Here is a 126,398-nt window from a genome sequence, read left to right as displayed (position 1 = left end):
CTGGTTGCTACATCTGGGGCCATGGGCCCCGCCACAGCGTCAGTCACCGCTCCAGCCTCAGCGTGTTCCAGTCCCTGCCGGCCCAGCCAGCCCTTACCCCGTTCCTGGCAATGCCAGGGGCTTTCTGGAAACGTACGGCACTGTGCCGGAGAAACTCGCTGGAGCAACACGCCCCCGGCCGCCAGCAGGAGGCGTCAGCGGGGCTCCGTGCACATGCAGCGTCGTGGGATGGATCCCAGCTCCTCCATCCCAAAGGCTGCTGGGCTGTTGTCTTGCCTGTGCAGAGCACTGCAGCCGAGACCCGTGGCTCACGCTCGTGCACACAGTGCAGCGTGCCCTACGGGGCTGGGGCCAGGGCGCTGTACGGAGCTGGGATCCGTGGGAACTGGGCTTGCTTGGGAGCCAGGCCGGGGGACTGGGCTCTGCCAGGATCTGTCTCTTGCGACCCCAGGTCTAGTGGGAAATGGCTGTGGGAGCGAGTCCCATCCCAGTGGCCAGGCTCCCCCACCCCACTGCCTCAGTCTCCAGCCACAGCCGTTTGTGCCAGCGCTGATGACCTTGGCACAGGTACTTCCTGGAGATTAGTGCCCAGCCGGGGACCCCCAACTGCACCGGGGGCAGTCGGCTGCTCACAGAACCCCAAATGGGCCCCTCTCCCCAGGCATGCCCTGCACGGCTCCATGGGACTCTAATGGGCCCTGCCCCCGTGCCTGTATTCCAGCGGCCTTGCCCCTGTGTGGCCAGGCCGGGCCGACTCGGCACTGCTGCCATGGGGGGTACGGCACTGGGGGACCAGGGGCCTTTCCAGATCTGCTCCACTCGCTGTTCCAGGCTCTTTAAAGTGATTCCAGCTCTCCTGGGCCTTGGGGCAGATCCCAGAACCCAGCCAGAGCCGCTGCCTGGATGGATTTAACAACATACCCTCCACCTCTGCTGCCCCGGGCCCAGCCCTGGCGCCCGTCAGCCACCGGCGCCAGGGGATTTCACTGGGCTGCTCACATCAGAGAACCAGAGGGCCAATGCCGGAGATGCCCCAGAGGCCAGGACACAGGCCCCTGCCCCACCCCCACATCAAAGAGCCCAGTCACCAGGACTCTGGGCCCAGCGAGGAGGGCTGGAAGAATATAGGTCACGTTACGGCACGAGGAACGGGCCCAAAGCACACGACCGAACAGGATGCACTCAGGAGCACACCGAGTTATTGTGTTAGCGTGGAGTGACCCTGTGAAACACCACTGCTGGCTGAGCTGTGGGCTGACGTAACAGAACTAAAACACGGGTGCGGTCAATCATTGGCTGCATAAGGAACTCCTTTTTCATAACCTGTAACGAACAAGTGGGTCATTGCCAATGATTGGCCCTCGGCTCCAGCGGGGCCAGACGAAGCAAACGCGGAAAGGGTCCTTTGCTTCCCATGCTGGAGCCCCCCAAGAGGGCGCAGCCCTCCTGGGTTAGCCGCTTGGGCCGGATCTTGGTCACAGGCTAGAAGGTTTGTTGCGCTCTGGGGTAGTCTCACTCACTGGGGGTAGTCTCACTCACTGGGGTAGTCTCACTCATTTAGGCCTTTCCGGCGGGTTTCAAGCAACGAGAGCATTTGGCCCCTGGCTGAATAAGGCATTTCTGGTCCCCCCGGCATGGAACTAGCCTCCTGCATAAACAATCATCATGGAAACAAGGGCAGTGACTGATCCCACGGGCCCTGCTGGGCTCATGGAAACCCCAGGGGAGCCGTGAAAGGGGACTGCAGCCAGGGCAGGCGGCCAAGCCGCCTCGGGGCTCAGCGCTAGGCCAAGGTCAGCTCCCGGCAGGGGACAGCGAGAGCTGGAGGGAGCACAAGCCTGCACCTGTCGCACTGAGCAGGGGCTGGCAGAGCAACAGAGCCAGTGCCCGGAGGAGCCCCCCAGGGTCCAGCGACGCACAGCAGAGGGGCCACGGCCCAGGCCTGGGGCCGGCCTCACGCCAAGCAGCTCCCCGGGAGTGCAGGCACTGGCTGGGGACAGGCGAGACAGGCCTTTGCCCCAGCTCGCTCACGGACACACTGGGAGCCAGGCCATGCAAGGAGGGCAGCGCTGGGCACCGGGGCCGCGGGTGGAGCCAGGCCGCGGCAGGGAGGGCCGCGCTAGGCACCGGGGCCGCGGGCGGAGCCAGGCCGCGGCAGGGAGGGCCGCGCTGGGCACCGGGGCCGCGGGCGGAGCCAGGCCGCAGCAGGGAGGGCCGCGCTGGGCACCGGGGCCGCGGGCGGAGCCAGGCCGTGGCAGGGAGGGCCGCGCTGGGCACAGGGGCCGCGGGCGGAGCCAGGCCGCAGGGGGAGCCGCAAGAGAGGCTGGGCCAACCCCAGGAGGGACCGAGCCCCAGCCAGCATCGGTCACCCTGTCACAGCCTGCGGCCAGCGGGGATACCATGAGGCGGCTGCCTAGGGTGACCAGATGTCCCGATTTTATCGGGACAGTCCCGATATTTGGGGCTTTTTTTATATTGGCTCCTATTACCCCCCACCCCCGTCATGATTTTTCACACTTGCTGTCGGGTCACTCAACGGCTGCCCATCAGGAGGGAGCCCCCCATGGCCTGATCCATCTGCAGTTCGGTCCGTGGGGCAGCACGGGGAGTTCTCCCAAGGCAAGGGACCCTGGAGCAGGTCATTCGCCTGGCAAAGACCAGCAGATGCACACACCTACCCAGACGCTGCAGTGGGTGATGCCAGGACATGTTGCTGGCATTAGCACCGACTCCCTGCAGAGCTTCCCAGCAGCCCTGCCCCATGCATTGCCCCACAGCAATGTGTCACCAGCCAGGGCCGGCTCCAGGGTTTTGGCCGCCCCAAGCAGCCAAACAAACAAAACAAAACCGCGATCGCGATCTGCGGCGGCGATTCGGCGGAAGGTCCTTCGCTCCAAGCAGGAGTGAGGCTCTGTCCGTCGAATTGCCACCGAACAGCTGGACGTGCCGCCCCTCTCTGAAGTGGCCGCCCCAAGCACCTGCTTGGTAAACTGGTGCCTGGAGCCGGCCCTGTCACCAGCCCTGCCCCGCACGCCGCCCCCACACGCCGCCCCACAGCAATGCGCCACCAGCCCCACCCCACACGCCGCCCCACAGCAATGCGCCACCAGCCCCACCCCACACACCGCCCCACAGCAATGAGTCACCAGCCCTGCCCCACGCAGGGCCTGGGGACTGCAGCGGACCCACGCCAGCACCAAGGAGCGCTCAGAGGGGTCTCCTCGGGCCGCAGGGCGGGTCTCTGGGTCTCGGCTCCCAGGGCAGCCCCTGTGCAGCATGGATCTGTGCTTGGGCCCTGCTCAGCCCCATGGCTCCACACCCTTATAGAGTCCAAGCCGGGCAGAGCCTGACCTGCAGAGCACAGCCAGGGACTGCCCCGGCCTGCTCCCCTCTGCCTAGAGCCAGCTCCAGGCACCAGCCCACCAAGCTTGTGGTTGGGGCGGCACCTGGAGGGGGACGGCGCGGCGCGACACTCCGGCCCCGGCTGCCAGGGGAGCCCACCGCAGCTCCACTGGTGGCCGGAGCCCCGGGAGGAGGGCGGAGAGCCCGGCCGGGCTCTGGACGCCGGGGAGAGCGGAGCCACGGCGGGCTCGCCACCCTCCCCCCGGCGCTCCGGCCAGTTGGGGAGAGCGGCCTGCAGCCGGGCTTGGCGCCCTCCCCTGCCGCGCTGGGGGGGCGGCGGGAGGCTTTTTAGCCTGGGGCGGCAAAAAAGCCAGAGCCGGCCCTGCCTAGAGCACAGCTTCTAGCCATGTAGGCTTGAGGATGAGATCGCCCCAGCCCTGGACAAGCAGGTGAATTCCCCTGAGTTCTCACTCTCCCCTGCCCAGGGACCCCGCCAACTGCCTTGCCCCTCCCTGCACCCCTGGGAGCAGAGCGGGCAGCACAGGGGGCCTGGCTTATGCTCCCGGAACCTGGCCTGAGCCCCACCTGCATCCCCACAGAGCTGCCACCAGCGCCGGAGCCCCGGCTGGGAACCAGCCCTGCCGCGGGGCTCACGCTGCCCACCCCACCCCACCCCGGGGCTCCGGCTAGGAACCAGCCCTGCCGCGGGGCTCACGCTGCCCACCCCACCCCACCCCGGGGCTCCGGCTGCAGGGCACAGGCAGCGGGCGGCAAAGGCAGCCCAGTGCGTTGGCTTCTCCTCGCAGAGCCGGGGCCGAAGGGAGCGGTGCCCGAAGCTGGCTCTGAGGAGCGGCTCCGGATCCTCCCCTCAGCGCGGCCCCTCCCTGGCCCATGGTGGGAGCTGCTGGCTCATGGCCCTTGATTCCTGCACTGGCCACGGGGCGGCGGTGGGGGACCCCCAGGCTCACGCTCTGGGACAAGGAGGGCTGGAGAAAAGCATCGTTCAGCCAGGCACCTTGTGCCATCCAGAGAGTGCCCCGGGGCAGGGCCGTCACTGCCACGGCCTGCCCAGCCTCGCTGCCCTTTGGGGGCCTGCCCACTGCAGGGCCCTGCCGGCTGCATGGGGCAGCGTGTGGGGGCACCGCCTGCTGCTCACTGGGTGCCGAGGGGTTAACGCACGGCTCGCTGCGGCTGGGTTGCACAATTATTTGTTTCAGAGTAACAGCCGTGTTAGTCTGTATCCGCAAAAAGAAGAACAGGAGTACTTGTGGCACCTTAGAGACTAACAAATTTATTAGAGCATAAGCTTTCGATGCATCCGAAGAAGTGGGCTGTAGTCCACGAAAGCTTATGCTCTAATAAATTTGTTAGTCTCTAAGGTGCCACAAGTACTCCTGTTCTTCTTTTTACAATTATTTGTCTCTGCTGGAGACGGGCCTGGCCAAGAGCAGGCCGGAGAGTCCCTGATGGGAGTGAAGACAAAGCAGGGCGGGGGGGGGGTGTGTGTCTTTCTGCCCACACGAAGCCTGAGCCGGCTGCACAGAGCAGGGCTGGGACCCCCCAGTTGTTAGCAAACCACCCTCCGCCGAGGACCCCCCTGCCCCAGGCAGCCCGCGCGGCATCCGGCTTGCCTGCCCTGGCACAGAGCACCCAGCAGGCAGTGCCCTGGCTCGCTGACTTCCACCCTGCAGCCAGCGCCCAAAGGCCCCGCCTGGGCAAGCTGCTGCCCCAGGGAGGAGCCTGCTGCCATGTCAGCGACCCCCATGTGTCCGCACGGCCAGGGAGCGCAGGAGCCAGCTGCTGCGAGCGGGGCACCAGGAGGAGACGGGTGGGGACGCTCTGCCAACGTGGGCCCCCCCACGCCCAGCCAGACTCTCAGAGACGGCCCAGAGGGGGGAGCTGAGCCCTGAAGGAAAAGCCAGTCATGTGAACGGCAAAGAGCCAAGGGCGCCGGGCCAGCAACCCGCCCACTGCAGCTGTGCTGCATCTGTATCCCCCCCACACACCCCTCCCACACCCCTCCCCATCTCGACACAGGCCTGTACGCAGCACCCCCAGGCGACCCTGCCCACACCGCCCGTGTCCACGCACACGCCTCCCGTTTCCCGCACGTGCAGGTGTGGGCAGCTCCGTGCGGCTAGGCCGGGCGCTGCTCTCTGCCGCGAGGGACGGGGAGCACGTGGAGACACCCTCTGCCCCCCGCCCCTGCTAGCCCTTCCTCTGCCTTCATCTGGGCCGAGCTCCCTGCCAACCCCGGGGCCAGGGGCAGGTCCCTGCCCTCGCAGCAACAGGGCTTGGTGTCACCATGGCCCTTCCCGGCCCAGCCCCTGCAGCGCTCGAGTGGCTCTGTCCAGGCCGGCGCTGGAAGGGTTAAGCCTGGCTGAGAAGTGAGGGGCAGGCAGCGGAGGAGGAAACCGCAGGAAAATTCCTTCCAAACAGAGTCATCTCTTCCCTGCCTGAGGGAAATGGAGGCAGAGCCCGGAGGGGAGCTGGGCCCCGCCTGGGGGAGGGACTGAGTGGCCCTGCCAGCACACGTCCAGTCCACTCCAGCCCCTGCCCCCAAGGAGAGGCAGTACCCAGCCGTGGGGACCTCACTGGGGACAGAGACCCGCTCCCCCTCCATGGGGCTGGAGCCAGGGGGGCTGGGCTGGAGCTGCCGCGGCATCCGGGCAGCCAGGCCCGGGGGAATGGAGCAGATGGGAGAGTGAGAAACCCTCGCCAACACCTTCACATCCACTGCCTGTGCCCCATGCTGCCCCTGCCACCAATACCTGTGCCACCGATGGCACCAAGCCCCAGGCTCCAGGCAGAGCTGGTGGGAAAGTCCCTGGCCCCTGCCCAGCATCCTGGATGCTACCACCTCCGTCGCCCTGCCTGGACAGGATCTGCCCAGCCCGCTTATGTGAAGGCCAAGCTGCGCCCCCCGCCCCCCACCTCGCCCTGGGAGCAGTCAGTGTGGGGAGAGCTGGACATGCGCATCGTCCTGCCCCCATGCTGCCATCAGAGCAGCTGAACCCGCGTCACTGCGCTGTGCGTGCTGGGGGGGTCAGGACAGCACCTGCCCCAAGCCCAGCCCCGCCATCTCCTCAGGCCCTCTCACAGAGCGGCACCGGCTGCTGGGCACGGGAATGGGGGCTCCACTCTAGGCCCTGCCCCAGCCCCAGCCCCGCCATCTCCTCAGGCCCTCTCACAGAGCGGCACCGGCTGCTGGGCACGGGAATGGGGGCTCCGCTCTAGGCCCTGCCCCAAACACAGACCCACAGCTCGGGACCCAGTCCCATGGGGCGCTCCGAGGCACGAGAATTAGAGCCCATTACACAGCGTTGCCCCATGTTCTAGCGCCCCCACTGGCGGCGGTGGGATCTGCCACAGCTTCCGGCCAGGAGGCCATTCCCAGTGCAGCCCCTTCGCAAGCCCGTGGCCCTGGCTGACCCTTTTCGGGGTGACCCCAGGGGTCTGGGGCAAGTCACTCCCACCTGCTCGCAGCGGGAAGCTGCTCTGCCTGCGCCCAGCCGTGGAAACCCTCCCCAGCCACACAGGCACTTCGTCCTGGGCGCCGCGAGCCCTGCTCCTTCCCTCTGCCCGTTTCCCCACTTCTGCCAGCTCCAACCTGGCCAGCACCAGCTGAATAGCTGCTTTGCTGAGCCGGTGCCAGGCTGGCCCCCCCGGGCCTGCACGCCCCACACCCGCATCTCTTCCCCAGGGGGGTGGCTGCTCGGCATGTGATGTATCTTGCTCCATGAGCACTTCCTCTCCCGTTTGCCCTGCAGCGGTTCAGCCGCGTTCTGGGCAAACTGCTCAAATGGCTGCTTAGTCACCTTGGACAACGTTCCTCGCTGAATCATTTCCCTCTCTTGTGCCATCCCCTCTCCTAAAATAAGCACAAAACCACAAACTGTGACCTTTTCTCTGCTTCCCCCATCCCTGTTACAGGCTGGCTTTCGCCGGGTCGGGCACGCACCGCACAGATTCTGAACACCACCCAAGAGCCCCGAGCTGGGTACGAAAGGGGACTGATACGGCCGGGAGCAGTGTTTGTTCATCTCTTAGCTGCCTATGGTATAGTCCAGGGGTCAGCAACCTACCTTGGCGGGCCGGGCCAGTTTATTTACCTGCTGACGCGGCAGGTTCGGCCGATCGCGGCCCCCACTCGCCGCGGTTCGCCATCCTGGACCAATGGGGGCGGCGGGAAGCGGCGCGGGCAAGGGATGTGCTGGCCACCGCTTCCCGCCACCCCCATTGGCCTGGAGCAGCGAACCGCGGCCAGTGGGGGCTGCGATCGGCTGAACCTGCCGCGTCAGCAGGTAAATAAACTGGCCCAGCCCGCCAGGGTGCTTACCCTGGCGAGCCGCGTGCCAAACGTTGCGACCCCTGGTAGAGTCAGTCGTCCTGGGCCCCTCGCCAAGGCACTACTGGTAACAAAGAACCACCACTTCCTGACGCTAATATGACCATCCTGGAGAACAGAAGCTTCTTCGTGAACTTTTGTAGCAAATGGAGCTGGACCAAAGAATGGCCTCCCTCAAGGTAATGTTTTAGCACCTACGTTATTCAACATCTACACAAACAACCAGCCAAGCTGTCCCGGCACAAGCTGCTTTATCTGCGCAGACGATCTCTGCATCAACACAGCACAAGGAGTTTGGCGTATTACCCTGGTGACTGCACTCAAGACCCTAGACAATTACTATGCAGCCAGCCAACTGCACGCAAACCCAGCAAAGATGCAGGCGAGCACGTTCCGTCTCAAACGCTGAGCAGCCAAATGCAAACTCAACATCAGCTGGCTTGGGACGAAACATCCTCATTCCATAAATCCTGCATACTGTGGCGTTACTCTCGACTGCACACTGAGATGACTAACGCCAAGTTAGCAGATTAAACAACATTCTCAGCAAGCCGGTGACATCAACGTGGGGTGCAGACCCGTCCACTCTGCGATCAACAGCACTGGCACTTTGCTACTTCTCTGCTGAATACGCCAGCGCGGTGTGGGCACAATCCCCTCACGCAAAGACCCTAGACCCTGTACTTAACGCCGCCTGCCGCTATATTACAGACGCCTTAACCCTACCCACATCATAGCCTCTGCGTCTGCACAGGTATTGCTCTCCTGATCTCCACCAGGCAGGTGACAGTAGAGTGGAGTGTGACCCTCTGTGCCCCAAAGAGACACTCTGCACCCCATATTCACCATGGTGAGATGATGATGATGTGCTTTGTACAAAGTATGCCTTGGGAGGTGTCGTTCTAAAAGTTTTAATCTGTTGAACAGTCATATCCTGCTGAGTTGTACGTGCTATCGTCATATGTGAAGTTATGAAGTTTGGCTATGTATGTGTTACTGAAACATGTGAGGGTGGGAACACCCACAAGCAGCCTTTCAGGTACAACAATAAAAGGCCAAACAATGTTACTGGCTCATTGAGGAAATACACACACTCACAAGGGTTACCCCGGGAACTGTGTACAATAGAAACCTCTCAGAGAGAGCCCTACACAATGGGAACAGTTTGACCCAGGTCACAGCAAAAGAGCTTTCCAGCAAGTGGGAAGAAGTTATAAAAGGGGAAGTGACATCATGACTGGGTCTCACTCCCCGCACAAGAGAACACCTGGAAACACCAGAGGAACAAAGACTGAACGGGGGAAGGGGGGTCCCAGGCAGGGAAGAAGGAAACCTGCCTGCGTAAGGACGCTTGAGGGACTGTTTATACTATCTAACAGTGAGACACTGCTTGATTCAAATCCTATCTAGTCTATAAGACTTAGATTGCAATTTTGTTTATTTCTTAGGTAACCATCTTTGATCTGTTTGCTATCACTTGTCATCACTTGAAATCCGTCTTTCTGAAGTTAGTAAATCTGTTTTATATTTAACCTAAAACAGTGCGGTTCAAGGGAAGTGCTTGGGGGACAGATCTCAGCTCACGAACAGGAGTTGGTGCACGTCCACTTTCCTTTGGAGAAGTGGTGGACTGGTAATAACTCATACACTGGTCAGGCTTTTGGCCAGGGCAGGACGGTACAGCTCCCGGATCTAGGCTAGGGAGCTGGGCGTATTTTGGCTGGAGTCTCTCGATTGTTGGTTCATGCAGTGGCTGGCAGAGCATTTGTGAACACAGATGGGGGTGGTCCCTGCCTGTGGATGTTGATGTGAGCGCAAGCTTGAAGGGTTTTGCAGCGTGTCACAACATCACAGTGCAAGAGGGAACCCAGATTGGTGAGACAGAGGGCTCAGCAGTACCCCAGTTCCAGGTTGCACCCCTCGGGGGCCCCTCCCACGGAGCACATGAGGCAACGCACAGATCGAAGACAGCCTCTCCGTAACACCAACAATCAGCCCTGATCTACACTACGAGTTTAGGTCGAATTAAGCACCGTTAGATCGATTTAACCCTGCACCCATCCACACGACAAAGCCATTTTTGTCAACTTAAAGGGCTTTTAAAATCGATTTCTGTACTCCTCCCCGACGAGGGGATTAGTGCTGAAATCGACCTTGCTGGGTCGAATTTGGGGTAGTGTGGATGCAATTTGACGATATTGGCCTCTGGGAGCTATCCCAGAATTCTCCATTGTGACCGCCCTGGACAGCACTCTCAACTCCGATGCACTGGCCAGGTAGACAGGAAAAGCCCCGCAAACTTTTGAATTTAACTTCCTGTTTGACCAGCGTGGCGAGCTCAGAGGTGACCGTGCAGATCTCATCAGCACAGGTGACCATGGAGTCCCAGAATCACAAAAGAGCTCCAGCATGGACCGAACGGGAAGTACTGGATCTGATCGCTGTATGGGGAGACGAGTCTGTGCTATCCGAACTCTGTTCCAAAAGACGAAATGCCCAAATATTTGAAAAAATCTCCAAGGGCCTAAAATCTCCAGAGGCTATAACAGGGACCCGCAGCAGTGCCGCATGAAACTTAAGGAGCTCAGGCAAGCCTACCAAAGAACCGGAGAGGCAAACGGCCGCTCCGGGTCAGAGCCCCAGACATGCCACTTCTATGATGAGCTGCATGCCATTCTAGGGGGTGCCCCTACAACTACCCCACCCCTGTGCTTCCCTCCTCCCCCACCCCTCCCGGGCTACCTTGGCAGTTATCCCCCCATTTGTGTGACGAATTAATAAAAAATGCATGAATTTGAAACAACAATGACTTTCTTGCCTCTGCAAGCGGAGATCAAAGGGGGGAGGGGAGGGCGGTTGGCTTACAGGGAAGTAGAGTGAACCAAGGGGGGCAGGTTTTCATCAAGGAGAAACAAATAGAACTTTCATACCATAGCCTGGCCAGTCATGAAACTGGTTTTCAAAGCTTCTCTGATGCACAGTGCGCCCTGCTGTGCTCCTTTAACCACCCTGGTGTCCAGCTGCGCGTAATCAGTGGCCAGGCGATTTGCCTCAACCTCCCACCCCGCCATAAACGTCTCCCCCTTACTCTTACAGAGATTGTTATTGCTGCTTGCTGTGTGCGCCACAATGGGAATATTGGTTTGGCTGAGGTCTGAGCAAGTCAGTAAACTACGCCAGCGCACTTTTAAACGTCCAAAGGCACATTCTACCACCATTATGCACTTGCTCAGCTTATAGTTGAACTGCTCCTTACTACTGTCCAGGCTTCATGAGCCATGGGAGCAAGGAGTAGGCTGGGGTAGGTGCGACCGTACGGTTCTGCCGACTGGGAGAGCAGCCTGAGGCAGAAGCCTCCAGCTGGCATGATATTCCAGGCAGGATTGAATCTCCATTAGACGAAACTTAAAGAAGAGAATGACCTGGAGTCATTCCTATTTTGGTCCAGGCACCCCCGACTGACCTCACCGAGGCCGGCCAGGAGCACCCATGTCTGCCCCGGCACCCCCGACCAACCTAACCGAGGTCGGCCAGGAGCACCCACGGGACGACGACGATGGTTAGCAGTCATATTGCACCATCTGCTGTCCGCAAGGCAAGGCAAGGGGATGCTGCTGTGTAGCACTGCAGTACCGCGTCTGCCAACAGCACCCAGGAGACATACGGTGACGGTGAGCTGAGCGGGCTCCATGCTTGCCGTGGTATGTCATCTGCACAGGTAACCCAGGAAAAAAGGCGAGAAACGATTTTTTGCCGTTGCTTTCATGGAGGGAGGGAGGGAGGGGCGCCTGATGCCATGTACCCAGAACCACCCGCGACAATGTTTTTGCCCCATCAGGCATTGGGAGCTCAACCCAGAATTCCAATGGGCAGCGGAGACTGCGGGAACTGTGGGATAGCTACCACAGTGCAACGCTCTGAAAGTCGACGCTAGCCTCGGTACTGTGGACACACACCGCCGACTTAATGCACTTAGTGGAGACACACACAATCGACTGTATCAAATCGATTTCTAAAAAATCGACTTCTATTAAATCGACCTAATTTCATAGTGTAGACATACCCTGAGTCGACTGAAGTCCCAACAAAGTTTTCTTTCCACCATTAAACCCCTCACATTGTCACCCAGACAGACCAGGGCCCAGTTCTGGCAAACAAGGGCAGAGAACAACTCTGAAGCGTGGGCGCTCTGGCTCCCACCATCGAGCACCTACCACTGGGCAGCTCAGCCCTGGGCTACGTGACGGTGCCTTAGCTGACTCTGCACTGGAGATGGCCGTGTAGAAACACAATGATCAAGTGGGGCTACATCACTGGCCCCAATAACTGTGACTGGCAGAGAGCCTCAAAATATGAAGCATCTCCTGCAATGCCAGCTGCTGGAGTGCGAATGTCCTCCAGGGATGAGAGGGCGGGTCCTCTCCTGGATCAGTAACTGGGTAGAACTCAGAGAGCAAAGGGTAGGAATGAATGGTCAGTTTTCAGACTGGAGAGAGGTAAATAGTGGTGTCCCCCAGGGGTCTGTCCTGGGCCCAGTCCTATTTAACAGATTCAAAAATGATCTGGAAAAAGGGGTAAACAGTGAGGTGGCAAAATTTGCAGATGATACAAAACTACTCAAGATAGTTAAGTCCCAAGCAGGACTGTGAAGAGCTACAAAAGAATCTCCCAAAACTGGGTGACTGGGCAACAAAATGGCAGATGAAATTCAATGTTGATAAAAGCAAAGTAATGCACATCGGAAAACATAATCCCAACTATACATACAAAACAATGGGGTCTAAATTAGCCGTTACCTTTCAAGAGAGAGATCTTGGAGTCATTGTGGATCATTCTCTGAAAACATCCACTCAATGTGCAGCAGCTGTCAAAAAGCGAACACTGTTAGGAACCATTGGGAAGGGGACATGCCATGCAGAGTAGCACCTGGGTCCAGGCAGCCAGCAGGGGAGAGCCCCGGTGACCCACTGGGCTCTAGGCTGGGCCATGCTGGGCCATGATGCTACAGACTAGGGACCGAATGGCTAGGCAGCAGTTCTGCAGAAAAGGACCTAGGGGTTACAGTGGACGAGAAGCTGGATATGAGTCGACAGTGTGCCCTTATTGCCAAGAAGGCTAACGGCATTTTGGGCTGTATAAGTAGGGGCATTGCCAGCAGATCGAGGGACGTGATCATTCCCCTCTATTCGGCACTGGTGAGGCCTCACCTGGAGTACTGTGTCCAGTTTTGGGCCCCACACTACTAGGAGAATGTGGAAAAATTGGAAAGAGTCCAGCGGAGGGCAACAAAAATGATTAGGGGGCTGGAGCACATGACTTATGAGGAGAGGCTGAGGGAACTGGGATTGTTTAATCTGCAGAAGAGAAGAATGAGGGGGGATTTGACAGCTGCTTTCAACTACCTGAAAGGGGGTTCCAAAGAGGATGGATCTAGACCGTTCTCAGTGGTGGCAGACGACAGAACAAGGAGCAATGGTCTCAAGTTGCAGTGGGGGAGGTCTAGGTTGGATATTAGGAAAAACCTTTTCACTAGGAGGGTGGTGAAGCACTGGAATGGGTTCTCTAGGGAGGTGGTGGAATCTCCTTCCTTGGAGGTTTTTAAGGCCCGGCTTGACAAAGCCCTGGCTGGGATGATTTAGTTGGCGTTGGTCCTGCTTCGAGCAGGGGGTTGAACTAGATACCTCCTGAGGTCCCTTCCAACCCTGATATTCTGTGATTCTATGATCTATGCTGGTTCTGACTAAAGAGGGAAACCTCCCTATGCGATGGCGCTCCACTGCCCGCCCCATGTCGACACCACTGCATGCCCAGGGGGCCCAGGGCAGGGCAGAGCTGGCTCCAAGCCCCGCCCAGGAACGGAGGGACTGGCCCGGCCTCCTGAGTGCTGCAGGGCAGGCATGTGGCTGAGAGGGGCCAGATCTCACCCGCGCCAGCATGTTTATGGTGAAGCCAGAGGGACACAAGGAAACGAACAGGTCTGTCCCCGCCCCCACCCCACTGGCAGCGTGAGCTGGCTCCAGAGCGGCTGGCGGCAGAGCGGCCAGCTCAGAACACTGACTCCAGCCGAGCCGCCTAGGACCCAGCAGCCCCCACGTGCCGCAGCCGCCCATCCGCCGGGAGAGATGCTGCGGCCTGGTGCTGGGGGGCAGCGCCCTCCTCTGCCTGCAGGGGGCAGCCTCGCTCCGACCTGCCACCACGTCCCATTGCTGAAATGGGCCAACCCCCTGCGCCCGTTAGCCCCTGCCAGCCCTGCACGGACGGGGGGACGCTGCACACGGGGCCTCCTCCCCAGGCCGTGGCTCGGAGCTCGGGGCTGGCCTCTCTTCGGTGGGCGACACCAGCACTGCACTGCCCTCGGCTCACGCTAGCGCCGTCCCAGCCAGCTGCCTGGCTCCACAGTCAGCTCGAGAGCGTCGCCCCGGCCCTGACCACGCTGTAGAGCAGCCCCCCACAGGCACTGGCTCCCGCGCCCGCCTGGGCCGCCCTGCCCCGAGCTTTACAACAACGACTTTACTGGGACTGGGTGCACCCCGAGCAGCTTTGCCACACCCCCCCACACACCCAGCCCCAGCCATCTCGCTGCAAACCATGGGTGCGCTGTGCCAGCCAGACCGCCAGACCGTCGCTGTCTGGGGAGCGCTGCCTTGGGGACCCACAGAAACGAGCAGCCCAGCCCTGCACCGTCTCATGCACGGCAAGCTGCGCCCCCACAGGCACAGCGGCTGCAGTTAGCTGGCTGCTATTATTGATGAGTGCCGCCCTGGCTGTGGACTTCCGGAGCAGCCCCCCACCGCCTGGCACCCCCACTATGCACCCATAGCGCTGCCTGCCGTGACTCCAGAGACGAGTGCCAGGCTCAGGGCAGGCTAGTAGAACCGGGGCACTAACCCCAGACGGGCAGGGGTTCTCTACCTAGATTGCACCAGCCAGTTATCGAGTGTAAACCCCTCCGGCACTGTGACAGCCGGAACATGGAGCCACGGACAGTCCCCGTGGGTGCTCCGATCCGCCTCACCACCCAGGTGAGCCTGCTGCTGCGACAGATGGGCCCTTCCAAGAATAACATCATCATTCAGGTTACTCTGAGTCCCGAAGGACCAGGCACTTACCCCACGTCAATTGCACTTTCGATCGCATTCCAAAGAGGTGCCTGTAGCCAGTCCTATGATAAACTATCTACAGATTTATTAACAGAGAAGGAAACAAAAGTTATTTTCAAGGTTAAAGCAAGTAAACACACAAATGAGTTATTATCTTAAGTTTCAAAAGGTAATAGAAGCTTCTATAATCAGCAAGCTCTGGATGTGCTGTAGGGCAGTGTTTCTCAATGATCGGTCCGTGGACCAGCACCGATCTCTGAGATCTCCCTGCTACAGTTTAGGAAGGCAGCAAGCCAGCCCCTGGTATCAAAAATGTTGAGAGACACTGCTTTAGAGCTCCACCTCCTGCCAATAATCCACCAGCCTGTCCTGGGGCTTCCATTCCACCAGCCAGCACGCCAGTAGCACCTTGCTCAGGTACCCGATGGGGTGTCTCCCCCACTTAGCATCGGCTTGCATCAGCACCGTGCTCAGCCCTGCATCTGAGGCGTCGGTGAACACTGCAAAAGGCTTGGCAAAGTCTGGTTTTACCAGATTTACTGTGCCCTGGATTAGAGCCTACTTCAGTGTACAGGGAGCCCTCTGGCACTGCTCGGTCCAGACCATCTCATGTGGCTTACCCCTCTCACCTAGCTCAGGGATGGGGGCAGCTAGGGAGCTAACGTGAGGTACAAACTTCCGGTAGCACCCCGCCATCCTGATAAAGGCCTGGACTTGTTTCTTGGTCTGGGGAATGGGCCAATCTCTGATCATCTCCACCTTGCACTTTTCGGCTTTTACCGTCAGTCCTGCCTCCTTGAGGCAGCCCAGCCCCCTCTTCACCTGGGACACCTGTTCCTCCCCGGTCTGGCTAAAGACACACACGTCATCGACATACGCCAGGGCCAAGTTCTCCCTCCCCCTCAGCTTGTCTAGAATCTCCCCAGGCCTAGGCATGGGGTGGGCATCGGACACAGTGATGGCTTTAAGCTTCCGATAGTCCCCACAAAACCAGACCATCCCGTCTTCCTTGGGGACCAGACCCGCGGGTGAGGCCCATGGGCTGTTGAACGGCTGGATCACATCTAAAGCCAGCATGTCCTTGACCTCTCTCTCCAGGTTCTGGGCTGTTTTCCCAGTGACTTTGAACAGGGAACACCTGATGGGGAGATTGGCTCCCACCTCAGGGAGGAGATCCACGGAGTCCCCGGGCGATGCTCTGGAACTGCTCCCTACGAAGCCCGTCAGGACTCTGGTGAAGTCTCCTCACTCTGAGCAGACTGTTTTCAGGGCAAGAAGCTCACACGGCTTCACCTTCCTGGGTCTGACCTCGGAGCATTCAGCCTCCTCTGCCCCTCCGTGCGCTTCCCACAGTGAGTCTGCCCAGGCGGGGTCCTGGGGAAGCCACAGTCAGATGTGACTCTTAGCCAGCCAGTAACAGGAACATGGTCTAAAACAGAGCTTGTAGGTACAGAGAACAGGACCCCTCAGCCAGGTCCATCTTGGAGGGCAGCGAGCCAGACACCCACTTCTGCACTTCACTCCTTGTCCCCAGCCAGCCCCAAACTAACTGACTCACCCTCCTCCTCTGGGCTTTTTCCTTTCCCGGGGCAGGAGGTCACCTGATCTCTTTGTTCTCCAACACCTTTAGCTATCACCTTGCAGGGGGGCAGGGCCCCGGCCATTAGTTGCCAGGAGACAGAGTGTCGGCCATTTATGTGCACTGGCCCTTTGCTCTGCAATAATCTCACCCCCTAGAGACTTAAGAAATGCATAGGGGAAACTGAGGCACCCACATAGTATTCAGAAGAAACATTAAGAACAGTCCCACTTCGTCACACACGTCTAAGGCTACAAGTCGGTCACGGAGACCACAACCTCCGCGACTTCAGCCCCGGGCGGTAGGGCAGCTCGGGCTATCAGTTCCTGCTCCCCCTCACTCGCCCTCAGTGGCACAGCTGCCACATCCGTGAATTATTATTGCCCACAACCTGTGCGTGACTGTTACCAAAAATAACCACGGCAACAACTTCCCCGTAGTCATGCCCCAGCTCAGGTGACGGGCCGTCCTGCTGTCTCAGCAGCAGCCACCTTCACCCGACAAGATAAAGGGTTTATGACCCTCTGTTTATTTCTCTGCAACCCACAGACCCGCTGGGTGTTTCATTTCATCGTTATATGGCTTTATGGGGCTCTCAAAGGTTGACAAAGGTAAACAGCGCTGCCAGTGCCAGCAGCACACATGGGTAGAGGTGAAGAAACCCGACCTGCTATCAGGGCAAGGCTTTGCTGAGCCAGCTGACGGGATGGCGAGACCCCTGCTAACCAGGCCCTCTCGGTGCCAGGCTCTGGCAGTGCCAGGAACAGCAAGGAGTGGCCTGAACAGCCTTTGGAACGGGCCCGATCTCATCCCCACCCCGCAGGGCACGGCTCCCCCGCAGCGGGCTCAGCCGAACACCCGCTGCTCAGAACAGACCGACAGGGGGCGCTGGCAGCGCCCAGCAACAAGAGGAGCCGTGGGTGCAGGCCGGCGGAGCTGCCGTCTGCTGCCAAACCCTGAGCCAGACACACCGCAGGAGCCCAGCAAACCCCGGCAGCCATGAACACACAGCCCCTCACCTGCCCGCTCGGGGGGACGGGCACTGCTGGGGGGGTAATCGGGCACAGCCAGGGGGGAACGGGCACCAATGGGGGGAAATTGGGCACTGCCAGGAGGGAACGGGCACCATCAGAGGGGGAATCTGGCACTGCCAGGGGGATCGGGCGCCACCGGGGGGTAACGGGCACCAGAGTCTGGGGCAGCACACTGCCATGCAGAAGTTAACAGGCTGTGCTAACAGAACGGCCTCTGTGAAGGGACGTGCCGGGGAGCGGCACTTACTGAAACCCCACACAGCTAGGCACTCCTGCTGCTGCGCTCGGGGGGGAACGTACCCTGGCGTCACCTCCAGCAGAGCACCCAGAGAACAACTCATGGAGACCAATCATTCCATCACGTGTTGTCACCGAGCCGCCGGCCCACCTGAAAGGCCCTGCTCCCGGGGGGGGGTTCACCCGGCAGACGAGACACAGGTCGCCCAGCAGGTGAATGGGCACAAAGACACGCAGGGGGCAGGGTTAATGCCACCCGGACACGGCATTCAGAGGGCAAACCCCCACCCAGCCTTGAGTTTGCTGTGCAGCCGGTGGGGTGACTGGCGTGCCCTTGCGACAGACTGGTGTCACAACAGGAGCCCAGGGACAAGGCGGACAGGAGCCTTCCCCAGGGTGCTCGTCCCCTGGGCCTGGCCCGTCCCCGCTGGAGTCCCCCTCCCCCTCGCCTGCCTCCACAGACCCGGGCATTCGCAGGAACACTCTGCAATCAGGGCTTAGGTGACTCTGGCAATGCGCCGCCAAAGGGATTAGCAACAGAGCCGCCTGTGCCGCTCCGGAGGGCAGGCGCTCCTGGCAACGTGCTGACAGCAGCATCCGGCTCCAGGGCCCCGTGACTGCCAAGCTCCGGCACCGAGAGTGAGCAGCCCTCAGCCCAGCTGTGCACTTGGCCTTTGATGGCCCCGCCCAAAGATCCGAGCCCTGCGCAGTGACAGCTGGACAGGTCTGCGACGCAGCTGCCTTAGGGGCCCTTCAGGGTTACAACATGTTCCGGGAAGCTCAGCTCCAGGCCTTCTGCCGGCCACCTGCTGGGTAGGGTTCAGCTGGAACGCCCGGTCAAACAGGGACCCGATGGCTCCGGGCAGCACCGCTAATGGGCCATTACAAGTCTGCTCGGCCCCAGGCAGGCGGGGCGTGGGAGGGGGTTCTGAGTGCGGCCTCCCCACGGTGCTCACCTCAGGCACCTTCTGGGAAGCAGCAACTTGTCCCTGCAGCTCCTAAGCGCAGGGTTGGCCAGGGAAGCTCTGCAAGCTGCCTCCGAGTGCGGGCTCTGCCCCCGCAGTTCCCATTGGCCGAGGTTCCCAGCCAATGGGAGCTGCAGAGCCGGTGCTCGGGGGCAGCGCACGGAGCCTCCCTGGCTGCCCCTGTTCTTAGGAGCCGCATGGACAAGTCACTGCTTCCGGAGAGGCACCGGAGATAAGCGCCGCAGGGAGCCTGCACCCCAAACCCTCTCCCGTACCCCAACCCCCTGCCCCAGCCCTGAGCCCCTTCCCACACCCCAAACCCCTCATCCCCAGCCCCACCCCAGAGCCCGCACCCCCCAGCCAGCGCCTTCATCCCCTTGCACCTCACACGCGCAAAGACGGCTGGGGCACCGGTACCAGTTGGGCCCCATGCCCGCAGAGACGGCCGGGGCACCGGTGCCAGCCAGGCCCCACACACGCAGAGACAGCCGGGGCACCGGTGCCAGCCAGGCCCCACGCACGCAGAGACGGCCGGGGCGTTGGTGCCGGCCGGGCCCCACGCGCGCAGAGACGGCCGGGGCGCCGGTGCCGGCCGGGCCCCATGTGCGCAGAGATGGACGGGCGCCGGTGCCAGCCGGGCAGTTTACGGGAAGGCCAGGCCTCCCACTGCTGCTCAGGGTGTCCCAAGGAGTCAGCGGATCCCTATAGAATTGTGTTTTGCCAAGTAAGGAAGCTGCTGATTTCCGCAGCAATCCACCGCAGAGAAGTAGGACAGACACGTCCCTCCCCTTCGCCACCCCACGGTCCCTGCCCTGGGTGCCCCAAGCCACCACCAGCAGGGCCCGCCACAGCCAAGTCACGCTGGGAGGCAGCCAGGGCTTCTGCAGTGCAAGGAGGCTTTTGTCTGTTTGAAGTGTTACTCCCCCTTGAGGAGAGCGCTCTGGGCCTGAGGCATCGGTGAGCGGCACAGTCGCTGGGCTGAGCGCTGCCGAGAGCCTGCACAAAGGAACAGCCGAGTGTGCAGAGCCAGTGCCGGCTCCGATATCCGGAGCGAACGCCCCAAACGGTGCAGCCGAACCGGTGCGATGGAGCCCGCGGGGCCGCTCCTGGATCCTTGGGCGAAAAACCAAGGGCTGGAAGCAGCTTCCTTTAGAGCAAGAGCTGCTAGTGCTTGCTGGGGTGACCCATCCCCTCTGCAGCGGTACATATGGGCACAGAGAGCCGAAGCACTACCAGGGAAGGTGCTGAGTGCCCTCAGAACGGGGCAGGACTGGCACCCCGGGCTGGCACCGCTCCCTCCCAGCGCTCACACCATGGCCATGCAATAACTGCTGATTTCTGAGCCATCCCATCACAAGGCCAGCTAGTCACAGCCCACAGGGCAACTTCCTTCTACGCCGTTTCCATCCTCATCAGCTGCTGCTCCGGGCGCTGCCCAGCCTCAGAGTAACGGGAACACAGACAGGGCCCTGAGCTGCTCACCCGACAGCTTCGGGGCACATGCCAGGGCTGAGTCTCCTGGCCCCCCAGGGAAGTCCTGATCCTTAACTCCAGCACAGGCGGATGGTGAGCACAGGGCTACAGCGAGAGGCTGCAGTTATCTTGTCCATCGGGCTCGGTAGCATGTAAACAACTCCCTGCACAACCCAAATGACGCCCGAGAGCCAGGGCGGTGGCATGCACCCTGGGAGCGCAGCAGCTCGGACTGGCCTGACACCTAGGAGGTCTGTGGACGGGGCTTGCCAAAGTCTCCAGCCCGCCGTGGGGGCGAGGGTGAGCGAGGGGGCTCAGAGACACGGCACCGAGAGGACTCCTTATGCTGCACCATCTGGAACGCTCCTCGCAAGCCAGGGCACCTGGCGCTGGCTGGGCAGGGCACTTCGCCTCTGGTCCGCTCCCCGACTGGCCCTCTGCGGCAGAGTGCCGTGCCCCAGAGTGCAGACAACACTGTCCCTAGCCTCACTGCAGCCCCTGAGCTCCCAGGCGGAGCAGCCCCTCCATGTGTCTTGGAGCTGTCCAGGCACAGAGAGGGACGACTTGCCTCACTTCTCTGAGCAGTTAACTCTGAAACCTAATCATCACCTAGGGCACACTGAAAAATTAAAGGGTGGAGATGATGTAAAATGAACTGCCAGCCCCTCACCCCCACCCCACCTCTGTGCCAGGCTCCCCTGCCAGCCCCCACCCCGTGCCAGACTCCCCTGCTGACCCCTCTCCCCCATCCCTGTGCCAGGCTCCCCTGCCAGACCCCCTCCACCCCATGCCACGCTCACCTGCCAGCCCCTCAACTCTGCCGCTTTGTCTCCTTGCTCTTCCCCCACACTACAACCTAAGCAGGGGCTCACCCCACCGCCAGTATAGCTGCATCTGCTAGGCTGTGCTCCTCCTCAGCTCCTCCACTTTCTGTGGAATTGCAGCAGGAGTGGGGCACCTCCCCCAGCCCCCCCCACTAGGCTACTCCCAGGAGGCGGGAGCTGGTGGACAGCTGGCCCCTGCAAGCCCCAGCAAGCTCATGTGCCATGCTCCACTGCTGCATCCTGCAGTGATGCCACACTCTGCGGGGTCCATCCCGACCCCGGCCCCACGCGTCTCCCAGGGAGGGCATTAACTGTGTCCAAGCTGCAGCACCCTTGGGCCAGCTCTGGCCCTGCAGGACACATGGCCCCACCGCGGCTGTCTCCCACGCTGAGGGTGGTGGAGGCCAGTGGCCGTGGAGGCGTACGCGGGATGTGGGGATCCACGGGCCCTGCTAGCGGGGGACACACACGGTGAGCAGCCAGGGCCAGTGGACACTGCCCAGCGCTGCTGGGGTCAGGGCCCTGCCAGTGGGGGGACACACCCTGGCTGAGCCAGGAGCTGGCAGGAGTGTCACACGCCTTAGGGAGGAAACAGGCCTAACCTTGGGTGTGCGATTGCCACTCCCACGCCCCGCCTCATTGTACCCCATGGCACTGCTGGTCAGGACTGGCCCGGGCAGGCAGACGTGGCATTGTCCTAGAACTCTGCATGGAGCAGACTAGCAGCACTCCGTGCTGGGGAAAGCGGAGGCCCCCCCATCCCGTATTCCTGAGGTGGGCGGCTGCCCCGCAGGCGCCATCATCGCTAGAGACAGCCCACAAGTGGGAAATCAGCCTGAGGCACTTCCCCAGAAGGGTTTTCTCCCCTGCTTCCCCGTTCACACCTTGGGCCAGGCACCCTTGTGTTGCAGACACATGCTTCCCTTCTATTAACAGTACATCTCTAGTTCCTCAGTGAAAGATCCCCGCTGGAAAGCAGGCAGCCCAGGTGGGCCGTGTAACAAAACGTGCCCTTTCTACCCACGCACAGGGTACGGAATTAAGGGCAGTTCCTTTTAAGCCAGCAGCAAAGGAAGTTCCCCACAGAACCACCCACTCCTCCCAGCCAGCCAGAGATGCTTGTATTACTTGCCCCTGAAAGTTTCTTCTTTTTTAGGTTACAGACAAAACGAAGAGGCCGGTATTTGGAAAAGATACAAGAGCCGGTTCTCCCTGGGCAGAGGGTGGGGAGGCTTTGAGAATATCAGTCCCACGCTTCTGGTGTAGGTTTGAGAGATTTATTAATTAAAAAACCACTGCTCATAAATACACAGGCAGGATGTTAAGAGTATGGCTCGTGCACACAGCTTGGGACATTTCCAATCGGCAGCATACACGGGTTAGTGTCCCATAAGGAGCAGGACTCCATGGCCAAGGGAGATGGACTGGCTGGGCCCGACAGGCCTTATCCACCCGTACTGAGTGGGATTTCTCAGGGGCAGCGGCTGGGCAGGGTGCACTAAGCAAAGGGGTAGTGCCAACCTTCCCCCTGTGGCTCACAGCAGCCAGGAAAAGCCCGAGCTGCCTGCTCTGAGCAGTCCATCCATTTCAAAGGGAAGCATGAGCTTGGGCATTTGTGCCACAGCCTCTGCCCAAAGCAGGATGCAGGTGGGGAGGAGGGACAGGGATTCTTGGAACTCAGGGCAGAGTCACGTGGACCCCAAAGGCCTCGGTGGACAAACATTGCAAAACATACAGAGGCCAGCTGGGCATGGAGACCTCTTCCTCAGGGCTGGCCCAGTGCAAACTGCATCCTGAACAACCCAGGGGTGCGAATCCCCGCAGCCAGGCTCTGCCCCCTCCCTGGTGCCGTGGAGTCAAAAGCAAGGAGAACAGAAGTTACTGTACACAGTGGAGAAGGTCCCTCGGCTCTCAGTCATCCTAAGGGAAAAGCCAATAGAGCCAGTCAGGGCAAAAGAGAATCCGGGCTGGGCTCAGAACCCAGCAGCCATGCTGGGTCTCCAGGAGAGGGGATGGGCTCAGCGAGCCAAGGGAGGAGGGAAAGGCAAGAGCAGTGTGAGTTTGGCTGGTGGTGCAGCGCCCACTGCTGGCCTCATCACAGACTAGCAGGAGGGAGCCGTGTAGCCACAGAGCTGGCGTGTCCAAGAAGCAGCATCAGATAACAGGCCGAAGAAACGGAGAAGTGGAAAAGCCACAAACACAACAAAGTACGAGTCAGGAATCGAGATGGGTGCTCCTTGGAGCAGGGGCATTGTACAGGAATAAGCACAGCATTGGTTGTAAAGGACAGAAGCCATCTCCCAGAATACAGGTGTGCAGATGTCAAGAAGCCCCGTGCTCTGGGTGTCCATAGGCCTCTGACTGCCAGAATCTGGGAGTAGATGACGGGGTTGGATCACTATTGGCCTGTTCTGTTCACTCCCCCCAACACAGCTGGCACTGGCCACTGTCAGAGACAGGACCCTGGGCTACCTGGGCCCACACCCTGACCCAGCCTGGCCGTTTGTCCCCACTTCTTGCAATCCAAGCAGCAGCTGCTGAAGCACTGTAGGGACTGCACAGCCCCATGGCTGGCTACCTTTTCTGCACGGGACAGGGGGAGCTCAGGGACAGCTGGTACATTCTGCGGTCTGTCCCCAGAGCAGACTGCAGAGGATGGGCACTGCCAGCACAGAGCCCCTCTGTGTGCCCTGGAGGAGGGAGCCTGGGACAGGGACGGAATACGCAGCTCTCGCAGGCAAGGGGACCGGCTGCCTCCCAGGGGATGGAGCCTTTCACACTTTCACTGAGATCTCCCACTCAGACAGCTGATCAGTGGCCTCTGTAAGATGAGCTGGTGTACTCAATATGGCCCTAGCAGGACGGTGCTCTCAGGAGAGCTGCCCACCCCTCTCCAGGGCACGTTGCTATGGGGCAGCCCACTGGGCTGGTACCTGGCCATACCCCTAGAGGAGTCAGCCCCCAGGACTGCAATCCCAGCCTCTCCCACCTGAGTGGCTGGACCTTGCTCAGAGAGGAACTTCCCGGATGATTAATCCCTCCCTGTGATCCTGCTTCCCCACTTCAACCGGAACGGGAGGAAGTATTTCCACCTACCCATTCATCCTCCTCTGCACCGTCCCCTTGTCCCCTGGGCTCGGGGGCTGACCCTCCTTGTGGTCTGTTGGCCATGATGTTGTCAGTCCAGGAAGCCCCAGCCTGTGCGTCGCCAACAAAGTTACACTTGGTCACTGTCCCTGCATGCAGCTTGGCTAGAGAGACTGAGAGGGAGAAAGGAGCTATATGGAGCAGAAGTGTGGGCTGAGGGGACAGGGGTGTTGGCGGAAGCAGTTTCCCAACTGGCCTATAAGCCATGGAAATGGAAGGTGATGAGCTGTCTCCGTGGTGAAGCCGGCAGAGAAGAAACAAGGCAGGAATCCAGGTTCCTGGGTAACCTGGGGAATGCCTAGGACATGTGCTGGTGCCACTACATCTGCTCTAGCTCCTGGGGGACCTGGGTTAAGGCCTCAGAACACATGCAAGGGCTACAATCCCAACACAGGGCAGCAGCGCCTCCATCCCCGTTAACACCAGTAACGAACAGGCAGGAGGCAGCTGGAGGATGGTGCCCCAAAGCCAAGAGCAACGACCCAGTGCCGCGTTGGAGAGCAGGTGCATGAAAAGCCCAGCCCGGGGGAGGGGGCCACTCACATATGAAGGGGCTGTCACCCCGGGTTTTCAGACGGATCTCTGCTCCCAGCTCCAACTCCATCTTCTCCAGCTCCGCCTCCAGCAGCCAGAAGGCCACAGCCTGGCTGGGGGTGTGGCGCTCGGTCACACTCAGCAGCTCCGGCTTAGTCACCAGCCCCTTCAGCTCCTCGGGGGACAGCCTGTCCGTATCGCCTTTGGCTTCCACTTCTGCCACAGGCAAAGCAAATGCCAGCATACGTGAAACGCCCAGCACTCGGAGACCCAGCGCAGGGGAAGGGATGGCTCCCAGCAGGGGAGCTGTGCAAGCGATGCCCACGAGTCTGAATTCCCGGGGGAGGAAGGAGTGGGCTCTGATTCTGGTCACTGGTCCCAAGGATCCTGACACCAAGATCCCTAGCTCACGTGTGCCTTAAAGTGCCAAGACATCTGTAACACAGAGCCTCTCCAGCCTGGCTCTACGGACCAGGATGAGTAAAGGACTCTCCAGATGGGAGAGATCAGGGTCGGGCTGGGCTCAAAGCCAGTGGTATTTCACACCTCCAAGAGGCTGAAGAGAGCGGCACGCCCTCCCCCCAGCCCAATTCAAAGGTGAGCATTGGCCTCCACTTCCAGTTGAGGGGAAACTAGCCACTGTCAGGGGCAGGGGGCCTGGGCAAGATGGCAACCGCTGGGCAGGAGAGGGAAGGAGGTCGAGGACAATTCCCCGACCCCAGGTACAAGAGTCCCTGAGCCTGCCCCCTCCTCAGGGGTGAGAGAACCGGAAAGGTGGCTGAGCTGAACGTGCGCAGGATGGATTCTGTGCTACTGCTGGGGAGGGCAGGGAGGGACGGAGCCGCAGGAGGACTCCTGCCAATACCTACTGAAGGAGGACATGAGGAAGCCGGTGTTCACCTTCCTGGTGTCGCTGAAGTTGGGCTCTCTCTCATTTCCCTTGGCATCAAACTTGCGGCGATGGGCCTGGCTGGGCCTGATGTACAGCACGTAGTATCGCTCCTGCAGCAGGGAGGAACCGGAGATACTCACAGCCAGACAGCAGGTCACCAGCTCCCTATCCCCCTGCTCCAGTGGCCTGCAGCCCACGCCCGGCAGACTGCCGGCCAGCCCCAGGGAGATGATAGCCAGAGTAACGGCATTCCCTATCCCACCTGCTGCAAGGGGGTGAACCGGAGACAGCACCAGTGCATACAACAGTAGCAGGACATAGACCAGCAAAGCCACCACTACGCAGCCCTACTCCAGGCTGCAGGTCAGCTGCAGAAACTGACACACCAAGTGCCCAGCCTACAGAGCCCCACACACAGCTGGGACCTGCTCACTGCAACACAAGGCCAATCCCAGGGAGAGTCGTTTCAAGGGAGGCGGTCAGCACAATGTTCTGGAAGACCGTTAGCGCGGTGCCAGCCCATCTCTGAGGAGGTACCCCACTCCGCCTCGCCACCTCCTGAGACGGGCACCTGCATCAGATGCTCTGCTGGACTGCCAAACATCTGAAGCAGGAACCCTAATCCTAGTGCCTGAAGGAAGGCATCAGTAAAAGCAGGAGATGCGCAGAAAGAGGGACAGACAGACAGAGGCCTATGCAATGCATGACCAGCAGCACAGCCCAATGGATACAGCACAGGAGATCTGCCAGTGACTCCCTGGGTGGCCACAGGAGAGTCAATGCCCATCTCTGTGCCTCAATTTCCCCAGCTGGGAAATGGCTATGATGATCCTAACACATCTGTGGGAAGCACTTTGAGAAATATGGAGAAAAATGCCAGTGCGCAGTATCGTTGTTAGTGGGAGGCTCTCCCAGGACTGGCTCATGTGCCCCCTCTGTGCCCTGCTTGGGGGAAGTCTGCTGCTGCTGCCCTCTCTGTATCAAGCTCTAGACAGATTATGGTCATTTATTTCTGACTCCCCCCACCCCCGGGACCTATTCTGCACCTCTTCCTCCCCAGGGGAAGCCCGGGGCAAGGCACCTTGCTCACCTTCCTGCCGTTAATATCCATGATGAGGTGACGAGAGACATCAAGAAGCTCTCCCTCCAGAATCACGCCATTCCCACTGCAGATGGGAGGGGAAGGGAACAATCAGACACAGTCCGTGCCACCAGGACAGCCATCTAGTCCCATGTCCCCATCTCAGGCAGTGGCCAGAACCAGGTGCTTCAGACAAAAACAAAACCACCCCATCTGCAGGACATCTTTCTCCTGAACCCAGCAGCTGGTCAGCTCAAGCCTTGATGTTGGATAAGGGTGACCAGATGTCCTGATTTTATAGGGACAGTCCCGATTTTGGGTCTTTTTCTTGTATAGGCTCCTATTACCCCCCACCCACTGTCCTGATTTTTCACATTTGCTGTCTGGACACCCTAATAAGGACTGAGAGGTGCCAGTAGCTTTGAGCCCACTCAGTGTCACTACAGATGCTGTTCTTAGTCTTAAAAATAAAACGTAAAGATCCCGCTCGACTTTACAAAGCACCACACAGCATTGGCCTCACTAGCACCCTGCAGCAGTGAGTTCCGCAGGTTACAGAGCACTTCATTCCAGTCCATCCAGTGCTTCCTTGCCCCTGGGCTACCTAGTAGGGGACAAGGAAAGAGGCTTTTCCAACGAGCCTTTCCCGCCCCGCCCCCGGGCCAGCCCGGTTCGGCTCTCCCCGCCCAGCCCGCACTGGGTCCGCATGGCACCGGGAGCGCGCGGCGGAGGGGGCGGGGCCCGCGGACTGGCTGCCCCGCGCCGGGCTCGGGGGGGGGTCACGGGGGCGGCGCGGGGGCTCCCGTACCCCTGCAGGGCGGGCGGGTCCCAGCGCCCGGGCAGCCGCTCGCTGTGCACCGGCCGGGCGCGCAGGCCGCGCTCCTCACACGGGCGGCTCATGGCGGCGCGTCTGGCGCGGGGCGGGGCGAGCGCCGGAGAGGCAGGACGAGGGGCGGGGCCTCGTGACATGGGCGGGGCTGGAACAGGAGTCCCTAGGGGCGGGGCTAGTGCGGGAGAGGCAGGAAGAGGGGCGGGGCGAACGCCGGAGAGGCCGGGAGATGGGCGGGGCCACAGAAGAAGCAGCCGGAGCGCTGGACATGGGCGGGGCTACATGAGCGTTGGGGCGGAGCTGGAACAGGAGGGTCTAGGGCGGGGCTTAGCGCGGGAGGGGCTATCGAGGGACAGTCTACATCGGGGCGGGGCTAGCCCTGGACATGGGCGGGGCTAGCGAGGGAGAGGCTACAGGAGGGGCGGGTCTCAATCCGGGGGGTGGGTTGGGGGGCTGGATGGGGGGAGGATGTGGGGCAGGAGCAGGTTTTGGGGGAGGATCGCATGGGTGGATTTAGGGGGCTGGACCGGGGGAGGATATGGGGCGGGGCAGGGGCAGGTTTGGGGGGAGGAGTGCATGGGTGGGTTTGGGGGCTGGACCGGGGGAGGATATGGGGCGGGGCAGGGGCAGGTTTGGGGGGAGGAGTGCATGGGTGGGTTTGGGGGCTGGACTGGGGGAATATGGGGCGGGGCAGGGGCAGGTTTGGGGGCTGGGTGGGAGGAGCATGTGGAGCAGGGGTGGGCTTGAGGGGAGGATGTGAGGCAGGGGCAGATTTGGGGGGCAGGGTGGGGGGAGGATGTGGGGCTGGGGCTGAGCTGGAGGGGGAGTGGAGGGGGAGGTCAGGTTGGAGCCCAGTCCGACCCCAGGGGTGACTGCAGCCAGCCAGAGGGGAGATGGAGCCACTTTCTGTGCAGTGTCCCCAACACGAGGGGGCCATTCCCCTAACATACCAGGGCCATGAGAGATGCCCCAGCGAGCAGGGCCAAGGCCAGGCCTGAGCAGGAGTGATGCAGAGCCGGCCCCGTATGAGGGAGCCACCTTCTGACGGACACGGATCAGTCCCCAAACCATGGGTGACATTTCTAGCAGAGTGGAGGAGTCTGTCGTTTCTTATGCGATGGCCTCAGTGGTAGAGTTTGTCCTGCCAGTAAAGGAATTGAATTGAACTGAGCAGGATGGGTGGGGTGTCAGGTGGGGACAGAGCTAAGATTCAAGGAGGTCCCTCTGGGATCTCCTTTCCTGGTGGCATCATAGGCAAACACGGCAGCGCGATGAAGAAACACGCCCATTCCCTAGGTCCTATTCATCTGGGGGTACAGGCTCTGAGGGGAGCTGTCGCATTGTCATTACCGTAGCCATCCAACTCCATACACAAAGCAAACCATGGCTGCTCTGGGTGCTGGCCCTTGTTACTCATTGCGAGGTGTCTGCTGTGTGGGGAGGGGAATTCCCCAAGGGCCAGGCAGCTTCACACCCGGGAGCGAGCACACAAGGCTGCTGCTCCAGTATTTGCAAAACTGGGTGTGGGCAACGCAGGAGATCTGAAAATTCAGCCCTTCAGCTGCTCCTGCTGGATTAGTCCCACCCCTGGCACCCGGGCAAGCAGGTGGGGCCTCAGCACTTCTGACAATCCCAAAGGGGTAGCCGCTTTCCCCCAAGGCCTGGTTTCTTGAACAGCTCGGCACCCCCATGCTGGTCGCGGTTGGGGGCACACACCCAGCAGGACGCTAGCACACTGGTGTTGGGCAGGGCTGCTGTGTGGCTAGGCACCAGCCTTTTCTCTTTAACAGGCTGGGTTCAAAGCTGGATTTGGGCCCCAATGAAAATAAGATCAGAGGAACTAGGAGTGGTCACTAAGCCATGCATGTGGCAAGGCAGAGGCAGAGCATGGCCCCCAGGGCCTAGAGATGTACTGCCTCGTGCACCTCCTTGTCTGGCTCTTTACGGAGTCCCTGCCAGGCCCGAATGCTGTGAGCTGAGCTTCTCCTGCCAGAGCTCTCACCGACTGAGTCCCGTACAGTACGGCAATGGGTCCTTAGACTCTCGGGTCCAACCCTTCCTTCCCCTGGAGCTGGAGTCCCAGAGCCTCCTTTGGGCCTGGCTCTGATAGTCTGCTTCTAGGGACTGGGTTGGTAGCCGGACAAGCTTCAGCCCTCAGCTTCTTTGAGGTGGTCCTTTTAAATCCTCCCTACCCCCCTCTGCAGAGAGGCAGGCTGCTCCCTCCCTCCCTCCCCCCACGCTTGGCTCGCTGGAGGTTTCTCTTTTGTCACTAGGTCTACTGGACTGGCTTGCCATGCTACTGCAATAACTGCCCCCCCATCCCACCCCGGCGCGTGGGGAGCAGAGCTGTGCACGGCCTAGGTGGGGCTGGGCCAGTCACCCTCTGACTGAGCTACAAAACCCCTGGCAGCACTGCCAGACATTTCTCTGGTGTGTCATTAACACACCATCAGCTTTGGTGCAATTACCCACTGGGCTCAGCAAAGCCCCAGGACTAGAATAGCAGGAGGTGCTGCTGATCCGGAGTGATGGTCACTGACAGAACTAGGGCCAGCAGAGGGCATGACAGGATGGCCCAGGCCCAGCTACCAGACTGCTCCAGTGGGCATCTTGCAAAAATAAATACGTTGAATTAACAAAAAGACGTGTTTCCTCCGTCCAGCTGTTTGGAGGGCAGTAATCGGCGAGGTCATGCAGCGACCCGCAGCGCTAGGGGGGTCAGGACGTTTAGAAAGGCGGTGAACTTGAGCGCTGGGCCCAGCTGATACAGTGGCTCTGACCCAGCCCCAGAGGTCTCTTCATGGCCCTGACATTTCTATATCAGGGGTAGCAACCTATGGCATGCGTGCCAAAGGCGGCACGCGAGCCGATTTTCAGTGGCACTCCCGCTGCTTCTTAAACATTTTAAAAACCTTATTTACTTTCCATACAACAATAGTTTAGTTCTATATTATAGACTTATAGAAAGAGACCGTCTAAAAACGTTAAAATGTATGACTGGCCCGCGAAACCTTAAATCCGAGTGAATAAATGAAGACTCGGCCCAGCACTTCTGAAAGGTTGCCAACCCCTGGTCTCTGTGAAGAGCTGCTAGGGTTTAAAATAGGTTAGACCCTCTGAGGGGTCTGAAGGAGGGTGTGGTCAGGCCCAGGCAGGATGAAGAGAGGGGAATTCCCCTTCCAGCCAGGGGATGCTCCATTCTCTGTGTCACTGAAACACAGCCTGAGACCACAGAACTACAGATGGCCTTTGTGGTGTCCTCTCATTGCCTGACCTCCAGGGAGCTGCAGGGGGAGTGCTGAGGGTATGGCCCAGGTGGATCCTTCCCCAACTCTCCTGCAACTGGGAAGAAACCGACAAAGCAGCCAGAGGAAGGGGAGGAGAAACACTGCCTCCCCCCTCAGCAGTTAGGGCAGGTATGTGCTGCGTGTGTGCGTGTGTGTGTGTGTGTAGCTGGGAAGCAGCTTGCCAGACTCACAGGTGATTATGGTGCAACATTGGCATCATTATGATGAGTGGTACGTGGTAGTCACACCACACAAGCCTGCTGCCGCAACGTGGTGCCACGGTGCCGAGGTCATTCTGTGCCTTGGTCTCTTCACCTCTGCAAGGCTCCGCACCTCCAGCCTATCCCTGCTTCCCGCAGCGTGCATTCAGAACGAATAGGAGCGAGCAGACCTGCGTGGGCTCATCCCCACGGCTACGTCCACCCCTCTCCCTCGAACAGCCCAGTCTTGAGGAAGCCATTTCAGGAATAAATGTCTCGTGGGCTGGGCAGGCCCATGTGTGGGAGCAGGGCCCATTGTCCATGGAGAATGAGATTCTGCTAACACAGAACAGCGCATTCTGTGCACCTCTGGTGTGAGGTTCCCCCAGGGCTCAGCTGGTGCTGTGAGGTTACAATGTGCTCTCATCGCTTGCAGGATTGCCCTCCAGCCTCCCCAGCTAGGCCCCTCCCTGGAACCTCACCGAGAGCCCGTAGCCAGCTCGAGGCACAGGCCACAGTGCTGGGTTTCAAGCAAAACTTGGAAACCACAGGAGAATTCACAAGATGTGGGACAAGTGCTCAGTGACTTGCAGGTGCTGAGTAGCTGGCTTGTATCAATTTCAGCATATCGTATGCTAATCACCCTGAGCAACTAGGCCTTCCTTAGTTACTGTTACTTAGAGACTGGCCACATTGCACAGTGCTGGCTGCAAAGGGAGTGAATAGAAGCAGACAAATGACAGGTCCCTGCCCCAAAGAAATTACACTGCAAAGGCCCAGCCAAGGCCAGTCCCGGACCACCTGGTGCAGGCTAGCCCAGCGAGCCCATTGGCCTGGCCCCATTAGAAATCACATTTCACAACCTAACCAAGACGCTTTGGTGATCCGAGTGAAAGGCTGCAGGCCTGACCGAGGCTAGCAGGGCGCCCACAGCCCCTCGTGTTTCCAGCAGCACAGGGGCAGGATTTTGCAGCAACGCTCTCACTTTTGCGGTAATCGATATTCTGAAGAATGGAACAGCTCAGGGGCTCTCTGGAGGTGGCTTCACTTTGCAGACCCAAGGGACTCAGCTGAACTGCAGCTCTGCTCCTTGCGACATCCCTCTACCCTCTCAGATCTTGTCTACACTGGGCATTTCCTGTGCCAATGTCCTACAGCTGTTGACACCAGTGCAGCTCCGGTCACCAGCGCCAGAGGCTGCAGCAGTATTCTTTCCACCATGCCAGTGAGGGGGAGGCTGTACAGAGCCTTGAAGACAAAAAAACACCCCCCAACCAACATAAGTTTCACTGACAAAAGCACTGGTGCGGACAGCGCTATGTCCATGGGGGGCGCTCTCCAGCCGACATCACAACAGCTGCTCGCTGGGAGCAGTTTAATTATGTTGAGGGGGAGCTCTCCCCACTGGCACAGAGCAGCTACACGGGAGGCCATACAGTGGCACAGCTACAATGGTACAGCTTTGCTGCCGTAAGGTCTCTAGTGTAGACATAGCCCAAGAGGTCTAAATCCTTTTCAGGGTCACTGCTTTCCAGGTGACAGTCCGGTGACAGGGTGCTGAATGAAAAGCACTTAATCAGCCCCTGTCGCTCCAGCCCCAAACAAGGGGAATGGATTGGGGCTGGTTTGATAGCCCTGGGTCAGCCTGATAACGGGCAGCACCTGCCAGCCTCATTAGCCAGGGCTATAAAGAGTAGGAGAAAGCTGGAGGAAGAAGAAAAGAAAAGAAAAGAAAAGAAGGCCAGGCACAAAGGGAGGTGGGAGCCTTCGGGTCTGTTGCTGGCCAGGCCTGCACTTGGCAAAGTTGGCTGCGAAACCTGTACATAGGAGGAAAGTGGTGGCGGGAAAACAACTGTAAATAAAGAACGCTGGTGTGGCATCAAGCTGAGGCGTTCCTGACTGATTGGAGAGGGCAACAGGGCGAAACCAGAGGGGCCCAATGTGCGCCTCACTACAAGTCCCCTCTAAGGGGTATGGCCTGCATTCCTTATTCCTAGATGTCTGAGCTCAGATTTGGCTGTATGAAGATGCGGTACGTTTGAATGGGTTCAGCTAACCAAGTGATCCATATTGCCTGGCATGACTACCCTGTCATTATTTACCATTCCACAAAAACTTAGTGTCATCCACAATTGTATCAGCAGCGATTTTATATTTACTTCCAGATCATTGATGAAAATATCAGACAGCCTTGGACCTCGCACCGATCCCTGCAGAGCTCCACTAGAAACAACCCCATTCAATGAGGATTCTCATCGACAAGTCATTTTTGAGATCAAGCAGTTACTCATTTCTTAATCCGTTTAACATGTGCTTCATTGTTGTGATTGTGCTAGCGGGTATGCGCTAAACAACACATTCTCAAACTCCAGGCAGGTTGTACTTCAGCACAAGCTCGATCGTGGCGTTTAATTAGAAGGTGCTGGGTAGACACTGCTAGCTAACACAATCTAAGAAAATACCTTTCATCCTTGTCAAGACAAATTGCTTTGAAAAATTCAGCATTCCCCTGCCCCTCCTCTTCTATTGAGGGCTGAGAAAGCTCCTATTCCGATTCCATAGTCCTCCAGGGAGGACAAGATGGTAATTCTAAGACACACACAAAAATGTAGGGGGGAAAAAGTTTTTGAGGAAATATCTGTCATAAATACATAGCCATGGGTCAGAAGCAAACTCCATAGGGTCGCTGCTATCTCTTTTGGATAAAAAACATCTATACAACTGTGATGGGTTACCCCCCACTCCGGGGTGCCACCTGATGTATTGGGGTACCACTGAGCCTGTCCATTCTACCAGCCTGGGCTCCCTCACACTGTCCTGCTGAGCCAAGCCCTCAAGCCTCCTCCAGCCAGGGCCGGCTCTAGGCACCAGCAAAACAAGCTGGTGCTTGGGGCGGCACATTTTTAGGGGTGGCATGGCTGGCGCCAGAATGCCGCCCTGCCAACCCTAAAAATGTGCCCTGGCCGCCCTAGCTCACCTCCGCTGCTGCCGCCGCTCGCGCACCGCTGCTCCCCCTCCCTCCCAGGCTCTCAAACCTGGGAGGGAGGGGGAGATCCCGAGCGGCCATGGCGCGCGAAACAGCTGATTCGCATGCCACTGCTCACCCTCTCTCTTCTAGGCTTGAGAGCCTGGGGGGAGGAGGCAGGGCTGGGGATTTGGGGAAGGGGCGGAGTTGAGGCGGGGCCGAGGGTAGGGTAAGAAAAAAACGGGGCAGCCAAAATTGTTTTTGCTTGGGGCGGCAAAAATCCTAGAGCCGGCCCTGCCTCCAGCACACACAGGTAGGGACACCCCCAGCTGCAGAAAGACACAGACACTGAGATCAGCTTTGCATGGGAAAGCTTCAGCTAAGGAATTGCCCAGCACTCAAATGCACACCGCCTCTGGAGTGTAAACCCAAAACTGTATTGTCCTGCACTGCATAGAGAACTGTACAGTGCAAGCTCATGAAATTCACCCCCTCCCTCAGTGTGGCGGAAGATATGCACAGATTTTTGGCCCCCTGTTATGAATTTCACCCCCTATTAGTGGAAAAATACTAGTAGTCCAAGATGGAGTCCAGTATCAGGTGACATGATCACATGAGACTGCAGTGTCGAAGCAGCCAGGACTCAAAGGTTGTTTGCAGCATCCCAGGAACCTTCTCAGGAAGGTGGGAGATTAGCATCTTCCAAGTCCCATTGTTCTCCCTAATGGCCCATCCAGGCTGATTGCATTTTGTCTGGTGGGCATTCCCCAGGTGTAAACACAGTTGAAATAGGTACATAGACAATATTCCCAACTTCAGATACAAAAATGATACATGCATACAAATAGGATAATCATAATCAGTACATTATAATCTTTCCAATGACACCTCACATGATCCGTCTTGCATAAAACACATCTTAGTTATGGCATATTCCTATCATAACAATCTCTCTCTGAGGAAGATGGGGCATAGTGTCATAACGTCAATATGTAACTAGCAGGGTCATGGCAGTAAATCCTCAACAATTTGGAAGTGTGTGTGAACATCCTGCATTTCACAAACCCAAATGACCCTGCTCCAGACCATCTCCAGGACCTGGGTGCCAGTAGCAGTGACCATGGCAAGTTCTGCATCTGTGATGGCAAGGCTGGCATAGTTTGGCAAATACCCAGTGGGTGAAATTCACCCCTTATGTAACTCCAGGGAAGTTCATAGAGTTACAGCAAAGATGAAATTGGCCCAAGGGGTCTGCACCATCCAGAACAACATCTCACTCCAGTTCTCAGTCTCTAAGCACAAGCTGGGCCAGGACCCAGCCGGATGGGTCTCAGCTCACAGTATAAGTCAGACAAAATCATCCCAGCAAGGGATACAGTACAAGCATTGAGGAAATGAGAAGGGCATCAAGGCAGGATAAGGGGCTAGGAGTTAAAGCCTGTAAATATTGGGTGGAGAAGACACCAAGAGAGGTGGGGAAAGTCTTTCCAGCAGCAGTTCCCAAGCACTTGCTGGAGGTCTGCCAAGTGCTGGCTGATCAGGTGGGCCCTGATCCAGCAAAGAACACATGTAACTCTAAGCAGGTGAGTTGCCCATTGATTTCAATGAATGCTTATGTACTTTTTGGGAGGGGACTCTGGTGCGGGCTCTTCACCTAGAGTGATGGGAAGGGAAATGCCCAGCAGGGGAAGGTAATATTTGTCAGAAAGGGCAAAGTCTCATTGCACTGCAAAGCTAAAGCTGCTTCTGTGCTTTTCCAGAGTGATTTGGCCATGGCAGCCCTGCTGCTCGCAGACTTTTCATCTCGCCTGACCGCCTGCATGTCGCAGGCCACAGCCAGGGCGCTGGAGCGGGTTCATGAAGAGAGGAAAGTGTCCATAAGACACTCTTTTACATGGGCTCCCCCTACTGGGAAAATGTTGGGAACCCTCCCCTGGGAGGCTCATGGGCATGCGAACAAGGGGGGGCATACACACAACGCTCCCCAAGCTGATGCAGAACCTCATGACTCAGGCTCACAGCCTAACCCTACGAAACAGGAGGCTGGATGAGACATTTGGGGAGAACTCTCCCTTGCAGGAGTGGGGAGCTGGCAGAACATTTTGCCAAGGTCAGGAAACAGCCATGCTTCAGAAATATCAGGTCTTGTCCACTCTGGGGTTTGCTTCCATCCCAGTCATCGGTGGCCAGGAACCAGTGAGACCCTGGGGGAGACAAGGAACTCTGCTATTTGATCCTACTTGACACTGGTGTAAACTCTACTGGTGCAAATTGTGGCTTTGCCTGCCTGCACTGGGGATTCTACGCCCAGGGCCAGATGACAGTAAAGGCATTCCACACCTATGCCTATGGCCCTGGCTCCTGGAGTCAGGTGATTACATTGCAATCTCAGGTTCCAATAAAAGAACCCCAGACATGTCTAGGCCTCATGGTTGGGGGGGAAAAAACAAACAAAACAAACAAACCTGAAGCACGAAGCAAGTGTAACTGATGCAGTGCCATCTGCCTGAATCTGCAGATAGCCTGATACAATTGCTGTGGGGGGGAACTATCCCATCTCTCAATGGGGTGTTAACTCCACAGCCCACTACACTGGGGATGCCTGCCAACGCCTCTCCAGCAGACGGCTTTCGGGGTAGTAAGAGAAAAGTGCAGTGGGCTTGTCCCACCCACTGTAGCAGATATATCCCAGGTGCTGGTCTAAGTACTGAGGGTCCCTTGCTTTCATCCCTGTCTCTCTGGAGGAGAAGGGGTGCTTCTGAAAAGGGCGGGAGTCCTGACGCCACTCTTGGAAGGAGATAAAAGGGGACTTCATGCTGCTACTTCTGCCTCTCTGGAAGGGATGGAGGGCCCCTTACACCACCACTCCAAGTGGGGAGCAGTGTGATGGTGTCGAAGTGGGGCCATGGGGTCGGACTCACCAGGTGTGCCTAGGGCCCTGGATTGCCTTAATTCAGATCTGGCTACATGAGTCACTGGTCACTGAATTCCAAGCCTCACTGCAGGTATGTGTTTGTCAAAAGCCAAAGAGGGGGCCAGGGAGCAGGCTTGTGTCAGATCATGCAAGGGAAAACCCAGGAACAATTCACCTTTTCTAAAGCTTTACACCCATTATTATAAGGGTTTGCTATAGTTAAGGGTATGGCAGGCGTTTCATTATAACTCCGATTTCAGAGACTCATAACTTTCTGCAAAGTTCTCCTTTAAGGGTTGAAACTGCATGCTCGATCTCAACAAAGAGACCACATTAATGGAAAGTGTGAGATGTCGGATAGTGAGGAACACACTTTTCCAACAGTTTAAGTTTTTCCCCCTGCCCAAAAGTTTTAAAAACAGCTGGGACAAAAACTTCCAAAGACTGGGACAATTTGCAAGCAGGAGCCTGTCAAAGTTGAATTGAAACACACCCAACCGTTCTCTGAAAAGCGAAAACTAAGAACCCAATTTTATTCCCATTAAAGTCAATAGCAAAACTCCCATCAACTTCAATGGAAGCTGGGTCACCCCTAGGGCCCTGATCCTTGCTGCCACGGCAGCGCTTGTATGCCCCTTTGCGGGGTCACAAACCCGGCAGACTTCCTCACAAGGGAATACCCCCAGCGTAAGTCACTGAAGTCAGTGGGATTTAAGCATGTGACTAAAGTCAAGTGTACGCTTAAATGCATTGCTAAACAGGGATGGACTGTTGAATCAGGGTGCAAATTGTTAATACGCTGTCACAGCCTCAGAAAGGTTCCCCGGTACAGGGGCTTGAAGAGCAAACACTGAGTCAGAGTGGAGAGAGAGGACTCCCGGTATAATGCAAGTGTGTGGGAGGAAGAAGCTGTGGAGTGATTTCACTGGGTGGGGGAAGGAAGACAGAAATGACTGAGATCAGAGCCACTGCATGGTTAGAGATAGGAAGAATGCCAGGGAGAGAACGTGAATCAGGCCATGAGACATGGAGGGCAGCCACAGGCTGACAGGCTCCACAAACCAAAGCCGAGAGAGAAGTGGGGGCTCTCCTGAGAAGTCTGCTCTGTGTGTCACACCAACCCCATGAGACAGAGAGAAAAAGGGAGTCAAGGAGTCCCCTCCTGTGGGGTGGGGGCCACTGGGATGCTGGAGGGAGGCAAGGGGGTCAGAGGGATGGGGCAGTCCCTTCCTGGGGCCAAGGGAGCCATCAGGAGGGAGTGGGGGCCATGGTGGGGGGTTGGCTGTACTGAGCAGCGCAGGAGCACTGGTGGGCTGCGTGTGGCCAGGGGACACTGACTGGCTGATCAGAGCCCCTGGGGCCACATGGGCTACTCTGGAATAATCCCCCCTCTTCTGGGGGGCAGGGGGAAGGGCTTTGTCGGGCCATCAATTGACTGACCCAGGTGCGGGTTGTGGGGAGTCTCAGTACACACAGCGACTGGCAGATCCGATCCCCGTGGGCGCAGACTGGCTGATTCAGGCTGCTGAGGGCACTGTCCCTGGGGGACCGGCTGGCTGAGCGGGGTGTGGGGAGCCTCAGGAACCACAAAGCAGAGTGTGAGGGGCTGGGGCAGGCCTCTGGCCTAGCGGTCACAGCTGGGCTGGGTCCACACATCAGGGACGGAGGGATCGCTAGAGCCGGGTTCAATGGGTTGGGGTCAGGCCAGACATCTGTGGTGGCCCAGACCACGCCTGGGCCACCCGCCAGTGTTAAATAGGGCAGAGCTGCAGGGGGCTGTCAGACGGGGTCCCTAGGGTGGTACTTCCTGCAGCGCCTGCTCTGCTGCCCTCCTGGTGGCACCGGGGAAACGCCCGCCAGCCCCGGCTGGGCTCTTAGGCCATGCGCCCTTACAGAGAGGGCAAGAGGGCAGCTGAACAGGGGGTGAGGGAGGAGCCGGGAGAAAATGGTGGGAAGAGGAAGGTGGCTGAGGGAGCGGAGGGGGTTTTGGTGAGAAGCTGAGGGACTCTGTGGAGGGTGGGTGTCAGTGTGGGGATCTGGGGGGGAGCTGAGGGGTCTCTGTGGAGGGTGGGTGTCAGTGTGGGCGGGGGGAGCTGAGGGTCTCCATGGAGGGTGGGTGTCAGTGTGGGGATCTGGGGGGGAGCTGAGGGGTCTCCGTGGAGGGTGGGTGTTGGTGTGGGCGTGGGCATCTGGGGGGGAACTGAGTATCTCTGTGGAGGGTGGGTGTCAGTGTGGGTGGGAGGATCTGGGGAGGAGCTGAGGGGTCTCTGTGGAGGGTGGGTGTCAGTGTGGGCAGGGGGGATCTGGGGGGTCTCTGTGGAGGGTGGGTGTCTGTGGGCAGGGGGGAGCTGAGGGGTCTCTGTGGAGGGTGGGTGTCAGTGTGGGCAGGGGGGATCTGGGGGGTCTCTGTGGAGGGTGGGTGTCTGTGGGCAGGGGGGAGCTGAGGGCTGTCTGTGGAGGGTGGGTGTCAGTGTGGGTGGGGGGAGCTGAAGGATCTCTGTGGAGGGTGAGTATCAGTGTGGGCGGGGGGAGCTGAGGGGTCTCCGTGGAGGATGGGTGTCGTGTGGGCGTGGGGATCTGAGGAGCTCTGTGGAGGGTGGGTGTCGGTGTGGGCGTGAAGATCTGGGGGGGAGCTGAGGGTTTCTGTGGAGGGTGGGTGTCGGTGCGGGTGGGGGGAGCTGAGGGGAGCTGAGGGGTCTCTGTGGAGGGTGGGTGTCAGTGAACCGGGGGAGCTGAGGGGTCTCTGTGGAGGGTGGGTGTTGGTGCAGGTGGGGGGAGCTGAGGGGTCTCTGTGGAGGGTGGGTGTCAGTGAGCCGGGGGAGCTGAGGGGTCTCTGTGGAGGGTGGGTGTCGGTGCAGGCGGGGGGAGCTGAGGGGTCTCTGTGGAGGGTGGGTGTCGGTGCAGGCAGGCCTAGGAGAGAGCTGAGGGTCTCCGTATCAGCCTCACTTTTAGCTCTGTAGTGTTGAGCCACTGCTACTAGCTGGCTGACCCCTTTTTAGGGAAATAACAAGATCTGCCAACCACCGCAGGTGAGTAATATGAGTGAAGTCATGTGATTATCTCAGATCAGGCCTGGGGATAGCTGGGCGGGATGGAGCCATGGGGTTGGGAGCTTTACACTTCCCAAGGAGGGGTGCCAGGCAGGACAGGCCCCTTGGGACCTGCAGGAAATAAAGGGACAGTTTGAGGTGAACCCAGATTCAGGAAGGAGGACTGGGGGCTCCTGACTCAAGGAGTGGGTGCGGGGGAGTAGAGCCTGAATAGTTGTGCCCAGCTTGCAGACTTGGTGATGGATGGACCACAGGGAAGAGGGGTGGGGACCAGCAGGAGTCCCGGCAGAAGACACTATTTTTTAGTTTATTTGGACTCAGATAAAGTAGAACCCAGCAGGGGACTTTTGGCAGTTTTTATGGGACCCTGAGTAGAAGGGGAAACGGGGGTAGGGTGCTTCAGAACCACCCCTGCTGACCCTATTAACCTCCTTTTATGAACATTTGCTGTTTTGGGTCAGGCTGGTGTTTCATCAGTCCATGGTGGGTAGTATCAGACACTTCAGAGGAGAGCAATGGAATAAACTACCTGTAGGAGAAGTTTCTTCCTATCCCCAGGCAATTAGTGGTTGCCTTACACTTATCTGTTGGATTGACTCTCTTCCCAGTCTTGGGGAAAAGATAAACAAGAACACCCCATTTACCTTGTCTAGATCATTCATTATTTAGATAGAATACATATTCAAGTACCAAGTCTCAGTAATATTCCTACACTTAACCTTTGTTATTTATTTGTTAAATACAGTGTATTCCCTGTGAAACAGATCCTCATTGTCATTTTACTTCACAAGAAGTGCTTCTGCCTCTTTCATCATGCTAACCTTTTCTAGCCTTCTCTTGACACTCTAGGTGTCCTTTAGCTCTATTATATGTTCTGCTCCATTTCCTATTTTAAAGTGGAAAGCCTTATTTTGGGAGATGAGTGAATTCTGCACACACACAAAATTGTGATTGTCTAAATAAAAACTGCAAACTTACATTCATGGCATTTGTGATGCATTTTGCAAACATTTGTACAAGCAAACTCACGAGAAAGTGACGAACACTAGTGGAAATGTGTTGGCATGAATGGATATTTATGCTGAGTTTGTTTGGTGGTCACCTTGAAAGCTCTTTGTGAGTTTTGGAATAAGCCAGTTGGAGAGCCATGTTTCTTAACCGACCAAACCCACAAAATGTATAGCAGCTATTTGAAGCAATACTCACAGCCATCTATAGGCTGAAATATGTTTCCAGAAACAATTTTTCAAATAATTGTAAATAACAAAAATATGTTAAAATCCAAGATGGTCCATAGACAGGAAAAAAGGATAAGTTTGTTAAATAAACTGGTGACTGTAATTAGTTTGCCCACTGTACTTGTTTCCACTAATATCCACTATCTTTAAACATCCATATAGCCAAATCCCTACTGTCTCTACTTATACCTTGTTCCATGAAAAGCAGACCTCATCCTTCTCTTTCTTCAGATCCAGGAAGCTGAAAGTCTCTGTTTTCCTTGAAGTAGTTTGGAGACAACACCCTCTGCAGCTGCTCTGAACTACCAACCACTCCCATTACCAAATTGTGAGATCTGACCCTCCTCCCTCACCTCTGGGAGTTTTGACCTTCCAGTCACTACACCTAATTGCTAAGCCTCCACTTACTCTAGTTCCACCACTCTGAATTTTGATCTTCCTTCCATTCCAGCTTCTATTCTGTGAGCTCTCAGCCTCTCTGGGGTCATTGGTAATATTCCATAGGCACAACATTCATTCAGGGAACTCTGGAACCCAAGCAAGTCCATTGATTTCCAAAGTTGGGCAAATCCTGATTAAGGGGGGAAAGGTAAAATTTGACCTTAGTTTGCACAAGATAAAGATTAATTGTAGAAAATTAATAAGGGAAGTAAGGGGAAACAAGGAGAAATCTATGGCCAGCAGAGTTAAGGACAATAAGGAGTTTTTAAAGTATATTAGGAACAAAAAGAATCCTGACAATGGTACTTGTCCATTACTAGATGGAAATGGTATAACTATCAGTAATAATGAAGAAAGGGCAGAAGTGTTCAAGAAATATTTCTGTTACGTATTTGGGGAAAAACCAGATGAGGTAGTCATATTTTGTGATAATACTCTTTCCATTCCACTAGTATCTCAGGCCTGGTCCCCACTAGCCCCCCACTTCGGACTAAGGTACACAAATTCAGCTACGTTAATAACGTAGCTGAATTCGAAGTACCTTAGTCCGAACTTACCGCGGGTCCAGACGCGGCAGGGAGGCTCCCCCGTCGATGCCGCGTACTCCTCTCGCCGAGCTGGAGTACTGGCATTGACGGCGAGCACTTCCGGGGATCGATTTATCGCGTCTAGACCAGACGCGATAAATCGATCCCAGAACATCGATTGCCTGCCGCTGGACCCGGAGGTAAGTGTAGACGTACCCTCAGAAGGGGGTTAAACAACAACAGCTACTAAAGTAAATCTGCAGATCTGAATAACTTGTAACCAAGAGTTTTACAAGAGCTGGCTGAGGAGCTTGCTGGATGATGAATGTTGATTTTCAATAAATCCTGGAACACCGGGGAAGTTCTAAAGACTGGAAGAAAGCTACATTAGATGTTGCACCAATATTTGAAAAAGGTAAGTGGGATGACCTGAGTAATTATAGGCCTGTCAGTCTGACATCAATCCTGGGCAAGATAATGGAGCAGCTGATATGGGAATCTATTAATTAAGAATAAAAGGAGGGTAGCATAGTAAAAGCCAATCCACATGGTTTTATGGAAAAAGATCCTGTCAAACTAACTTGGCAGCTCTTTCTGATGAGATTACAAATCTGGTTGATAGAGGTAATAATGTTCATGTAATACATTTCTGTAACTCATTTGACTTGTAACCACATATTTTGTTTAAAACCTAGAATGATATAAAATTAGCATGGCACACATTAAATGGATTAAAAGCTGGCTAACTGATAGGTCTCAAAATGTAATTTAACAGTCAGTCATCATTGAACCAGTGGGTTTCTAGTAGGGTTCCACAGGAATTGTTTCTTGCCCTACATTGTGCAATATTTTTATCAGTGATCTAGAAGAAAATATAAAATAATCACTGATAACGGTTGCAGATGACACAAAAATGGGGGGGTGGTAAATAATGAAGAGGACAGGTCAGTGATAAAGAGCAATCTGGAAGGCTTGTTAAGCTGGGCACAAGCAAACAATATGTGTTTTAATATGGCTAAATACAAACAGGAACAACAAATGTAGGCCATACTTACAGGACTGGGAACTCTCTCCTGGGAAGCAGTGACTCTGAAAAAGATTTTGGGCTCCTAGTGGACAATCAGCGGAATACAAGCTCCCACTGCGATGCTGTGGCCAAAAGGACTAATGTGACTCTTGTTTGGATGTATAAATAAGGGAAGCTTGAGTAGGAGCAGAGAGGTGATTTTACCTCTGTTTGGCACTGGTGCAACCACTGCTGGAATACTGTGCCCAGTTCTGGTGTCCACAGTTCAAGGGTGACGATAAATTAGAGAGGGTTCACAGAAGAGTCACAAGACTGATTCAAAGATTAGAAAACACGCCTTATCATGATAGACTCAAGGAGCTCAAACTAATTATCTTAACAAAGAGAATGTTAAGGGGTAACTTGATTATAATCTATATAAGTACAGTATTTCAGTCTAAGAGACGAAGGTCTAACAGGATCCAACGGCTGGAAGTTGAAGCTACACAAACTCAGACTGGATATAAGGGGTAGAAACAGTGAGAGTAATTAATCATTGGAATAATTTCCCAATTGTCATGGTGGATTTTCCATCACTGACCATTTTAAAATCAAGATTGGATGGTTTTTTTTCTAAAAGATCTGTTCTAGGAATTATTTGGGGGAAGTTCTATGTCCCGTGTTATAGGGGACGTCAGACTAGATGATGGCAATGGTCCTTTCTGGCTTGGAATCGATGAATCTGGGAATTATAAACTCTTTGGGGTTGGGACATTTTTTTTATTACATGTGTACAGTGCCAAGGACAGTAGGGCCCTGGGCCCTGATTGGGAGCTCTAGGCAGTGTCGCAATAGAAAATAAGACCATGATAAAGGTGTAATCTTCACACAGACAGATGCACTCCCAATCACAGGCCAAAAATAAAACCCAAAGTATGACTTCCCAATTGTGAGTTGTACGAAGCTTGTCTATAATGATCATTGCAACCATGAGATTTTAAGACAACACAGAGGAATCATCATCTGCATGGATGTCAAATCATCCAAGACAATAAGTCATGGTGACTGCAATACTGGGCTAGAGTCTGGTGTATATTAACAACAGGCAGGCAGGGAGTAGGTGGTCTTGCAGATAGCTTCAGGTCTTTTACTCTGTGTCATGGTTATTCTTATTACCACACTGAAGATAGTGGCACCACAGAGGATATCCTTGCAGTCAGGGCCGGCTCCAGCTTTTTTGCCGCCCCAAGCGGCGAATAGGGAAAAAAAAAAAAGCCGCGATCGGCGGCACTTCGGCGGCTGCTCTACCGCGCCACTGCATTCTTCGGCGGCTGGTCCTTCCCTCCGAATTGCCACCGAAGACCCGGACGTGCCACCCCTTTCCATTGGCCCTCCCAAGCATCTGCTTCCTGCACTGGTGCCTGGAGTCGGCCCTGCTTGCAGTGGTGGGGTGGGATCAAGGGGGCTGGAACAATTTGTACAGTGGAGGTGCTGAGAGACATTGAATCAAACTGTAAACTCTCTTTATAATGACAGGTTTCAGAGTAGCAGCCGTGTTAGTCTGCATCCGAAGAAGTGGGCTGTAGCCCACGAAAGCTTATGCTCTAATAAATTTGTTAGTCTCTAAGGTGCCACAAGTACTCCTGTTCTCTTTATAATGGAAACCACCTCAGGCCAGCGGGTGCGGCAGCAGCACCCCCTGCACCCCTAGTTCCAGCACCTATGGGTGGGGTTCTGTGAGATGCCTATCTGTCATCCCCACAGCACCAATAATCCTTCGGGCTCGCTAAGTCTGCCTGGCTCCCAGCCACAGCTGATTCCAGGGATTTCTCTGCCCCTTACAGAGGATAAACAGTAAAAAGGTGGCTCAGGAGGAAGGGATTAGCAAAACTTTGGGGGCCTTCAGCCTAGCGGACCCCTGGACCAATCACTGCGCCGGTGAGTTGGGGGCTTTCCTGACCGCGCTGGCTGGTGCGATGCGGGTGGCCCCTGGCCAGGGGCTGACGGGGGCTCGGAGCCCGCTCCGGCTGGGTTATCCCCACGCGCGGTCCCCGCTCCGGAGTGAGACCCCATGGAGCGTGTCAGCCGCGCCCGGGGCTGGCGCAGCGCTCCGGGGAACAGTCTCCTGCCCTGACCGATCCCCCCGCTGGTCCCGGGCGCTGGGGCGGGGGCGGGTCCGATCCCCGCCCCGGCTCCGCACGGGAGTCCCCCGTCCGGTCCGGTCCGGTCCGGTCCCGCCTGGAGGCGGCGGGGGGCGGGGGCGTGACTTGGTCCGGAACCGGAGCCGGGCAGGGAGGGGGGGCGAGCCCCGGGGCTCGCGGCGAGCCCGGCCCGGCCCGGCCCGGCCGCCCAGGGCAGAGGCCGGAGCTGGCGGCGGGAGGGGCGGCGGCGGCGGCGCCGCGGAGACAAAAGGGAGCGGAGCCGAGGAGCGGCCGCTTTGCATCCCTTCCCGTCAGCCCCGCTCCGCGCTCGCTTCCTGCCGCCGGGAGCGGCCCGGGCGGCACCCGGAACAGGGACCCGCTTCGCCAGCCCAGGGTGAGTCCCGGGCCGGGGGGAGGGCGCGGGCCGCGCTCCGCGGCGCAGGCCCGGCTCGGGGCCGCCGACATGTCGCGGGCGCTCGGACGGGCCGCTCCCGGCGGGCGAGATGGGGGGGGGGGGGGGGGGGCGCACGTGGGGCCGCCCCCGCCCCCGCCGCCAACTTCCCCGCGCCGCGACCTGTTGAGCCCCCGCCGGGCTCCGGGGCTGCGGGAGCGGGGCTGGGCCGGGCTGGCGGGGCGAGCCCAGCACACCGGTCTCCAGAGCCGCTGCCCCACCCCGCGGGGACCGGCTGCCATGGGGGGCCCCTCTGCGCCCCACAGTGCCGCGCACACCCGCTCCGTATCCCCGGGATTCCTGTCCAGGGGATTGACACCGGTGTCACACCGCTTCCAAGTCACACCGGCTCTCGGCTCCCCTGCCCGGGTTCCCGGCCCAGAAACTCCACCGCTCCCCTAAGCTCCGCCACTGGAAACAAACTTCGGGGGAAGAACCCCCCAGGCCTGGTCCTAAGCGCTGAACACTCAGCCGGGGTTAGCGATGTGCCTGGGCGGGAGCCCAGTTACCTCCCCGCCCCATGGAGACCTGGGGAGGTCGAGGAAGAAGCCTCCCCTTGCCTGGGTCCTGCTGCCCAGAGCGATGGATTTAGCTCCATGGAGGGAACAACCCCTTGGGTCCATGCTACAGGGCTCGGCTGCTGGGCTGTAGTGTAGCCAGGCCTTTAGGGTTCCTGCTAGACTTGCTGTGGGGCCCTAGGATGCACTGTGGGTTTGTGGAGGACCAGATATTAGCTGATAGTAGGGTGACCAGATGTCCCGATTTTCTCCCCAGGATGCACTGTGGGTTTGTGGGGGACCTGATATTAGCTGATAGTAGGGTGACCAGATGTCCCGATTTTCTCCCCAGGATGCACTGTGGGTTTGTGGGGGACCTGATATTAGCTGATAGTAGGGTGACCAGATGTCCCGATTTTATAGGGACAGTCCCGATTTTGGGGTCTTTTTCTTATATAGGTTTCTATTACCCCCCACCCCATCCCGATTTTTCACACTTGCTGTCTGGTCACCCTAGCTGATAGGACCATTCTGGGCTACGGGTTAGACTCAACCCCGGAGAGGGGGAAATAATTTCATCACCAGCCTAGTGTTCTATAAAAGTACATATGAGCATAGTAGTTAGAGATGGGAAGAACCTGGCTGAATAGGTTGTGTTAATCTAATGCAAATATTTGAGGTTTAGGACCCACTTTCGCCCTGCCCTCTTTTATCCACACTTCTTATACGGCAGACAGATCTCACCTGCCTTCTGGAAAATTTCAGAAAAAAATCTACAGTTTCACAAAGGCTTTGTTCATGAGACCTCTGGTCTGACTGGTAACCAACTTGTTTTGTGACTCCCTCCTTTGAAAAGTATTGCATGTGGTGAGGCGCTTTCCCTTCTTACAATCCTCTGTAATCAATCTACAGAATACAATATTAATAAACTTTATTTAAACACATTGTGTTGCAGAGGGGAGTGATGGTCAAGTCAGAAGATGCAGCTCTGGGAGGTTAAAACTCCTCTTAAAATATAAAAAAACGTTGGAAACACAGAAAGTAGAGAAGGCTGGTTAGTCTTTAAGCTTCAGTCAGAATGGACGAGTTGTTTGTGGCATAGATGACTTAAGTTTATTTGCTCCAAGGCCTCACGCTAAGAATTAAACAGTCTTGGCAGAATTGATTTTAAACACCATTCTACAATGGTTTTGGTGGACTCTGTTTAAACATGGTTTGTCTGGCCAATGTGGATTAGGCATAACCATTTTAAAACTGCATTCTAGGCTAGTTGGAGCCCTAAGAAATCTAAGTTCCCCAGATGAACTCTGGAAAGGTTGTGGATGGAGCTTGTTTCCCCATTTCCTGGGGGCCTGTTGAAAGTAACCCAATTTTGGCAGCAAACCAAGGGCCAATTTTTAATGATGGTTTTGGACTTCCCCTTGACTCCTGAAACATTCCTATTGGAGTCTTTCCTCAAATTCTTTTGATCAAACAATGCATGGAGCTGTATTTGCACTTGATTATGGCAATGAAAATCCTTCTGGCAAAGAAATGGACATGCCCCTCTCTCCGTTCTAGAGAAATGATTTAAACAACAAAAAGAGTGAGGAATACCCTTCCAATGGGAAAACTCCACAACTGCAGGCTAAATACATATGGCCATCTTGCAACATGGTTCTCATTTTATGAATATGCTAGACTGATAGGCTCCATAAATACAGATAACACATTCTTTCCATATACAAGGTTAAAGAAAAATAGATAACTTCACTATTATTACAAACTGTATGCAAGTAAAATTGTTTCTTCACCAAATAGGACTGCTTTTCGCCTTGCTTGTTCTGTTTAATCATTATGATGTAGTTTTAGTTTTATTAGACTAAAAAGTATAAAGGGATTGTGATTTGTAAACCAGTTTAGTAAATACCCCTCAGAGACAGGATGAATGAGATCGTCAGAAGCATTGTGTTAATGAATAGGCAATGGACTATTTGTGCATGAGCCACAGTGATTATTTCAGGACATTTGCTGCTAAGTGAGACGAACGTTCCATATGTTGATAAATTCATATGAAAAAATAATCACATTTTTTATTGAGACTTAAGCCCCAATTCAGAAAGATACTTTAACACATGCCTAACTCGAGCACAGTTAACTTCCATTGAACTAATCAGATGCTTAAAGTTAAGCACGTGTTTAAGTCCCTTGCCAAATTGGGACCATAATAAAAAGAACCAGCTAGCGTAGGTGGGTGGTGAGTTGCCATTACTCCTGACTGACCAGGAATTGTGCATACTCTACTGTTCTTGCTACCCTGTCTGCCTCTTCCCACTCCCCAGCCCAGTTGTTTTGCTGGTCCACCTGCTACGTCTTGGCGTTTAGACTGGATGCTATTTCAGAGAAGGACTGTAATTTTCTACATGTTTGTTCAGTGCGCGATGTCACAGCCCAGGGCAGCTGCACCTGTATTCCTCCTCTGCAGTCCAGCAAGGACACCCACTTCTAGGCTTCTGGCTCCCCAGCTGTCACCTCTCTTGCGTGGAGACCCGTGTGTGTCTCCCTCCTGACACGATGTTTTCCAGGGTGCACAGTTCCCTACCTACGTTGTTATTCCCAGCAAGCCAGGCTGTCTAAGCTGACCAGCGTCTGCACTTTGCTCACTCTTCGAAGGCTGTGAACAAGGTAATTGCTCCACTTAAGGGATTGTCATGACATACAGTGCTACAGCGGTGCAGCTGTGCTGTGGTAGCGTTTTAGTGAAGATGCTACTATGCTGACGGGAGAGCTTCTCCCATCGGCACAGTTAACCCACCTCCCTGCGAGGCAGTAGCCATGTGAACAGGAGATGCTCTTCCATAGACACAGCAGGGTATAACAGTTGCTTGGGGTGTGCTTTTTTTACACCCCAAGTGATGTGGTTATACCGATAATGGCCTGAGTTACAACACAGCTCTTTCTACTACAGAGAAAACATTAAAACAATAAAGGGGCCTACATGCATGCTAATAAGCTTACCAGAGATCACCCCAACTCCATCGGGGCTCTGATAGGAGTCAGTCCTTCAAACCCCACCAGGAGGTTTTTCTGTGGTTACAAGTTCATAGCAGCATTCTTTTAGAACAAGCATGCCCGTGCATTGGTTAGTCTTTCCTTTATGCAGTTTGGGCCTTTGATTTTTAGATTCCAGGAACAGGAAATCAGCAGACAGTGATTCCTTCCTCAGGGCGTAGCTTCAAAAGACTTGTTTTGCATAATCAGAGATGAGATATTTGCAATCATCCCCCCATAGGGATTTCCCAGGCAAACCATTTGACACTGTTTGTTCAAAAGCCCATTCTTCTCTGGCCCGTTGTTCAATATAGTCCTTTGAAGTTCATAATATTTCCCAGGGCTCACAATAATACAGAACCTTTGCATTTAATACAGTGAACTCCAAAGATGATTAAACTTAATACATTTTTTCCAAGGCTATTGCAGGAAATTGCCATATCTGTCACATCTAGCATAATGGGGGCCTGACCTGCCTGGCCTGTAGCTTCTACTGCAATAGAAATAACCCTTCGAAAAGATCTAGTTTGTGTCTCTTTTGGATACACATTTTTATATAGCTGCTGCTGTGCCTTTTATTGGTCGTGTTTGAGGCGGAGGCCCAGGGGCCTGGCTGCTGTGCAGCATTCCAACCTAGGGGGCATGTCACGGGGGTTCCCTTCATTTCAGGCTATGGATTTGGGGGCAGACGGTGTATTCCAAGTGGGGCTTATAGAGCTTTGACCTTTTCTTTTTTATTCCGATCTGCCACATTCTCCCCTAACTAGCGGCACTCTGTGCTCTCCCCTTCCCCAAACCAATTGTGATGGGCACAGGGGTTAGACTGTAATCTGTTGGCCCGATTCAGTCTGTCCCATTTTTAGATGCACTTTTTCCCCAAAGAGAAGCTTATTTTAAAGGTGTCATACTCTTGTCTTCCCTAATGTTGACGGAGGTTAGCTTGGAGACTAAGAGCATTGGAGTTTGAGGTTTCCCAGCCTTTAAGTCAGGGAGTAGTGTTGAATCTTCAATAAGGAGAACTTTGCTCCCCAATGTGTCAGTCAAAATAAGCTGAGTTAAAATAAGTGTTAGAATTTTTTTTAAACTTTTTGTTTTTTAACTAAAAATCTATTTCCTACTTAACTGTTCAGGTTTCACTTCCTTAGCACTTGTGATGTCATAATCCTTTGATTTCTCAACTTTTCTATAGGGTGTCCCAGGCCAAACAGAGGCGGCGACCTCCATTTCTGCTGGAGGGGGAAAAAACAGCAGGAGGGGGGGAAAACTTTTTTTTAAATGTTGGGCCTTCTCAACCTCTGAAGATTGTAAAGAAGCTCCCCTTCTCTCCTGACCATAATCCACACATCTTGTCCTCCCTCCCCTCTTTTCAGGCCACCTCTGGTCTTACTGTAGAGAGGCTAACGTAGAGGGACAGTGTCTGAAATGTTCTCAAGTGTAGGGAAAGAAAAGAGCACATAGGAAGTTCACCTGGGTTCTTGAAAAACTTTATCCTGGTAACAAAGATGAAGTGCTCTGAGAGATTGAGGTGACTGAAGTAGTAGTGCTGGAGCAAACTGATCATTTAAAAATGCAGTAAGTCACCAGGCCCAGATGGTCCATCCATGGGTTCTGAAGGAACATAACTAGGAAGTACAGTAACTCCTCACTTAGCGTTGTAGTTATGTTCCTGAAAATTGCAACTTTAAGTGAAACGATGTTAAACGAATCCAATTTTCCCATAAGATTTAATGTAAATGAGGGGGGGGTTAGGTGCCAAGGACATTTTGGGGGGGCAGACCAAAGGCATTCTATAATGTAGTGTACTGTACGGTGGTTGGGAAGTGCCCCGGCTTACCTCACACAGGCACAGCCTGCTGCAGACAAGGACGCTAGGAAGCACCACAGCAGCTTCCCTGGAGAAGAACAGGCGCTGACTTTGCCGGGGGATGCTCCAGGCCCACCTCTTCCCGTCCCCGCTCCACCTCCTCTTCGGAGCACACCGCATCCCCACTCCTCTCCCTCTCCCCCCCCACCCCAAGAAAGTCCTAAGCTCTGCCATTTGGTGGTGGGGGAAGCGCTGGGAGGGAGGGGGAAGGGGCGGAGAAGAGGAACTTGTGCAATGCTCCCTTGTAAAGTCATTGCTCTTCCACAGAATCTTACAAACAGTGGACAGAGCAGGCAGCCAAACGACGTTCTAAGGGAGCACTGCATGACTTTAAACGAGCCTGTTCCCTAATTGAGCAGTGACGTAACTTTGAAACAACGTTAAGCGGGAGGACGTTAAGTGAGGAGTTACTGTAGTAGAAGTAGCTGCCAACAAAATAATGCAATCTTTAATTTAAAAACAGCCACTGTTCCAGAGAATTGGAAGGTAGCAAATATTGCACCCATAATTTTTAAAAAGGCTGTAGGAGAAATCTGGGGAATTGTAGATCTATAGGCCTTACATCTGCACCTGGCAAATTAGTTAATTGTCAATTCAACCAAACACCTCGAAGATCATGATCTGATAGGGTCTAACCAGCATGTATTCCACAAAGGAAAATCATGTCTCACTAATCTGTTAGAATTCTTTGAACATGTCAAGAAAGTAGTGGATGAAGGAGAACTAGCTAACATAATATATTTAGATTTCCAAAGGGCCTCTGACAAGACCCCATGCAAGAGACTACTGAAGAAGTTGGCGTGGGGTAAGAGGCAAAGTTGTCATGGATCAAAAAATGGCTAGGAGACAGAAAGCAACAAGTAGGATTAAATGGTCAGTTTTCATCATGGCCAAAGGTTAAGGGCGGAGTCTGTTAGGTTCTGTGCTAGGTCCTGTGTTTAATGTGTGTGTTTGTTTTTATCTGGAAAGGTGGGGTGCAGTGAGGTGACATAACTTATCGGTCACACAAAGTTAAGGTTAGGACCAGAGAGGGTTGTGAGGAACTAGAGTGAGACCTATACAAGCTAGAGGAATGGGCAACATGATTGCAAATGAAATTTAATTTTGATAAATGAGAAATAATCATATTGGAGAGAAAGTTTAAACTTTTCTTTGCCTTACAAGTTCCTAAATTAACTGTATCAACCTAAGAAAGTGATGTGGGTGTCATTGTAGACCGCTCAATAAAAACCTCTCTGCAATTTGCAATTATAGGCAAAAGACTAACACAGTGTTGGTGTGCATAGGAAATGGGATAGAAAATAATACTAAAAATATCATAATGCCTTTATATCTATATCCAGTTTCATCTGGATACTCTGCTGTGTTGGTCACTCCATCTAAAATAGGATATTGCAGAGAGGGGCTTCAGAGAAGAGCAACTAGAATGATCAGAGGCCTGGGGAAAGCTCTCATTAAGAGAGATTGAAAAGAAGACGGGGACAGTCAATGAAATTAAAACATGGGAAATTCCCAACCGATAAAAAGAAATACTTTTTCACACGGTGTGTGATTAAACTGTGGAACTAAATGCCATAGGAAGTCATTGAGGCCAAGAATTTAAAAAGGTGATTGAACATTGGCATGAGTATCCAGAGTTGACATAACTCCTATCCCTTCTGAAATGTTTGTCATTAAACCTTATGCATCAAGACTTAAGCCAATCTCTAACTATTACAGATCAGGATGAGACCTTTTTGGGGGGAATGGAGGGGTGAGCGGGCAGGCAGATTATCCCACAGACATCTGTCTGCTACAGGGTTCTTGCACTGTCCTCTGAAGCATCTGGTTCTAGTTACTCTGAGACAGGATACTGAACTAGGTGGACCTCGGGTCTGATCTAGTCTGGCAATTCCTGTCTTTCTATGAAACTGCCATTCTGGATTTGATGTGGAGAGCGCTTTCAGCTAAAAGGTTTCAGAGTAGCAGCTGTTTTAGTCTGTATCCGCAAAAAGAACAGGAGTACTTGTGGCACCTTAGAGAATTTGTTAGTCTCTAAGGTGCCACAACAAATTCTCTAAGGTGCCACAAGTACTCCTGTTCTTTTTTCAGCTAAAAGGTGTTCCTGGGTTTGCAGGGGGCGTTTACGCTTAAAAGGAAACCTGGGCAGCTCCAAAAACCTAGAATAAGCCTGTGTACTGTAGGAAATGGATTGTGACAAAGCAAAAACAGATACGTGATCTGCAGTGGTCCATTACTTAGGGCAGAGATTCTCAATCAGAGAAAGGTAACTGCATAGGTGGAACATACTTAGACTTTTGCAAGGTGTTTGACTCTGTACCTCAAGATGTTCTGATTAAAGAATTAGCATGCAATATCAGGAACGCATTTGTTAAATAGATTGATCTCAATCAGAGAGTTTTTAAAAAGTAGTTGCCAGTGGGGAGCCATCATGGGGGTGTTTCTAGTGAGGTTGCGTCGGAGTCGGTACGAAGCCTGATGATGTTCAACATTTTCATCAATGATCTGAAAGTAAATATAAAATCACTGCTAAAAAATTTTGTGGATGATGCATAGAATGATAGTGGTAAATAATGGGGACAAGGCAGTTCTATAGCTTGATAAGCTAGGCCCATTCACACAAAATGTATGTTAATAAAGCCAAACGCAAAGTACCCATCCAGGAACGCGGAATGCCAGGCATACCTACAGAATGGGGATGTCTCCTGGAGAGCGGTAACTCTGGAAAGGTTTTAGAGGACAGAGTAGACAAGCAACCTAACATAATCTCCTAGTGATGCTGTGGCAAAAAGGGCTAACGCTATATGACTAGGGGAGAAAGGATGAGAAGGGAGGTGATGTTTGCCTCTGTAGATGGAACTGGTGAGACCAATCCTGGAACACCGTGTTCAGCTCTGGTGTCCACATTTTTAAAGGATGTTAGAAACATTGGAGAGGGTGCAGAGAGGAGCCAGAAAGATGATTCAAGTGTTGGAAGAAATGCCTTTCAGTGAGAGACTTAACGAGCTCCATCAAAAAGAAGATTGTGTGGGGTCTTGTCAGAGGGTCTAAGCAAGGCCAGCAGAATCGTCTGTTTTGTTTTTATGGGTAATTTTCATGCACCAAAATCATGGTGTCTCCAAGTTTGGATAGATATCAAGACCCAGCCTATGGCATCCAGAAACCAGGCAGGCTTGAAGTCCACTTGCAGTTTGTATTCATAGGTGATCTAGTGAGCGACAGGGAGAAAGGAGTGAGAGAATTATAGAAGAATAAATGCTTGCTTGTTCTAAATTTATCTTTCCTGTTTCTTGGTAGCAAATGTTTGTATATATGTGCTCCAAGGCTCCAGACAGTTTCCCCCTTTGCCATTTTTCCTTTCCACTGACTGACATTTACTGCTTGTCTATATTTTCCTTCATTTCATAGACTCTCTCTCCCCTATCTCTTTTCCTTTTATATATTTTTTCCTTCAGCCCGCCCTTTGTTTTCCTTCCTTTTGTCCTTCGTTTCTCCTAACATCCTGTCTACTGACCAGTGGCCCAGCACCCTGTTCATCCAGGAAGACATGTGAGTCAAAAGCGTGGGCTTATTCCCTGGCCATTCAGTGGTGAAATGGTGGCGGTGCTGGAAATTCTGGGGGAGCAGTCTCCCCTGCAGAGAGCCAATATGCCAGCTGCTCGGTGGATTTTTTTTCTAAATCTTGAGATTAAGAACGTTTCAGTTCCTGTGAGCTTGCATTTAACAGCACTGGAAATGAAAGGAGCAAGCTGGCGGGCGTTTGGATGTTTTCCCTTGGGGGGGTCTTTGGTTAAAATGTAATACTCGGTGTTGCTCTCTCCCTCTCACAGAGCTAGCTCTTCCTAACTTGCTGTCACTCTGACACTTCCTCTCTAGTTTCCTTTTCCCCATCTTTCCAGCACAGTTCCATTAAGCCTCTATTGTAGCTGTCCATTTTTAATACAGACATGTCCACAACTTAGGCTTTAATATTCTGAGTAGAAAGTTAGGCGCACTAGTTCAGCACAGCAGGGCTGAAAGAGCAAGCAGTCAGACACCTGTCTCCTCTGGAGTGGGGCAGGGTTTGTCTCTTGTTCTTCCTAGACTGCCTCAAGGATTTCTTTAGGAAGACCCCAACGTGCTGTGCAGATTTCCAGGATGGGTTCGAGCTAAGTAGTTGCTTTCTTGGAAGTGCTGATTGTAATTTGAATGATGATGGATTGTGGGTAGGTGTTTATTGTTTCCAGCCAGAATAAGCAAAGATTATTTAACTCTTACTGTGATCCCCGATAGAAGCCTTTCCACTTTTGAGCTTTCTTACTTTCTACCACTTGAAAAGGGTTAATTTTAAAAGATGAATGCCAATCTATTGTGATGCAATGCAAACCACTTGATCTGAAATGGGTAACGGTTATTGTCAGGAATGGATTGACTAGTGCCTGCCTCCCTTGTCCTGCTGTTCTTCAGTTTAGAAAGTAAATTGCGTTTTCTCCTTGGCCATGCATTTACTATTTAAGATCCCCAATTTTTCAACCCGTATTTGAGTTGCACTTTACCGTGTGAGTAGACCCATGATTTTCAAGGTTAGTAACTGCTAACTCAGTGCAAGAGAAGCAGAACTGGGCCCTCATAGGCATTTGGGCACTCGAGAGAAATTCCTTTGGAGAAGTCAGAATCCTAGATGGTAGAATTGAAAGGAACCTCTTGGGTCAACAAGGAGGGTTGGACTCATTCTTGTCTTTCCCAGTTGTATTCTTCGCTCATTCAGCATGTTTTATAGAACCCAAGTAAGATAATTTTGGAACTCATCAGCTGAAGACCATAGGGGTTGATTTATGAAAGTGTTGGGTTTTTTTTTTTTTTTTTTTTTTTGAGTGGTTGGTTTTATTTCATGATTATCAGCAAGGTGCACACACAAGCAAACGATTTCTGCAGTTGGATATTCTTTGTATTATTAAGGCCTCCTTGAATGCCATAGAAAGAGAGGCAGAGACTGACATTTTAAAACCTGTGCACACAGTCACAGTAATTGTACACATAAGGGTCACACTGTTCTTCTAAATTCAGATGATACCAAGAACTGCTCATACTTGGTATCACCACCCTTTACGTGTAAGCACATATACAGACAAGAGAAACCTTAAACTATTTATAATGTGTTATAATATATTTGTAACCATTTAAATTAATAATAAAAAAGATTTCCCACCTTGAGAGCTGATCCCATGAACCCAAGCCAGCCATTGATTGTCCATTGCACAAGCCAACATCCTTTCTCTAGCAGTGTTTTCAGAATGTGCTTGGTGTTGGATCCTTCAAGGAGTAAAGCAGTTGTATTCTATAGATGAGTTTGACGGCTCAAGATTCGTAGGACAAAAATCGGTTATAAAATGCATCCAGATCAGTTGGCACAGTATTCTGTTCAGATGCACCAGCAGTCAAAGACGGAGAAGATTATGGATCTGGGTATGAAAGGACCCAGTGGCTTCCCTGACCCGCTCTGTGCTGGCCTGTTCAGGGCTAGTGTGGAAGGCCCCTTCATTCTGTGGCACACATAGGCTATGAACACTCCACTCCCTTTGTGACTGCCTCTCTCATATACCTGGAAACCTTGTGGAGCTTAAGTGGAGTGGAAGTTCTGAGTTTTTCACTCCAATACAGACAGCTATTAAATTAGGAAAGTAGAGCCCTTTTATTTTTCTTTTCTTTTTTTATTTTTCAAGATTCCTACTGTAACAGACTTAGCTTTTGTCCAAGTCTTATTCTCTGTACTCTTTATTGTCATAGAAAGGACATTGCTCATTCTATTTTAAGAGGTGCATTTCCTGCTTGCTCTTTTTCTGAAGATCCCTTTACTGTAGTGGGACTCATTATAATAACTTGTAACAAAACCCTTGAACTCTGCAAATATTTGGTGTAATTTTGGATTAGACGTTATATTAGAGATACAATAACATGGAATGACAATGGAGTTGCTGAAGGATGTACTTGTTAAAACCACCTTAACTTGTAACAAACTCGACAGTATTAATGCTGTTATAGACAATACCAAAGGAGTATTCCCACAGCGAACTCTAGGATCTTCCAGGTATGATGAATTACCTGTGGACTGCAGCTAAATGGAAGCCTTCAAAGAGAGTCTAGCTGGTGGCTCACTGAGCCACTTGGGTCCAAGAAATATTTGTCTAGGGGAGCAGATAGGGCAAGTAAGTTTCAAGTTGGTTTGGAGCAGTGATAGGAGAAAATTATTCAGATTATTAATTCCCCATAGTCTAATCGTTCTCCCCACCAGGAAGACGGTCAGTTTAAACGTTCCTGTTTGTAATCTGAACTCAGTATGTCTGATTATCTCTTTGGCGATCCCTCTCGAGCTCGTCCTCCTTGTGCCTGGGGACAATTTAGACTGAGCTGAGAAGTGTGATTGCGTGCTTCTTGGCTGTCTCCTGCTCCCATTGGCTGGTAGGTTCTTCTGGAGACTGTACTGTCATCGGCATGTTTGCCTTTACGGAAGGCCAAATCCTGGCTTACTGCATTTCTGGGCATTTGTATGTGTAAGGATGTGTGGTTTGGCCTTAAATGCAGAAGGTGGAACGCTCCCGCCTGTTACCAAAACGAGTCTGAGTTTATAAAGGGAGCTGCTCTGTGATGAGTCTGTTTACAGACATCTGTGAAAGGGCCACTGGAGGGTGGAACATCTCTGTTCTTTCCTTTGGCATAATTCCTCCCTTAGTCCTTTCACACTGATGTAAATTGGGCCTAATCTTGCAGTCTTTGTGCAGGGCCGGCTCCAGGGTTTTGGCTGCCCCAAGCAGCGCCGCCCCCCCCCCCCCCCCCAAAGCCGTGATCGCGATCTGCGGCGGCAAGTCAGTGGGAGGTCCTTCGCTCCGAGCAGGAGTGAGGGACCGTCTGCTGAATTGCCGCCGAACAGCTGGACGTGCCGCCCCTCTCCAAAGTGGCCGCCCCAAGCACCTGCTTGGTAAGCTGGTGCCTGGAGCCGGCCCTGTCTTTGTGCAGTCAAAGTTCCCACTGCAGCCAATCAGAGTTTAGACTGCATTAGGACTCTAGGTTCTAGGCTATAAAGCAGAAGAACATCAGAATGGCCATACTGGGTCAGACCAAAGATCCGTCTAGCCCAGTATCCTGTCTACCGACAGTGGCCAATGCCAGGTGCCCCAGAGGGAATGAACAGAACAGGTAAGCATCAAGTGATCCGTCCCCTGTCGCCCATTCGTAGCTTCTGGCAAACAGACGCTAGGGACACCATCCCTGCCCATCCTGGCTAATAGCCATTGATGGATCTATCCTGCATGAATTTATCTAGTCCTTTTTATGAGCCTTGTTATAGTCTTGGCCTTCACAACATCCTCTGGCAAGGAGTTCCACAGGTTGACTGTGCATTGTGTGAACATATACTTCCTTTTGTTTGTTTTAAACCTGCTGCCTATTAATTTCATTTGGTGGCCCATAGCTCTTGTGTTATGAGAACGAGTAAATAACACTTCCTTGTTTACTTTCTCCACACCAGTCATGATTTTTATAGACCTCTATCATATCCCCCCCTTAGTCATCTCTTTTCGAAGCTGAAAAGTCCCAGTCTTATTAATCTCTCGTCATACGGCAGCCGTTCCACACCCCTAATCATTTTTGTTGCTCTTTTCTAACCTTTTCCAATTCCAACATATCTTTTTTGAGATGGGGCGTCCACATCTGCACGCAGTATTCAAGATGTGGGCGTTCCATGGATTTATATAGACGTAATATGATATTTTCTGTCTTATTATCTATCACTTTCTTAATGATTCCCAACATTGTTCGCTTTTTTTGACTGCCGCTGCACATTGAATGGATGTTTTCAGAGAGCTATCCACAATGACTCCAAGATCTCTTTCTTGAGTGGTAACCGCTGATTTAGACCCCATCATTTTTATCTGTATAGCTGGGATTGTTTTTCAATGTACATTACTTTGCATTTATCAACATTGAATTTCATCTGCCATTCTGTTGCCCAGTCACCCAGTTTTGAGAAATCCTTTTGTAGCTCTTCGCAGTCTGCCTGGGACTTAACTATCTTGAGTGTTTTTGTATCATCTGCAAATTTTGCCACCTCACTGTTTACCCCTTTTTCCAGATCACTAATGAATCTGTTAAATAGGACTGGGCCCAGTACAGACCCCTGGGGGACATCACTATTTACCTCTCTCCAGGCTGAAAACTGACCATTTATTCCTGCCCTTTGTTTCCTGTCTTTTAACCAGTTACCAGTCCATGAGATAACCTTCCCTCTTATCCCATGACTGCTTACTTTGTTTAAGAGCCTTTGAGGGACCTTGTCAAAGGCTTTCTGAAAATCTAAGTACACTATATCCACTGGATCCCCCTTTTGCCATATGATGGTGGTATGCTAGCTCACTGGGGAACTAAAACAGTTTCTTCTCTCTGTTGGTTCGGGGTTTGTTTTGGTTTTTTTTTCTGCTTTGTTTTCAACACACTTCCACCAATAAAGGATTTTTCAGAAGACTTTTTTCACATAACACAAGAACCAGGGGTCAGCCAATGAAATTAATAGGCAGCAGCTTTAAACAAACACAACACACAGTCAACTTGTGGAACTCGTTGCCAGGGGATGTTGTGAAGGCCAAAAGTATAACGGGGTTTAAAAAAAAATTAGAGAAGTTCATGGAAGATAGGTCCACCAATGGCTATTAGCCAGGATGGTCAGGGATGCAACCCCATGCTCTGAGTGTCCCTAACCTTCTGACTGCCAGATGCTGGGACTAGACAACAGCGGATGAATCACTTGATAAATTGCCCTGTTCTGTTCATTCCCTGCAAAACGTCTGACACTGGCTGTGTGAAAGAGAGAATCCTGGGCTAGATGGACCATTGGCATCACACAGCATGGCTGTTCAGGGCCTGAAATAAAATTATTTTGGAATTGTCATGATAAGAAGCCTCTGTTTTTTTTGCTGTCTTTGAGTTACTCATTAGATGTTACCAATACAAGTTGCTGTCTAAGTATTACAGCTTTTGAACTGGAAATTAATAGGTGAGCCAGAACATGAGCCCCTCTCTCTCTCCTCTGTGATCTCCATTCACAGAGGCTGACCCGCTTCTTTTCCCACTCAGGCCCTTCCCGCACTAGCAGCCTGAGCTCTGGGCCAGGAGTTCCTACACCCACCCACTCCAAATCGGAGTGGTGTTGCGACATGGCATGGGAGGTTGCAGCCACAATCCGGTTTGGTCCAACCCCACCCACTCCAGCTCTGCGGTCTGTGATTCATCTCTGCTGGGTACCTACTGTAGTCTTCAGCAGAGTTAGCAACGTCAGCAAATGGATTTGTTGCTTCTGTGTATGAAGAGTGGTTGATTTCCAAAGCTCTTAGAGGTTTTGGATGGAAAAGATTATCCAGTGGCCCATTAATTAACTTGTTAAAATGAAAAGCACTCCGATATTAGGGTAGCACCTAGCGGCCCCCATGTGCTAGGGCTGTACAAGTGTAGTAAAAAACCAGTCCCTGCCCTGGGAAGTTTACAGTCTCACTAGGCACAACCGCCAAAGAGACCGGACGGGAACGTGACTAGCTCAAGGCCGCTTGGTAGGCTGGTGGCAGAGCCAGAGAGAAACCCCCTCTTGTGGTGCCCTGTCCACTAGACTGCACTGCCTCTCCCCTCTGGCACAGCGCCAGCACAGATCCCTCGATAGCCATCTCCTTGCGTCGGCTGATTTGTGAATCCCGTTGGCAAGTACTTTATCCGTGGAGTCGAGGTGAGGTTTGGAGAGAAACCTCCTGGTGTGGTGGCTTCACGAGGCAGCTCCGGGGAGCCAGGGCCTGGCTCCTTCCCAAAGGGCAGGGTAACTACAGTTAAAGTTACTTCCAAAGGTGTAATGCAAAGGACAGAGAACGCCACATGCAGAAGAGCTCATCAGTAATCTCTTGCCAAGCTGCAGCCCAGAGGCTGATGCACACTCTATATCACCATATCCCTTTCTGCCCTTTTAGGCTCTTGTGATGCAATATTTGAAACTCCAGGACCAACTATTCACAAGGCCCAAAGCAGCTTGCATGGGGCTGAGAACAGTCGTATCTGAGGCTGTGCTAAGCTGCTCACTGAGTTCAGTCACAGGGGGCTTTTCTGTTTCCTTTCACAGCAGCAGAAGTGGCAATACTGCGAGGTGTGGGGGGAGTGCTTCCTGGCCAGCCATTGTTCAGCACATGGAAAACTGAACTCTATCAGCTAACCCAGATGCAGCCATTGGCTATCGTCTTCCTCCTGGCCTTTAGCTGGCTGGTGGCAAACCGCATTACATATTGCCATTAACGGAGCAGCTTCCGGCTCGTTCCCTGCTTAATCCATTCAGTGCAGTGTGGGATACAGAATTGGGGGTGCCAGGGGAACTAAGCTGTGGGTTTGGAGGTTAGCCCGTAGCCATGAGACAGGCGAGGCAGAAGCAGTTGCAGAGATAACGGGTGCAGCACTCTGAGTGAAAAAGTAGCATTTCACTCCACCATTTCATCCCATCACTTAGTGAGACTCTCACCAACCACTGCACATCGTTCCTCTCCTTGCCTGATCTGTGCACGCTGCCAATGGCTGGAGACTGTTCCGTTTCCCCTTTTACTGCTTAGCCGTGGTATACAGAGGTAGTTGCTTAGATCTCCATTTGTAAATTGATGCCTTTAGCCCCCAGTTAGTCTTGTTGTTCCGAGTCCTCCAATTGATTCGTCTCCTTCTGGGACTGAGGTGTCCAGAGGTGACTGCACCATTGTAGGCTGGGTCACATCAATACCCTGGAGAATGGACTTATCCCCTCTGTACTCCATACTTCATATGCTGACCAAAACTGCCATATTACATTGGGAATTCAGATCTAATTTGCTGTCTATTGTCACGCCTGGGAGGTATTTGCCTGTTGCTTCTTTCCAGATTCCTCCCTCCAGTTGGAATCTGTGTTTTGGATGATTTTTCTCTAGACATATTAACTCTCTTTTTCCAAGTTGGCAATTTCCTTTCCGCACCTCTGATTTGACAGTGACCCTGTTGCAGCAGCACCACTGTAGCACTTCGTGAGGAGCAGCTACCCTGACAGGAGAGCTGCTCCCCAGAGGCTGTAGCCATGTCGATGGGAGGTCGGTATAACCATGTCGCTCGGGGTGTGGATTTTCCATACCTCTGAGCCACATAGTTCTACTGATGTAAGTTCCTAGTGTAGACAAAACTCTGTGTCCTTTTTGTAATTACTTCTCTCTCCTCACTAGAATTCAAGTATCAGGGGGTAGCCGTGTTAGTCTGTATCTACAAAAACAACAAGGAGTCTGGTGGCACCTTAAAGACTAACAGATTTATTTGGGCATAAGCTTTCGTGTGAGGTTTTTACTCACGAAAGCTTATGCCCAAATAAATCTGTTAGTCTTTAAGGTGCCACCAGACTCCTTGTTGTTTTCACTAGAGTTCGTTCACCTCCCAGTCTTGGGTACTGGAGATGGAATGTTCTGTTCATTTCATGTCTTCAGCGATGGCCTGGGAGTAAAGTGGGGCCTAACGCTGGTTGATGCAGTGCCACACTGGACACCTTCCTCCAGTCCATTTCGTTCCCATTTAGCATTGCTTTTTGTATCCAGGCCACCAGCCAGGAGGTGGCTGGCAGTGCTTATCCGCAAGCCCTTTGGAGGAAATTTTGCAAATAAAGTACAGCTATTGTATCGGTGCTGTACCAAAGTCGAGTTCTATTACCTCTGCTACATTCCCTTCATACGCTACGGAACTGATCCTGAACGAGCATGTCTCGGGATCAGACCTCTGACTTTGTAGCTCTGTCAAAAGCATCCATCATGTTTCCTGGCCAGGTTTGCTCTTTCTCCACTCCCAGTGATGAGCATATCTCATGGCTCCGTTACCCTCCAGTTGTTTACAGATTTTTTTTTTCTTTGAATATTCGTTCAATTATTTTACTAGGAAAAGCACTGTGCTTTTAATTTGAGGGAAGCTTTGCATAACTGAGAGAATCCTTATTAAAGAAACCCTCTCATATGTGTACAGCATTGCATTTGTTTCCTTACATATCTGCTTGTGTAATTACTCACGGGTATTTTTAAAAGTGGCTCAATGTTTCTTTTGCTGCATTAGAAACAACCAGATTTATTTTCTGGTATGTTGAGAATTAACTCTGCTTTCTTCCCTTTTCCTCTGCCCCCACTGGAAAAAGAGAGAATGTAAAAAAGAAGAAAGGATTTGCATTGTAGTTGTGATTGGCACAGGCTGTGAATGAGAGGTCATTTCATGTGGCTGTTTCTTTTCAAGCGTTCCTTTTTCATGCACACTGTATTCAGGCTTGAAGCATTCTTTCTTTTCAAAGCTTCTCTCTGTGTCTTTCTTTCCCCTTCCTTTATTTTTCATCTCTTTTCTTTACTTTTGCTGTCTTTTCATTCTGTTTTTCTCCACCCCCTTGGGGCTCCATTCTTTCTCTACTCCTTCCTCTATTCAGTTCCTTTTTTCTTTTTGCATCTTTTTTTGAATAGCTCTTCTATTTTCAGAGAGGAAAGGGAGTGAGTAGAAGAGAAGTCGTTTCAGCAAAGAGGAACTTGAAAGTCTTTCCCTGTTTATTTCACTTAAAAGCAAAACTTGTTTTTCCAGGGAGAGATTTGTATTAGGGGTCTTTTAAAGTGAACCTACTAAGACCGTAGTGCCGGCTTGGTTAGTCCTGGGATAGTTTTGTCCTCTCTCCCTCTCTCAAAATAACAAAAAACAAAGTCTGTCCCCAAATTGTTTACAAATGATGAGAACTCCATGGAAATACTTTATGGTCTGTAGATTTGTTGGGGCTCTGCCTTGCTCCCTGCTCAGTTTGAAATGTGGTGTTTGGTGTTAAGACTGGGCTCGGAAGAGGAACAACTGACTCCCCATCCCCCCCACCTCCGCTTGCTGACTCTTCCCCCTCTGACACTGGATCAATTAGTTAAATTTTAATCCTTGATTTTCTCATCAAGGCTCATGCACCAAGAGGTGGTGAGAGGGACGCTTTATCAATGAGAAAAGAGAGCTCTCTAGGCAGGATCCGGAGGCATTCCTGCTGCAGTGCAGGAAGTGGGCTGCTCTGCAGTGAGACGACGAGACCAGGTTTGCTTGGTCTCTACACTGGGAACGTTCCACTGAGGAACGTGGGCTGTGGAAGGTTTTATCCTGTTCTCTGAGCTGTGAGTTGCTGTCTGAAGCACACGCTGTCCATCTGATCTGGAAAGACACAGACTCTTCGGTCTGACGGACACAAGGCTTTAGAATGAGGGGATCTCCAAAGCTTGGTTAGGTGGCCATGTTCTAGCGGGGTAACACAGAGCAAGTGGCATCGTGCACGTCGGAAGGGTGGCAGTGGAACGCCCTAGATCTAAATAGACAGCGTTGCTGTATCCGTGTTGGTCCCAGGATGTTCGAGATGCCTGAAGGAGAGCTCTGTGTGGCTCAGAAGCGTCTCTCTCTCCCCAACACACGTTGGTCCCATAAAAGATACGTCCTCACCCACCTTGTCTCTTGGATTTAAAAGTAAGAGACTTGAGTACCCGGGACAAGTTGGTCACCATTTAGTAACGCTTCATTAGACGCGTTCTGGCAGAACACCATCAATATTGACTCCGTTTTTTTAAATCTCAAGACCATCTCCATTGCCATCTCTTGACTTTCATCCCTGCCGTGCTGTTCGCTGAGCAGTGGTCAGTGGTGTGGTACAGTGCTCGTTCTTCCGGGTGGAGAGCGCTCACTTCCCAGCTGTTGATGCTTTTGCTGTAAGCAGGGCTTGAAGTAACAGGAGGTTCTGTTTAGCCACTAGGACTGTGCACGACATAGTCTGTGCATTGGCTGGGCATAAACCTCAGCCTGGATCTTCCCTGCAGTTGTCTAGATTATGCAGCTACCAGGAGCTTTCACCTAGTTTTCACTTGGAGCAGAACTGGGGTGGGAGGAAGGTTGACAATGGCTGATTCAGGCTGTAGAAATGTAAGGAGCTGATTTGTTTGCACCGAGCAGCAGAACGTCAAGCAAGTCCGCTACAAGGCATGTGACAGTTCCCAAACACTCTGCAGGTGTTGCCAAGCGAGAGTGTTCTTCAGAACAATAACCATGAGCAAAGGTTGGTGTTTCCGTGGTGACTGCTCTTGGGATCCCACATTCCTGTGGGTGGGAGAAAACAGGAAAAGCTGAACCGATGAAGGAATCTGTTGGGTTGAGCAGGGAGGATCAGCGGGGTGCCCTGTGGTAACGTGCTAGTTACCGGCATACCGGTCCCGTCTGCGTGGTTAAGTGGGGAAACCTTTGAAGAAATCTTGTAGTATTTGGGTGGGCTGTCCCCAGAGCCGGCTTTAGGAAGTGTGGGGCCCGATTCGAACAGTTTTGACGGGGCCCGGGCAGGGATAACTGGAAAAAAAAAAAAAAAAAAACACACATAAAAAAACATCTGGGGCTTGTACTCACCGGGCGGCACTCGTAGTCTTCGGCGGTTTGTCCTTCACTCGCTCCGGGTATTTGGTGGCACTGAAGGACCTGCTGCCGAAGGGCTGCCGAAGACCCAGAGCGAGTGAAGGACCTGCCGCTGAAGTGCCGCCGAAGACCTGGAGCGCTGCCGGGTGAGTAAAAATTAAAAAGGAGCCTCTAGCCAGGGAAGGGATTCTCGGCCACTTGCCCCCACCCCGGCGGCCCTGCCACTGGGCGCGGGGCCCTCTTAGGCGCGGGGCCCGATTCGGGGGAATTGGTGGAATTGGCCTAAAGCCGGCCCTGGCTGTCCCCCACGTGCAGATGAGGAAACTGGGGCAGCCCTGGGCAGAGGCAGAGCACTGGCTGGGGAAGGAATGGAGGGTTTGAGTTGGCCCCATCTGTCCACAACAGCACGGGGTGGAGCCATTTTACCTTCTGCGGATTGCGCATGTGATGAACTGTTCTAATGACATGGCTGCTGTACAGCTCAGATCAGGGGTGGGCAAACTACGGTACGCGGGCCGCATCCGGCCCCCCCCCCCCACGCTCCCCTCCTTGCCCTGCTCTGCCTACCCACCACTCCCATGTGTTCTGGTGGGACCTGCATGAGGGCACACGTTACTGCGGCTGCACAACCCAAATGCGCCATCAGAGCCTGGAATGTGCAAGCCCACGTGCCTGCTCCTTGTTGGCTTAGGTGACTCTCTGTGTGAGTAGTGTTAATTTTCCATTGTTGAGGCTAAAACCAAGAGTAGTTGGCCAGGGAGTGCATTGTTCACATTAATCAAAGAGGGCGTGGAAAGGAGGTAAGTTTGGTTTAATTATTGTAATACTTTTATGATGGTATATTTATAATCGTAAGTAAGGTTTAATGTTTATTTCCACTAAAATGTATCTTTATTAAATAAAGTTTGTTTGAATATCTCTGAATTGTTAATTTCGTGAGCATTCGTGGCCCACCGTACAATTCCCATACCCAGATGTGGCCGTCAGGCCAGAAAGTTTGCCCACCTCTGGCTTAGACAGTGCTGGTCAACTGAGAGTGATTATGCAGTGCTGAGTCAGCCCCAGCCCCTCACAGCTTCTCCACTTCCTGAAGGATGCTGTTTTCCATCCATACGTGGTTCCGTTTCTGTGACGTGGAGGGCCAAGGTGCTAGCAAGTACAGTCAGTTCTCTGTATTTGTTTTCATCCCTCCCCCCCGACCCCACCCCAGCCCACCCCAAACTTTGTTTTTCCTGTTTTGGATTGCTTTAGATACAGATGGCAATTCAGGAATGGCCTGGGACACACGCACCCTTTGGATAGAACCCCCACCTTGCAGCGTGGTCTGGGGGCGGGGGCTTGCTGATTTTATGCCTATACTGTACGGGCATAAAAACCCGGTCACTGAGGTTGAGATTAGAAAAAGGTGGGGGGGAAAGGAGGAGTTTTCTGTGAGGGAGGGTCTGGTAAAGTAGGGGGGTGTTTGCAAGGCTGGTTTATGTGGTGAAAGTAAGGCCAAGTGAAGGTCCTTTGCCATGTATCTAGACCAGAAGAATATGGAGCAATAAATGACTGCGCACAATTTTAGATATTTATACCCATTTATTGGATCCTGGACTTCTCGTAGTAGCAATAAGTGAAATGGAAATTCTTTCCCCTTTGCTTTCTTGAGGGTGTGGGAATAGAGGGCATGCCTGCGAGCCTGAGGATGGAGGTCTGTGCATGTTTGAGGTTAAAACCAATTGATTCTGACATCTGTAGGGGGTCTGAATGGTGCAGATGGCTTGCAAGAAGGGTTGGAGCTGAATTGGTGGCATGGTGGCTAATGAAGTTGGGTTTTGTGTTTTTGGAGGGGGGGGGGTTAAATGATGTTCAGATAATTGTAACCCAAAGACTGAGAGGGGACGTTGGAAGAGATGAAAAGCGAGAGAGAAAGCAAGCAAAGGACAGAGAGGTTTGGAATAGAGAAGGAGATTAGGAGATAGATGAAAGAGAAAAAAGAAAGATAAGAGAGAGAGACAGAACAGATCCACAGAGCTGAGATAGGTGTTGCTAGGGAAACAGAAAGAATGAGAGAGCAAGAGAGAAATAGAGAGGAGACAAGGATGGAAGATACTGGGGGTGGGGGAACAAAAGATTTAAAGACAATGAATGTTTGGTAAAGGAGGGGGAGTGAATTCTGAACAGTAAAGGGAAATGAGGGGGGAAGTTCTGGGTCAACTAGCAAAAAGAAACTTGAATATTTTCCCCTGGGATGCCACAAGAGTATTTTGGATCACTGGAGGGGAATTACTGTGGCTTCTGCTACCCCTCGTACACTGACCCCTCAGGAGCTGAATTTCCATAGTCTGAAACATTTCTCCTCCGGTCCAAGAAGGCTTTCTTTGGAAACTGGATGCTACATTGGGGCCACACTCGGTAAAGCACAGGAGTGTGCAAATGAACAAGGAGCTCAGAATTCGGGATGATAGGGAGGTGCCGTGTGTGTCTTTTCCAGATGATTGTCTGCGGGCACATTTCAGATGATAAAAAATAAAATTGAGCTGAACGTGAATCTTTTCTTTAGAAGTGAAGGGTTTGTTACTGGGGCAGGGGAAGGTGAAGAATCCAGTAGAGATGGAAACCGATGGCTGGGTACAGTACTGCTGTGGCAAGGGAATTTTGTGTCTTTGCTATCTAGCTAAGCTTTGGTCTCTCCACAGTAGGAATCAGTGAGCTAGCCAGACTGCCACATGTATAATTTCATGTTCTGGTAACAGGCAAGCTAAAGCAAGTGACCTAGCTTCACAGGGTATGTCTACACTGCAGAGAGAAACCCACGGCACCAAGTCTTAGAGGCCAGATCAATTGACATGGGCTCTCAGGGCTTGGGCTGCAGGGATAAAAATAGCCATGTAGATGTTTCCACTTGGGTTGGAGCCCAGGCTCCGAGACCCTCCCCCTCACCAGGTTACGCCCAAGTAGGATGTCTGTCTGTTTTAGCCTCAGCCCTAGCCCCGCAAGCCCAAGTCAGTCGGACTCAGTGCTGTAGGTTTCCCTGGGCAGTGTTGGCATGCTCAGACACTGCTGCAGCCCCTGGGTTGGACTGCAACAGTTCCACTGAGTGTGTGCGCAAGTCTGGAGACTGGAGGGGCAATAAAAGTTTTCTTCTCTTCCCCCATCCCCCCCTTGTGCCTCACCGATGGGCCTCGCCCAGATCTGGAGCAATGACGTCGTTCTGGCTTGAAATTGCTCCTTCTGTTGCTCCTTATTCCCACAGCAGCATCCAGTTTTGACACCAACACTGTCCTGTCGCTGAGCAGTAGCGTGTGTCTGGGGCTCGCAGGTCAGATTCCCAACTGAGGAGAAATCAGTGGTTGGGCAGAGTCTGGGCATGTTTTAATCGTAGACACACACCAGTTCTGGGACAGAGATTGCTAAGCAGCACACAGGACAATTTCTTCTTTCAGGAATCTTCATCTAGTACCAATGCCCCAGTCCCTGAGAACAACTCTGCTTTCTGCCTTGGTCTCCAATTCTTAAAGCAAGCTGCTCCTCTGCTGTGTCTCAGCTCCCACTCCCTAGAACTACTGCCTCCGGACAGAATCCTGCATAGCTCAAAAACTACAGATACAGCACATCTTCCCAACACTGAGCACTTGCTCATACACTAAGAAAAAGAACTTGGAATACTGCCAGAAAGAAAGAGAGAATACAGATTTATCAGAACTCATTGCCTAATCAGGTCTGCTATCTAAGAAGATTTATGAAAGACACAAGCAATAAAGAAAAATCCCAGTTATCAAAACACAGAACAGAAGGAACCATCTATCCTTGAGTTTGAGGACCTGGCATGAACTTGTGCCCTTAGATAAATAGAAAAGTGAACAAGAACAATTTTTTTAGAACGATCTGTGTAGGATGCATAAGCAGGCTTACAAATCATTCCCATACACGCATTTGAAATGCAATAGTAATGGTTTCAAAACTGAGCTTTTCACTTTTTGTTTTGTTTTTGTTTAGAGAAACATTACGTTATTCTGTGGGCAGGGTATTGGAGGATGAACCTCCTTATATCACCAGGAACTGTTGCTACACATTTAAAAAACAAACACCTTGACAATTATGTCTTCAGTAGGCTTGCTTTGGTCTGTTAATGAGTAAACTTGTTAACATTAAAAAACCTGTCATATGTAGCCTTTTTTGAAAGTAAGTGTGTTGTGTCGGGGAGGAAGCTAACCAAGTATCTGTTTGTCCATTTTCTGTATACATACTCAATGTTACAGAAAAACCAGCCTCCTGTATTTTTGGGAACCATTCCTCTAGTTTTGGAGAAGTGTTTTTTCTTTTGCAGTGTGAGGTTACTAATAGTCTAGTGACTATGAAAAGACAAGCTATGAGCTCTTTGGAATGTAACCATTTCAGCTTGGAATCCCCACCAGAATTGCCAAAAGATCATTCAGTAGTAAACATCCAACAGTGTATCATGGTCTGGTTGCATCACAGTATTTACTAGCTGAGCGTGACCACCATGTGGACATAAAATCACCTCTTTCCCCAACACCTATCCCTACCCAACCGGTGTGTATTTTTAATCTTGCTGTGTAAGGTGCCACTGAAACGGTATCTGGTGTCCCCATCATACTGCAGTTGTGGTTGGTAACTCGCCTTCCAGATCCTTTTATCATAATGTCATCCTGCTATTCCCTTGTCAGGAAATTTGCCAAAGGCTGAAGTTAGTTTTGTTGTTTCCTTATCCTCCAGAAGCAATTGATTTTATTAAGGTTAACGTTCTCTGCAAAACAGTTACCTAAGAAGTTGAAATACATAATGCCTAACTTGAAGACATTGGTGCCATGGGAGACCAATTAAATTAGGTTCTGATTTCTTTAAAAAGAAAAAAAAATTATTTGCTAAGCAGCTGGCCAGTTATACAAATTCCCTTCCTCTTCCATTCTTTAAAACACCAGCTCCTAGTGTAGGTCAGTCTGGTTTATTTACAATGGGTAGGTATCACTGGTCACGGAAAAGGATTATCTCTAGTTCTGTCCCGAAGGCAGAGAAGAGCTTTTGCCAGAGGGTGGGTACAAGTTTCTGGAAGGTGTCTCGCAGTAAATGCAAGTACAGCAGTTTATCACCACTTTCTTGCTCAGTGAAGACCCAGGACTTGGCTCCCCTACTGCTAAAGTCGATGTAACTATGTCACTCAGGGTGTGAAAAAACCCACCCCTCTTGAGCGACATAAGTCACGTCGACTCAAAGCGGTGTCTGCATTGCACAGTTGGTGGGAGACGCTCTCCTGCCAACATCGCTTTCGCCTCTGGTGGTGGTGGAGTAATCCAGCGATGGGGGAGTGCTCTCCCCTCAACAGAGCGCGTCTCAACCAGATGTGCTGCCGATGTAGTGTGTCTGGTGAGGACCAGCCCCACGTTAGGCTGGGTTAGAGCGCCCCGTTGGCTTGACAGGCCTGTAATAATGTTTGGAACAGCTTGTCCACACTGCTTCATAGGTCTGTGTTAAGTAGCCACACTCATCCCATCTTTTGTGTTCCATCTACATCCCAACAGTCTCGGTATCCTGCTAGAGTTCTGTTTGGGGTGATTTATAGGAAGATTCTGAACCAGATAGACATCCTAGGCAAAGCATTCATTCTGGCCCCAATTTACCGAAGTACTTAAGCACATGTTTAACTTAATTGTACTGCAATATTAGATTAACAATCCTCCGAAAGGTGTCCTGGCCAATTCAGAGCGAAAAAGAGACAGCAGCTCAACCCTGTGGACTCTCACAGGCTGGTATATCGAGTGGGAATCTGTTTAAGGAAATAGGGGCTAGAGGAAAACAAGGACCTGTTGAGAGCACTAGATGATGCAATCGGGCAGATGAGCCTTGATTTATAAACTTGGTAAGGAAGAATTTATTCCACATACCCTGCCCTTACCCAATCCCACAAATCAAATGGCGTAAGGTTCAGGCCAAACTTCTCCTTACCACAGACAGAGATGGGTCAAATTTTTCTAAAAGTAGCCACTCCCTTTGATGTCTTCATTTTCGGGGTGCTCACCTTGAGATCCTCAAGGGCTTTTTTCCATAGATGCTGCCATTGACTTCAGCTGTAATGGTGGGAGCTCAGCACTTCTGAAACACCCAGGAACCTAAAGCCCGCGATGGACTTTTGTAGGACTCAGAGTAACAGCCGTGTTAGTCTGTATCCGCAAAAAGAAGAACAGGAGTACTTGTGGCACCTTAGAGACTAACAAATTTATTAGAGCATAAGCTTTCATGGACTACAGCCCACTTCTTATGCATCCGAAGAAGTGGGCTGTAGTCCACGAAAGCTTATGCTCTAATAAATTTGTTAGTCTCTAAGGTGCCACAAGTACTCCTGTTCTTCTTTTTGTAGGACTGTCAGCTCCAAACTTTCAATGGGTTGACTAAGGCTGCTCTGGAACACAAGTGATTTAACTGCCAACCTGGCGTTGGTAGAGTAGCCGCCTGGGACTGCAAGCGGGGTGGGACAGAAGGATTTCAGCTGAGAGGAAGGGCTAGGTGAAACAGTCACTTAGAACAATGGAGTGGGGGGCGGGGAATGTGAAGTGTCCAGAAGTAAATGAATCTCTCTCCAGCACAGAATGTGTGTGCTGGTATCTAGCAAGGAATACACCTGAGGTTATAAAGAGACCAGTGTGTGTGTATTTAAAAAAAAAAAAAAAAAGTGTGGGAAAGAAACGGAGACATCAGATTCCAGGTACAGGTGAGAACTGATAAATTGAATGATTAAAAATAAAATGGCAACAAATAAAACCTATATAAGAAACAATGCAAATGTGTAGTGAACAGGAGATCAGAAAGGAGATATTTAAGGAGATGGCTGAGAAGAGGCATTTTAAACACAAGAGGCACATTGATTGAGGAAACATTTAATTTTTAGCAGTCTTTACAAAGAAGAGCAGGGAAGAAATGTCAACTCCAGGCACAGGCTGTTTCCCAGAAGAGGGAGAAGAAAGACCCAAGCAAATAGTCACACGAGAACAGGAAATGAGAATCTCTGCAGGCCCCAATGGCGTCCACACCGGGATTGTGAAGGAAGAGATAAAGAAACAGAGTGCCTTCAGCCAGTACATTCAGAAACTTCGGAAACCAAGAAGATCCTGATGAGAGGACAGTGAAACGCACACTCATGGATTCTAGAGAAGATGCAGGTGCCTTCCAGACATGTAAGTGTGGCTTCAGCTGAAGGGAAGACGGTACAAGAAACGTTACCCAGAATGGAATGGGAAGCGTCTCGGTAAGTAAGTGGCCGATGACCAGGAAGACCGGGGAAGCATGTGAACGTTACAGTTTTTGGTGTAGCACCATAAAAGCTCCATACAAGGGTCCATAAGTGTGGCCTAGAGGAAGAACTTCTGTATCTGAACTGATGACAAGCCGACTGGGCTCCATAGCCTAGGCAGAGGGGACGGGAGGGAGGGAGCTGCAGTGCCACAAAGGTTAATATTGCAGCAAATGTCATGCCTGTGCTGTACCAGTGATTGGGAGAAGGAAGGGTAAGCTGCGGGGGACCAGAGAGGGGTGGGGATGGGGATGCAACATGCCTGCAGCAACAAGGCAGGAAGATGATATTTTGCAGCAGCATTCTGAATGGGTGCAAAGGGGAACTAGAGCCCTGTGTCAAGGCCAGAGGAGAAGGTTGGTATAGTCGAGATGTAAGCTGATGGGGGGGGGGGGGGGGGGCTAGACAAGAGTTTAATTTGTGTGGATGGCAAGGAAAGGCCAGGTCTTGGAGAGAGCAGCCTGAAGAAGCACCATGGCCCAGGCCCAGCCTGGATGTGTGGGCTAGAGCGACCAGGAACCGACGAAGCTGAGATTCAGGCCCTGAATGGAAGGGGGTTGGGAAAGGTGCCGGGGGGAGAAGAACATCAAGAACTCAATTTGGAGCTTTCTAAGTAGAGATCCCCTTTAGGACTCGTTAGACAGACTGACCCCACTGGCTAGAGCTCGGCTTAGTGCGGGCAAGCGCTGGGCAAGACGCCGTGCGAAGCAGAGTCCCTGCGGCCGCTCCTCTGTTGTGACCAGCATTCGTGCAGTTCAGTGCTGAGCTCTGGCAGTGCTCCTGGAGCCACCGCTTCAACTGGGGGCCGTGTCTGAGTAGGCTTGTTCTAGCGGCTTTGTGCTGGGATTGCAGCACTAACCGCACTTGTACTTGGTGGCGCTAAGGAAGGTTTGAAGTCCGATCTCTGTGGCTGAAAGGCTGCTGTCCTGACCCAGCACTTTGCCGCCATATAAGCTGAGGGGGAGATATCCAAACGGTCAATCTGCTGAAAAGAGCCAGTCCCAGGCTTCCATCTGGGCGCAGAATCAAGACAGTTGCACAAAAAGGAAACTTAAAAGTGAGGAAGTGAAACAAAATGTTTGTCTGATTCCACATTTCTCCCCCTGTGAAGTGTGTGTAGAAAACCTCTCTGCAGGTTGCTTCCCTTGTCTGAGTGGCTAACACTGTAGTTGTCTTGCTCTGCTCCCTCACCTGTCACCTTGCGGGTGAGGGCTTGGACGGGTGTCCTAGAAAAGTCCAAAGGACTGAATTGTGCGCACACAAGCAAGGTTTTTGGGTCAGTTCTGCACGTCCTGGGGAGCCATGTCCTGACAGTGTCAGGAGGTAGGAATCCCGAATTGTTCTGTGCTGAAGGGTTTTGTTAGTCATTAGTCCTGTTATGAGAAGCATGGGTGAGTGTGTCATTCGCTTTCCTCCTCCTCCTCCTGTCTTTAGGCTGTCCCAGTGCCTCTGTGCCCCTGCAGCCACAGAGGGAAAGGATCACTCCCATAGAACTGGAGAAAGAGAACCTGCTGTGTCCCCTCTAGTTCATACTCACTCCTTCCCCCAGCCCTGGAGAATGGTGCAGGATTGTCCCCTGCCCTCTAGTCTCTTGGACTGTCCCAGTTCTGAATGTGTCGCTTTGCATAACCCTTCCTGTGCACGCCAGCATTCGCCCAGTGGCACCAGGAGCAGTGGGAAGCTGAATCGGGTGTAATGGCTGGAGTCAGTTTAAAGCTGCGGCTGGGAAAAGCGTGTCTGTGATGGTTACCAGGTTGGCAGGAATCTCTCCCTTGTGTGCACTGGAAAGGGCCGGAGTCCTCTGCTCGTGTGATCCTGGCCAAGGCCGGGGATGAGCCTGTAAGGGGGAGGCGGGTTGGTCCGCTACGCCTCGGATCAGGATTTCAATTGTTCTCCAGACAATACGGCCAGATTATCACAGGGAATTCGTTTTCCCTCTCAAAATCATTTCAAATTCCTCCTTGCAAAACTGGGGAAGAGAACTCTGGCCCCACCCCTGCTAGTCACGGGCTGTGCAAAGGGGAACCTAGTGCCTGCTTTTAGCTCCATCACTTTCGTTGAGAATTGTATAGACTAGCTCCTTCAGGCCAGTTCTCTAGATGCTTTTCCTCCCAGGAAATGCCTTGGTTTTGCACTTCTTGTCATTCCAATCCCTCTCTCTGCACTCTGCTTCTGGCACAGATGTCTGGAGACCCTGCCTCCCGTGTGCATGCTGGGAGGGAGTTCTGTGATGATTGACAAACAGATTAATGGGGCGGGGGGAGCTGGATTCTGTCGGCTCCTAGCAATAATGGCAGGAGGTATGGGTTGTGGTGGTGGTGGTTTTTACTTGATGGCCGATGTGTCTGTGGGGCGTACGGGTGTAATCTGCTGAGTGAAACACCAAGCTGAGCGCGAACCAAGGAAACGGCACGTGTGGCAATGATAATCTGATGGTTGATATTCAGTAGCTTCCAAACTTTAAGGATCATGGCTTTGGAAACGCCACCCGGACAGGAGAAGATGGAGAAGTATCTACAATACAGAGATCAGTCCTGAAGTAGCTAGATGGTCTAAAAGGTGATGCCGTTGTGCTGGGGACCTGTGTTTGGTTCCTCCCTAGCCTGGCAAGTGTCAGGCGGTGCTGCAGGGGGGACACGCACTCTCGTGGAAGCGGGTGTCTTGCTTTCTTTGATTCCTTTGTCTGAGTAGAGAGCAGGACTGGTGGCTTCCAAGCGTGTCTGGCCCTCTTGAAGGGCAGGGCAATTGGCTGCGATCTGGGGAGCTAGAGGGTTTCCTTGGGGGTCCACAAGTAACATGATCCAAGAGGTTCAGTTGCCTAAGTGGTCAGCTGGGTGGTGGGTTGTACAGCTGGTGAGGAAAGCGTGGGAGTGGGGGAGGAAAAGTGGGTCTCTGGCAATCTCCGTTCACTTTCCCTGTGCCTGCATTGCTCAGGTGCCCTGTTCCCTGATGCTCTGTGCTCTCCACACACGCTGCCTGGCTGTCTCTGGAGCAGCAGCTGAACTGGCCAGGTGCTGTAGGTCCCAGGTCGTGCTGTCGCTGGGAGCCAGCAGCACTCTGATGCCCTGAGATCTAGAGCCGGTAGCATCACCCTTGTGTCAGGCCCAAGGGCTGTGACCCCGCGGTAGCTGCAGTATCCGAACCTTCTGTCAGGAGACATTGGGGACGTTTTGCTCTGTCCAGCTGGCGGGATATTGCTGATGTGACCTAGTCTGGAGTCCTCTGACCAGCGCTGTCAGTGGGCACTGGTGGGTCAGAGAATGGGTATCCTTCACTCCCGGGGGCCTAGAGGCCAGATTTTGCATTGTGGGTCTGCAGGAACTTCCTTCACTTTGGAGGAGTTACTCTGGATTTACCCCAGGGCCAGTCAGAGCAGACCCTGGCCAAGAAGCCTAGGGGGACGGTAACGTACTGCATACACCACAGTCCCTGCTTTCCAGCTGCTCGCTTCTCCTTCCTTCTCTCCTCACGGTCTGCCTTCCCCCTCCCCCATCTCTCTCCTTCCTCCTTCCATCGCTCCCCATCCCCCTTTTCTCTCTCTCTCCTGTCTCCCATCCCCCCTCTCCTCTCTTTCTTTGTTTCTCTGCCTCCACTCTCTCCCTGCCCCTCCTTCTCTCTGTCTCTTCTTTCTTTCTCTGTTTTTGTCTGGCTTTCTTTTCTCTGCACTGGCCACCCTCCCCCACCCCAGGGTAAGACTTTAAATTCTTCCCAGGCAGCTACATCTGTGTAAGACCTTCCCTCCTCACCAAACCCTGAACATGAGGAAAGGCTGACATTGCTCTGTTCACATATTGCCTTTGGTAGTAGAGTAAAGGAGGCTTGGTGAATCCTTGCTCTGGGCTTGCTTTGTGTCCTCTAGCTCGCCAGCTCTGCATTTCCTTCTTTCCTCTTACACATACTAGAGGAACAGGCGCTCTGGAGGAATTCTGACTGACGTGTAGCAGTGCCCAGCTGTCCTTTGGAGAGAGCAGTAGCCAGACTTAGTCTAGAGACTGACCAGGTATGTTTGATGCTCTATTTAACCTTTTGCAGGGACCCTGAGCTACAGATGTGCACGTGCTAGGGTGCGTCAAAAGGCTGCTCCTTCCAGATGTGGCACCGTGCAAACAGCTTGCTGTGGTGCACTGCGAAGAGGGAAGATCTTGTCTGTAAATCAGGGCACAGGCTGACTAGGCTCCCTGGGTCAGAGCAGCAGAACTTAGTAATGGGTCAGTCGTTTCCCCAAACGTTAACGAAGCTGTCTCAGCACTGGAGTGATGTTTGACTCAGCCTGCCTGGTTCTAAGGAACAAGTGAGTGGCTCACATGGTGTGAGCTGAAAGTGTTAGAAGGAAGTGGGTTCTGCACTGCTGCTGAACACCAGAGCCATGCTGGCCTGCGGGCTTCCTGCCCTGGGCTGGGACAGACCTTGGACCTGCCTCTGTAGCTCCCAGCCACTCTCTTGAGTCTAGCTCAGTTTGGCTAGAACCTCTCCCCGGCTTAAACAAAGCCCCTCTCCTGATTTGTACCCAGTGGGAGCCCCCCCACATGCACCCCATTCCCTGCACCTTTCCTTTATCTTCTTGCCAATGCTGGTATGGCTCCGAATGGGCCCTGTGACTCGCTAGTGCTTGGAGGGAGTGATCATATCCTTCCTCCTGCAAGGCTTTGGGACGGCACTGCGCTGGGGGTCTGCTTGAATTCGTGTCCCCGGGTCTAGCTGGTGGAACAGCACCCCCTTCTGTTGGGCACCGTCTCCTTGCTTAGAAAATGCCTAATACTTCAGACAGGTTAGCTACATGCTTAGAAGCACATGCTAATTGTAACAGGTGCAGCGAATGCCAGGGTGCCGTTGTGCTGTTCCACCTCAGGGGAGACGCCCCTCCACATACCTGCAGCAACGTCTCCTAGGGCAGCTGCATGAAACAGGAGAGATAATATCTGTTGTTGGACCAACTCCTGTTGGTGAGAGAGAAACGCTTCCTCGGGTCTGGGAAAGGTACTCCACCTCACAGCTAAATACAAGGAGGAACAGATTGTTTAGCGTAAGTAGTTAACACATTTCAAGGTGAAGTGGCCTGTTAACACCCCTCCAGTCTTGGGGGTGGGACGGGGGGAGAGCTGCGGGGTGGTTGTAGTTAATTGGGTTACAGATTGTCGTAATAACCCATAAATCCAGTGTCTCTATTCAGTCCATGATTTTTAGTGTCTAGCAAAGTTATGAATTTAAGCTCCCTGGCTCATATTTTGCCAGGTGTTTGTGCAGGTTTCCGTTGCGAGTGAGGACAGACAGGTGAGACAGTAATCGCTTTGTGAAAAGTGCTCACCCACAGGTGACAGGGTGTTTGTCTTGTATCATTTTTCAGTATGAGCTCACTGGAGAGCGTCATGTTGTCTGATTTCACCCACACAGTTGTTCTGGGGCATTTAGTGCCCTGGATGGGATACACCCCATGTTGTGATGGGCATTTGGAGGACCAGGGAACTCGAAAGGTGTTGTTGGGGGATGCTGATCATCGGAGCAGTGCAGCTGTGTCTGCAGGTTTTGCATCTGTTGTGGCAGGGTCTGGTGCTGCTTTGAGTTGGTGGGTCCTGGTCTGTGGGGAGCTGGCTTCTGCTGACAAGCTTGGAGAGTTTTGAAGGCCAGAAGAGGGGGTTCAGGAAATATTTTTGAGTGGGGTCCCCATTGAGTGTGGGTAGTAATTCTGTGATGCCCTGTATGGATTCCACTGTGGGGTGGTAAATGACAACTCGATGGGTCCTGGAGATCCTAGAGAAGGGTGACTTTACCGAGTTCCAGTGCCTCCCATTCCCCTTGGGGACTCCTCGTATGAGACCCTGTTCAGGAAGGAAGTGGACTCCCTACTGCAACTTGGAGCAGCAGAAGACGTGCCTGTAGAGTTCCCAGGCTGGGGGTTCTACTCTGTTTCCTGGTTCAAAAGAAGAAGGGTGAAGGGCACCCCATCCTGCATCTTCAATTCAACAAGTTTGTCGATTTGGGTTCAGGAAGGTGAGACTGGCATCCATAATTCCTAGACTGAATCCAAGCTCTCGACTTACAGGGTGCGTAATTCCATATGGTGACGCACCCCTCAGGTTCCTCGTGGGAAAGTCTCTCTGCCAATACAGAGTGCTCTCCCTCAGCCTCTCCATGACCCCAGGGTGTTCGCCGAGTGCCGGGCGGTCATGGCTGGACACCTTAGAAGGCAAGGAGCAAACCCCACAGGAGCGTTCCAGGACTGAAGGCCCTTCGGCTGGCATGTGTAGGCATTCTGCCAGGTCTTCAGTGTGCCACAGATCAAGAACTCCCTGCCAACACCGTGATGCGCTATAGCAACACGCACTGGGGGCTCGCATGCCACCACTGTGTCAGGAGGCGACCCCACAGGCACTGGTGCAGCAATCGCCAAGTCTCCGGAGTAGCTCTTCACTTCCTCAATCTGCAGAACACCTCAGCCAGCACCATCAAGTCATGCTAGGATCCGTTCTCCACGACACCCCGCTGTAACCCTGCGGCACATCCCACCTGACCAAGGAGTGGCACAGGTTCTGCTCTGTCAGGGCAGTCGGTCCTGCTCTCCGTCGGACCCCTTTCTCGTTCCATGGGCCTGAGGTGCATGTACGCCTACCCGGCTGTTCCCCTGGTATCGAGACTCCTCAGGAAGATCAAACAAGACCCAGCTCTGGTGACTGTGGCAGCCCCGGCTTGGCCCAGGCAGTTTTAGTACTTTGACCTCGTGAACCAGTCCCTATGGCCCCCCGTCAGGCAGACTCTTGCAGTGCGAGGCAAAAGGCCTGGCCCTACACCCAGACCCTGTTCCCAGCTCAAGCTGGAAGGACTCCAGTTAGCTCACCTTTGCTGCGCACAGCAGCGCAGCAAGTGGGGTGCAGGGGAAGCAGCCGCTTCCCCTCAGCACGTTTTCAAAAAGCAGTGCGCCTACCGGCCAGCGCTGACCTCCTGCAGGCAAGGGGGGGCAGCACGGCTGGAGGAGCCATGGGGAGGGGGCGGCACGACCGGAGGAGCGAGGGGGGGCGCAGCAGGGCGGCCCGTAGCCAATGGGCCGGGGCGGCGGGCGCGGCCAGAGGAGGCAGAGCGAGGGGCGGGGGGCAGCATGGCCGGCAGCCGTGGCTGGAGGAGCAAGGGGGGGGCGCAGCATGGCGGCCGGCAGCCAAAGGGGGGGGTGGCACAGCCGGAGGAGCCAGCCAAGGGGGGGCGTGGAGCGGCCGGAGGAGGAGCCAAGGGGGGCTATGGCCAGAGGAGGAGCCGGGGGGGGGGGGCACCTTTTTTTTTAATGTTTGCTTCCCCCTGCTCTTAGATCCTGGCTACGCCACTGGCTGCGCTGTGGAAGAGGTTCTCTAGCTGAGCTGTGGAGAAATGGTCGTCTCCCCTTTCTGAAGCCCCACTCACTGCCATCCTCAACTGCCTGCTTGCCTGAAGGCAGGTGGGGCTCTGTCAGTTCAGAGTGCTCCGGACTCTGCTCACCCCCTCTGGGGGAAGGCCGCAGTCTCCTGCCACCTAACCATTGCCAGGATCCTCAAGAGGCTTATTCATGGCTTCCCGCATGCCAGGCCCCATCTTCCTTGGGCGGAGGGGGGCTCCAAATCTGACAGCCGCTTGGGCAGCACTGCCCCACAGACATTAGTCCAGCAGATGCCGAGCCCCCCCTGCAGGACATGGGTCCCTGCATGTGAGTTGCCAGAGATGGGATATGTGTGGACAGTTGCTCAAAGACCAGTTATTTACTTACCCTGTGGTAACAGGTTGGTTGAGACGTGTTGTCTACGTGTGAGCCGTGACCCACCCTCCTTCCCCACTACTGCAGAGGCCTTGCCAATCGGGGTCCTGTTTAGCAAAGAAACTGGGGAGCAGTTGCAGCCACCTGGCCCCTTAACCTTCAGTTATGGGGTGCTGGAGGGACCTGGGGCGCAGGCAGAGACCCAGTGGACAGTGCTACGCAAGAAGATTCTGGTCTCGGAAACCTGGGGCACATGTAGGTGACACGTCTCGAAGAACCAGGCATGCTGTAGGTCAGGGAACCGTTTGCTCCGGACTCAGATGAGGAAGGTGTAGGGGGTGCTCGTATTAGTGCTGTTTTATATATTGGGCTGGGTTGGGGTTGAGCTGAAGAGAGTTGATTGAAGGTCTGACAGGTCTGTTTCCCAGCCTACCTGAGGGTTGGCCTCTCTTGCTGGCTGGCTCTTTTCTGTCTCTAGCTGTCTCCTCCTCTCCCCATCTGACGCGTTGCTTTGTTTGGCCTTCTCCCTCTTTAACTACTTCTCAGGCACTGTCTCCTGCAGCCTGAATCCCTAAGGAATGCTGCTGCAGAATGCTAACCGAGATTTGTCGATCTGAATGCAAAGCAAACCGCCCCCAAAGGTGTCTAATCTGCCCCACATCTTTCCTCTGCCGCAGAGTCTCCGTATTTCACCGTCCCAGGTGCCTGGGCTTGCATATGGCAGTCATGAAATTACTGGCTAGCAGCCTCCTTCAGTCTTTTCAGCTGTAAGTGCTGTGTAGGGGTGGCTGCTCGAAGAAGGTTCCCGTCCCTGTTTGGATGATGAAGTGGATGTAAGCAAGGCCAGGGTGCTGTCAAACTCCCTTCAAACTCTTTGCTGCTTCTGGTGAAATTCATCCGCAGCTTACTTGCCTTGGTCCAAATGTACCAGCCTCACAGCTGCTCTGGAGACTAGCAGCACGTACGTCTCCGGTGGCAGACTTTGGGTCCCGGGTTCGTGAACGCTGTCTGTGGGTTCTGAGCATACGTGTGCAGGCAGGCCTGCGCAGGCCCTGGGCCCGATCGAGGGAGGAGAGGTGCTGCATGTTGGACTCGGAAGCTAGTTTAGAGAGAGCTCTGGGACCATGGCAGTCCGAGCACACAGGCAGCTTGTCTGTCCCCCTGGATAGTCAAAATGTACTTTTTAAACTGTATGTTGAACCTTCTGTATTGGTTTGAAGGCAGCTGAATTCCTGAGTAGTGATTTTTAGTTAAGCTTTGGGGAGAGAAGAGGGACACATACGTCTGGGGGGAGGATGGGGACGGGGGGGCGGGGGGGAGCAATGAAAGAAGATGGATGCACGTGAAGCTAAAAAGCGAAAATCCCATCCTGAGTGGGTTGGTCCCGTTGTGAGTGCCTCTCTCCTGCTCCGAATCCTTCCTCCTCCCTGCCTGTGGAGCTGGGCTCTACACATCTCTTCTCTCTAGTGCTCACGGAACAGCGCAAGCAACAGTAGTGTCAGCTCCTCGGCTGCAGTGGGAACAGGATCAGGCCCTAAGCAGGGTCCCATTCAGGGCCGTGGCCTCTAGCAAGGTGAACTTGAGACTGGGCTATATTTCTAGCAGACTTGGGACCGTCCTTGCAGAATGCCGCTGAGTCCCCTGGGGCGCTTTGTAAAGCGGCTCCTCTAGTGTGATTTCGCATAGCACCGCACCCAGAATCTCACCCGTCCTTTCTGCCCGAGCCCATCGCTCCTGGCTGAGCTAGAGCGCCGTTTTAGAAAGGCATCAATCTGGATTTAAAGCCTTTGTGCTGGAGAATCCACCAGCTCTTTAGGGAAGTGCCTCCAGGGCTAATTCCTCTCCCTGGTTAAAAAGCAGCACCTTATTCCTAGTCTGAGTTTGTCTAGTTTCAGCTCCCAGCCATGGGACCTTGTTCTGCCTTTTCCAGCTCGATTAAAGAGCCCTCTGCTATCCGAAATCTCCTTCCTACGTGGGCATTTAAAGAGCCTGAAAAAAGAACAGGAGTACTTGCATATGCATCCGAAGAAGTGGGCTGTAGTCCACGAAAGCTTATGCTCTAATAAATTTGTTAGTCTCTAAGGTGCCACAAGTACTCCTGTTCTTCTTTTTGCGGATACAGACTAACACGGCTGTTACTCTGAAACTTGTCATTATAAAGAGCCTGAGCAAGTCACCTCTTCGCCTTCTCTGGGCTACACTAGACTGAGTGTCTTCACCCACTGTACGGCAGGTTTCCAGTCCTCAGATCATTCTCACTCGCTCTCTTCTGAGCCCTCTCCAAGTGTGAACGCCGGAACTGGAGCCTGTATCTAGTGATGGGCTCACTAATGTTGCAGGCAGAGGTCAACGCCGCTGTCCGGCTCTTCCTTAATATTCCTCTGCATATTCAAGCATCCAGGTACCGGGTTTGCTCTCTTAGCTGCAGCATTGCACCGAGAGCTCGTGTTCACTTGGTTAGGTCCCGTTACGCCTTCTCGGTGCCCTGCATTCCAGCGTACTGCCTCCCGTCTTGTAAGCGTGACCTCTGGTCTTTGGGCCGAGATGTATGGCTGTGTTAAAACACAGGTTGCTCAAATGAGCCCCATTTACCAAGCAATCCAGGTCAGCCTGTATAACTGGCCTGTCCCTGTCATTATTTACCACTCTTGTCATCTGCCGATTTGACAAGCAGTTACTGTATAACTTCTTCCGTCTCTCGGATAAAGAGACAGACTAGTGCTGGGCTGGGAGCGGATCCCCACAGGGCCCCACTAGAAACCTCAATATTGAAATTTTTGTTTCTATTTTTTGTCGGGGGGGGGGGGGAACCAAGCCAACGTACGTTGTCAGCAGCGTCACTTTTATCACCCAAACCAGGCGTCGGCAACCTTTCAGCAGTGGTGTGCCGAGTCTTCATTTATTCACTCTAATGTAAGGTTTCGCGTGCCGGTAATACATTTTAACATTTTTAGACTGTCTCTTTCTATAAGTCTATAATATAGAACTAAACTATTGTTGTATGTAAAGTAAATAAGGTTTTTAAAATGTTTAAGACGCTTCATTTAAAATTAAATTAAAATGCAGAGTCCACGTGCCATAGGCTGCCTACCCCTGACCCAAACTGTAATCTCCTCAAAAATGAGAGTTTGACGAGACCCTATTTTCCAATAAAAACCCAGTGACCGGCATGAATTATGCTGCCATCATGTAATTCTTTGACTGCCCCCCTCTGTATCAGCCTTTCCATGAGTGTGCTCAGAACCGACACCCGGCTGGTGGCCTGCCGTTATCCACAGCAGCCATTTTACCTTCTTTGGAATATTGGCATATCCACTTTTCCCCCAGTCCGCTAGAACCTGCCCAATGTTCCCAGATTCATCAGAGAGCCCCTGGGTCAGTTTTACCAGGAAGTCTGGAGGTCAGGGCATGGGACAAGGGCTCAGAAGATCTGGGTTCAGTGCCAGGCCTTGCCACAGATAGACTGACCTGCCTAAGCTCACACAGGATGTCTCTGGGCCTCAGAGGTCCCCTCTGTCCGATGTGGCTCACAGCCCTGCCCTACCTGCAGGGGCATTGGGAGCATACTTGGGGAGAGATCAGACACTTTAGTACAGGGGCCATGTGAGTGTGGTGTCTTTGTGGCCCACTGGGTGCTGTCTTGCTGTATCTCAGCCACTCGTACCCTTAGAAGAACCCTGTCTTTATTTTAGTAATTTCAGACGCACTTCTGGTTATTGTAATTAGCTCTATGACCCTCTTTGTCTTCAGTTCAGTAGTTCCCAATCTGCAGCCAGCACAGGCCCTGGACGTGCAGCCGAGGGGAAGGAAACCAGAGAAAATATAAACCAGTGAACTTCCCTTAAAACCAGGCCCAGCCCTTGCTGGGGACACTCTGGCCCAAGGGAGAGGGGCAGTTAATGAGGCCGAAGGGAAAGGGGAGGCCCCCAGCCTGGGGGTGGAGAGGGCTCCAAGGAAACAGGCTGAAAAGCTAGAGAGAGTAGAGACCACATCTGCCACCGAGCAAGAGAGGCAGCAGCAACCTGGGCGGCCTGGCTCCTGTACGAGAGTCCTGCCTGGGAGTGCTGCCCTTCTGCACCAGCCCCTCGGCCCCCGGGGGAGGAACATGCAGGGGAACCCCTAGTACGTTCTGCTTGGGCCTCGTCCGTCTGGAACACCAGGTGCACCGGGGCTCCCCGGCCCTGGCAGTGTCGTGTTCCCCTCGCCCCGCCTTGTGGGAGAAGGGAACTTAAGGCAGCTCACAAACCGTTCACACGTTTCGCTTTCTTGACCCTTCCTTGAAACCTGCCCTGGGTCCCCGTTCAGAATGAGGTGTTACGGGGCTGTGGGGAAGCTGAGGTTTTACTGCATCTCAGATGATGGCTTGGTTCATTATTCCTCCCCCCACCCCTGCACTGGAAACCCAGCACGCCGACAGCTCCATCAGGCGGAGCTGGCACAGAGCGTTAATGAAAGGTTGCGCTGGGGTTTGAGAGACCCAAAGGACTCAGCTTGTCCCAGGGACTGCTCCCTCTTGGGCCTACAGCTTAGCATGGGCTTTGATGTTTCCGAGGGGCTCAGCGCCACAGTACCTGGAGTGGAGCGCTCAGCACCTCTGAAAATCCGGCCCCGGTGTTCCAAGTTGGGCACCCAGAATCAGTGGTCACTCTTGAGAACGTTGGTCTCTGCGTTAGTGAAGCTGCTGTCCCAGAGCAGTGATCGGGGTGTGGCTGCTAGCCAGCACCTCTGTGCTGCTGCCCCCAATGACCCCAGACCGGCTTCCCTGCCTGGGCTTGTGGGGTGGGATGCAGCTCTTACAAAGGCTAACGAGCCCTTCTCTCTGTTCCTGCAGCCATGACCGCCTAGCCGTGGGGTGAGATGGAACGCTTCACCGACTCTGGAACTCAAACGGATGCAGTGGTGGTGCTGTCCCTGACCCAGGCCGCTGTCTTGGGCTTGGTGTCTGAGAACGAGTTCTTCGGCGCAACCATCAGCCCCGGAGGCTTCTTTCCAGGGCTAGGAAATGAGCTTGCAGACACGGCCACGGTGGAACCAGAGGATCCGGAAGGCGCTTACAGGCTGCAAAAGGAAGGCTGCGTCCCAGCCGAGGCGCCGGAGGAGGAGGGGCTGGAGGCAGAGACTCCATTTGAAAAACATACCCGGAGGAGGAAGCGGCCCCCGGTGAGGCTGGTGCCCAAGGTCAAGTATGAAAACCCTGCGGGTGCGGAGGAGGAGGCGGCGTACGAAGTGTCCGTCCCTGGCGACAGCAAGGAGGAGACGCAGAACAGCCACCCGCCCAGCCTCGAGGAGTCGGGCTGTGAGAAGACCGTGCAGAGCAGTGCCATGAAGATGATTGACCTGAGCGCTTTTGGCAGGAAGCCCCGGCGCCTGCGGCATCTGCACAGACACGTGCGGCAGGACGTGGGCCTGGGGAGTTACGACCCCGTCCAGGTTGGTTACGCTGAGGCCAGCGTGGCCGGGGCTCCGGCAAGCACCGGGCCAGAGGCCCTGGGAAGCGAGTGCAGCTTCGAGGCGAACGCTGCGTCTCTGGAGGCGCCCATGCCCGAGTCGCCAGAGCAGGGGAAGAGCGAGCAGGGCTTTGCGTGGCAGGAGCCAGCGGATTTTGACGCAGACGCAGCTGGAGTTCACACGGAGCGCAATAAAAAAGCCCAGCTGGACCGGCTGGACATCAACGTGCAGATCGACGACTCCTACCTGGTGGAGGCAGGGGACCGCCAGAAGCGCTGGCAGTGCCGCATGTGCGAGAAATCCTACACCTCCAAGTACAACCTGGTGACGCACATCCTGGGCCACAACGGCATCAAGCCCCACTCCTGCCCGCACTGCAGCAAGCTCTTCAAGCAGCCCAGCCACCTGCAGACGCACCTCCTGACGCACCAGGGCACGCGGCCGCACAAGTGCGACGTGTGCAGCAAAGCCTTCACGCAGACCAGCCACCTGAAGCGGCACATGCTGCTGCACAGCGACATCAAGCCCTACAGCTGCCACTTCTGCGGGCGGGGCTTCGCCTACCCCAGCGAGCTGAAGGCCCACGAGGTGAAGCATGAGAACGGGCGCTGCCACGTGTGCGTGGAGTGTGGGCTGGACTTCTCCACGCTGACGCAGCTCAAGCGCCACCTCTCCACGCACCAGGGGCCCACGCTCTACCAGTGCCTGGAGTGCAGCAAGTCCTTCCACTACCGCAGCCAGCTGCAGAACCACATGCTGAAGCACCAGAACGTCCGGCCCTTCGTCTGCACCGAGTGCGGCATGGAATTCAGCCAGATCCACCACCTCAAGCAGCACTCTCTCACGCACAAGGTGCGAGCAGCCGCTGAGCCCGAGGGCTTTCCCTGCCCCAGAGAGCAGGGGTGGGACCGGGGGAGGGGACGACTTCAGTTCCTTAGAGCTTTGACTGTCCCCACTGGGGGTCAGGATTAAGCAGGATCTAGCCCTTCGAGCTGGCTGTTGGTTTGCATTGATGACTCATTTGTTGGTAGGACAAAAGGACATCTGAGTTTCCAGGGGCCTGTGTGACCTCCTCTCCCTTTGGGGCGGGGGGGGAGGCTCTGGGATCTGCCTTCCTTGCTTGTGGGGTGGGGACAGTGCAATATGGGTGCTGTGGGGCTGGCCGGCCACTCTGTCACTCTGACCTTGGCCTGAGACTGGGGTGTTTTCTGCCTCTTAGGGGGAGCAATTCTCCCAGCTCAGCCCGTGTGCAAAGCAGAATGCAACACCCCTGGTCTTGGTCTTGGAGACCAGTCTGCCCTCTCATTCACAGTGCCCCTTCCCCAGAGGGCGGCTGGGTCTGCCCACGGGGCTCAGGCAGGGTGTAGCAGTCTGCATTCTGCCCCGGCCATGCCCTGTCCCCTGGAATGGACCGGGAGCTTCCAGCCAGCTGGGGCACCTGCAGCCCAGGCCCGAAGGGAACGGTTCTTACTCTCCTGCCAAAGGAGGTGCCGAATGCACCCAGAGGCACTTCCTGCTCTGCTGAGGGGGAGCCAGGAGTAAAGGGGGGCATGGGCAGAAGGATTCCCCACACAGGCTCTCCAGCCCCTGGGCTCAGCTCGCAGGGAAGGCGGCTGGGCTTTGGGGGGATCCCTGTGTCTGTTTCTGCAGAAGGCAAGGAAGGCTGGGGCGGGTGAGGAAACAGGAAAGATTTTGAAGGAGGTGCAGACAAGTTGATTGCACTGACGCTTTGTTCCTTATGCTCTGTGTCCTGTACAGCAGTTTATCTCAGGAGCAGAGAAACATCCTTAGATCCCCCCCGTCTCTGCTCCGTGCTCCTCACGGTCGCTGGGGGAGACTGATGTGCCGCTGAACGTGCCTGAGCTGGCCAGAGACGTTCTTGTGCTCCATGCAGGGAGCCTGCCGTTCAATGGACTAGGAGGGGGGGCCCCTCCCTGCAGTCCGTTGAGCTGGTCCCCACTAAATAGGCACGCTCCAATTCAGACAGTTCGCTTCAATTTGTGTGGTATTCGTCAGTGTGCTCCCGTTGTGCTCACGTTTCCTGTGACCCTTTCAGGGTGTGAAAGAATTCAAGTGTGAGGTGTGTGGGCGTGAGTTCACCCTGCAGGCCAACATGAAGCGGCACATGCTCATACACACCAGCGTCCGTCCATACCAGTGTCACATCTGCTTCAAGACCTTCGTGCAGAAGCAGACCCTCAAGACCCATATGATCGTGCACTCGCCAGTGAAGCCATTCAAATGCAAGGTACCCTCCAAAATCCTTCTGGGGCATGGCCCCTTCCTTGGGGCTGACGCCCATGCTTCACCTCTGCAGTGCACCAGCCAAACTGGGCTAAGGTGACCAGTGCCCCCCCCAGTCGCAGCACCAAACAGTTCAGCCTGGCTTGCAGTCTCTGCTCCGGAATAGCGGGGCCACAGTTCTGCACTGGGGCCTGTCCACAAAGCTGGGCGGGGAGTTTGAAGTGCACATGCCCGTTGAGCCCCTCACTTTCATGAGCACTAAAAGTCACACCCAGTCTCGCCAGCCCGGTGGGGGCGGAGGGATGAGACTAGTTCAGGTCTATGTGGAAAAGACGGGGCTTGCTGGGAAGCCCAGACCCTTAAGGCAGCCGGCGGCGGGGGCAGGAGGGGGTGATACCATGTGCAGCGACGGGGATGGGGCTTGGCTAATTGGTGGCCTGTTCCCAGGTTTGTGGGAAGTCCTTCAATCGCATGTACAACCTGCTGGGACACATGCATCTGCACGCAGGGAGCAAACCCTTCAAATGCCCCTACTGCTCTAGCAAGTTCAACCTGAAAGGCAACCTGAGCCGGCACATGAAGGTCAAACACGGGGTCATGGACATCAGCCTGGACAGCCAAGGTGGGTGTGGCGGCCTGCGGGGGCTCCTGGCCGGGAGGGGAATCCAGCATTGATGGGGCACCCACGAAGCTCTGGCCAAACCCTGCACAACGGCTCCCTCTGCAGGTGCCTTTTGGAGCCTGCAGGTCCCATTCTAACCTAAAAAACAACAGAGGGTCCTGTGGCACCTTTGAGACTAACAGAAGTATAGGGAGCATAAGCTTTCGTGGGTAAGAACCTCACTTCTTCAGATGCAAGTAATGGAAATTTCCAGAGGCAGGTATAAATCAGTATGGAGATAACGAGGTTAGTTCAATCAGGGAGGGTGAGGTGCTCTGCTAGCAGTTGAGGTGTGAACACCAAGGGAGGAGAAACTGCTTCTGTAGTTGGATAGCCATTCACAGTCTTTGTTTAATCCTGATCTGATGGTATCAAACTTGCAAATGAACTGGAGCTCAGCAGTTTCTCTTTGGAGTCTGGTCCTGAAGTTTTTTTGCTGTAAGATGGCTACCTTTACATCTGCTATAGTGTGGCCAGGGAGGTTGAAGTGTTCTCCTACAGGTTTTTGTATATTGCCATTCCTGATATCTGACTTGTGTCCATTTATCCTCTTGCGTAGTGACTGTCCAGTTTGGCCAATGTACATAGCAGAGGGGCATTGCTGGCATATGATAGCATATATAACATTGGTGGACGTGCAGGTGAATGAGCCAGTGATGTTGTAGCTGATCTGGTTAGGTCCTGTGATGGTGTTGCTGGTGTAGATATGTGGGCAGAGTTGCCACAGGACCCTCTGTTGCTTTTTACAGATTCAGACTAACACGACTACCCCTCTGATACCGTTCTAACCTAGGCTCCTGGTCCCCTGCTGTCCGCTAGGTAGGTGTGTGTGTGTGTGTGTCAGACCCACTACTGGGGGCTGCCCCACACGTGTCCCTGCAGCACAGAGGCTGTCAGGTGGAAGCTGGCGGTTCGAGCAGCTGGTTGGGGGCAGTTGAGGCTTCTGGTAGCATCAAAGGTGTATCTCCGCCTTCCCCTGCCTTTGGCCGGGGCTGAGGTGACTGTTAGGGGATGGAATTCTGTATTCCCAGCCTCTGGCCCTCCCTCCCCCAGGGAGGGCTAGATGCTTTAGCTGGCTGGTTCTGCTCAAGCGCTCTGCAGTGGAATAGCTAACGATGTTGCCATTTACTGGTCAGTATTAGTGTTCAGACTCTAGCCTCCAGCAGGAACAAGGAGCTGCAGCTCGGAGCTGTTGTTCCAAGCTGACTGCAGCCTCCCTCCATGGGCTGTACCTGGGCCATGGGTTCTCGTCTAGTGCTGTACGCCTGTTAACGAAAGCGGAGATTCTACTGAAAAACCATCGGCTTGGCCCCAGAAGTGCATTGTACCTGGGGTGCTGGCCCGTGTCTACTGCTGTAGTCACTCTGCACCAGAGACAGCAGCACACCATGGGGCAGCCCCTGTCCCACTGGGCGTGTGAGCCAGCTGATTGCCTGGCACTCGGGCACAGTGTTACGAAGTCTGAAGCCTGGGCCCTAGAGTGCAAAGCCATCTCCCACTGTCAGCTGCAGCACTGCACTGCCACTGCTCCAGGGCCTTGAAGAGACCTTGCAGGTGTGGGTCAGGGGCTGCCTCCTTTGCACCCCTTTCCTGGTATGCCAGCTCTGGACAGGCATGACGGCCTCCCCCTCCCTGGCTGTCCGCCAACGTGTCAGCCCCACCTGCCAGAAGCATCAGAGACGGTTGTCTAGCTCCCCAGCCTGCCGTGCGGTCCTGGGGGTTGGGGGCCAGCTCTCCAAGGTAGGTGGGGTGCCAGAAATGCCCTGCCCATGGCTGTGCTGCTGGGCCGTGCTCACTCTGCATCGCGCACGGCCGCCATGTCCTGCTCCATCCCAGCGTGTCACGTTGTTCCTAGATCCCATGATGGAACTGACCGGGGCAGAGCACACAGAGCTGGACGCCCAGCAGGAAATGGAGGAGTACGACGAGGAGAATGCCTATGACTACACAGGGGTGGGCAACCCCCCGGACGAGAACGCCCTGACGGAGCAGGCCATGAAGGAAATGGCCTATTACAACATGTTGTAGCTGAGACGGGGGCCAGGCCCAGCCAGGTGCAGGGCCACGAGAGGGAGTGACATGGGGAAAACAAGCTCCTGTCCCCCGTTGCAGCATCCAGAACCAAAAGCCAGGCTCAGTGGGGCCTGCCCCCTGGTGCTCAGCTGAGCCCAGGGAAGCTGATGCTCCATGGTGAAGGCTCTGAGCCCTGATGGTGCCAGGCTGGAGCTGGGCTGCAGGAAGTGGTCGCCTTTAGCCACTGGCTCCTGAGGCTGTCCAGGCTCGTGAGAGTGGGCCTGCCTCTCACCTGGGCCATCCCCTCTCAGGACCCCTTTTTGTGCCACCCCTCGCCTGGGGGAAGAGCAGAGAGCCCCGTGTTCATTCCTGCCTGCTCAGGCACTGGACCAGCCTTCAGTCTCCGCTGTGCAGTGGGAGCATAGTGCTCAGGCCGCGGCACCGGGAGGGAGCGCTGGCTCCTGGGCTCCACCCCGGGGTGCACTGGAAGAGATCCTCTCTGGCCGCCATACTTGAAGCCCGAGGTAGGGAAAGGCTTGGTCCAGAACCTGCTGAGCATTAATTATTCTACCTCCTCCCTAGTCTGCTGTGGTGGGGACTGCAGCCCAACCCTGGCTCGGAGACACTTGGACTCAGCCCGCAGCCAGTCCCACTTTATCCCCCGCTCAGCTCTGCAGCCGCCCCCCACCCCAGGAAGCAGCCATGCGTGGGAGGAGGGCTCTCTTGCTCTCCTCCCTTTGCCCACACTGGGGCCAGGAACACTTGCTCTGGCATCCCCCAGGAGTGGGAGGGAGAGCTGGAGCCGGCCCTGTACACAGAGAATATTTTCTTATTGACCCCGGGGGAGGCTCGGGGCTGGGCACTGTGTTAAAGGACAGACCTGTACAAAGCTGAGAAATGGTGGTATTTTGAAAGTAATTTATTTTTTTCAGATGCGCTGAGCAGTTAAAGGATAAATCCAGCCACCTTCCTTTGTAAAGCTGTGTAACTCGTGTGTGAGCAGGAGGCGCTGGTGGGGATGCAGGGCTCCTGGGGAGAGCACATCCTGCACAGGGACCTGCCTGGGCCAGAGGTGCTGTCACTCCCTGAAGGAAAGGGAGCGTCTTTGCCTGCTGCCCATGAAGATAGGCCTAGGGAACGCAACAGGGGGAGGCAGTGTCACTGCCCCAGGCTGCTGCTTGGGGAGGGGCTGGGGTGACTGCAGAGGCCCAGGGGGGCTGTGTCGCAGCAGATGCCAAGGGGGTTAACCCTGGGGGCAGCAGGTGGGGCTGTTACTCCTAAAGCACTGGGAACTCCAGGCTGCAGCCCAGCCCAGCCAGAATGGCGCTCTGCTGAAAGTCCCTGGCCCAAGAGGTGCAGGAACCAGCCCTGCCCTACGTGGAGGAGCCAGCAAGGCCCAGAGGGAGGGCAGCGGCTGGAAGTGTGTAGAAACAGCAGCTTAGGGAGGCCCTCTCCAGCCTTGCAGCCACTGCTGGCCTTTGCAACCCAGGTGGGGTGGGGGAAGAAGCAGAGACCTTGCCTCCATGCTACCCCCCTGCATGGGCTTGGGGCAGCAGTCGACGGCTAGAGTTATGGTCCAAGCAAGGCAGGCCCCATGCTAGCTGGCCACAGGCAGGGCAGCTGCTCCTTTGAGGGCTCCAGGGCTGAACACAGGGGAAGACTTTGCCAGTTTCCCATCTCCTGCCAGCTCAGGACAGTGCCAGCACAGAGGGAGCAGGCCCCAGCAGGGCAGTGAGCATACAGCTCCCCCCATGCCCCAGTGGAGGGGCTCAGGCTAGCCCACAACCCACCGAGCCTGCTAAGCACTGCCCAGGCCCTACACGGGGAGCTCAGCTCCTGCAGCTCTAGCTCTGAGGTCACTTTTTCCCCTGCCACAACAATGCCGAGGGACTCTCAAAGCAGCCCAAAAACTAGGTAGCAATTCAGCCCTAGCTCCCATTGCTGGCCCACATTGCTTGCAGGGGCCGGGGCGCTCCTCGCCCCCCCATGTCCCCACTTACCAGACAGCACCTGTCCAGCCTGCAGCGTTCACCCTGAAGCACGGCTGAGCCCAGGAAGAGGGAAGGTGGAGCAGGCTCTCTGACTGCCAAGGCAGCCGCTCGCTCCCTCCCGCATTCTCTACACGGCCTCTTTTAGGGGAGCTGCTCCGCGACTGGGCAGGCAGGCCTGGCCTGGGTGACAGTGGCCCATGCCTGTCCCTGAGCAGAGGGCAGCAGCAGTGGGCGCATAGCAGTCTCATTCAGGCAAAGCTCTCGGGTGCACTGGCGTTCCCTCGCTGGGAGAGCTGTTTAACAATCATTCTACATAACAGCCTTTAGCTGTGGGATTTCCCAGGCAGGGCTAGGGCCAGCCCCCAGCCTCCCCCTGGCTGGCTGCTAGCCTGGCCCTGCACCTATCCAAACAGCAGCTTTGGCTGGGGAAGGGGCTGCAGGCAGGGCTCTTACTGGAGGTGAATGCAGTCCGGGGTAACTTCCTGTGAGAGCTCGCTAGGGCCCCACAGCCCAGCCCAGGGGGACAGCGAGGGGAATTTGCCACCAGGGGCCAACAAGGCAACCATGGGGTGGGGGGGTGGAGTAGCTGCAACTTGCCAGTGACCTGTTAACCTTTTCTGGGCAGCACAGAGCAGGAGGGCAGCTGGGTGAAGAGGTTTATTAGCTACACTTGGCACCATGAGGTCAGAGGAGGTTACATAAATGAGGCACACGACTGGCAGCGCTGGCCACAAGGCCCTGGCACTTGCGCTCCTAGAAATACTTTAAAAAACACGTTATAAAAACTAATCTGAGTGTTCCTGGGCCCAGTCCATGAGCTCAGAGCAGCACTGCTCCTACCTGTTAAAAATGAGGTAAACTGCCTGGCTGTGGTGCCGCTACGGACGGACGGACACCCCCCACCCCCCCCAACAGCCCATCGCCTCTACTGCTTGCCCAGGGCTTTGTCCAAGTTGTTCTTGATTGTGTCCAGGAAGTCCGTGGTGTTCATGTAGTGCTCGTTCAGCTTCACGCTGAAAGACAAGGGCAGAGGGTCAGTGGAGACTGCCCCAGCAGCCTCTCCCACTGCCAGCGCAGCCCCTGCGAAGGCCGGCCTGGCTGACTGGGGAGGAGGGGGGACAGGCTACTGCAGCCACCTGCCCCGCATGGTAGCAAGAGCAGGGACCCCATTGTATCTGGTGTGTGAGTCAAGCCTCCAGCTCCTCCCAGAGACCCGGGGGCCCCATCCTGTCCCAATTCCCAGTACAAGAGCACCCCCACAAGCCCAACAGCTCCGGCTGCAGGTGCTGCAGACCCAGCTGGGACAAAGGTATCCCCCACCCCCTGCAGCACTGGCCTTCCCCGGGGTGCTGAAGGACTAAGGGTGCCTGCAGAGCGGGTGGGAGCTGGACAACGCAAAGGGGCGCAGCCCTGTGTGAGCAGAGCCCCAGCCCTGCAGGGAGCCAGGCCCCAGAGCACTCCCTCCGTGGGTCACTCACTTGCTGAGCCCGTGAATGCAGCCTGCGAGGTCCTTCGTCATAGCTCCACTCTCCACCGTCTCCACGCAGACCTTCTCCAGAGTCTGAGCAAACCTGGCGGGGAGACAGCAAGTCACAGCCTGTCCTCCCGAAGGCCCTCTGGTCTCGGGCTGGCCAAGGAGCTGTGTTACCCTGCCACGTTGGCCAGCCAGGCTCCTTCCACACAAGCGACCCAGGGCCTGGTACAGTGACAGGCCACATTAGCCCCCCACCAGCTGAGGCAAGGCTCCGGTCTCCTGTCCCCGCGCTCCGCCCCATTGCTTACGTCATGAGATCCGGGTTACTGTCCAGCTTGCCTCGGTGCTCCAGGCCACGCGTCCAGGCAAAGATGCTGGCAATGGGGTTAGTGCTGGTGGGTCGTCCCTGTGGGGGACAGAGCATCAGAACACCCAGCACCAGGGAGGCGCTGGGCAGCCCGCAGTAAGCAGTGCCCCCGCAGATCCCACCCCACACCTGGCAGGCTCACAGCCCCAGAGGGGGACACAGGCCAGTCCCCAGCCCCTCCCTCACCCAGAGTGTGAACACGGACTCTCCACTCACTGCCAAGCCCCCTCCCCTGGCACTGGGCACAGGCAGGGAGGGGCCCAGCTGCACCCACAGCCTCACAAAGTGAGTGCAGTGCCTGCAACGGGGGGAAGGGTAGGGGGGCACACCCACCTTCTGGTGCTCCCGGTAGTGGCGGGTGACAGTGCCATGGGCTGCCTCAGCTTCTATGGTCTTTCCATCCGGGCACACCAAGACAGAGGTCATCAGACCCAGGGAACCGAACCCTAGAGCACGAAGCAGAGTCCGGTCAGGAGCAGTCCCGGGAGGCCACCCTGGGCACAAAGCTGCCCTCCCCAGCCAGGCCGAGCAGGAGGGCCTCAGCCACCAGCCCCTCCCCACAGCAGGGGCTGAGCCAAAGCCGCTGGGTGTGGTGGCCCCCCCACTCAGCATTACCTTGGGCCAGGATGTCCGACTGGACGTCCCCGTCGTAGTTCTTACAGGCCCAGACGAAGCCGCCAGAGGATTTCAGCACCTGGGCTACCATGTCGTCGATGAGCCGGTGTTCATACCAGATCTTCAGCTTGTCAAACTCGGTCTTGTAGTGCCTGGGGAGCCGAGAGCGGGGTCACCGGGCGCAGCCAGAGAGACCCCGCGGTGCAGACAGGATGTGAAGTGCTGGGTACCCAGTAAACCCCTCTGCATCTCCCCAGACACGGGCTATAAACAGCTTCATGGGCCTTGGAAATAAGAGCACCAGGGCCAGGCCTCCAGCCAGGACCGCCCTGCAGAGAGCCACTCCTGCAGGGCTGCTACCACACAGTACACTGGTCCTGCCCTCCTCAGCAGGGGGCGCTGTAGGGAGTGGGGCAGGAGGGCAGTGCCAGGGCCCTCCCAGCAGGGCCCCTGTAGTGAGCAGGGCAGTACCAGGCCTCCCCAGCAGGGGCGCTGTAGAGAGTGGGGCAGGAGGGCAGTGCCAGTGCCACCACCCCCCCCCAGCAGGGGCACTGTAGGAAGCAGGGGCACTATAGGGAGCGGGGCAGTGCCAGGGGCCCCCCAGCAGGGGCGCTATAGGGAGCGGGGCAGTGCCGGGGCCCCCCCCAGCAGGAGCGCTATAGGGAGCGGGGCAGTGCCAGGGGCCCCCCAGCAGGAGCGCTATAGGGAGCGGGGCAGTGCCGGGGCCCCCCCCAGCAGGGGCGCTGTAGGGAGTGGGGCTGGGGGGCAGTGCCGCCCCCCCCCACCCCCAGCAGGGACGCTATAGGGAGTGGGGCTGGGGGGCAGTGCCAGGCCCCCCCCCAGCAGGGGCACTATAGGGAGCGGGGCCGGGGGAGGAGGGGGCGCGGCTCAGGGACTCCGCAGGGAAGGGCTCAGGACAGGTCGTGCCGTACTTGTCGAAGATCTCCTGGAAGATGTCTTTGAAGCGCCCATCGTAGGCCTTGAGGATGGTGTTCTTGGTGCTCATGTAGAGAGGCAGTTTCTTCTGGATGGCGTACTGGAAGCAGCTGTGAGCGAAGCCGGAGATAGACTGCAAGGGAGGGAGGGAGGGCCAGCCAGTGACTCCCTCGGCGCCAGCTGCAGGCGCCACGGGGCAGGGGAGAGGGCAGCTGAGTCTCTGGGCAGCTGCCTTTGACCGGGTCCAGGCAGCCCCAGATGGGCTCAGGACTCGTCTGGGCAAGGCAGGAGCAGGGCAGCGTCGCTCACCAGTTGCAGGGGGGGTGGGGAGTGTTAGGGTCACTTAGTCCAACTGCCAACACCCAAGGAGAGAAGGAGCCCGGCCCCCAGCCAGGGCTTGGCTCCCACACTCAGCCTACAGCCTCTGCCCATTCCCCGGCCCATACCCCTCATTGCAGCCGCGAGCTGGCTCCCCACGCAGCACATGCAGGGCTGTGCTAGGCCAGAAGGGGAGTCGGGCTGGGCTTCTGCTAGCCAGGAAGGGCACAGCCCCATGGGGAACCCTCACCCCCATGCCACGAGGGGCTGCCAGCATCAGCTGCTCCCGCCTCGCACCATCCCTGCAGCGCCAGGCCTGGAGAACACCCCGGCAGCGCCCGCCTGCCTCTCACCTCGTCCGTGTTGTACATGCCCATGCCGACACCCCCGCCAGGGAAGTTGTAAACCTCCCACTCCTTCACGGCACTGCCATCCTTGGGGGTGAACACCATCTTGAATGTCCCGGACCTGTCCACAACGAAGTCCGTGGCCTTGTACTGAACAGGAACAGGCCAAAGAGTTACGCTCAGCAGCAGCTGCACCCACCCACCTGCACTCGCTGCCAGCAACCCCCACCACCCCACATCAGCACCCCTAGGGCTCATGCCAGCCACCTGCTGCGCCATGGGCACACAGAGCCTGCTGCCATCCAGCCATCCCCGCCCAGACAGGGCCCCCCCCCCCAGTGGCAGGCTCACCTGGTCGCCATGGGCGTGTCTGCCGATGGTGATGGGCTTGGTCCAGCCCGGGACCAGGCGGGGAATGTTCTTGCAGATGATGGGCTCCCTGAAGACAGTCCCGCCCAGGATGTTTCGGATCGTGCCATTGGGGCTCTTCCACATCTTCTTCAGCTTGAACTCTAAAATCAAGGGGGAGTAAGACGTGCCATGGGCCCAGCCCCCCCCCCCCCCCACCACCAAACACACACACACCTTCACAGCACCCTCCCCCGCCAGGCACCCTGGCAGCCCAACCCCACTCCAGCCCCTGCAGCGCTAGCCGTGAGCCATGCCTCAAACTGGGGTGGATGTGTGTGTGTCTTGTTGCTGCTGCTCGCTGCCCAGGGTCACAGCTCAGTTCCTGCAGCCCAGCCCTGCTGCTCGGACCGGCTCCAGCCAGCAAGGCAGAGCTCTGAGCCCAGCGAGCGGAGAGCCCTGACCGCCTCCCGTGTCACTGAGCGACAAGGAGCCGGGCAGCACGGGTAGGCGTCACGCTGCCCAGGGGCTGCTAGAACCGCAGCATCTGTCTGCACCGGGGTCAGTGCTGGGACCCAGCCCGGGGGCAGAGCAGACAGAGGTGCCTCTGCCTGCCCCAGCCAGGGGCTCTGGGCAGCGCCAGAACCCAGAGGCTGGAGCTGCCCCTCCACAGGCCCCAGGAGCGAGTACAGCAAGGGGGAGGGGGGCAAGCGCCCCACAGAGAGCAGCCCAGCCCCCCAAGCCCAGCTCACATGGAGTCCGAGCCCCACTGCTCAGTGAGGTGTGGGCTCGCTGCCCAGCGTCCCCTGTCCCCCCCCTCCCTGGCAGCCTGCCCTCTGCACCTTCCACTCTGGCTTCATCGGGCGTGATGGTGGCGCACTTCACGGCCACACTGTACTTCTGGGTGGCCAGCGCCGAGTCGATGGTGACCTGGTCGTCCGTCTGGTCCCGGTTCGGCAGGCCCAGGTCGAAGTACTTCAGCTGCACGTCGACGTTGGGCAGGATCAGCTGGAGGGCAGGGTGGGGAGAGGGCGAGCTCAGTGAGGGGCACTGCGCGCCCAGCTCCCATTGGCACAGGGAGTGGGGCTGCACAGCGGGCTGTGTCCGAGCTGTCCCAGGGGCTGGGAACGCTGCTCCTGGAGCCACGCCCTTGCCCCGGTACAGACGCGCTGGGGCTGGGCGCAGGAAGCAGTGACGCCGCCTTGGTGCTGCCGCTCCCCTCCCGCAGCCTCGCAGAGCAGATGGGACCTGCCCTGCGGCTGGGGCCACTTCCGGCCTCTCTCACTCGCAGGAAGCTGCAAAGCCCATGGGGGGAGGTTCTCAGACACCTGCTTCCTGGCTGGGGACAGCAGCAGGATCGAGGGAAGCCAGGATCCATAGGGCAAGACTGCATCTTCTCCAGGCAGCTTCAGAAACCCCGGCGCTCCCACCAGCTCCAGCCGCTTAGACAAAGCCTGCGTTCTGGCCACGTTTGTGCTGCCAAAGCAGCGAGGGGAGCCGACAGCTCGCCCACAGGCAGCAGGGATGGGGGCATGGACCTGAGCTGCAGGTCTGTGTGAAACCTGGCCAGTCACCGTGCCTGCAGAGGACCCAGCATCAGGGGGCAAACGAGTCTCATCCCCTGGGTCCTATGCCACATGGGGGGGCAGGAAGGGCCGCCCCAGAGCTCTCCCACCCCGCAGACCACCTGCTGCCCTTGAGCACTACCTTCTCCTTGATGAACTCCCAGATGATCCGCGTCATCTCGTCCCCATCCATCTCCACCACCGGCTTGGCCACCTTGATCCGTTTGTCAGCATCTAGGCAGAAGCACCAGGGCTGTCAGAGAGGCTGTCCCTGACCCCAGCCATCTGCCCCCAGCTTGCAGTAGTGCAGGGGAGGTGGGCAGCCCAGCCTCCAGCCGAGGGAGCCCTGTCCGGGTTCATCTCAGCAATTCCCTGCCCTGATTCAAACCCACTGGGTTGCAGCCAGAGCTCCTTGAACTGAGAAGCCCCATGATCAGGGGCCAGATCCAGCTCTAACTGCCCCAAGGGAACCCATCAAGCCCCTGCCAGGCTCTTCCAGCAGCATGCGTCACCCAGGGACAGGGGCCTCTGGAGCCCAGCCAGCCCAAATTCTGCCTGGCCAATATGGGGCACACCCTCCCAGGGAGAATCACGCCTCCTCCCCACCACCCGCTGGCACCAACAGCCAAGGGCAAAGCACTGCTCCGCACGCCCAGGCGGTGACCTAGGGACACACGAACGGCCTCTCCGTGCGGCTCATTCTCTCCTGGGATCCAGGGCAGCAGCTGATCCCGTCTAAAGGAAAAGTGAATTAACCACATGCTGCGGGATTCTAATCCTGACTCCAGCCCAGGGCCTGCTGCCAGCTCCCTGCTCTAAGCCACGGACTTTCCCGAGCAGCGAGAACCCAGCCCTTCCACTCCCAGCACATGATCCCGGGCTCCAGCGCGCAGCGCGGCTGGGCAGAGCAGGGGAATGCACAGGCCTGGGCCCCCACACGGCCACGGGGAGAGACCCAGGGCTGATCTCTACAGCTCGCAAAGGGCATTAGCATGGCGAGCGCCTCCCCAGGCAGCTCCGGGCCCACGGCCAGCCATGGCACAAAGGGGCCTGTTCCGTTTCACAGCCCAGAGGGGTGAGGGGAGGGGACGAATGCAGAATTCACAGCAGGGGCCATCCAGAGAAGGCTTTTGGAAGCCCGGGTCTTCCCCCTCCTGCCCCCTGAAATCAGAGCTCTAGGCCAGGCCGAAGGGTCCGATGCCCTTGGACGACCTTAGAGGAGCAGGTTCCTTTCACACAGGTCACAAGCTGAACGGCCCAGAACCAGCTTCCCAAAGGCAAACGCTTCCCAAGAGGCTGCCAGCTGGCGCCCGCAGTGACCAGATTTACAGGCCTGACAGCAGCCCGGAGAGCCAGGCACGGTGCCCTGGGTCACACCAGAGCGGGGCAGCCAGCAGGACCCCAGAACCCAGCCGGGCCGAGCGGGAGGGACCGGAGAACAGTCTCCTGCTCTGAACGCAGGTTATGGGTGTCCCCTCACGCTGCTAGGACCCAGGCGTCCGGCGCTGCAGCCTAGGCCTAGACGGTCTGTCTGGACCACTGCTCCCGGGGAGCTCCCAGGACGGATTGGACCCGTTTGGCTCTGGAGCGAGGGATCTGCCAGACCCAGCCCGCCCCACTGAGCTCCCAGGCTAGCTGCAGCCGTTCTGGGAAGGCAGCTGCTGGTACCTATGGGCACAGTGGGCGAGAACCGGCTGAGGGCGCAGGTCCCAGCCCGCCCTGGAGCCCCGCAGGAATCCCACCTGCCACGGCCACTGTCCCCGCTCCGCTCCCCGGGAGCCGGCTCGGGCTGCCCGCTCCCCCGCCAGGGCGCACGGGCTGGCAGCGGCGCACGGGCTGCCCGTACCCTGGGCAGGAGCTCCCACCCCGGGCCCCCTTTCTCGCAGGACCCACGTCAGGATGCCAAGGAGACCCGACCCCCACCCGGCGGGGCAGACACAAGGCGGGGGCGGGCTGGGGGGCTCGGGGCCGCTCCCGGGGCGGGGCGGGGGAGACCCAGCCCCCCGCACAAGGCCGGCCACGGGAGGCCGGGCGGACCCCGGGGCAGACGGGCCCGGGCGGCCCAAGGTCACCGGCAGCGTCGGGGGAGCAGCGGGGGCCAAGGACCCCCCCCGGGCCGGGGGGCTGTGGGGGGGGGGGTCGCGCGGGGGCCCGGCCCCCCTCGGCCGCTGCCCTTCAAGTCACCCCGGGCCCCCGGCACAGCCCCGGCCCCGGCCCCGGACTCGGACTCAGACTCACAGTGGCGCCGCGGCGGCTGCGCGCCCGGGACCGGGACCGGGGCCGGGCCGAGGGCGAGGGCGGCGGGCAGGCGGCTCAGGCCGGGGGCGGCGCGGCGGAGCGCCGGGGCTGCGCCGAGGTAACGCGCCATGGCGGGACACGGAGCCGGGTTTTGCAGCGCGGGCCGCGGGCTCGGAGCGGCCGGGACACGTGAGCGGACCCCGCCCGGCCCGGCTCCTCCGCGCATTGGGCAGCGCGGCCCGGCACCTCCCCGGGGCGGAGCGCGGCCCCCGCCCGGCCCCGGGACCCCGGCGCGGCCGCTCCCTGCGCCACGTGCTGCCTTTGTTCCCGGCCCCGGGGGCCTCTGTCCCCCCCCGGACCCACCCCCCGCCGGGAACCCCCGGCCCGAGCGCCCCCCGGACCCACCCCCGCCGGGAACCCCCGTCCCCGAGCACCCCCTCTGCCCCCCCCCCCGGACCCACCCCCCACCGTGAGACCCGGACCCCAAGCGACCCCTCTGCCCCCCCGCCGGGAGACCCACATCCTGAGCCCTCACTGCCGGGAGACCCGAGACCTCCCCCAGATCGGGACCCTGAGTGGCCCGACCCCAAACCCCAAGTCACATCCTGACCCCCCTCCCCAGTTAGGCCCAGACCCCCAGATGTGCTCAGGGAGACAGGGACCATGGCCCCATCTCTGCCAGGTGATTTCACAGTCTGTTCATAACCTTCCCCCAGGACCATGGGGTGAACATCTGCCCCCCCCAATTAGTGCCTCCACTGCTGCTTCCGACCCCCCTGCCCCCCCAGCTCTCTTCTCCGGGCCACCCTGCCTGTATCTCCCCAGGGCCACGCTCCGGCCCAGCTCAGCCTTTTCCATCTCCTGTCTCTGGTTCTCTTCCTGGCAAGGAGCCCTGGGTAGGGGCAATGGGAGTCCCACCTCTCAGCCCCCTGCCCCAGCCTCTGTGCCCCCACCCCTGCTGGAACCATCTCTAGGACGGAGGGGCCCAGAGCTGAGTGCAGGATCCAGGCATGGCCCAGAGCCATAAAGAGAGGGACTCTCCCCACCCAGGTCCAGAGCCCTGGGATTGAGGGGTCTGCAGCTGGGCTCAGTACCCCAGGGGCACAGCCTGTCCCTATGTCACTAATCTCTTCAGGGAGCTTGTCCCTCATTTCCCCAGCGGGGTCTCCTCCCCCGAGGAGCCCTTTCCCACCAAGTGCTGCTGCTTTCCTGGCGACAAGCTATGTGCCTGGGGCCCCTGTGCCGGCGGTGCTGTGGTGGGGGTTGGGGAGTGTTGTCGGAGCTCCATGGGGGGAGCTGTAGGGGGGTTCATGTCCAGGCAGAGGGAAGCCTGAATGGGTGCAGACACTGCCTGCTTTGGGGCTGGGATAAGGACCAGTCTCCAGGAGGCAGTCCCTGCCCCGGAACCCCAGTGGCCTGGCCCACAGCTCCTCAGTCCCTGAGGCTGGTGCTGGGCAGGGCAGCCGGAGGAGCTGCCCCTACAAAATGGGGCTTCCGTGCCTCAGAGCTGGCTGCAGGAGGAGCCGGTGCAGAGCCAGGATGTCTGCTGCCAGACAGAGCGTCCCAAGGACGCAGGCAGCCGTCAGTAAACAGCATCAAAGCAGGGGACAAAGGGCAGGCAGCATGAGCTGCTTCCAGCAGTGGCTACTGGCTTGGCTACGTACTCCCCACCCAGGGACTCGGCGGGGGGGGGGGGGGGGGGGGGGGACAGTTGCAGGGACAGACTCAGGCCCTCACTTGCTGGGTTGTGGGTGCTGCTCACTGCCAGGGAACAGGCAGGGGCAGACGGGCAAGTGAAGGCAGGAGGGGCTCTGGGGGGCACCTTCTCCCTTCCTGGAAGCTGCTCTCACGCCGCGGTGGGTAAGTGGGTGTCAAGGCGGCTGCATGCACCTTCCACACGCCGTGTGACTGAGCTCGGCTGCCTTGGAGGCCCTGGGCAGAGGGCACTGGCTCGGCACCCAGCACCACAGCAAGAGACACAGCGCTCCCCAGGGCTGGGGGCTGCTGCCGGTGCAGCTATCAGTCCAAATGTCCTTTGGTTTGTAAGGGCCCTTTCCCTGCATTGCTTATGCCTTGGCATCCGCACAGGCACAGCACCTGCCTGCCAGCGCCTCCACCGAGCTGCCTCGGGGCCTAGGTGGAACTGAGCAAGTGGGCTGAGTACAGGTCAGGAGGAGCTGGGCAGGATGAGGAGGAAGCAACCTCAGGAAAAAAGGAAACTTTGTCTCTGCTACTAATATTGAAACTGTCCCTTGAGTTTAAATCCTCTCACTGCATGAGGGCTGCAGAACTGGGCATCATCAGTGGGTGTAGTGTGTCTTGGGCTGGAATCGTGGGGGTTGCAGGACGAGTCAGGACATAACAAGAATGGCTGTACTGGGTCAGACCAAAGTATCCTGTCTGCCAACAGTGGCCAATGCCAGGTGTTCCAGAGGGAGTGAACCTAACAGGCAATGATCAAGTGATTTCTCTCTTGCCATCCATCTCCACCCTCTGACAGACAGAGGCTAGGGACACCATTCCTTATCCGTCCTGGCTAATAGCTATTAATGGACTTATCCTCCATGAATTTATCTAGTTCTCTTCTAAACCCTGTTATAGTCCTAGCCTTCACAACCTCCTCAGGCAAGGAGTTCCACAGGTTGACTGTGCGCTGTGTGAAGAACTTCCTTTGATTTGTTTTAAACCTGCTGCCCATTAATTTCATTCGGTGGCCCCTAGTTCTTATATTACGGGAAAAGGTAAATAACTTTTCCTTATTCACTTTCTCCACACCACTCATGATTTTATAGACCTCTATCATATCCCCCCTTAGTCTCTTCTTTTCCAAGCTGAAAAGTCCTAGCCTCTTTAATCTCTCCTCATATGGGACCCCTTCCAAACCCCTAATAATTTTAGTTGCCCTTCTCTGAACCTTTTCTAATGCCAGTATATCTTTTTTGAGATGAGACCACATCTGTACGCAGTATTCGAGATGTGGGCGTACCATCGGTTTATATAAGGGCAATAAGATATTCTCCATCTTATTCTCTATCCCGTTTTTAATGATTGCTGTTTGCTTTTTTGACTGCCGCTGCACACTGCGTTGACGTCTTCAGAGAACTATCCACGAAGACTCCAAAATCTCTTTCTGATTAGTTGTAGCTAAATTAGCCCCCATCATATTGTATGTACAGTTGGGGTTATTTTTTCCAATGTGCATTACTTTACATTTATCCACATTCAATTTCATTTGCCATTTTGTTGCCCAATCACTTAGTTTTGTGAGCTCTTTTTGAAGTTCTTCACAGTCTGCTTTGGTCTTAACTATCTTGAGCAGTTTAGTACCATCTGCAAACTTTGCCACCTCATGGCAAAGCTGTGCTGAGGGAGCTTGCACATGCCTGCCCCCACTGAGCCAGGCTCTAACGGGGGACACGTCTGGCCTTCGCTTTCTCAAGCAATAAGAAAGGAATAAAAGCTGAAGGACGCAGCCTGTCTGGGTCCTGTTCGAGGGTGAACTGAAATCGCCCTCCTCTGCGTCCCTTGGCTCTCCTCCAGGTTAGCAGCTCTAAGGGGAGCAGCACACTGGCTTATCTGATATCCGGTGACCTGCCCAGTGCAGAGTGGTTACACGTGGCAGCACGGCTGGGGTTGCTCTGGAAAGTCCTTGGGGTCGGTGCCTGCCCAGCACTGTTTGCTGTCTGGAGCCCTGTCGAGCTAAGAACAAAGCCAGTGGCTAGTGCTGTCCTCGCTCTGCCCAGAGCTGGCATCCGAATGCCCTTCAGACTGCCAGGCACCAGGAGAGCGGTGGGCCTGGTGCTGGGGTGGGGCTGCTGCTTCCTCTTCTGTCCATTGGGAAGTGATGAGGGCTCGGCAGGGGTGCCCTGTGGAAGGAACATGAGCTCAGACCTCCAAAGGGAGCGTGGTGAGCGACAAGGCAGGACCCCAGCCCGCTGAAGGCCTGAGCTAAGCCTGGAACCTTCCCAGCAGTGTGTAGGTGCAGTGATCTGGCACGCCCGGTCTCTGTGCGGCGTGTTCTGCGGGCATGAGCAAGGGGCCTTGACTTCGCATTTCCCTGTCACAGACCCTGGGGGCTCCCAGGTGAACAGACCCTGTGTAACACGGTGCCAGCCACATGTCCTGCACCCTGCACATGGCTCCTGCCAGGCCCCTCAGCTAATGACTGGGGCGAGGCCCACCCCAGGAATGGCTCGTTCTAGGCAGAGTCGCTTCGCTCACGCGGCTGCAACAGCTTCCCAGAGTCCTGGAGCCCGAGGTTCCAACCTGCCCACACGGGGATCTGGCTCTGACAGCTCTCCAGAGCGAGGGGCCACAAACCCAGGCCACAATTAAAGCGGGCAGGAGGGCAGTGTGGTGTCTCTGGGGACCCACAGTGTGTGAATCCCAAGGCTAGGAGGAGCTGGCAGCCCCGTCCCTCCAACACGAGTGTCTTTCTTTAGGGGGCAAGGGGATCCTCGCCCTTAAAACAATCATTGGCCCTTTGAGCCGAGCCAAACTCCAGCCCGTTTGCTGCGAGCCCCATGCACCTGTCTCCCACTCCCAGGAATCTGCCCCAAGCACTGAGCCCCATGTGGCCTGGAGGCTCCCTCCACCCATGATTCCCAGGCTTGCTGGTGCCAAGGTCTCAGAAGCACAGAGCACTGCGCATGCCCGTGTCGCCGGGGGCGCTGGCCCAGGCCAATGCACCTGTGATTCCTCAGCTGACTCCAATTGGACTCAAAAAGGGACACCTGGGCCCTGAAAGCAGTTGGGAGTGAGGGGAGAGCAGGGCTGTCTGGGGACGGGTGAGCAGCAGGTGAGAGCTGCTAGAGACTACAGGAGGCCCCTGTAGGTAGCTGCAGTTGGTTCCTGGGGGAAGGCAGGAGAGCAGTAGGGGGGATTGCAGGCTGCTGTCCCTAAGCCAGGGAGCTGGTGGCCGGGAGCAGTGGCAGGGCCAGGGGAGCGAGGGATCCCAGCAGAGGGGCTGGGGGGTCCTGCTGGGAAGAGCAGGGCTGCACTCTGTCGGGAAGAGTGAGGGGCTGGCCTGGCAGTAGGACAGCAGATGAGCCCAGGGACCAGTGAAGATGCAGGAGTGGGAGGCCTCGAGGGACTAGATATCAGGGTGTGAGAAATGGCCCGTGTTGGGGACTCTTGTTACGGGCTATTTTGCACAAGGGTTTTGTAATAAACTAGCCCTGAGGAGGGTGCTAGTGAGGCAAGAGAGCCTGTGCAGAGTTCCTGGGGACCCGGAAAGAGGGAAACTGAGGCAGGTGCCCCTGTTGTGCCACAGCTGTGGCTGGAGGGTGCTCCAGGAGGGCTGCAGCTTTGGGGTGCACCAGCTGCCCGCTTGTCCCCACCTTGTTCTGCTGAGGCATCCGTGTTGGGGAGGGCAGAAAAGAAGGTGAATGAAAGAGCTTGAATGCTCAGTATCCCCTGGCTTGTGCCCCCTCCCAGGGAGGAGGGAGCTTCCTTCGCTCCTAGGCCGGAGCCTGGGGGCCTGTCTCAGCCCCACGCTCTGCTCTGCTCTGCCTGGCAGCGGCTCTAATTTTAGCAGTGGCCTCACCGAGAAAGGGAATTGCTGACTGTCGGGCCGGCTCTGCCTTGGCTTGCAGCTGCTTGAGAATTCCAGGGGCCCCAGCCAGAGCCGGCACTGGGCTTTGTGACAGCCCTCCGGCCTGCCCCACAGACCCCCCCCATCTCATGCTGGGCTTTGTGACAGCCCTCCGGCCTGCCCCACAGACCCCATCTCGCGTTGGGCTTTGTGACAGCCCTCCGGCCTGCCCCGCAGACCCCCCCCCATCTCGCGCTGGGCTTTGTGACAGCCCTTCGGCCTGCCCCGCAAACCCCCCCCCCCCATCTCGCGCTGGGCTTTGCTGAGAGCCCTGGGGCCTGCCCCACAGACCCCCCCCATCTCGCGCTGGGCTTTGCCGACAGCCTTGGGCCCCCCTGCCTCACAGACCCCCCTGCCCCACAGGGCCGCCTGCCCTGCTTCCCCTTGCCCCACAGACCACCCCACAGGGCCGGCTTTAAGCCGATTCCCCCGAATCGGGCCCCACGCTCTGGGTCTTCGGTGGCATTTCGGCGGTGGGTCCTTCAGTGCCGCCAAAGACTCGAAGCAAGTGAAGGACCTGTGGCCGAAGTGCTGCCGAAGACCCAGGGCGCCGTCGGGTGAGTCATCCCTGCTGGGGCCCCGTCGAAAATATTCAAATCGGGCCCCGCACTTCCTAAAGCCGGCCCTGCCACCCCCCCACCCCACAGGCCCGCCTGTCCTGTACTGGGCTTTGCTGATATCCCTGCCCCTCAGACCCCGCCCATCTCGCGCTGGGCTTTGCTGAGAGCCCTGGGGCCCGCCTGCCCCACAGACTCCCCTGCCCCACAGGCCCGCCTGCCCTGCACTGGGCTTTGCTGACAGCCCTTCCCCCTGCCCCGCAGACCCGCCTGCCCCATGGTGGGGCAGGGACTCAGCCCTGCAGCTCGTGCTGGTCAACATGCAGCCAGTCTCCAAAAGCCCACGTCTTGGCCATGCTTGCTGCCTGCGGTCTGGCTCGAAGAACAGGCTCCCATGGTTTGCCCTGCCTGAGGGAGGGCTGGCCAGCGGGAGCGGCTGGGCGGCCAGCATCTAGGCTGGGGTAGGAGCTGCCCTGCCAGGCGAGCAGGGCACGGCCTCGCACAGAACTCCCCAAAGCTACAGAATACATCATGCGTGTTCGTTTTACTCTCGCTGCTGCCTAGATCCAGCTCTCGGACAAACTGGGCTCTGACCCAACGTCCCACCTCTCTCCGCGGTAGCGAAACGCGAGGCCCGCGAGTTAGAAGAGCCCGGCACTGCGTGAGGCTCAAACCCCGGGGTAGCTCATCGTGCCTGGTGGTCACCATGGCAATTTACCCCACCTCAGAGTCCCTTCATCAGGGCCGTATTGTGGTCACCTACGTGAGTCTGAGGCAGGTTTGTAGCAGTGAAACCAGGCCAAGGGCAGAGACAGGGCCTAGGCCCTATTCCTCCTGGGCCCCAGCCCTATGGGGCAAGCCCTGTGCGTGTGCCCGCCTCATGCTCTGCCCGGCTGCCGGAGTCATGCCGCCAAGCCTGGAAGTGTTGACCAGGAGCAGTGCCAAGTTGGTGAGACCTGTACTCCACACCAGGGGGCGCTGCTCCCCCGCGGGTCCCAGGCTGGCCAGGGAGCCGTGCAAAGCGGGGCCTGCTCCCCTCCGCTTCACCCCCTGCTGCACCCTCGGGGCTTCTCATTGCCCCCAGCCCTGGCTGCAGGGAGAGTCAGCCCCAGGCTGCCCCAGCCCTGTTCGTGCGCCCCAGAGCTCCTCACCCAGGGCTCGGTGCAGCTCCAGGGTGAACTGTGCCCCCTCTGCCCTTTGACGGCCCGAGAGACAAGGGGTCCCCAGGCACCGGTTCCTTGTGGTGGAGTCAGCAACCGCTGGTGCTGGGCCAAGTCAGTGCAGCAGCCGGGGATTGCGTGGCACGCACAGCATTGCAATGGGACTCCCGAAGAGCGGTGCCTGTGTCTGCGTGTGCGTGTTGCTGATCATGGGGTGTGCATGTGAGCAGGTTAGCGAGCGTGCACGTGCAGGGACGATCACTCCATGGCTAAGTGAGCAGAGCTAAAAGCCACAGGTCGTAACCCTGGGGTCAGTGCTGGTCTGAGGAGAACGGTTCACGGGGTGTGAGACAGGGACCCGCTCCCTTGGCCTAGCTCGTTGCCTGTTAACATTCATCTGCTGCACCGTCCGCAGGCCTGTGGCTGGAGCTCTCAGACAGGGTTGCCACGCCCGGTGCCCTGTTCCTGTCTGCTCCTGCTGCTTGCCCACGGGTGACCCAGCCAGTCACCCAGAGCAAACATCCCCCAGACACGTCCTTAGCGCTGACAGGCACAGTCTGGCAATCGTCTCATTTACAGCCATGGGGTGTCAAGTGCCCAGCACTGACGCCTTCTTCACAGTAGCCACCAGCCACAGGGATGAGGGGCCCAGAGCTGGCCTCCCCAAGGGGCCCAGCCCCGCTGGTTTCAGAGACACCCCCTGCCGGGAGCCATCCCAGTGCTGCAGCCAGCAACCCACCTGCGAGAGCCGTCGGGGAGCTGGGAACCCAGCACGGCCGCATTGGCTTGGCGTTGCTGGGAGCAGCCACTTAGGACTGGGACCTCCTCCCTGGGGAGATGGATCTGCCGGACCCCACGCATGGCACAGCGAAGTGCAAACAGGGAACGAGCCCCGCGCTGGCAGTGCGTCTGGAGGGCACCCCCGGCCTGGTCTCCGACGCCTGGCACCCCCTGCCTGCCCCTGGCCCCGGCCTGGTCTCCGACGCCTGGCACCCCCTGCCTGCCCCCGGCCTGGTCTCCGACGCCTGGCACCCCCTGCCAGCCCCCGGCCCTGGCCTGGTCTCCGAGGCTTGGCACCCCCTGCCTGCCCCCGGCCCTGGCCTGGTCTCCGAGGCTTGGCACCCCCTGCCTGCCCCCGGCCCCGGCCTGGTCTCTGAGGCCTGGGACCCCCTGCCTGCCCCCGGCCTGGTCTCCGACGCCTGGCACCCCCTGCCTGCCCCCGGCCCCGGCCTGGTCTCCGAGGCTTGGCACCCCCTGCCTGTCCTCGGCCCCAGCCTGGTCTCCGAGGCCTGGCACCCCCTGCCTGTCCTCGGCCCCAGCCTGGTCTCCAAGGCCTGGCACCCCCTGCCTGCCCCCGGCCTGGTCTCCGAGGCTTGGCACCCCCTGCTTGCCCCCGGCCCCGGCCTGGTCTCCAAGGCCTGGCATCCCCTGCCTGACCCCGGCCTCGGCCTGGTCTCCGAGGCCTGGCATCCCCTGCCTGCCCCCGGCCTGGTCTCCGAGGCCTGGCATCCCCTGCCTGACCCCGGCCTGGTCTCTGAGGCCTGGCACCCCCTGCCTGCCCTCCAGGAGCCAAATTCCCCTGAGAGCCTGCAGCAGAGTCCCTGCTGGGGGAAGCCCTGACATACAGCGACCGGCCCTGCTGGCTGGGGTTCCACCCAAGGTCCTGAAGCAGGGCCGGCTCCAGGCACCAGCCCAGCAAGCAGGTGCTTGGGGCGGCCAAGGGGACGGGGCGGCACGTCCGGCTCTTCGGCGGCGGGTCCCTCACTCCTTCTCGGAGCAATATGCAAACCTGACTGCAGCCGAAGTACTGGAGATCGCGATCACAGCTTCCCCACCCCCTTTTTTACTGCTTGGGGCGGCAAAAACCCTGGAGCCGGCCCTGTCCTGAAGCCTTGGAGAGTCAGCGGATCAGGCCCAGGCGGAGCGGGAGATTCAGAGCACCCCTCTTGCCCAGAGGCAGGGCTGTATTTTCAGGCATGCCTGGGGTGGCCAGCTGGGCCCTGCAGCTCAGGGAGTGCGGGCTGGCTCTGCTCCCCTCCACGTGGCCCCGGGAGTGGCTCTGGCGCCCTGTCTCACACACCCCTGCCACGGCCCCGAGGCCGGCTCTGCTCTGCCCCAGCCTTGGGCTCTGCCTGGCCGTGGTGTGAGAGCTGGGGGTGGCGTGTGCCCCGCAGCCTGGGCTGAGGGTCTGGGACCCTGCCAGGAGCTCACACCTGAGCCGGCTGCAGGGCGAAGGGGGCTGCTCCTTGTGTGCACAGCTGGGAGGGATGGAGCCATCCTGGCCTGCACCTGCCTGCTCCAGTCCTGAGGTCTCTTTGTTGTGGTAATTGCAGGTTGCTGGATGAAAGCGTCTGGCCGGGCCTGGCTGGGCTCTCTGTGATCGGAGAGGGAGTGGAGCTGGCAGATCCGGCCTCCTTTCCCTGCTTGTGCTGACGGCGCAGCAGCTCCATCCTTACCCCCGCCCTGGCCTAGCGTGTGATACGCCCGGCCGTGGGCCGCTGACACGGGGAGGGGGGGAGCGGGTGTGATACGCCCGGCCGTGGGCCGCTGACACGGGGAGGGGGGGAGCAGGTGTGATACGCCCGGCCATGGGGCGCTGACACGGGGAGGGGGGAGCGGGTGTGATACGCCCGGCCGTGGGGCGCTGACACGGGGAGGGGGGGAGCGGGTGTGATACACCTGGCCTGGCCATGGGGCTCTGACATGGGGGGGGAGGAGCGGGTGATACGCCCGGCCGTGGGCTGCTGACACGGGGAGGGGGGGAAGCGGGTGTGATACGCCCGGCCGTGGGCCGCTGACACGGGGAGGGGGGGAGCGTGTGATACGCCCGACCGTGGGCCGCTGACACGGGGAGGGGGGGAGCGGGTGTGATATGCCCAGTCGTGGGGCGCTGACACGGGGTGTCAGGGAGTGTGTGTGATATGCCTGGCCCGGCCGTGGGGCGCTGACACATACTGGGGGGGGAAGCGTGTGTATGTGCATGTGCAGCCGAGGCAGGGTCTTCCAGGGCAGCCCCTGGCACCTGGGGGTCCCGGTCTCGTCTGGTGCCAGCTCTGCTGAAGTGGGTTCATCAGTTGTTTTTATGAATGAAGTGCAGGCCAGTGACTTCCTGATGAGGGACTGCTACCCAGGGGGTGCAAAAAGGTTCAAATGGTCCCAGGGCAGAGCAGGAGCCCTGAGGCGGCTGTGTCTGGGGTGGTGTGACTGGGCTGGAGCCCACCCATATAGTGGAGGAGCCAGACAGACAACGGCCCCTGAAGGCTGGACAGTTCACACTGCACAGGCAGGTGGCCCAGTGAACTCAGCAGGGGACAGGAGGTTGGGGTAAGAGCTGGTCTCCGGAGGGACGCAGGAGCTCACCTGGGACAGCCTGGCAGAGCAGTGGGGCTGGGGGGAGCCCTGCCATGGGCCAGTCTGAACGGTCTCAACCTTGGCGTCTCTGCGCTCCCTGAGGCCTGCTCGGGCTCTGTCCGGAGTCTAACAACCCAATGGGCTGGAACAGACTGCCTGGTCTCACTGCAGACCCCTGCGGAGGTGAATGGATCACTGGAGGGGAGTCGCTCAGCTGGGCAGAGCAAGGGCTGGAGCCCAGAGGTTGGGAGGTGGCGTGGGACCGCGGGGGGCTGGCATCTCCAAGCCACCGTTCAGTAGCCTTGTGGCACTGTTCCCCATGTAGCCCTAGCTGCCAGTTCTCATGGCCGCCCAAGCTGCCCGTCTCCTCAGGGTGCAGTGGGGAGGGGTGGAGCAGAGCGCCCCTTTGAACTGTGTGACAGCAGCGCTGTGTCCCCGCATCCACACTGGAACTCAGGGGCAGGAACGGGGTCAGGAGGGTCCCAGGCCCTGAACTCCTGGCCTCTGGGTCCGGGAATCCCAGAGATGGGGGAAGCAGCAGTGACTCTAAGGTCCCAGAAGTGGTGCAGGGATCTCTGGCCCTCCCAGCATTGAGCCCTGGCACAGAGGGGATGGGTCTATGCCTTGAGAGATGGTGCCCCAGGCCTGCGGAGCGGAGCTGCAGTCAGCTGGAGGGGAGGGGGCCAGCCAGGCAGGGTCATGTCTGTGCTGGGTCTCTCCAGTCCTGCCCCAGGGCTGCAGCCCAGCCCCTGTGACCCAGCAGCTGCCTGCCTTTATGGCAGGAGAGACAAGGGGGTGAGGTAATAGAGGCCCAAAAAAAGATCATCCTTGTCAATGTCACAGTCTCCTTTGAGACCAGGACCCCAGCCTTTCGCAAAGCCCGAGCTTGTAAGCTGGAAACGTACACCCCCCTGGCTGACACCCTGAGAGCAAAGGGCTATGAGGTGCAGATGGAGCGTGTTCTGCGGACCTGCGGGATCGGTCGACGCTACACACGGCTTATGCGGCGCCTTATGGTCTCAGACACCATCCGATGGTCCAGGGACATCTACACCGAACATGTCACCGGCCACCAACAGTACCAGGAGGTGCGAGCCGGAGCGACATCGTGCATCGACCACGAGAAAGGCACCGAGAGACTTTGTCCGTTGGACCATATGAACTGGAACCATAAACTCACTGAACGTTAAATCTCCCCAAATGAGGGTCAGTCTATCCTCATCATCGTATTCACTCATGCTCCACACCCAAACAGAGCCATTATATGAACATACCCTCATATCTCATGTCTGCACTTTGACTCGTTAACCTTTTACCCCCAATCGAGGATATTGCAGATCATGTATTCCTTACGCCACCCGACCTTAAACCGAACTTCGCGCCCCTTAATAATCTGCACGTTATTCCCTAATAACCAGAAACTTCTATGCTTAAACTCTGTACCTTCACTTTGTTTTTTAAACATCATCTTCTATTGGACCAACTTTTGGTGGGGAGGCAAGAAGCTATAGAGCCACCCAGTGCTTCTCCAGGCTGGGGAGAGGTTCCCCCAGCCTCCCACGTGGGAAGAGATGGGTTTGCAGAAGTAGTTAGCAAACAGTGGCCTGTTAACACCTCTGCAGTCAGAGGACAAAAAGGGGCTGTCAGTGGGCTACAGATCATGGTCAGAAGCCATAAATCCAGGATCTGTTCGGTCAGTGATGGTCAGTGTCTAGCTGAGTGATGACTTTGAGCCCCCAGGCTCGCCTTTGGAGAGTGTTGGGCAGGTTTCCGGGGCGGCTGAGGACTGAGCTGCAGACAGTCCTCGTTTTGGCTGCTTTCCCCACATAGTGAACATAAGAACGGCCAGACTGGGTCAGACCAAAGGTTCATCTAGCCCAGTATCCTGTCTTCTGACAGTGACCAATGTCAGGTGCCCCAGAGGGAATGAACAGAACAGGTAATCATCAAGTGTCGCCCATTCCCAGCTTCTGGCAAACAGACGCTAGGGACAGCATCCCTGCCCATCCTAGCTAATAGACATTGATGGACCTATCCTCCATGAATTTATCTAATTCTTTTATGAATCCTGTTATAATCTTGGCCTTCACAACATCCTCTGGCAAGGAGTTCCACAGGTTGACTGTGCGTTGTGTGAAAAATACTTCCTTTTGTTTCTTTTAAATCTGCTGCCTGTTAATTTAATTTGGTGACCCCTAGTTCTTGTGTTATGAGAAGGAGTAAATAACACGTCCTCATTTACTATCTCCACATCAGTCATGATTTTATAGACCTCTGTCATATCCCTCCTTAGCTGTCTCTTTTCAAAGCTGAAAAGTCCCAGTCTTATTATCTCTCCTCATATGGAAGCCATTCCATTCCCTTAATCATTTTTGCTGCCCTTTTCTAACCTTTTCCAATTCCAATATATCTGTTTTGAGATGGGGTGACCGCATCTGCACACAGGATTCAAGTTTCAGAGTAACAGCCGTGTTAGTCTGTATCCGCAAAAAGAACAGGAGTACTTGTGGCACCTTAGAGACTAACAAATTTATTAGAGCATAAGCTTTCGTGGACTACAGCCCACTTCTTCGGATGCATATAGAATGGAACATATAATGAGGAGATATATATACACACATACAGAGAGCATAAACAGGTGGGAGTTGTCTTACCAACTCTGAGAGGCCAATTAATTAAGAGGAAAAAAAAACTTTTGAAGTGATAATCAAGCTAGCCGAGTACAGACAGTGTGATAAGAAGTGTGAGAGTACTTACAAGGGGAGATAGAGTCAATGTTTGTAATGGCTCAGCCATTCCCAGTCCTTATTCAAACCGGAGTTGATTGTGTCTAGTTTGCACGTCAATTCTAGCTCTGCAGTCTCTCTTTGGAGTCTGTTTTTGAAGTTGTTACACCTGGTGTTGTTACACCTGGTGGTTAAGGAGGCTGGGCACGGTGGGTCTGTGTACAGTGTTGGGGGGTTACATTAAGAGCCCAGGACTACGCTCCCCTCCCGTTCCCAGGCAGGCTGCGGGCAGCGTGGGGCACTGGCAGGGGGAGGACAAGTGCAAAGGGAGGAGTTTGGGGGCAGACTGCCTAACCCTCCCCCACCTCACCCCAGTGCCAGCCTGGGCAGAGGGGCCCAGAGCTGAACTCCCCCCTCCCCTGCCCGGCAGAGGGGGAAGGACTGAAGCTAAACAGGCAGTGCTGGGGGCGAGAGGGCAGGGTTCCAGGGGCGCGCACCAGCATGGGCTCTGCCCGCTCAGCCGGGCTCTCTCCAGACAGTGGGTGCATAAGGATAAAACCCCCAGCCAGGCATGCTCCTTGCGGCTGCTCCCTCCTCCCCAGGGCTGCTGGGAAACCTTCTCTCCCACTCAGCCTCACCTGGCCAAGTGCCACTGGAAGGACACGTGCCTGTCGCCTCCTCTCTGGCTGGGGGCCGTGCAGCTTTCTGCAGCCACAGCTGGGGCTAGCACCTGAGCCGCTCCCTTGCCAGCCCCTGCAGCGAGATCTCCACAGCTGGGTTTGCCGGTGCCCGAACGCCCCGCAGACCAGAGCGTTGTTCTCAGCCAGTGTGACCTGCCTCCTGCAGGCCAGAGACCCCCATGCAGCAGTCCCTGTGCCCAGCCCAGAGCCTGTCATCTGCACACTTTGCCAGCAGTGGTTTTATGTTTCCTTCCAGGTCATCAAGAAAGCCAGTGAACAGCACTGGAGCAAGACCAGCCCCCGCAGAGCCCCGCTAGCCACGACCCGACTGGATGGTGAGTGCCCAGTTACAATGACTTCTTGAGAACAGTCCGTCAGCCAGTTCTCACTCCATTTAACGTGGGCTGTATGGATTTTGTATCAGGCTAATTTTGTGTTCAGTATGTTGTGTGGTGCTAAGACAGATGCCTGAAGGAACCCTAAGCAATCTTGTGTCAGCACAGTCCCCTTTAGCCCAATGTGTACTCTCATCAGAAAACAACAGCAGGTTTTTTGACAAGCCGTGTTTTCTATAAAACTGTCGAGTGGCATTCATTGTGCTGCCCTCCCGAGTGTGTCCCTGTCAGTTCCACGCTCTGTGATCGCTGTCACACTGGCTGGCTAGAATTACCTAGCTTGTCCTGTTCACCCTTTTGAAATATTGGCACAGTGACTTCCTTCCCAGGTTGCAGGGTTTGTGACGTCCCTCCAGGCCTGGCTCAGAGAGGGGTCGCGGGTATCCAGTCCTGCCGATCACTACATGGTTAGCTTTAGTTGCTGCTGTTTGACATTCTGTCGGAACCGAGGGCCTTGTATTATCGCTGTGAGTACGACACCCAGCACCTGCCCTTTGCAAACCACACGCACAGACGCCCCCCGCTCACTCCTGTCCCAGGGGATTGCCCGGCCCTCCCGCTCCCAGGGAACCTCAGCCCCCCACCAGCCAGGGTGGGCAAGGGCCTTGTGAACTGCGCTGGCTAGTTAGGTGCTCTGACGGTGGTGCTGACACAGGGGCTGTTCTGGCAGCAAGTGGGGGAACCCTTTGCAAAGTCTGAGGAGTCAGGATGTCAGCAGGAGGCTCCCAGCCCCCTTAGATCATAAGTACCCGGACCCCCCCCCCAGCCCCAGCGACACCCCCTGCCTCCTGTCGGCCGCCATTACCACAATCCCCCCCCACGACTGGGCACCGGGCCCGTGGAGTCAGGACGCAGCCGGCAGCACATCTGGGCTGCTGAGATCTTGCCAACTCAGCCAAATGGTTGGAGCCGGTTCAGCCTTCCCTACATAGAAACAAGTGATTCTGCACATTGCCAGCAAATGAGTCAGGGCAGCTGGGCTGGCTGGCTGCTTGTTTCCCCTAAGCCAGAGCCGGGCTGGGACGGGAAGCCATTCCAGAGCAGCTGCAGGAATCTCCGTACCAGTCCTTTACCTCGCCTGACCCCAAGCGAACATGAACTCTGAGTCACAGCCCCTGCGAGGCAGGGCTCCCCCCAGGGCTGCAGAGGGAACGTCAGGGACAGTGGGATCCCTGGGTACGAGGCCTGTCTCTAACCACTAGACCGTGCTGCCTCCAACGGGCTCTGCAGGCAAAGCTATTTGCTAGTGGCGAGGGGCAGTGCTTTCGGCAGCCCCAGGGCCAGAGAATCAGAGCCAGAACATGAATTAGCCGGGAACCCTGCGGGGGGGGAGGGGGCAGCCTGCTGACCAGCCCCTGGATTAACATGAACTAGCACAGGGCCCCTGGGGCGCCTGCCAGCTTTAAATGTCAAAGGGTGGGGGAACCGGAGCCGGCAGTGGGGTTCTCTGCTCAGTGTCCCCCTCTGGATCCCCAGTTCTGAACCTGTGACCTACACTCCCCTCCCTGTTATTCCTTAGTTGTCCCCTATATTCATTTGGATCTCGGGTCCTGTGGTACCTCCTGCAAGGCTGGGGAAGGGGCCTTTAGAAGCAGGTGGGCTTGTGCCCGCCCGCCACACAGAATTTCCAATAAGGCCTTGGGCATGTCAGTCAGCCCAGCGGAGCCTGACCAGGGCCGGAGGAGCTGGGCCTGGGCTCTGCTGCACTGCAGCATGCAGGCTGGGGCCGCTCGGGGTTTCTGACCCGGCAGCTCTGCAGAGGGGTCACCCAACTGCCCTGTGATGGACGTGCCCATCTGTAGGCAGAGCCCTGGCACTGCAGTGACTGGTGCCAGGAGAGGGCCTAGACAGTAGGGTTTGCCCCTCCACCACCCTAAGCCAAAGCAGAGCCTGGGCTGTGCACATCTGGCTCAGTTGCTCCCTCGCCAGCTGCCTGGGAGAGCTCCTTCATTTCCCAGCTCTGCCCAGCCTGGTCCAGCTACACCAAGTGTCACAGGCACCCAACGGTGCCTGCTAGGAACAGGTTCTCCCTGACTCCACCCCGCAAGCCTCAGCGATATGCCCGGTGAGCACACAACCCCTTGCTCCCATTGCGGCCCTTGGAGTGGGCACTTCAGCCCTTTACCACCCATGTGGCCCAGTGCCAGGAGCTTCACCCCACCTCATATCCCTGTGTCCCCTGCTCCAGGGCTGCCTTTGCCCTGCTGCTCCCTGCTTTGGTCCTCCACGCTGCTTTAGGTAGAGGGTTTTCCTTACCACTGACACAAAGAGACAAGGGATGGACCTGGCTCCAGGGTCTGCCCCAGAGAGCCCCACATGCTGCTCTGGCTCCAGCTCTCTGCACTGGGCCACACGCCCAGTGAAGGGTCAGGCTTAGGGGTCTGCAGGGTAAATCTGGAAGAGCCAAGGCCTGAGGAGAGCACACGGCCTGCCTCCGCACACTGCCCCAGCTCCCTGTCCATCCTCCAACCTGCTTCCTATCTCTCGAGCTCTCGCTGGCTTGGGTCTGGCTGTTCCTGAGATGCCTAGAATCATAGATCCATGGGGTTAGAAGGGACCATGGGGTCATCTAGTCTAGTCCCTGTCAAGAAGAAGGATTTGTTGTTTCTAACCCATCCCAGACAGGTGGCTCCAGACGTCTCCTTTTGAAAACCTCCAGTGAAGGAGCTTCCACAACCTCCCTAGGCCTCTGTTCCATTGTCCCACTCTTCTCACAGTGAGGAAGTTTTCCCTGAGATTTCATCTAAACCTGCTCTGCTGTAGTTTGAACCCACTGCCTCTTGTCCCGCCCTCTGTGGCAAAAGAGAACACATTTCTCACTCTTTCATGGCAGCCTTTCACGTATCTGAAACGCCTTAAACGCCTCTGTTCCAAACTGAACATACCCAGTTCCTTCAGCCTTTGCTCGTATGGCTGCATTCCTTCCCTTTGGTCATCTTTGTCGCTCGCCTCTGGAGCCTTTCCAGCATAGGCGGCGGGTATTGTAGGCAAGGGGAGGCTGTGCCTCCCCAAACAGCCTACTGTGGTCCCGCCTCCAGGCCAGCGTGCCTCCTGCAGGGACTCGGGGCCGCCTGGTGTTGGACCGCACTGCCTGCCTGGCGCTCTGGGGCTGCCCACCCGAGCACCGGGACTGAGGGCCACCCAGAGACCTGGGGCTGGGAGTGCAGCAACCGCGCTGCCCGGCTGCCCGAGCACCAGGGCTGGGGGCGCTGTGGCCACGTCACCCAGGGGCTGTGGGCATTGAGGCTGCGGCACACCAGGGCTGGGGCCTTGTCCAGCTCCTGCAGAGGAGGGGGAGAGGCAGGGCCTCAGGCACAAGGGGTGGGGCCAGAGGTTAGCCTCCCTGGATGGCAGGGTCACCGCCTGCCCATGGTTTCCAGTTTCTCTACATCCTTTCTATACATTGGTGACCAATGTTGGACACAGTTCTCCAGCTGAGGCCTAACCAGTGACGAGTAGAGCGGTGCGATCACCTCCCGTGACTTGGATGCAATCCTCTGTTAATGCAACCTACAATTGCATTTGCTTTTTTGCAACAGCATCGCACTGCTGACTCATGTCGAGGTTGTGATCCACCACAACTCCCAGATCCTTCTCAGCCGTGCTGCTGCCCAGCCAGTTATCCCCCATCCTGTATTTGTGCGTTTGGTTTTTCTTCCCGAAGTGGAGCACCTTACGTTTGTCTTTGTTAAATTTCGTTTTGTTGTCAATAGTCCAGTTCTCCAATTTATCCAGATCTCTCTGAATTTTAGCTCCATCCTCCAAAGTAGTGGCAACTCTCTCCCCAGCTTTGTGTCACCTGCAGACTTAATCAGTATGCTCGCTAGTCCTACATCCAGGTAATTAATAAAGATCTTAAATAACACCGGACCCAGAACAGATCCCTGTGGAACCCCACTTGAGGCCTCCCTCCAACCTGACGTCATTCCATTAATAGTCATTCTTTGTCTGCGGTTGTTTAAACAATTACGTGTCCATTTAATGGTAGTTCTGTCCAGCCATATTTCTCCAGCTTACTTATCAGAATGTCCTGGGGGACTGTGTCAAAAGCCTGGCTGAAGTCCAGCCTCTCTCCTTCTGAACCACTAGGGCAGGGGGCTCTTGGTGGAGAAGCAGCTGTAGAACTCCCTGCCATTGGAGACCCGACTGGGCCAGAGCCTTGCAACCTTGGGGAGTCCACGCAAAACTCACCCCGCCCTAGCCTTCCCCAGTGCCAGCGCTGCCCGGGAGCGACACGGCCGAGGGGCTCTGCGTCAAGCTGGAGCCAGGCTCTGGGGCTGCAGCAGCATGAGAGAGATGTTCAAGTGCCAGAGGGTTCACTGAACTCAGAATGGAAGTGAGGCACCCGCTAAGCCAGTCACCCTGCCCTGCTCTTCATTACATTACAATCAGCGTATTTCACGCTGGCCCCTGGTTCAGAGCTTTCTGCACGCACCACCCGCTGGCACACGCAGGCTTCGCACCTGTAGAGATGCCTGGGGCAGCTCCCCAGTTAGAGAGATGGTTTCAGGCTCTCTGCAGACTCAGGCAGACCTCCCTCCATTGCTTACAAGTGGGTCATGCTTTTTAACTTTCCTTTGCAGCCACACGGGCTAGAAATGCTGAAGAGTTTCCGGAGCTGACTGTGGAGCAGGGGGCGAGTGCCGTGGGCATGGGGCTGGTGTTGCAGACTGTAAAAGGGCAGGGGGAGAATGACCCCTCTTTGCAAACGCCAGCTGCGGCCCATGGGGTGGGCTGGGGTGAAGAGGCATTCCCAAATGTCTCTGGAGGTAGGGGATGGGGCTGCTGGACCTGCCATGGAGTGACACCCCATAACCCCGTTTTGGGCTCTCACCCGCACATGAGATGCTGCTTTCTGCGCCTGGAGCTTGCTGCGGTCCCAGGAGCGGGAGTGTTTGGGGGCCTCCTGCTCTGACTTGCTGCTGGCTCCCAGACAAGCCCATGCTTCCTGCCTGCCAGAGCCTGCGATGCTGCTGGCCTGCCGTTCCCCGCCCCGTTGTCAGGGGGTCGCTCCCGCACCCCCAGAACGCTGGGCATTCCGGTACTTCTGGGAACGGGGCGATCCCATGCCTGCCGCGTGACCTCTTGTGCACAGTGTGTGTGAGGTCACGCCAGCGGTGCACTCTGCGAAATGGCCTCCCCCGTCCTACCCCAGACGAAGGCAGGGAAAGGGGACAAACCCGAGGAATGCGGCGGTGCCCAGCTAAAAGTGGGCAGGCGCCCTGCTGCCTTGTTACCCTGGCCCCAGCACACAGAGGGGCCCCCTAACCAGCCAGTCTCCCCTGCCCTGCCCAGGGATCCCTGCTCCCAGCCCTGAGCAGAGGTTTGGGACAGAGCCCCCAGGCCAGGGACCGGGATGGAGAATCTGTCCCACGGGTCACACGGACCCACTCCTGTCCCCAGAGCTCCCGGGGGCAGCGCTCCAGCCCCCCGTGTCTCCTCTCCCAGCTTGGCTGGGGCTGCCCAGGGCAGGGGCTTGGGACGGAGCCCTGCGGAGTGACCCCCGCCTCCCCCCGGCCCGGCCAGCCCCTGAGCACGGGGCGGGGCCCCAGCTGCCGGGGTTGGGGGGCTGGCGAGCCCGGGCGGGGTCTGCAGCGAGCCCGGCCGCCCCTCGCTCTCGGGCAGGAGGCGGCGCGGAGCCGAGCGGATCGGGGGGCTCCCACCGGGGACATTCCCGCCCGGGCTGCGGGGCCGGAGGCGTCCGAGCTGGTGAGGACCCGAGCGGGGGCGGGGGCAGTTCTGTGTGCAAGGCGGGGGGTGTGCAGGGGGATGGGTGTGCAGTCGCTATCTGTGTGGGGCTGGTGGAAGTAGGGGGGTTGTGTGTGGGTGTGGGGCTGTGTGTGCAGGGGGCTAGTGTGGATGTGGGACTGTGTGTGCTGGGGTCTGTGTGTGGGGCAGTGTGTGGATGTGGGGCTGTGTGTGCAGGGGGCTGGTGTGGATGTGGGACTGTGTGTTCTGGGGTCTGTGTGTGGGGCTGGTGTGGATGTGGGGCTGTGTGTGGGGCAGTGTGTAGATGTGGGGCTGTGTGTGCAGGGGGCTGGTGTGGATGTGGGGCTGGGTGTGGATGTGGGGCTGCGTGTGCAGGAGGCTGGTGTGGACGTGGGGCAGTGTGTGGATGTGGGGCTGTGTGTGGGGCAGTGTGTGGATGTGGGGCTGTGTGTGCAGGGGGCTGGTGTGGATGTGGGGCTGGGTGTGGACGTGGGGCTGCGTGTGCAGGGGGCTGTGTGTGGGGCTGGTGTGGATGTGGGGCTGTGTGTGCTGGGGTCTGTGTGTGGGGCTGGTGTGGATGTGGGGCAGTGTGTGGATGTGGGGCTGTGTGTGGGGCAGTGTGTGGATGTGGGGCTGTGTGTGCAGAGGGCTGGTGTGGATGTGGGGCTGGGTGTGGACGTGGGGCTGGTTGTGTGTGCAGGGCACTGGGGGAGCTCTGGGAGTGTATTTGTACGGGGGGCTCTGACTGTGAGGCCGAGGGCAGCGTCCAGGATCTGGCAGAGTTCCCTGCCCTGTGCTCTGGGTGCAGCTGTGGCTTTGCAGTGGGGCCCTGTGGTCTGTCTGTCTGTCTAGGTCCCAGGGAGATCCCGGGACTACCCCCCAGCACTCAGCTGATGGTAACCATGGAGACAGCCAGAGAGGAAAGGGGCGGGGACTGATTCCAGATGCTGGTGTGTCAGTGCAGACCACCCCCCTCCCCACACATCTGTACCAGGGCCCAGCAGTCCGATCCCCTCTCCCTTGTCCTGGGGAGAGTGTCTGAATGGGGGGAGGGAGGGTGCCGGGAGCCCTGGGTGTACACACAATGGTTGTCAGGACCTGCGTGTTACCAGTTTGTACATTACACCGGTTAGACACAGGACATGACAGCATGAGGTGTAGTGAGAGTGTCAGGCCTGAGGAGTTACTGACACAGAGTCGTGTCCCATCCTTTGTGTCACAGGGAGCCAGTGCAGAGACTTGAGGGGTGGCCTGGTGAGCACCACGGGCAAGGGGTGTGGTCTGAGCAGCTGATGGGTGTTGGGGAGACCAGAGGCTACACCCCCAAAACAAGGGCAGGACGTGGCTGGGCTGGTGGGTCCCATGGGACGGGCTCCGTGTGAGGCCCTGGGGTGAGGGGAGGACATGGCTGGGCTGGTGGGTCCCGTGGGAGGGGCTCCATGTGCAATCCCAAATTCTATGTGTTTGTTTTTGTGGGTGGAGACAGGTGCTGCCTGGAGCCAGTATTGGGGGTGCGTGGGGTGATGTTCCCAACAGGCTCCCTTCCAATGTGCAGGTACCATGTTAGCCTCTCCCCAGAGCAGCAGCTCCTTACGAGAGGAAGTGAGTGTGTCCCATGCGATGCCCTGAGCCTGGTGAGAGAGCAGTGCCCCAGCCCTGCCCATCTGAACACAAGAGCCCCTGCAGGGCCTGGCCTGGAGTGCGTTTCCTCTCCTCTTACCCAGCTGCCTGGAAATCCCTCCTGGGCCCCAGACTGACCAGGGGCTGGTCTCCCCTCCCCTCCTTCACCACAAGTCCCTTTCCACCAGGGCAGGTTATTTAATTGTTCAAATCCAGCACTCCTCACACTGAAAATCTAGCGCTGAGTGTGTGTGTGCACATCTGTGTGTGTATGTGTGCATGCATGTCATCTCTGCATACGGGTGTCTGGGTCCCCGGGGTATGCACCTGTTCCCCCAGCCCCGCTAACACCAACCCCACATGGCGGGGAAGCTGTGTGCTCGCACACCCACAAGCCATTACCTACGCTGCCCGGATGTGTGAGACTGCGCAGAAACGTGTGGCCTTGCACATGTGTGTGAGTGCCTGGCCTGTGCCGTGTGTGCCGCATCTGTGCCGGGAACCCTTGCTCCCGCTGCCTCCCCACACCCACAGGGGAGGAGATAAATGGGAGCTTGTGGTACGCAGGCCTGGCTCCCAGCAGCTAGGACCAGCCAGGGTTCAGAGGGAGCGAGTTTGAGGTGGGGGGCTGCTCCTGGCCATCCATGGAGTGCGCTGCAGTCTGCAGCGAGCTCTTAGCGGGGTAGGCCTCTGCGCCCACTCGGGTGGAGTGCGTGTGGTTCCCCTGCCCCCACACACACGGGTGCTGCCCATCACGGTGCCCAGGAACAGGGTCTGCAGCCAGCATGGGAGGGAAGGGGCAGGCAACCCCCTGCTCCCTCCCCTCCCCCCCCTTCCCATTGGCTCCCTCTCCTGTCAATCTCTGGCTCCTGCCAATTCTTGCCCCCCCCCCAACCAGTCCCCTCCCCCTGCTTTCAGACCAATGTCCCCCAGCCCCAGGAAAAGCCCATGGGTGTGGGGTCAGAGAGCACGGGGAGGCCCATGGGTGTGGGCTCAGAGAGCATGGGGAAGCTTGTGGGGCAGGGGTCAGAGGGCAAGGGAAGGCCTGTGGGGGAGAGGTCAGAGGGCACAGGGAGGCCAGAGGCTGACAGCTGAACAGGCTGCAGTGGCCTGGCTCACCCGTGTCGTGTCTGTGACGTTTCAGCTGCTCCCATAGCAACGTGTGGTGGTGTCACACCCGTTCCCATACCAACGCGTGGTGATGTCACGCCCGCTCCCATAGCAACGTGTGGTGATGTCACACCTGCTCCCATAGCAACGTGTGGTGATGTCACGCCCGTTCCCATACCAACGCGTGGTGATGTCACGCCCGCTCCCATAGCAACGTGTGGTGATGTCACACCCGCTCTCATACCAACGCGTGGTGATGTCACAGTCCCCAGGTCCCATGGCAGAGGTGCTCCCTCCTGATTGGCGGCTCTTGCTCTCTAATAATGATGCCATCAAGGGAGGGGAAAAACCAACAGCAGCCATGGGTGACAATGGGGGGCAGGTCCGAGTTGCTGAGCGTGAAATCCTCTCTGTGCCAGGGTCACGTCCCTGCCCTGGCTGGCGTCTCCAGGGGGTTGGACCTCACTCCAGCCTCATGCTCCGAGCTGAACCCCCCACCACACCAGCCCCTTCCTCTGCAGCACCCCTCAACTCTGCGATGGGACCCAGGCCCCTACTGCAGGGGAGTCGGTCCCTGCGGAACCAGCACCAGCTATGACGCTGCTGAGGCAGCACCCTCCCCTTGCGGGGTTTTCGTGGGCTAAGCCCGTCAGGTGGGGCAGGGAGGGGCTGAGCAGCCAGTCTCCTAGGAGCACAGAGCTCAGGAAGGAAGAGAAATAGCTATTTGGTAAACAAAGCAGGTGACCCAGGAGAGGAAGGGCCCAGAACTGAGGCAGGAGCTGCAGGAAGGACAGGACGGGACTGGCCACGCAGCTTCAGGTGCCATGGCTGTGGGCTCCGCTCTGTAATGCTAGGTGCCAGGTACTTCTCCAGGGCGGTTAGGAATCGGGCTGTGTCTGAGATTTCCCTGCCCCCATGTGTCACTCTGTGATAGTTCTGTCATTTGTACCCTCGGGGCATTTGTCCCACCTGGGCAAAGCCATGTGCATGCACAGACAGGGCAACCGGTGATCTGCCAGCGGCTAAATCGTCTGAGTACCTAGGTTCCTGAATGAGCAGAGCTGAGATGTGATAGTCTAGAAGGGTCTGTACAGCATAGGGTGACCAGACAGTAAATGTGAAAAATCGGGACGGGGGTGGGGGGTAATAGGAGCCTATATAAGAAAAAGACCCAAAAGTCGGGACCTCCTAGTACAACAGTGCCTTGATCCCCTGCAGCCCCTGCTAGCCCAGCCCTGGGCTCCTCCCACCCACATCTCTGCCGGGGCCCAACCCCCAACACCAACCTGCAGCCCCTGCTAGCCCAGCCCTGCCCCCCGCTAGCCTGTTGCTGCCTCTCAGCCCTGACCAACCCCCCACCTCTTTCTCCGCCAGTCCAGTCCTGCCTGGCTGCTGCAGGGTCCTGCTCTCAGGAGAATTTTGCAGTAGGTATGTGGCTGAGGCAGGATATGACCCCCCGGGCTCATCAGTGAGCCAGCCGTGAGCCCAGGTCTCTTGAGTGACGAGCCCAGTGCAGCCCACTGAGCCACCAGCTCCCACGCCCTCTGGCCGTGGACTTGGCCTTGGCCTCCCGGCTCGGTCTTTCCTCTGCCTTTCACTCTCCTCTGGCCCCAGCTCCTCACCCCACAGGGCTGGGGCCTGGGATCCTTGCACCAGCCCGAGCCTGGGAATTCTTGGCAACCACAAATCGGGGTGATTCTCTCACTCATGTTGCCATGGCAAAATGTCACAGTCATTACTAATTTGTTGCCATGGTAACCTCCAGAGGAATCCCGGGTGGTTCTCCAAAGGGCCCCTGCACATTCCCCTCCCCTCCCCTGCTGATCTCCAGCACCTTCTGGGCCCCTGAGTCCCAGGCCCCAGTGTCTGGAGCCAAGGAGGTGACATGGCTGCAGCAGGGTGGCTGCAGCTGGCTCATGGCACAGTGACAGTGGTGAGGGTTGATCCCTTCCCCTGTCCTGCCGGAGGGGAGCCCAGGCCCCACATAGCAGCTCGAGGAGGGAGCCCTGACCCTTACTTGCTGAGGGGCCCAATGTCCAGGCCCCGGCCCTGACACCATCCATCTCCTGTCTAGGGAGGGACCAAGCTGGGCTCAAAGCCAGGGCGCTCCGGGACAAAGCAGGCGCCACAGACGTTGGGTCGTGGCTGTCGTGTCCAGGGGCTGTCCCGGAGCTGAGCCCCAGTGGGGCTGTGAAGGAACCCGTCCATGTGGGCCCTGCTGGGAGCTCATCCCATTGGAACAGGCCAGCGCAGGACTTCTCTCTGTTCCCGGGGGCTGGTGCCGCAGTACCAGGCCAACACCTGGGGCCTTGTTGGCACCGTTCAGTGGCGCTCTGGGCCCCCTTAGCCATAAGGGCAAGAAAGCATCAGTGTCTGTGGGGCAGGAGTTCCTGGGCCCATCCTGGAAGAGGAGGAAAGCTGCCCGTGTGCAGGGAGGGTATGGCAGGCTGCTGGCCAGGCACCACTGAGGCGTCTTCTCCATCCAC

General features: G+C 56.1%; 3 protein-coding genes across 3 annotated transcripts; 1 reads left to right on the top strand and 2 right to left on the bottom strand.

Moving 5' to 3' along the window:
- Positions 1-22,165: 22,165 nt before the first annotated feature.
- Positions 22,166-27,477, bottom strand: ARPIN (actin related protein 2/3 complex inhibitor). The gene is made up of 6 exons (XM_054041773.1): positions 27,365-27,477; positions 26,566-26,641; positions 25,453-25,585; positions 24,593-24,799; positions 23,999-24,162; positions 22,166-22,822 (listed from the first exon to the last, which is right to left on the bottom strand). Exons 1-6 carry the CDS (start codon positions 27,454-27,456, stop codon positions 22,814-22,816), a joined length of 681 nt encoding a protein of 226 aa, XP_053897748.1. The 5' UTR covers positions 27,457-27,477; the 3' UTR covers positions 22,166-22,813.
- Positions 27,478-45,348: 17,871 nt separating this feature from the next.
- ZNF710 (zinc finger protein 710) lies at positions 45,349-93,355 on the top strand. The gene is made up of 5 exons (XM_054041230.1): positions 45,349-45,548; positions 85,278-86,746; positions 87,951-88,142; positions 88,586-88,760; positions 90,655-93,355. The coding sequence occupies exons 2-5, from the start codon at positions 85,304-85,306 to the stop codon at positions 90,825-90,827; spliced, it is 1,983 nt and encodes a 660-aa protein (XP_053897205.1). The 5' UTR covers positions 45,349-45,548; positions 85,278-85,303; the 3' UTR covers positions 90,828-93,355.
- A 92-nt stretch (positions 93,356-93,447) lies between these two features.
- Positions 93,448-101,161, bottom strand: IDH2 (isocitrate dehydrogenase (NADP(+)) 2). Its single transcript, XM_054041231.1, has 11 exons — positions 101,012-101,161; positions 98,916-99,007; positions 98,051-98,216; positions 97,212-97,372; positions 96,867-97,010; positions 96,192-96,328; positions 95,260-95,411; positions 94,978-95,090; positions 94,586-94,683; positions 94,282-94,374; positions 93,448-93,816 (listed from the first exon to the last, which is right to left on the bottom strand). The coding sequence occupies exons 1-11, from the start codon at positions 101,139-101,141 to the stop codon at positions 93,729-93,731; spliced, it is 1,374 nt and encodes a 457-aa protein (XP_053897206.1). The 5' UTR covers positions 101,142-101,161; the 3' UTR covers positions 93,448-93,728.
- Positions 101,162-126,398: the final 25,237 nt, after the last annotated feature.

This window comes from Malaclemys terrapin, chromosome 10 (genome assembly GCF_027887155.1).
Source record: "Malaclemys terrapin pileata isolate rMalTer1 chromosome 10, rMalTer1.hap1, whole genome shotgun sequence".
Lineage (NCBI taxonomy): Eukaryota > Metazoa > Chordata > Testudines > Emydidae > Malaclemys > Malaclemys terrapin.
Note: the sequence above shows the minus strand (reverse complement) of the source record. Positions and strands in the feature narration are given on the sequence as shown.

Excerpts from the sequence above, each read along its gene's own strand:
- IDH2 (XM_054041231.1), bottom strand. The coding sequence starts at position 101,141 with ATGGCGCGTTACCTCGGCGCAGCCCCGGCGCTCCGCCGCGCCGCCCCC. Across the intron at positions 97,373-98,050 it reads CGATGAAGCCAGAGTGGAAG|AGTTCAAGCTGAAGAAGATG; the intron begins GTGCAGAGGGCA and ends CCTTGATTTTAG. Across the intron at positions 94,684-94,977 it reads ACTACCGGGAGCACCAGAAG|GGACGACCCACCAGCACTAA; the intron begins GTGGGTGTGCCC and ends TGTCCCCCACAG.
- ZNF710 (XM_054041230.1), top strand. The coding sequence starts at position 85,304 with ATGGAACGCTTCACCGACTCTGGAACTCAAACGGATGCAGTGGTGGTG. Across the intron at positions 86,747-87,950 it reads AGCACTCTCTCACGCACAAG|GGTGTGAAAGAATTCAAGTG; the intron begins GTGCGAGCAGCC and ends TGACCCTTTCAG. Across the intron at positions 88,761-90,654 it reads CATCAGCCTGGACAGCCAAG|ATCCCATGATGGAACTGACC; the intron begins GTGGGTGTGGCG and ends CGTTGTTCCTAG.
- ARPIN (XM_054041773.1), bottom strand. The coding sequence starts at position 27,456 with ATGAGCCGCCCGTGTGAGGAGCGCGGCCTGCGCGCCCGGCCGGTGCAC. Across the intron at positions 26,642-27,364 it reads GACCCGCCCGCCCTGCAGGG|TGGGAATGGCGTGATTCTGG; the intron begins GTACGGGAGCCC and ends TCCCATCTGCAG. Across the intron at positions 25,586-26,565 it reads TGGATATTAACGGCAGGAAG|GAGCGATACTACGTGCTGTA; the intron begins GTGAGCAAGGTG and ends TCCCTGCTGCAG.